We start from the raw sequence: 144,179 nt of genomic DNA, 5'->3' as shown, positions 1-144,179 counted from the left end.
CACTTCCAGCAAGAAGTTTGTCTTTGGTACAGGAAAGTGTAGGACAACAGATAGTGGAGCCACTCACCAAGTCTGCCGCCATCCCCAGCGCCTCCTCGTGTCTCCCCAGGTGAGCCAGACACCGAGCCTGGCCTTCTTGGACATCCCTTTTCGTGGCAAAATTGGTAGATGGCAACTGTTCGGAGATACTGGAGTATTCCTGCAGTGCTTTCTGGCAATTAGTAAAAGAAAGGGAGCTGGGTGTGGTGGCGCACACCTGTAATCCCAGCACTCAGGGAGGCAGAGGCAGGCAGATCTGTGAGTTTGAGGCCAGCCTGGTCTACAAAGTGAGTCCAGGACAGTCAGGGCTACACAGAGAAACCCTGTCTCAAAAACAAAACAAAACAAACAAATAAACAAACAAAAAGAAAATAACAAAAAGGAAAGGAAGACATAAAGAAGAACAGGGAAAGGACCCAGTGCAGAGACGACTTTTTCCTATGCAGAAAATAGTATTATAACCAATCCTTCCAATGACCTATGGGAGACCTGAATATTTCACTTATTAATGTTTTTCTAAAAGATAGAGACATAATGGCTACAGGTTATAATGTCTACAATAATGGTAACTATCATAGTATTAGAGAGAGAACATTCTAGAGGCAAACAGAACAGGCTTGAGTCCTGGTTTTACTGGAACTTTATGTATATGTATATGTACACATACATATGTATGATACATACACATATATACCTAAGTCTGTACATAAGTGTGTGTGTGTGTGTGTGTGTGTGTGTGTGTGTGTGTGTGTGTGTGTGTGTGTTGAGACATATATAACTCTAGCTGGCCTGGAATTGACTTGAACTCAGAGAAACTCACCTGCTCCTGCCTCCACAGACATATGCCACCAGACCCAGCTATATACCTTATTACTAGCTGCACAAAGATGAAATGGGACATGTGTATGAAGGAATCGAGTATCTAATTGTTCAGTCTTCCCTTTTCTTGCATATTTTGGGGCATTTCATCTCGGTGACATGTTGGAGATTCACACATGAGTGGCTATAGAGCCTGGGAAAGCAGACCTACAGGGACCCTCATAATATTCTTTGGTTGGAATTATGGAGAAAAAAAAAAGAGAAGAAAAGGAAAATGGACCCCATAGCAAAGACCAAGACTTGGGATTCTAAAATTATGCACAGGCATCACAGGAGACCCAATTCCTCTCCACCAAGCACTGCTAACTTGGCACACCTGCTATTGTTGATAAAACAAGAGCCCACATCAAGTATTACACATGTTGACTCCTACCTCATATTCTTGCCGTCTGTAGGCCAGGTCCCCTCTGAATTTCTTGAGAGTGAGAATGTCAGCATCATCACTAGTTTCCGCCTCTCCATAAAACCACTAGAAACCAAGAAGATAGCATCTATGACGGAAGAGTGAAGCTATGCTTTTCCATGCCACGGCCAAAAGTAATTTCCCATAACACAACCACCGAAACGTCAAGGATGCACTTCTTCAGGATGAGACTCGAGGGACAACAGTGGACAAAGAATGGCTATGCTTTGCTTTTTAAAACAGTGTCACAGTATATGCGTCCCAAGTGCTGAGATTACAGACCTGTAAGATCACACCAGACTAAATGTGTTGTTATGTATGCAGTGTGTGTGTGTGTGTGTGTGTGTGTGTGTGCGCGCCTGTGCCTATGTGGTGTGACGGCCAGAGATCAATGCCAAGTTGTCTTTCTCTATCAGTCTCCATCTTATTTTCTCAAGACAGGGTCTCTCACTGAACCTGAAACTTACCAGTTGGCTAAACTGCTAGTGCAAGCCCCAGGGCACTCCTGTCTGCACCTGCCAGTACGATTGCCATTCCCAGCACTTTCCAGGAATGCTAGGAATCTGACTCAGGTCCTCATGCTTGATACCAGCACATCCCCCACTGAGCTACCTCCCCAGCCACCAAGACAACCTCGATGACGACCTGGCTTTCTTAAAACATTTGTATGCATTATGCGTGTGTGGACACATCCGTGCTACTGTCAGTGTACACTTCCCTGGCGTCGGCTGCCTCCTTCTACCCTGTGGGTTCTGGTGACAGTATTTGGGTCACCAGCCTGGGCTGCAGTTGAATTCACCTGCTGAGCAATCTCACTGGTGGCTCTGCTTTTTATTAAATTTGTCACAAATAGAGTCAGTGAGATGCTTCATTGGGTAAAGGTACTTCTCATCAAGTTAGACAACCTGACTTTGATCTATGGGACCCACGTAGTAGAAGGAAAGAATCAACACCTGCAATTTGTCTCCTGACCTCCACACAGTACCATGGTGCACACAAACACACACACACACACACACACACACACACACACACACAAATAAAATAAAATAAATGAGTGTAGTTTAAAAAAACTCTTAATGATTGCAAATATAAACAAGTCAATAAGGTATTTGTTGGGTTTTTTTAAGCATACGTTTTTCAACCACAGTGAGAGTAGTGCAAATAAATGACAGCCACCTTGTACAGTTCCAACGACCCCTTTCAGTGGCATCTGATTTCCTTTAGAGCAATTTAGAGTGACAAAAGACTGACAATACTATACACAAGGCATAGGAGACTGTGATTATGGGAAAAGTGCTATTGGGAAAATGGTACAAAGGCACACAGAGAATCTGGGCAAAGAAAACTATAACCGGAGGTGGACTTGTGTGCATCCCAAAGATTCGGAGGCTCTGAAGACATGCCTGTAAGAAGACTTCCCTCTTTTGATTTAAACCCACTAGAAACAGAGTGAGATTGAGATTTAACTACCAAGAAAGTGCACAAACAAGGATGAAAAGCATTCTGCGTGCCCACTTTTCCAGCCCCAAAGAAGCATCTCCTGCTCCCTTTTGTTGCTGAGGCTGAAGAAAGTCTGTGTCTGAATTCTGTTGAAAACACTTCACTGAGTATCAAGGCTCATCACAAGCTTGCTAAATTAGTTTCTCTCCTTCTCCTGAGCCATCATAGTAGGGAAAACTTTGTTCTATTCTTCAAACAGCATGTCACACAAGACAAGGTATTTGAGCCATAGTTAGCTTCAGTAATCTGCAGCCAACTAGTCACACACTGTTTTTAACTAGCCACCCCCAACTTCTTAACAATAAAAAAGCAAACCAAAATCCAATTTTCATTATCCTACACAAAATTGGCTTTAGACTATTTTATTCTCCCAGGCAGCCAGTAGGCCTGCAAGGATGCTGCTGCTGATCACCTGGGCTGAGCTCGGGACAGGGAGGAGGTGTTTGACACTGGCCGGCAGGCCTTGTGAGTTGGGAATAGTGAGGCGATCGCGCTGGCAAACCTCCGACTGGACAGTGACGGCGACCCGCCTCGCTGCAGGCCGGCTCCGGTGAGGAGCGCCAAGAGGGCAGCCGTCTCACCTGCGGCTCGCAGAGCTTGGCGCCGTAGGGGGCGGGCGGCTCTGGCCGCCGCTCCGGCCTCTGCTCGAACACCGAGTCCTCAAATTCGCCGCCGAGCACCCAGCACCCGGCCTCCATCGCGCGCGCGTGCAGCCGGACCTCGAAACGAGGTGACACCCTGAGCGACGCCCATCACCCAGCCTCCAAAGCGCGCGACCGCAGCCAGGAACGGAGACGAGGTGGTGCCTAGAGCGGCACCGGCGCGCGGCCCACACGGAAGCGGTGGACTGTCGGCCGGAGCGTAGCATTCTGGGAGTGGTAGTCTTTCAGCGGCTGCGCGTATAGGGGGCTGTTTCTCAAATTGTTGTTCGTGGTGGAGCAGAAATTCTTACTTGACTCTGGGTCTTCTTGAACCTCACAACAAAAGGTTTGACATCTCTGTGTCAGAAGATAGATAGAGTACTCTTTCCCTGCGTACCCTGAAAAGTCGGGGTCCTAGTTACCTTCCTAAGTACTAGTTTTACACCACTGGCAGTATTCTCGTTTTGTTTACCCCACCCTCATTTTGTTTTGCATTTTCTGTCTTCTCCCAACAACAACGGCGAGAAAGGCACAGCAATTCCATTTTCTAAAGAGCTATTGGGCTTGAAGAGGTCAGGTAAACTTGCTCAAGCCCAGCGTCTTTGAAGAAGAGATCAGAACTATTCACGCATCTATAAAAAGGTAGACATCGAAATTTTAAGGCTCGTTAGGACTAGAAGAATTTTGAGAGTTCCAAGAAATGTCTTGACTCTAGAAAGTAAAGATCATGGACAAAAGGCTGGCTTGTGTAGTACAACACTAACGCAAAGCTTTTCTATTTTCCCGCACACTTGCTGCTCTTCCATTTGTCTTTCGGGGTTCTTTCTTCAGCTCTGTTTTCTACGGTATAGACTCATACAGGGCAACCCAAATCACCTTCCCTGAGCTTCAGAGTTCATCTGCTTATAATTCACAAAATGCGCAACTTAGCTGCATATTCAACAGCGTCATTAGAAGAGCCCACTCAGGCAGCCCCCAGGCAGTAGCTACTGATGGGTTCACCGGGGGAAGTCCATTTTTAATAGCTAGGGTTTTGTTGTTTTCTCATCAGAAATGTAATACTCCATATTAAGAAAAATTTGGATATTATAGAAAAGTATAAGAAAAATCCATAAGGCCAAAAAAAAAAAAAAATTGATGTCCTAAAAGGGGAGATATTTGCCCTAATTGTGGCATGCTCTGTCTGAGAGGCTAATACAGCATAGTCCTGAAGACTGCAAGAGCCAAGTGTGTGGGGCTCCGTGATCCTTGGCTCACTAGGTGTGCAACGCAGTATGTGAAATGGGTATTGATTACAATAAGGTACATAAAGCTTGTCAGATGGGCAGAAGGCGACAGAGTCCATTCAAAGTCCCTGGGGCTCCAGGAGCTGAGAGCCGAGCAGAGGCTGTTTGGTCCCGGAATGCCTTCCCCCTGCTCTGAGGCCAGCCCCCTCTAGCCTCCTGCCCACCTAGCTGAGCTGGAGCTTGTGCTGTAGTGGCCCCACGTCGTTTTAGGGCTTCCTGCAGGTAAGGGATAGATCTGTGCCCTTTGGACTCAGTAGTTTCCAACCTTTTGCCACTAAGAAGCTCCTCGGTTAATTTACTCCCGCAGCCGTGGCAGGTTTGTGTATAAAATGGAGCTATGTTTCTTGACTAATACTTGCTTCGCTGTCTTTTGAAAAGCTGAACCCAAATCAGCCTGAATCAGCCAACCCACACTTCTACCCGGCTTGAGTCTACCAGCGTTGCCTCACTGTTTGACAGAATTGCAGCCGACAGTGAGAGTGTAGCTGCTAGGTCCCTCAGAAGCCTGATAGCAAACTGTAGTTAAAATTAGGACTTCTTGGGCTGGAGAGATGGCTCAGTGGTTAAGAGCACCGACTGTTCTTCCAGAGGTCATGAGTTCAGTTCCCAGCAACCACATGGTGGCTCACAGCCATCTATAATGTGATCTGATGCCCTCCTCTGGCCTACAGAAGTACATGCAGGCAGAGCCCTGTATACATAATAATAAATAAATAAATCTTAAAAAGAGAGAGAAAAAGAGAGAGAGCTGGAGAGTTGGCTCAGTGGTTAAGAGCACCGTCTGCTCTTCCAAAGGACCCGGGTTCAATTCCCAGCACCCACGTGGCAGCTCACAACTGTCTGTAACTTCAAGATCTGACACCCTCACACCAATGCACATAAATTTAAAAAATTAAAAATATTTTTAAAAAAAAGAAACTCCATTTTTTTAAAAATTAGGATTAAAAAAAATATCCACTATTGCAGTTGACGAGGCAGGGTCTGGGAATCTGAGTTGCACCACACTGCCTCAGTTTATAAGCCCCAGGACAGCAGACCAATGAAGCAGGAGGCCATTCGATACTGTAACAGGTAAATCTCCCCCCTAAGCTTAGAAAACGAAGGTGTGAGATGGTGTTAGGGCGGTGGTTCTCAGCCTTCTGAGGCTGTGACCCTTTAATGCAGTTCCAAATGTTGTGGAGACCCCTAACCATAAAATTATTCCTGTTGCTACGTCTTAATGTAATTTTGTTACTGTTATGAATAGTAATATAAATATTTTTGGAGATAAAGGTTTGCTAACCCCCAGATTGAGAATCACTGTTAGGACTAAATGGGATTTTTATAGCTGTCAAACTGAGTGGCTGTGATTTTTAAAAATCTGTTTCTATAGCTCATTGTTATAAAATTCTTATTTTTTATTGCGGTGCTTGTTTGAATTGCCATCACAAGGCAGCTGCTACCTTTTCAGGCAACATTCCTTTGCTGCTGTTATTCCCCTGCCATGGCGTTCCAGCACTGTAGACAGTGGTAAGGAGGTTAGAGACTCTTGCAAGCCTAGCTCCACATAGGCCTTGGCCAGAGCAGCTTAATCAATGCCTGTGAAATGGATGGGTGGCTGTAAAGGAGCACCTAGGCAGGCAGGAAAAGTACTTCTCAGTCATGGCTCACATGTTGGTGCTCTACCAGTGATCTGGGGAGGGTAGAGCCAGTGTTTCCCTGTGACAGTGGCCCCACAGTCTAGACCATGAGCCTGCATGCCTTCCTGCGTGCCACAACCTTAAATGAGCCCTGCTCTCTAGCCAGCTGTTCTCAACAAGCCTACCACAGTCTGCCCTCGGGCGCCCCCTCCTCTGGCAATGCTCCTTGTCCTAACCAGGTACCAACTCACCATTTCCTTTATCAGGAAGCCACCCCACCCCCACTGCCTTTTATCTGATTGATTCCTGGAATCCTTTCCTGGTCTCCCCTCCCCTCAGCCTGGCTCTCATGGCTCTCGTCTCGGTTCACACACCATTTCCAGGGCACTTCACATTTCCAGAGACTGGCATTGAGGCTCTTTTTTTTCCCCCTAATATTCATTTCTCAGTCACCCACACTAGACCATGAGGTCATTTAGAGGCCTGGATAGGTCCCTCACCTCTATGTGAGTGGTTTCTGGCACTCAGTCGTCCCTGATTCTTGTTGAATGGATTAATCTAAACTCCCCTTACCACACAGTATTCTCATATGGATTGTCTGCATCCTCCTGTGTCTGAGGGCCTATGCATGTAGCCCTGTGCCCATGTAGAAACCCTAATAAAGTGGGGAAGTCAGATGATAAACATGGGCACAACCAGGTTACTTAGTGACATATTTTGACGCTGTGCTGGGGTCGAGGTTTGGTTGTGAAATGTATCCCACAACCCTAGCTTACAATGCTTGTATGGAAGGCTGCAGAGCCCTTAGGAAGTTGGGGCTGACTGGAGGGGGCAGGTCACTGCGACAGGCCTCTGCAGGTTATACCTGCCTTTGCTTCTTGCCCAGGCTCTCCGCCTCTTGACCCCTCAAGATGTGAAAAGCACACTCCAGCCCAGGACTCAGACACTTCTGCTACAATGTTGGCTTTGCCATAACAAACTGAAATCCCCCTGAGACCACGAGCCCAAGTCCTCCTTTGTTTCTGTGCAATGAGCAGAAAGTAACTAACAAGCTGAGTGAGATGATGACTGGACTTACTTGATGCAAAAGCACCTTCCGGACGAAACACTCTCTTTCCTTTTCTAACCAAAGCAGTCTTCCTTTTAGCTACGCTTTTGGCTCTGTAGAGATGTATAAATATTTATTTTTTCACTTTTCAATCTTTCTTTAAAATTTGGGTGGGAGGCAAATGCCGCAGTCCATGTATGGCAGTCAGAAGGCAACTTTCTGTGTTAGTTCCTTCTTCTAGCATGTGGCTCCCAGGAACCAGACTCAGGTCACCAGGCTTGGAGGCCAGTGTCTTAATCCAATGAGCCATCTTGCCGGCCTTTCTGTCTCTTTTGCTAAAAACTGCCCTTACTATTTCTGGCATGAGTGCTATCCTAACTCTCATGAATAATTTACTATATTTCTCATATTCTGCAAATTTTTTAGTTATTCATTGATTCAACTAAAATCTGTTTTTATCTGCTGTAAGAAATATCCTCTTCTCAGAATGGAGCATGCAGTGGTGAATAAGACCCGTAAGCTCCTCACACTCAGGGCTGAAGAGATGGCTCAGCTGCTAAGAGCACTTGCTGTTCTTGGGGAGGATCAGACTTCTTTCCCAACACCCACATCAGGCAGCTCACAGCCACATGTATCTCTAACTCCAAGGTGTCTGCTGCCCTCTTCTGGCCTCCAGAGACACCTGCACACAAGTTTATCAACACACACACATACACACGCACACACGATCTATCTACCTATATATAGAGATCTATATTGAAAAGATCCTTGCTCTCATGGAAGTTCTATTTTAGGAGGAGACAAAGAATAATTAGTCCATCTTATCACTGTGCAGCTCTACCTTCTAGATACAGAAAATGCAGAGAAGCCCTCCATACAAATCATTTGGTATGTCTGTTCTAAGCTCCCAGGGGGCTGCTGCATGTTTATAAAACATCCATGTACTTTGTATAACCTGAAACTCAGACTAAAAAACAGAAGACATTGTTTGAAAGCATTGAGGGGAAAAAAAAAAAACCCTACCAACTTTCAAAGTCTTGGGACAGATGATTAGTCAAGAGAAAGCATATCACCAAGGCCTGAGAGGAAAGAAGGGGGGAGATTCTTTCCAAATTAGGGAGCTCTGTGCTTTTGGGAGAATTTAGAAAGTTATGCATATGCTCAGAGCAAGACGTGTGTGCAGAAAAGGCACAGGAAGATACTCCGTCAGGGTTGGTCCCTCGCTGACTCCAAGCCTGGGTAAATGTCAGAGTGCTCCAACATGCTCAAAGACTGAGATATTGTTGGCCTTTTATTTCCCCCTTCATTCCTTCTTTTTTAATTTTAAAATAATTTTAGACATTATTATATAAAAACACAGTGCAAAAAAAATCCCATTTTTCTTCCCTTGTTTTTTTTTTTTTTTTTTTTTGTTTTGTTTTGTTTTTTTTCTTTCCCACAAGAAAGTGGGTAGATCTAATAGATAAACTGAGAAAAATTGCAACTTACATCATCAAACAAAAATGGCTTGTTTTTATACATCAATAATGGCCAACTCAAAAAACAATGTAATTCCAGGGGCTGGAGAGATGACTTACCAGTTAGAACTCTGTACTCCTCTGCAGAGGGTCCAAGTTCAATCAGTTGCCAGCTCCCATACTGGGTGGTTCAGTGGGCAGCCAGACTCACATGAATATCTGCACACACTCACTCACACACACACACACACACACACACACATGCAAATAAAAATAATTAAAAGGGAAATCAATTCCATTAATATCAACATCTAAGAGAATAAAACATATAGGAATAAATTCAGTCAAAAAGTGAAAGGCTCTCACACTGAAAACTATGAAACATTCATGACAGAAATCAAGACCAAATACATAGAATGACAAATATCCTATTTGTAGACAGGAAACCAACATCATTAACATGATACTGTTACCCAAAGAAATCTACAGAATCAACAGAATCTCTATCAAATGTTCAACCATCTGTTTCAAAATGGAAAAAGCAATCTTCAAATTCATATGGAATTGCAAAGTGAGCTAAACAGAACCTCAAGCCCCAGAGGAAACGAGAGCCAGAGGAGGTAGATGGATCACTGAGTTCCAAGACAGCCTGGGCTGCACATAGAAACTCTTGTCTCAAAAAACAATAAACAAACAAACAAGTAAATAAATGTATTTATGTGTGTGTGTGTGTGAGAAGGGAGAAATCATGTACAGAGGTCAAAGACCTTTTAAGAGTTGGTTCTCTCTTCCACCATGTGGCCGTGGGGATCAAACTCAGGTAGTCAGGACTGGCAGCAAATGCTATCTCACCCGCCCCAAAAGAAAATCTTAAATAAGAAGACAGTTGCACTGGGCATGGTCTACTGGATTGCTCAATGGGTAGAGGTGCTTACTGTGCACCAGGCCAGCAACCCAAGCTTCTTCCCTGGATTCCACAAGTGTCAGGAAAGAACCAACTCCTAAGTTGTCCACTGACCTTCAGACATACATGCCATGGCAATGCACACTTGCACTTACACACACACACACACACACACACACACACACACACACAGAGAGAGAGAGGGAGGAAGAGATTGGAGATATATACATATCAGAACACCAGTGCTTATTGCTGTTCTATTCACAATAGCCAAGTTATACAACCAGCCTAGACGGCCATCAACAGATGAAGCATTAAAAATATGGCATAAATACACAGTTGACTTTTATTGAGCTGTAGAAAAGAATGAAATTATGTCATTTTCAGGAAAAATAAATAGAACTAGAGATCTTCATGTTAGGCAAAACAAGCTAGGCTCAAACAAATATTGTATGTTTTTTTCATAAAGCATAATCTAGATTTAAATACAAATACACAAATGGCATGAAATTAGAGGGAGGACCACAAGTGAGAAAGAAAAGATCTAAAGAGAGAGGAAAGGGAAAGGGGAAAGCACAAAATATCATATATTGTCCCTGGTGTGAATTGTGGGTTTAAATATATATGTGACATGAGAAGAGAAAATGGATTGTCTCTGGGAAGAGAAGTCGGGGCGGGGGGGATCATGAGTGGTGGACAGATAAAAGCAAGGTACATATAGAAATGGCATAATGGGGCTGGCAAGATGGTTCAACTGGAAAAGGTGCTTGCTGCCAAGCCTGATGATGGGAGCTCAATGTGTGGGACCCACAGGTGGAAGGAGAGAACTGGCTTCCAAAGGGTGCCCTCTAACCTCTATACATGCACCAATGTGTGCACCAAATAATTAAGAGAATGCCATGGGGGCTGGAGAGGTGGCTCCGAGGTTAAGCGCACTGACTGTTCTTCTGGAGGTCCCGAGTTCAATTGCCAGCAACCACATGGTAACTCACAACCATCTATAATGTGATATGATGCCCTCTTCTGACATGCAGATGTACATGCAGGCAGAGCACTCTATACATAATAAATAAATACATAAATAAATCTTTAAAAAAAAGAGACTGTCATAGCAAAATCCATTGTTTTATATGCTAAAATTTCTAAAGAAAAAATGAAATAGAACACCTTACCTAATACCATATGCAAAACTATCTAGAAATGATTTAAGAACCTAAATACAAGATCCCAAATCACAAAACATATATATATGAAAAAATATATGGATTGATATTGACTTTTAAACATGATGTTAAAAGCATAATAAAAAATTGAAAATTAGACTCATAAACATTTTACATTTGTGTATTCCCAATAAAGTGAAAATATAAGCACCACAATGGGAAAATTACAACCAATTCTCATTATTCCCGGTGCTTATATTACACAAAATCACATTAGAAATACTGAATAGAGCCAGGTTATGGTGGCACATGCCTTTAATCTAGTACTCTGGAGGCAGAGACAGGTGGATCTCTGAGTTCGAGGCCAGCATGGTCTACAAAGTGAGTTCCAGAACAACTAGGGCTACACAGAGAAACCCCATCTATAAGAAGAAGGAAGGAGGAGGAGGAGGAGAAGCAGGAAGAAGAGGAGGAGGAGGAGGAGGAGGAGGAGGAGGAGGAGGAGAAGAAGAAGAAGAAGAAGAAGAAGAAGAAGAAGAAGAAGAAGAAGAAGAAGAAGAAGAAGATCCACAACTTCCTGTAACTCCAGCTTCAGGAAATCTAATGCCTCTGACCTCCCAGGACACTTAAACTCATGTGTAGGCATCCATAGAGAGGCACACACACACACACACACACACACAAAACACTAATACCAATAAATCTCAACAGAAAATACTGAAAAAGATGTGATGACATGCCTTTCATCCAGAACTTGAAAAGTAAGGGTAAGGAGGATCAAGAATTCAAGTCCTGGGGCTGGAAAGATGGCTCAGCAGTTGAGCACTAACTGTTCTTCCAAAGGACCCAGGTTCAATTCCCAGCACCCACATGGCAGCTCACACTGTTTATAACTCCAAGATCTGACACCCTCACACACACATACATGCTGGCAAAACACCAATGCACATAAAAAAGAAGAAAAGAATTCAAGTCCTCTATAGTTCTGCAGTAATTTGAAAGCCAGCCTGTGCTACATAAGACACACGCCAAAAAAAAAAAAAAAAAAAAAAAAAAAAAAAAATCAGAAAAACAAAATATAAGCCTATGGTCCTCCCATATATTCATCAATTAATCCCTAAATTTGCTTTATATATTTCTGTTTAAAGACACCTTATTTAACACGTACTATTCTCTAACACTAAATTAGTGGGCAGCAGCATGGCAGCTTTTGCTGGAATTGAGCTTAGTTAGGATGCATTTCTCCACATGGCTGAAGGCAGATTCATTGCATTTACTAGGCAGCAAGCCAGCATTACACTTCGGAACTATTTTAAAGAATGAAATCACCAGGGAAAAAAGGCACAGAAATCCTAAACATAACACTACAAAAAGGCTGTTTGTTTCTTTGCATTTGGAGAGTTGAGTGCTACTTAGTTGACCTCAGCTGAGAATATGCTCAGACAACACAGGTATTTTGCTATTCTGTGCACATAGAGAAATGACCACAAAAGTGCACCGAATATTGAGTTAAGGTTTGCCAATAAATGTTAATGAGTAGGAGAGTTTGCATATACAGAATGTACAAATAATGAGGATTGACTATATTTGCAAACTGTATCTCAGATAAGCTTATAACACCGGATTATACAAAGCATTTCTAGATCTTGACAACAAAGGGATACCCCAATTAAAAACCAAGCAAAGGACTTGAACAGACATTTGCCAAAAAAAGTCATGTTGTCATCACATGAAAAGATGATGACATTATGATGCCAGTCAAAACCATAATGATAATCACTTCACAGCCAAGATGGCTATCATGTTCCCTGCTCTATGTTGATTATATAATACTTTTAATGACTGAAAGAAAAAGGTATGGGGAGAGATGGGAGAAAGTAGAACTCTTCTACATTGCTGGTGATCTGTGAAGTGCAGACCACAAAAGTGCACCGAAACATTTGGGAAACATTTTGGCACTGTGTAAATGAGTTGGTGATTCCTCAGAAAGTTAAGCAAATACAATGATGGGTTGTAGTGGCACATTCCAGTAACCCTAGCTCTCAAAATAAGGAAACAATAGGACTGTCGGTTCAAAACAAACCTGACCAATGCAGTGAGTCGGAGACCAGCTTGGGATGGACTTAAAATTTTATCCTTAAAAAATTACGCATTGAATTTATCAGATAAATATGAGTATTACTCCAAGACGTATAGCTAGAAGAACTTGAAACAGGGACTCAGCAGAGACGTACAGGCCAGACAGAGTTCACTGCAATATTAACCATAATTACCTGAAGGTGGAAACATCCCAAGTATCCATCAACAGATGAGGGGATAGATAAAAATTAGTACATAATGAACTGTAATTCAGCCATCAAAAGGGAACATTATATGTCACACCTGGATGACCTTGACAACATTATGCCAAGTGAAATAAGCCAATCACAGAAGAAACACCTGTGTGTATCCACTTACTTAAAATATTAAGCATAGGCACCAGGCATAGTGGCATACACTTGTAATCTCAGCACTCAGGGAGGCAGTGTGAGGTCTAGCTCAAGACCAGCCTGTTCTACAAATCAAGTCCAGGGCAGCCAAGGCTACAGAAACCTTGTCTCAAAAAAGAAAGAAAGAAAGTGAGGGACAGAGAGAGAGAGAGAGAGAGAGAGAGAGAGAAATATCAAGCATAGACAAATTCATAGACCACAAAGTAGACCAGAGGTTACCAGGAGCTGGGGATGTGCAGTTATTGCTTAATGGTTACAAATTTCTGTATAGGATGATGAAAAAGTTTTGGAAATAACAGTGACAATTGTGTAACATTGTGAATATAACTTAGTGCCATTAAACTGTACACTTAAAATATAACAGCAAATTCTATGCATATTTTACAACTTTTTAAAAGCTAGGCTCAATAAAATAGAAAAAAATCACTCAAAACTGCTCATTACGGCTAACTTTTATTTGTATTCAAGGACATAGTGGTTCTTTTGCACTGTTGAATAAATTTCTTTAAAAGTAGCAAACATCAGAGTGGACTTTCATCTAGCCTATCAGAGAGATGGGAAAATCACGACCGTATCTACAGCTGTACAAAGTTAGCATAGCAAAAAGAAAACACGACGTAAATATATTCAAATCCTTCATCTCCAATCCTTGATTTCAAGGATTGAATCTTGACAACATTAAAATTATTGTCAAATAAAACTCAGACCAAATTAGCAGTGGTTTTAAAAAGGGAGCAATTTAATCATTATAATACAGAGTACTTTAAGAAGTTTTTAAATGTGTAAAAGAAAAACAGCTTAGTGCATTCAATTGTTACAGTCTTTACATCACTTCTCTTTTTTAAAAAAGTTAACAGTAGTATGAAAAAAGCCACCCACAAAGCCAGCTGTCTGAGTGAAGAAATCAGCAAGTTGCAGCATTTGGAATTGCTAATAAAGCTATAGTTAAAAAATAAAAAGTTTATAAAAATGAAAGCAGCATGCATATTCAAGGATTTTTCATAACATTTCTCATTAGCTGACAAACATTTAACCAAGAGCTTAGTATTTATTACTCATTAAATTAGAAAAAAAAATGAACTGGCCAAACCCACTACGTGTGATCATTCAAAAAAATTGTTAAAGTCCAAATATAATAAAACTGAAAATTTGTTCTATGAGGAAATCACATTTTGAAAAGTGGTCCTATGATCACAACAAAAAGGGTCGTTCCCAGCGTGAGCGTCAGCACCAGTCTAGTCACCAGGCAGTAGGAACTCAGTCCCAGCTGTCTGGCACAGCAGAGTTAACACCCCTGATTCTTATATGAAAAGCTAATTCGCAACTCCTTAGGGTAGGTTTGGAATTTCTTTCTCTATTCACTGAAATTGCTACACAAGGTAGAATTTCATGAAAAAGTAATTCCGAGGAAATCTGGCTTGAGCCTGTCTGGCATTCCTGATTCCCACACCCGTCAGCACGCATCACATGTGTTTGACTGTAGACTCTGTTTCACGTGTTTGGAGCAATGTTTAGACTTTCTCCCTACTAAGTTCTTTTTCCCTTTGAGGCATAGCTTGAGTTTAGTAAAATACAAATCAGATTCTGATAAAGAGCAGTCACATGAGTGCTGCCAATGCAAACAGTGGTTCACGAGTGTTTAGTGAAGGGTCCAGTCCTGAAGGCCAGCGAGCCATGGGTCTTCCTGTCTCAGCACCACACGCACGGGCGGCTTTTCACACTGCAACTGTGCAAGCCCATATACAGCTTTAATTTTGGTGTAGGACCTGATAAATAAGACACAGAAGTAAAATATGGTTTGGTTCCCACCCCCCCATTTCTAACAGCTTTTACTCTGTAGAATGTTTGGTCACTCAAAGCTGTAAGCTTAGTCACATGTCAAAGAAGACAGGCAACACAGCCCATCGTACACGGCCGTGAGCTGGGCTAACTGTGAGGACAAGCTCTAGTGGTCACCAACCCCTTAGAAAGTCAAAGATTCACAAGATTTCCATCCTGTCATAATAAAAATGTGCTGTATTAAAATTTCACTTTTTACAGGTTTTTTTTTTATTAGCGCTCTATTTACATTGCAGAACTTCTCCCAACTGCAGCAGTCTGACTTTGGCACAGCATCAAGTTCCATTTCTTTTGGACATTGGATCCTGTTTTGAGAGTATGTATGCCCCAAAGCATGTTCAGTGTCATCCAGGATTGGGCCCATTCACAGTAATTCAGACATCGTGAGCTGAAGAACTTATTCTCCTTCAGGATTTTAAGTAGCTAGAAAAGAAAAGAAAAGCAAACAAACAAACAAAAACCCTCAAACTTTAAAGACATCTGTATTGTAATTTTTGCTCAGTTAGCCACAAATACATTCTGCACTGTCTTTAACAGTGAGCTCACTTATCACACACCTCACGGTGCAGTTTGTGTAAGCCATGGGTGTGTTCTTCATGTGCCGCATTTGCCTTTAGACACATGACTTTTAGGAAGACACTTTATTGTCAGCACTTGTCACATGAAATCTAAAGACCTATAGTATTTCTATAAAAAAATACACACACACACACACGCACGCACGCACGCACGCACACACGCGCGCACACACACGCACGCACACACACGCGCGCACACACACGCACACACACACACTTCATGTTCTGCAGTATCTCTTTATCACATTTCTTTGTGTATTCATCAAAGTTCATATTGAACAATGGATCCTGGGCTGTCTTCTGTGTGTCCAGCTGCAATAACTATTTTGGGAAGGTTTCGGTAAGTATTTTTGCAAGCTGGATCATATTTAAATAAAATTTTTAGAGGAAACCTATACTGGTAAGTGAAAATTATTTTATTAAATGAGTTATAACACACTACTTGTTTTATAACTTTAGAGTTCCAGGTATTTCTTACGTTGTGTACATGATGTGTGCTATGTACATGTTCCCAGGGAAGGAGCACATGCCTCCTGCATATGTGCCAGCTGTTGGCAGGTGTCAGGAGTTGTTCCTCAGCTGCTTTTTTGCCTTCATTTCGGAGATAGGCTCTCCGTGAAGCCAGCAGAGCTCTGACTCAGCTACAGCGGCTGGGCAGTGAGGCCCACCGCGCCCCTCTCCCCACCCTCCCTCCTCATGCTGGAGTCACTAGTACTGTGGGTGTAGATGGGTGCTGGGACGTGAATTCAGGCAAACGTTTTATCTACTGAACCACTTTCTCAGGCCTGCCTTCCTTTGTGTTCTAAAAGCAAAAGGCACATATAGCACATACAATAAAAACTTCTGAAAACTAGACTTATGTGAATTTTATGGCCATAATCAGTATCCATAATCACATATTCTATAATTGAAAATTAGGTCCAAGTAAATGGTATGGAAGGTTCACCATTTTTCGATGATTACAATTCCCCAGAAAATATCTGCAAAGGCCGCAACAGTTCACTGCAGCACAAAGCTTGTTGATTTAATCTGGCAGAGTACACGTTCTTGTGTTTAGCAATGAAAAAAAAAAGCCTGCTACAAATATTTTATGTATCTGGGTCAGAACAAAGCTTGTGTTGATGTCATGAGGAAGTGAAAGGCTAGATTTCAGGATAATGCGACAAAACTCTTGAGCTTCTTGTGACTTAAAATGACAACAGGATCCTCTCTGACCTGCAATGAGACTTACACTGTTGATGTAAATAAGTGTAACTCTAGTTCATCTGACTTTCTGTCCTAGGAATGTTAGTGAGAAGAAAGCTGGAGAAAGAACTGTTAATAAGTGAGACTAGTGTGTACCCTTTATTAACGTCTCTATAAATAATTGCTAAAATAAACAAACCAATAAGATGCCTCCCAACGATTGAGAAAATACTTTGTAGAATAGTAGACCATACAAGTGGGCTGGAGAAGAGCAAAGCCAAGGAGCTATGTAGCTTTGCTCATACCCAAATTCATAGCGAAGTCTATGCTCCCTTCCCTCCCTTTCTGACAAGATGCTGTTTAAGCTAAGAGAGGAAATACGGGCGTTTTATGACTACTACCCTGTTTTCAGTGTGCTTTTATTCTGGAATACTCCCAAAGCAAAGAACAGAAAGGAATAAACCATGTTCTTGAATCCGAAAAAAATTAAGAACTGAAGTGCCAGGTGAGGGTGTAGCTCAGTGGTAGGGCGCTCGCCTGGCATGACAGTCCCCTAGCTCACTCCCCAGCATGCAAACTCACAGAGCGTTGCAACTATTTGCATCTATAGTAAAATTTTAATTTAATCTATGATATATTAAGGAACATACCAAAACTTTTCACATTTAAACCATATTTGTTTGCACACTTAAGACTACAGAAATTTTATATTGCTTTAAGAGAGGGTCTTGCTACGTAGCCCAGGCTAGTCTTAAACTTGAAATGCTCCTGCCTCGGTTTCTTAATGTGTTAGGATCATGGAAATATGCAGCCACATTCAGCAGGGAATTTTATCTATTTTTTATCCAAACATAGTGCCTATGCTGTAGGAAGCTTATCTTTTGCCAAGGAGCAAAAGTTACACGGCTGAGTTAATTTATATCACACAGCAAATCTGTATCTGTATGGTACTTGCCCAAAAGCAGATGGCGCTAAGCACTAGTGAGCTGACCCGGGACCTAGAATTGGCCTTTGTCTTTTAACAGAAAAAGATAACTGCATACACAATGCATCTTAAACTCCAGCTGAAAGTCTATTAAAGTTTTGTGGAAACAATGATGGAGAAAAAAAAGTGTCTACTTTTGCTTAGGTTTCCCGAGGCCCATCAGTCCTTGTGTTTGTGGTCACTCCCTTCTGTATGCGTGCCCTTCTTTTTAGTTTTGTTTTTTAATTGTTTCCTTGTATAGATAAAAATGAAGCATTAGTAGACAGAAGGTTACAAGAAATACCTTTTAGTTATCTTTAGTGTTTGTTTTCCATTTCCCCTCTTACTTTCCTTTGAAACAAACTAAAATGTTTTGAATGAAGCTACATATCATAATAATACATGTCACAACTAAGAGCACCTGGTTCTCTGACTGGGAAAAGGTTTTAGAAAAAAAATAGTAAAAGTGAAGATAAGCGCTGGGGAGACTGCTCAGGTCACTAAAGTGCTTGCATAAAAACATGAGAACCTGGGTTCAGATCCAAGACCCCTCACAAGAGCCACGCACAGCAGTGCACATCTGTAATCCTAGTGCAGATGCAGAGACAGATGGCTCCTTGGAACTTTTGGGGCTCCCTGGCCACCTACTATTGCTCAATCAGTGAACTCCAGGTTCAGAGAAAGATGCTGTCCCCCAAAAATACAGTGAAAAACAATAGAGGAAGACAGTATCAGCCTCTTCCCCCCCCTCCACACACACATGCACACACGGGCATGAGTGCACATACACACACACACACACAGATGACTGAACCAACAAGGTGACTGTTAAAACATGTGTGTGACTGATGGTTAATACAAAGGCTGAAACACTTACATTTCAGTCATCTGATTTAGAAAGCTTCCGCTTCACATGTCGTGGGGGTTCCCAAGTGTCACTATCATCTGTTTCTTCTTCATCTTCTTCCTGATCATCAATAACTTCCTCTTCCTCTTCATTTTCCTCAAATAACTCTATACCTAGCTCAGATCTTCTCTGTCTTTCTGCAAACCACTCTCTGACCTGCTCATAGCCCATGTGTGATCTGTTGACAAGTTCATCAAGGTCTTGCTCATTAAGAAATTTGTGCTTCAGGTAATAATCCTTAAGTATTGCTGTTCCAGTTTTGAACTTTATGAGCGATGGTACCCTGTCCCAGGTGTTCATTCTTTTGCCTCCTCTAGGCCTCCCACGGGGTCTGCCCCGGCCCCGTCCTTTGGGTCTGCCCCTCCCCCTTTTCCTATGGGAAGACAGACCATTCAAACTACTTGAATTGGAGCTTTGATAGTAGTAGTACCATTTCAAGTTTCCATTCTTCCAAGCATATCGGGTGTCCCCAAACCAACTAACTATATCTGTTCTGGCAAGTCCACTTTCTTCAGCCAATTTGTCATACTCTTCTGGTGACGGCCACTGTGTCCGGACAAACGCACTTTTAAGCATGTGCAGCTGCTCTGGCGTTTTCTTACATATCTTGCCGGTGCCTCCTGACTTAGGGGCAGCTGCTTCCTCTCCAGGAGAGCTCTCTCCAGGCTCTTCTTTGGAACTACCTACGTTACTTTCATCTACCTCTGTTTTCTCATCCTTTAAAGCTTTTGTTTTATTCTTCTCTGTAAACCAAGCATCAATTTCTCTTCTAGTAAGTTTGGTTTGCGCTCTTAACCTATTTAGTTCTTCATCTGTAAGTACAGAACTATTGAGAAAACTTGCCTGAAGAACACGAAGTTGCTCTGCAGTTTTCTCTTTAAACTTCTGGGGAGCAAAGTCAGGAAAGGGGTTCCAGGACTGTTTCTGCTGCGAAGCAGCTACAGCTGGGGGCTCTGGGGTTTCGTCACTGGAGTCTATGATGATGGTGGCAGAAGAGTCACTCGTGAGATGTAAGCACTGATTGCTCTTTGAATTTCTCTGGTTGTACCTCGTATCACTAAACCATTTTTTAATCTCGCCCTTGGTAAGGCCTGTTATTTTCATAAGCCTGATGATTTCTGAGTCATGGGGAAATTGGTTTTGAAGGTAGCTAACTTTCAGTTCTGCCAGCTGTTCTTTAGTCTTTTTGGCCCGGATGCCAAATGAATCCGGGTTCACGAGTGCAGCTTCAGGCCTGACGCTTGGCAATGATGGAACTGCTGCTGTGGCTGGTTTTGTTTCTGTAGCAGGCTGAGCAGCAGGCACTTGGCTCTTCTGTACATTTGTTTGATTTGGAACCCCTGCCACTGTCAGGGCAATGGGTGCTGTTACTGGCAAGGTGTTTGTTCCAGCTACCTGGGTAAGGACCAGACCTGGCTGACCAACTATTTGGCATGTCTGTAATATAGATGGTAACCCATTACTCCCCGCAGAAATGTGTGTAGGAATGACAGTTATGGTCTGAGGTACAGTATGTACTGTTCCATTGAACTGTTTTCTCCTTGCCTCTTCTACTTCTTCAGGAGTCCAACTAACACCATGCTTTAAGCGTTGGGCTGAAAACCAGATCTTGATCTGTTCCTCTGTATACTTTGCTTGAGCAGAAAGAACTGTAATTTCTGACATTGTAGGATAGGGGAATTTGTTGTAGGTATTAAGTAGAAGAGGATTGTTATCCAATGCAGCATTGTAGGTAGGAATGCTATTAACAGGGATTAAGACTTTAGGGACCAAGTTCGAGTTCTGCTGAGCAGACACTGCAGTTATCACCTGGGCTAGGCCCGGAAGAACAGCTGTGGGCGTCACCACTGTGCCAGCGGGATTGGGATGTGCTCTGTTGACGGTGGAAGTACTTGTACTGGATTCTGAAGCTGAAGAATTCGCATTTTCTACATTTCCTCCCTGGCTTGCTTTTACTCCGTTCTCTTTCTCTTCAGGGGTGTCCTCAGCTGAGTTATGGTGGACTGTAATGCGTTTGTTTTCTACTTTACTTTTCATCATTTTCATGATGGGAGTTTTACTAATGGAGATTCCCGAAGAAGAAACATCTATAGATTCTCCTTGCTCTGTATTCTCCCCTTTAACAAAACTGCCATCAAAAGTTAGATCATTTATTGTTTGTTCAAAGATTGTCTGGTTATTCCGTTTCACCATGGTTAGCTTGAAATTTTCTTCTCCTGGGTGGTACTTCAGATTATGCTCAGAAAGTGCATCATACCTTTTGGTAAGAAAATTGCATTCAACACAAACATAGGATGAATTCAGCACAACATTGGGATGCTCTGAATCTACATGGAAAGTAAACATATTTAGATCTGGAGTTTGGAAAGTACAATATTTACATTCATATCCCCCTTCCACTTTTTTGTTTTGCTGATTGTCAGAATCCACAGACTCGTGAACTTCTTCATCGCTGCACACACTCTCTGCTCTAGTGTTCTCTACGGGCGTAAGGACAGGAGGGCCTTCATCCAAATCTGATATCAGCTCAACATCTGGATCCTGCTCACTGGCAAGGACCATGCAAGGCGTTGTTGATTTCCGTCTGCTTGCCATTTTGATTCTAGTGGGGGAGATCTCAGTGGTGACGTAAGAGCACTGAGGTTTAAAACTGTTTGGAATCCTTCATTTGAAAACAGTGGCCTCTGGCTCTTCAAGTCCACTTTTGTGCTCAACAAGTCTCACTAATAGTGTTTCCATGATGCACTCAAATAAAAAGCTTAGCTGGCAGATACAACACTGCTGAACTGCTGAAATGTATGAAGCACAACTCCAATCACCTACACGGAATAAATTTAAAATGAGTGATGATGACTTTTAATCAAATTATATTATTATATTTTACTTATGTTAAGCTGTTGCATAGGTCAATTATACAGATCTATACTGTGAAACAGGAATCAGGAGAAAAGACCCTAAGAATCTAAATAGACTTCTGACTCCAAGCCAACAGACTGAAGACCATATGATACTTCGGGGTCAGACCCAATGTGTTTATTTGGGTCTTTTAGTTAGCTAGATCATAGGAAAAATAGAGAAGACGCCTGCTGTGGCAAGCAAATTTTTACCAGTGTAAAGGAGCAATCTGTTAACAGGAAGGAACTGTAAACATGATCACAGCGGCATGCATACGAAGTTCAACCCATCACCTAGGTGCTCTTCCTGCTCTTCTGTCTGGGTTCAAATGCTGAAAGAATAGGGTTGAAGCTCCTTAAGGCATGTGTGGTTCCCATCATCCTCTGCCCCAATCTCACTTTTCTGTTTCATCTCTTGACATCTTCCTCCCTCTTCCTATATGCGGCCATCCCAAGAACACCTGATGTATTTTCACGATTTTACTCAGGCTGTTCTTGATTCTAGGATATTTGTTGTGTAGCTGATGTAATATCTTCTTATTATAAATCACCTCTCCTTTTATTTTCTAGTCTAGAGTTAAGCATATTGGAGCACAGCACTGCTGACATTTCTGCTCCTGCTCCCTACCTGTACCTGCATACTTGTGGTCTCCTTATTAGAGATACTGTGTCCTGTCCTTTCCCTGCCCCAACCCCCATAACAACTTTATTATGATAAACAGTCCCCAAAACTCTTCAAGAAGCAGAAGACCCCAGTATCTTCAATCTAACACTTGCCCAGCTGAGCTTCTCTGCTGACCTCTCCTTCATGTCTGACTGACAGTGCAAAAAGGAAATCCGTGCTGAAGCAGCTAGCCACTAAGCGCCAATTACCCTGAGTGGGCAGGAATGAGAAAGCAGTTGCACAGGTCCCAACTGGGCAGAGCAGATTGCTATGATCAACAATAGCTGCAACTCACAATACTGACACTGAGACATCAACACTTATGCTTGAAAATCACTGAACTTTACCCTTGAAATGGGTAGATCTTGTGATAAACTTTTAAATTACAAAAATACTTCTAATAAATTTGCAGTCAAAATACTTAAGGTAAACTTTTGAGGCTAAGTCAAGGTTTATGTGTTTCTGAAATCTAAACCAAATTCAAATAAATACTATTAGGGATTATACTTATTTGTCTCTAGAATTTCAAGTGATTTGCATACACTGGCACCATCCCTGTCAAAGCTGAAGGAGAAGGAATCCAGTTCAAGGGCCTGATAAGAAGCTGTGCTGACAGGAAGCAAAGCAGTATGCCCAGATTTGAAGGTGCTAAGACCCTCCATATATGATCATTCAAACACAAACTCCATATTCATCTAACAGATTCAAGCAGCACACAGAAAGATGCAGTAAACATCCCTAACAAAGAGCATCAGCTTAGTTACACATAGCATTAATAGTCCAAATCTCTACTTGTAAAAATGAAATCATGTGCTGGGTGGTGATGACGCACACCTTTAATCCTAGCACTCAGGAGGCAAAAGCAGGCAGATTTCTGAGAGTTCGAGGACAGCCAGGGATACACAGAGAAACCCTGTCTCAAGAATCAAACAAACAAAAACAAAAAGAAAGAAAGAAAAAAAACCTTGGGCTGAAGAGATGGCTCAGTGATTAAGACCACTGACTGCTCTTTCAGAGGACCCAGTTCAGTTGCCACTATCCATATGGTGGCACAAGACCAAGTATAACTGCAGTTTCAGAGGATCCAATGCCTGTTTCTGGCCTCTGTGGGCACTGCATACATGTAGTGCACAAACATACTTGCAGGCAAAACACCAATACATATAATATATAAATAAATAAATCTCAAGAAAATAAAATAATGACGTTTTCAAGATATTTTACATATCTGTAGGTCATTATGTTAATGTAAAATAATGGGCTGGAGAGATGGCTCAGAGGTTAAGAACACTGGCTGCTCTTCCAGAGGTCCTGAGTTCAATTCCCAGGAACCACATGTTAGCTCATAACCATCTATAATGAGATCTGGTGCCCTCTTCTGGTGTGTAAACATACATGCAAGCAGAACACTATATACATAGTAAATTAAAATCTTTAAAAACATAATAATGTGAAATAAGCCAGAGTTACAAATACTATGTCCTCTCATATGTAGAATCAGAATTTAAAGACTTGTGTGTGTGTGTGTGTGTGTATATATATATATATATATAAACACATGCCATAAACATATATGGGGGTAGGAAAGTTGGTGTGCTGTGAAGTATAAAGGAAACAGTGACTAGGAAGAGAGGGTTCTTAAGGGAAAGGAGGAGAAGGAGGGGGCAATGGAATATGTGTGGCAGGAAAGCATAAAGGAAGGCTGTTTGGAGGTAGAAGACCACCAAAAGGGGGAGATGGGTATGACTAAGGAGAAAGTATAATGGCATGTACTAGGAAAGTACCATTTAAAATGCGTTTTCCTACAAAATTTTTATTTGTAAGAGATTATAGTTCAAAACTATTTAGCTGTTATAAACTAGTATCTTCTAATCAAATAGGAATCATTGATATTTTCAAGCTGTCAATCACACAGCTATTTGATAGCTGTTTATCATTAAATCAGGGGATCCTTAGAGTTCAGTGGTAGCAATGAGATTGAAGGTTCAATATCCAGCACCATAAAAAAGAGAAGCAACAGAGAGAATTCCCCCAGTGGCTCCACTAAGTGGAAAAGCAATGCATGAACAGTGAGGATATTGTGGAAGGGTGGGAAAGTAAGCGATCTTGTGACTTTATTCTTCTGGATCTGAAAGAGGTTGTCTTTAATGGGGGTATACTAACAGCTAAAAATCAAAGACAGGTTTATTTTCCAAAACTACTTGAAAGCAGTCTTCAAAATTGTGTTTTCAAATCAAAAAGGGGGCCCTCCTGATGACATGAAAGCAGGAGAGCAGGCCCTGCCCTGAGGACAAGGGAGTGGGCCCTGATCCAGGGCTGTGAGTGGACCTCACCCCAACATCTACCCCATGTATGACTGTTGGAACACATGAAGGGGACAGACCTGTAGATTCAAAAATTAAGAATCTCCTTGACACACAGCAACAATGAGATATCCAACAGCAGTCCCAGTGAGGATCAGGTGACAATAGTGTAGGCCTCAAACCAGACCCATGACTCGAAGCAATGAACATTTGAAAGTAAACATATGTGGAATAAAGGCTACACTGTGTGATACACTACAGCTTCTGTGACAAGATTTTTTTTCCCCTGAGACTGGGTTTCTCTATGTTCTCTGGGTTTTCTCTTGCCTCTCCTGAACTCACTTTGTAGACCAGGCTGGCCTTAAACTCACAGCACTCCACCAGCCTCTGCCTCCTGAGTGCTGGAATTAAAGGCGTGTACCACCACGTCTGGCTGTGACGAGATTTTTTTTGTTTGTCCATTTTATTTTACTGGGGGAAAAAGAGGGATTTTTGTGCATGACATGTAAATCATAAACATTCAATAAAAGTAAAAAAGAAGAAAAGAAAAAAAAAAAGAAAAAGAAAAAGAAAAAAAGGGGGCCCTTTCTTCAAATTACTCAGAGAAGCCAAAATATAAGTCAAATTATGTTTATGAATGTACACAACTGAAGATGATGATACTGAGACAAATTAATCTCAGAAAGACAAATCCTATGTTTTATCTCTTTTATGAATCCCAGGTTTTATACAGACACATAAAAGCTTATATTTGCATAGGACATGGAATAGGAGCAAAACTAACTGCATGGGTGGGAATAACAGCAGGCGGGAGGGAAAAATAACAGGAGGGATGAATATGGTCTACCTTGATATGCGTATACAAAACTGTCTTTATGAAGCCCATCACCATGTAAAAAGCATATATGACAATGAGTGCATTCGTAAAAGAAGGGAATTATAGAGTAGCTGGCTGACTGAGGGAGCTAGAGGCTGCACTACTCCCTGATGGGAGCCTAGGATCCCAGGGTGCCACTTCTACTTTAGGGCTCTAAGAGATGGTTGGGAACCTGTGTCTTACAACTTAAAAAACCAAAACAATCCATCAATTTCATCCAGATCATCTCATTCTGCCACATCTGCACCATGTGATCTGAAACCAATTTAGAGTGAAATCAGTGTGGTTTTCTGGCCAAACATTTAAGGCCAGCTTGAGCAATCCCCAGTAGAGGAAGGGAGAAGCAGGGCCTGGGAAGCTAGGGCCAGAGCAAAGTGCAGCCATAGGAGTCGCAGAGGACAGACTGAGCAGCTCAGGCCCCTTTATCTTTCTCATGTTTCAGAAAAGATTAAGCTCTCTGTGCTAATTTTTTATTTTTTATTTTTATCTTATATAGCATATATAGGCCATCAAATTATTGCTTTTACTTCTTTTCCTACCAGCTCCCTAATTATAACTGGTTAAGTGAAAATCTAGTCAGATGTAAACAAATTTGACTTTATTTTTCCACTTAGTGTACATCAGAAGATACTCTGCAGGAATTTGTTTTCTCCTTCCACCATGTGGGATTGAACCGTGCCTGGCTTGACAGTCCTTTTTTAAAAAAGGAGAAAGGCTGGAGAACTGGCCTAGCAGTTAAGAGTGTAGAGGACCTAAGTTTGGTTCCCAACACCAATGTCAGGTGGCTCACAACAACCTGTAACTTCACCTCCAGGGCATCTGACATCCTCTCTGGCCTCCACAGATACTCTCCCACCCCAGTCATGGCATATACTAATATAGACATATACACATAAAAATAAATCTTTAAAAAGTATAAAAAAAGGATTTAGCCAGGTGTAGTGGTGCACTCCTTTAATCCCAGAACTCAAGGAAGCAGAGGCAGACAGATTTCTGTGAGTTCGAGGCCAGCCTGGTCTACAAAGTGAGTCCAGGACAGCCAAGGCTACACAGGGAAGGATTTAGCGCAGTATGCTGACACAAACCTGTGAAGCTAACACTAAGGAAGCTGAGGTAGGAGAATCACCAGCTCTAGGTCTGCATGGTGAACACAAGGCCAGACTGGGCTACATATGGAAACTGCCCCCACCGCAATTTTTCTAAGGCTGTGGTTTAAAAGACAAAAAGCAACCTACTTACCTCAAGACACTCAGACTGCTCCATATCTGGGACTTCTGTATTTAGCTATGCTGGCCTTTGAGACTCTTCCCTCCTCCAAAGCTGCTCGCTACAACTTCCCTTCACCTTCTCTTTGTTTTGCTAACAAAACTGGAATCTGGATAGTATTTAAATTGTCCTTGTGGTGGTTTGAGAGAAAATAGGCTCCTATGTCCTCAGTTGATGGAACTGTTTGGGAAGCTTTGGGTGCAGCCTTGTTAGAGGAGGTGTGCTACTACGGTGGGCTTTGAGGATTCCAAAGCCCATGCTTGATAAGGAATGAGGGCCATCCTCAATCTGCGGGTAAAAGGACACACGTTTAGAATACAGTTAGAGATCGTGTTGATTTAGTAAAGTAGTAGTTGTGGGTTCTCTTCAAAGATCTCTAACAAGGACCGCTCACAAGGCCTCACCCTGCATAACGAACTATAGCAACTAAGGAATGCCGAGAGTGGGAGAAAGTTTTCTCCAGGGGAGAGCAGATCAGTTGGTTCTCTGATACCAAATGGCATTATTCAGACTGAGAAGGTTATGTGTGGGAATATATTTACTTATATACTTAGAAACATATAGCAATAACTTAAAAAGACCAAGAATTTAAAGAGAGCAATGACGGAAGGTTTGGAGGGAGTACAGAGAGGGGAGAAATGATGTAAATATATTATAATTTCTAAAATAAAAGGGGAAAAATCCCATACCATTCCTAGTTAGCACTCTGCCTCATAATTTTGGATCTGATGTAAGCTCTCAGCTACTGATCCTGTACCACGCCTGGCCCACTTGCTGTCATGCCCCACCACTACCACCACCATGGTCATGGACTCTCACCCTCTGGAACTAAATAAAGATTCAACTCAGCATGCTGGCACAAACTTATAAATTAAATGCTTTCTTTTATAAGTTACCTATAGTCATGGTGTTTTGTCACAATAGAAAAGTAAATAAGACAGTTCTTTCTTTTTTAAGTTTTTATTTATTTATTATGTATACAGTGTTCTGCCTGCATGTACACCTGCACACCAGAAGAGGGCATCATATCACATTATAGATGGTTGTCAGCCACCATGTGGTTGCTGGGAATTGAACTCAGGACCTCTGGAAGAGCAGCCCATGCTCTTAGCCACTGAGCCATCTCTCCAGCCCCATAAGCCTCTTAAGAAAATATGAGAATCCAAACATCCCCAAAGCTTCAGGATTTGGCCAAATGGCTCAATTATGTACACGTATTTAGTCTAAAAATAGATCAAAGAAAAAAAAAGGCAGTGATAGAGACAGTTAAGTGTCTTCTGAGCAAGAACAAGAACTGAGTTCAATATGCAATAACCACAACAACAATAGAGCCAGACATAGACATGGTGGGGCACTTCAAATTCCAGCAAGAAGGAGTGGGGACAAACAGATCACTGGAGTTCCCTGTCCTGCATAGGGTACTTGGCAAGTTCCAGGCCAATGAGAAATCCTGCCTGAAAAACCACAGTGGACACCACCTGAGAAATGAGAGCCAAGATTATCCTCTGGTTTGCACTTGTGCATGTGCACAATATGTGTGTGTGTGTGTGTGTGTGTGTGTGTGTGTGTGTGTGTGTGTAAAATAATCTTCAAGGCTCTTAAAGTTATAATTTCCTGCCAGGCATGGTGATGCATACCTTTAATCCCAGCACTCGAGATGCAGAGGCAGGCTAATCTCTGTGAGTTCAAGGTCAGCCTGGTCTACAAAGCAAGTCCAGGTCAGCCAAGGCTACACAAAGAAACCTTGTCTCAAAAAAATTTTCTAGGAAACAATAATTTTAGGACAAGTGACCCATTTCATGGAAGAAGAAGCTCAGACATAGATTAATTAATTCACAGAGGCTGTGTGGGACAACATAAAACCATGGGATTTAGAGTTGTTCTCTGGAAAAGATACTCAACTAACTGTTTTCACCTATAAAAGCAAGCTTCTTCAAAAACTTCATTCAACAACGTTGGAGTGTCAACCATGTGCTGGGTACTGTGTCATGCACTAGGGATGCCAGGTGACCAAGACAGTCCGCCTCCACTCAGCCACTAGCAAGGCAGTGAGGGAAAGTGGCCTTCAGACATTACTGGGAATAGCTCTGACCAATAACAGGAAATTAGCAGGAACCATATAAAGCACAGCCACAGAGAAGCCTTCTCGGGGAAACAGGGATGACCTACCTCAAAGGCAAACAAGAGGTGTTTTCTTCACAGCTCATATGCAGAAAGAGTTTAGTTGTCTTCCCCTCTCTCAAAAAATCTGGGAGAATAAAAGATAGCATTTGCATATTATAAAATTTTCTTTTTGAAAGTAACTTAACCAGCTGATAAGACACAAATTTAATTAAAAAGCAGGAGATTACTACTATGGAGCTGGGTGCGTGCTTGTAATCCCAGCACTTGAGAAGAGAATAAGAGGTTCAGTGTCATCCTCTGCTACATGGCTTGCGGCCAGCCTGGGTTACCTACATGGTGACCCTATCTCAATGAAATAAACATAGCTATAAGGGTGAAGAGATGACTCAGTGATAAAGCACCTGCCACAGGAACATGAAGGCCAGAGCTCAGATCTCTGGAAACCCCTAAAGCTAGGTGAGCATGGAGTGGCCTTCCTGAAGTCCCAGCATACATAGACACACACACACACACACACACACACACACACACACACACACACACACAAAAGGCAATAACACAAACACAGGAAAGCTGCTGTAGAGAAGTCACTGCAAGTAACAAACACCTCCTCCTCTGGAGTTCGACTAAAAGTGGCTCCAAATCAACTTCAGGCCTTGTACTATTTACTATAAAAGTAGTTAGAGGCCAGCCATCCTGGGCCTACAACACTGGGTCCTAAAACATAGTAAAAAGTGTCTAAATAATTAAGCACTGTACTAAAATAACTTTTGGGAAGTTCATGGATCCATAGAGAAATGTTTTTCTTTATTCATTTTTATTATATGAACATTTTGCCTGCATGTGTGTCTGTGTGTGCCTAGTCCTTATGGAAGTCAGAAGAGGGCACCAGATCCCCAGGAACAGGAGTTACAGATGGCTGTGAACCACAGTATGGGCCAGTGCTCTTAACCCCTGAGGCCATCTCTCCAGCCCCAGAGAAATAGGTTTTAAAAGCTGATAAAAGTCCTTTGTTGCACTGCCATTGAAAGAGATAACAACAGCCAGGTGGCAGTAGTGGTGCATACCTTTGATTCCAGCACTCAGGAGGCAGAGGCAGGTGGATCTCTGACTTCTAGGCCATCCTGTACTACAGACTGAGTTCCAGAACAACACAGAAAAACTGTGTCTTGAAACCCCTGCCCTCCAAAAATTAAAAAGTAACTACAAAGAACATGGAAAGAATTTATCTAAATAGTATGTATTTTATGATATAAATAAATTTGCATTATATTAATTATAATTATTAGGAGGAATATGTATACTTTTGGACAAGGACTAAATGAAAATATTTTTAAATGGGCCTTTCATATGTTACAGTAGAATGTATATGATACTTATATATTTTCCGTAATAGTTTGATATTGTTTTCCTATAAAATATAACAAATAATAGTTTTAAGGAATTAAAATTGCAAACAAATAATAGTTTATTTTTATGCTAGTGTTAGTTCTGAGATAGGATCAACTAAATAAGCTGAGTTTTTTGTTTGTTGATGCAGGGTCTTGCTATAGAAGCCCAGACTGGCCTCAGACGTAACATTCCTCTGCCTTAGCCACCATCCTGACTTCACTCTGAGTGCTTGGACTGCAGGACATGCCTAGCTCAAACTGGAAGCATGCTTTCTTTTTCTTTTTATTTTTAAGGCCAAAAAAAAAAAAAAAAAAGTTACATAAAGTTCTTCAGAGGTAGCAGGACCCCATCCCCCAGCAGGTGTGCTCAGATGTGTCTTAGGACATTGTTTTCAGAGGTGGCAGGACCCCATCCCTGAGCAGGTGTGCTCAGGTGTGTCTTAGGACATTGTTTTCAGAGGTGGCAGGACCCCATCCCTGAGCAGGTGTGCTCAGGTGTGTCTTAGGACATTGTTTTGGATCTGCTTCTCAGAGCCTCCAAAAGCACCCATATTCTCTCGGGTGGCTCTAGTCCCGCCAGTTTCCATAGCCCATCTGCATCCTGGCTCTTCTGAGAAGATGCTTCTAAGTCAACTCATGATTCAGAACTCACTGAAATAATTGCAAATACATGTATCTATAGAAGGACTCGATGAAAACAAAATTTGTTTCATCACAGTATAAAAATGTTGGGAGTTCTTATACAAGTTCTTTTATGGTCAGGAGGAATGTGTTTGGCTTTCCACTATATCTCTAGGCTCAACAAAGAACATATTAAGGTCCCAGCAATGTGTAAAACTTACTTTTAAAAGTCTGTAAGGGGCTAGAGATGTAGCTCAGTTGGCAGAATGCTTGCCCAGCATGCATCAAAATCCCGAATTGGTTTCCCAGACAGGCATGGTGGCACACACCTGTAATCCCAGCACTCTGGAAATAGAAGTGAGTTATAAGTTCAAGGTCATCTCTGTTCACAGAAGGAGCCCAGGATACATGAGCCCCTGCCTCAAGAAAGGTTAGCGGACGTGTCTGAAGAGATAGCTCAGCAATTGAAAGAGAACTGGTGCTCTCCCAAAGGACCCGGGTTCTATTCTAATACCCACATGGTGGCTCACAACCATCTGTAACTCCAGTTCTACGGGATCTGATGCCCTCTTCTAGCTTCTGTGGGCACAAGGCATGCAAGTAGTGAACACACATACATACAAACAGGCAAAAACAATCATGCACATAAAAAATTAAAAAACCTTTAGTGTGTATGTGTATGTACACTTCCTTGAATGCTCATTTACAGAACTATTAAAAACTCTGTGCTTTGCTTTATAGATTACTTGTAATAAGCCCGTATAGATGAAAGTCACTTTAGCCATCAGAATATGAAAATATGGGAGCTAGAGAGATGGCCCAGAGGTTAAAAGCACTGGGTGTTCTTCCAAAGGTCCTGAGTTCAATTCCCAGCAACCACATGGTGGCTCACAATCATATACAATGAGATCTGGTGGCCTCTTCTGGCATGCAGGCATAGATGCAGGCAAAACATTGTATAGATAAAAATAAATAAATCTTTTTTTAAGAATATAAAAATATTCTCCAACTAAAGCACTACTTTATTCAAATATAGCAGTCAACATTCAACAAAAATTTGCTAATGCCTAAATCTCACTAGTAATAAGTGAGCTTTATATATGAATAGTGTATATCTAATTTATAAACTAAGAGTGAAACCAAAGGAGAAAAACACATTCCAAGGACTATTTTTGCAGTGAAATTCAAGTGAAAACAGCATAGTTCTTGCAACAAGAGCAAATAAAATTTGTACTTAGAATTATGACTTCTGCTCTGTAAAAAACCATAATAATCTAATATAATTTCAAAATATTAAAAAGTAAGGGTTTTGTTTTTTTTCACAGAAAAAGTGAGTAGATTTTGGATGGAAAGATGGGAGAAATATATAGGGATGATAGGAAAAAAAGTAGATTATTGAATCTACTCCTCAAGGACTTGTTACTCACAAATAAGGTTAATTTTAATTCATTGATAAAAATTTTGTATATTGATACAAAATAAGTTTAATTTTTACACATTGAAATACAATTCAAATTTGATGTTATTCTTCACACATTGTATTTCTGCTCTAGTGTGAGGCATTGTACACATGCAGCTCAATTAATACATGGTTTACTGCCAATACTGTGATAGTGCTGTTTAGGGTAATTAAGTAATACAAGTCAATCGTCATGTTAAGTATAGGAACATATATCCTAGGTTTAACAGATAGGATTCTATATCAGATAAGGTCTTCAAAAACCTCAGAGACCTACATAATATGGCATTTTAAATGTTTTTACTATTTTAAGGATTCTGTGACAATAAGACAGGTTAACTCCTGGCAGTACCCATCCTATCACAAAGAAGATGATGAGCATTGAAGAACCCACTTGTGCAGATGGCTTCAAGGGTGACAAACCAGCTACTGGACAAAAATGTCCTCATTTCTGCTACAGACAAAATTCTACCTAAAAATGAGCAAGCTTAGATGCAGGTAGAGTTGATGGTAAAAGTCTGCCAAGACAAGGTAAGCAAGTCCTCAATAGTAACTGCTGCACAAATATGTCTATCAGATATACTGGACCAGAAGGCTGAAGATGATGCTCTAACTCTGTTATTTTTTCATTTTGGAAGCTGCCAACCAGCACTTCCTGTTTACTCAGGTCGTTAACTTTATTCTTTCTCAAGTCTCTAATAGGGTTGAAGACCAGATAGTTTTAAAATTAAGCTTAGTTGTTTAAGAGTTAAGAAGATACTTTTAAGTCCAGATAGATACTTTAGGTTAATAGATTTGAGCTTTGATAGAGATTGATTTACATTCAGAACTTTAGACTCACAAAAATAGATAACATCTCTTCAAGGTTGCCAAATACCCTTTGACTAGACATTATGTCTGTAAGTCTTACTATTAGTTTTTATAAATTTTCATAATTGTTCTTAATGTATATAAAAATGACCTTTTTATTTAGACAGAAAAGGGGAATTGTTGGGGGTTGGTCTGATGTATTTTGATGCTATTTAATAAAAAGCCATCACACCTGGGCAGGACAAAAAGGAGATAGGTGTGGCTAAGGTTCCCGGGTTTGGAGAGGCAGAGAATCTTGAGAAGAAGAGAGACTGAAGGAGAAGGGAGGAGAAGAAGGCCGCCATGGGTTAGATGGAAGAGAAGCACATGGCTGGCATGGATGGAGATTTGGCCCAAATGAAGAACATTAGCAAGTATATAGGATTATGGATGGGAGGTAGCTTGACAGAGATTATTAGAGCCAGATGGCATGGGATTGGGGCAGGTATCTCATGCCTGCCCCACTATGGGAAGTAGTTTAGAGGATTAATGTCTGCCTTGTCCCAGGTTAACTAAGGTTATTTTAAAATATAACAGGTGTCTGTGTTTTGATTGATTGATAGGTTATACTGCCGTAATAATAATTATAGGCCAGATAATAAACATTATTAGGCCATATTGGTAATATAACACAACAGGTCTGTGGTTAAAAGCACTGCTCTTCTAGAGAACCACATGGAAACTCACAAACATCTGTCCTCCTGCTCCCGGGGATCCAACGCCTCCTCTGGCCTCCTCTGGCCTCCCCAGGCACAAGATAAACACATGATGCAAAACATACATGCAGGAAAAACATCCATTTTCATAAAATAGAAACAAATATTAGAAAAATGCTAAAATTACCGGATTCTATGCTTATTAATAAAAATGTTAAATGTTCTTTAAATGTCTATAAATTAGACTGTCATAGCTGTACTGAGTTCCCAAGCCTTTTTTCTTTTTGGCTGTTTTGTATTTTAAGTTAAATGATTAAGAGATAATAGTATAACGGCCTACTTGGCCACAAAAGATGTTTTGTAAGGTTGTATATGAATAAAAATAATATTTTTACATCAAATATGGGTCAAATAAAATATTTTAGAAGATGCTATAGTGTGGTAGGTTTCTGTTAGGTTTTATTTAGCATCAAATAAATAAAACTGCTCTCAAATAGCAAAACTGTGGGCTGGAGAGATGATGGCTCAGCAGTGAAGAGCACTGACTGCTTTTCCAAAGGGACCTGAGTTCAATTCCCAGCGCCACACGCAGCTCACAACTGTCTGTTACTCCAAGGTCTGACACCTTCACACATGCAGCAAAACACCAATGAAATAAAAACATATTTTTAAAAAAGCAAAAATGTGTGCACTAAGAATCATATATAGTCCTTGAGAATTCTCAGGACTCTGCTCTGTTTAGTTTCACTATTTTCATATCAGAGTCAGAGCTCTCTTTAGCTAGCTGGAAATATTTACCTTCACATGTTTGTATTCAAAGTAAAAATTACAAGTCCAGTAAGGTCATAAATTACTTAAAACAATATGCAAGGAATAATGGGATCCATTTAAAACAAAAAGATATCCACTACATTTAAACAAGAAAGGCAGACAAACAGACATGCAGAAAGGTACAGTGACCTAAGGCATTTTCACATTTAAAATGTAAACATGGAAATAGCCTAGTTCTTTAAAAGTACTAAATTAAGCTGGGTGCAGTGGCACACGCCTGTAATCCCAGCACTCAGGAGGCAGAGGCAGGCAGATCTCTGTGAGTTCGAGGCCAGCCTGGTTTATAAACAAGTCCAGGACAGCCAAGGCTACACAGAGAAACTCTGTCTCGAAAAAAAAAAATTAAATTAGGAATTTGACAACACAAATGTATACCCATGTAAATGGTTTTTAAATATTACTGGCAGTTAGAGTAATTAACTAAAAGATAAGTCTCAAGAAAAATGTCAAAACCAAAAGAAGTCCAGTATTAAAGTGACTAGAAAGACAGAAATGGATATGACAAAAGAGAAGGCATCTAAAAGCCATGACCAAAGAGATGCTAACTTCAGAGGATCTCTTTGTGTTGGAAGGATCCTGTTTGAGGTTGCAGTCTGGATAGCCATTCTGACTCCGCACTAGGTGTGAGACTCCCTGTTCAGCAGGCCCTCCAGCTCTCTGCCTCACTCCATCTGGAGAGTGTCTTTAGACCTAGATGCCCCTAACCACATTTGATACATACCCTTGACACAGCTCCACCTTACTCTCCCCTCCCTGCGCCTATAGGATAATTAGATACTGTGCTCTCATGCATATGAAAGGAGCATGCTGCCAAATGTAAAACAAGCATCCATATAGTGCCTGGTTTCAACCAATTATGAACACCTATGCTGAAAGCCCCCTCCCCACTCCCCAAGGGCTATATAGCCTTTGTTCTCCCTGATTAAAGTTGAACTAGCTCCTGAAGTGGTTCCTGGTGCTTACAGCCTTCCAGGCCCTGCGTGGCATCTGCTGCTCTTGCCTCAACGGCCTGGTGGCCACCCGCCTTCCCAGAGAAGAAGGAGAACCACACCTTTGCAAATGCTAACAAAGGCTGAAAAGTAAGAGACTACTATTCTACCTGCTTTTGTTCAAGTCAGAGAGTGGAACTTAATGCACTGAGGACTAAAGAATCCAGGTTAGACGAGCTCCTGCTGGAAAGCTCTGATCCGACATTGGAGGAGAAGTAACAGCACAGTTTGCACATTCCTGCTGTGAGGTGGGGGTGCCACACTGAGTGACATGAACCAGCTTTATCTTGAAACTGACTTGTTGACAGTCTGTGAATGTGACCCAAAAGGGCTTGTCTGCTGCAGACAGTTTTCTCCTAGCTTTTTCAAGAAGGTGTGCTGTATCTTTCACACAAGAATGCTATTCTTAGTTCTGAGTAAAGCTATCTTCCTTTAACAGACTGGAAAATCATTCATCTGTCCATTATAGTCCCTATTCATAAAATAAGGCAGCGATAAAAAAATGAAAAAAAAAAAATAATAAGGCAGCGATTACTTACTTTAGTAAGGATATATTTATTTGACTTTTTAAAAATAACAACTGGACTAAAATATTTCAAATATAAAGTATATAATCTAGCATTTAAAGTATGGTCAAAATATTAAAAAATTGGTATGGCTAATATAACTAAATGTACAACATCTTACTTTGCAAGATTATAATTCACTATTATCAGTAGCCTGTATAGTTACAATATATTTTCAAGTATTTATGTGTTGACATTAATTTTTAATTATATTTCTTTGTTTTCTGTGTGTGAGCATGTGTGTCACAGCAAATGTGTGAATATCAAAGGATAACTTGCAAGAGTTGGTCCTCTCCTTATATAGTATGGGTCTTAGAGATGAAACTTACTTAGGTCACTGGCCCTGATATATTTATTTATTTTGTTAAAGACAGGTCTTACTATGTAACCCTGGCAGGCCTGAAATTTGGTATGTAGAACAGGCTGGTCTCAAACTCAAAGATCCCCCCATCTCTACCTCCCAAATTCTGGGATTAAAGGCATGTGCCACCATGCAGGTGCATTTTTAAATATAGATAAAAGAGTAGTAAATTTTTTAGGTAATTTCCCCACATTAAAGGTCCTTCACGTGCCGGGTGGAGGTGGCTCACGCTTTTAGTCCCAGCACTCCGGAGGCAGAGCAGGCGGATTGCTGTGAGTTCGAGGCCAGCCTGGTCTACAAAGCGAGTCCAGGACAGCCGAGGCTACACAGAGAGACCCTGTCTCGAAAACATCAAAAAAATAAAAAAGGCCTTCACTGAGGATGCCCCTTTGTTTTCATACTACATGATTAATGGATCCAGTGCAGTGCCTAACACACGGAAGACTTCGGCAAATATTAGCTGGAAAACAAATTATAAATACCATAAATAGTGTATTATGAGGGACTAGAGAGAGATGGCTCAGCAGTTAAGAGCATGGACTGTTCCTGCAGAGGCCTCAGGTTTGGTTCTCAGTACCCATGTCAGACAGCCCACAACCACCTGTAACTCCACTTCCGGGAGGATCTGATACTCTCTCCTGGCCTCCACAGGCACGCCCACCCACATGGTACATGCACGCACACACACTCACACATACGCAGGCACCCACACATACTCAGACACACACACACATACAAAAATTAATCTTTAAAAATAATTTATGGGGCTGGAGAGATGGCTCAGAGGTTAAGAACACTGTCTGTTCTTCAGAAGGTCCTGAGTTCAATTCCCAGCAACCACATGATGGCTCACAACCATTTATAATGAGATCTGTTGCCCTCTTCTGGCCTGCAGGCACACATGCAGGCACAATATTATATAAATAATAAATAAATAAATCTTTTAAAAATAATAATTTATGATGAAATTAAAACAATCATAGTTGTTAAAGTTTGAAAACAAGTGCCTTTTTAAAAGAAGGTATCATTTTATAGTTGCTTTTTGTTATTTTTATTTTGTATTCATGTATATGTGTGTCAGTGAAGTATATTCCATGTGTGCAGGTTCCACATGAAAGCCAGAAGGCGGCCTCTGATCTCCTGGAGCAGGAGTTACACGTAGCCACTGGATGGGCTGGGAACTAAACTCAGGTCCTCTAGAAGAACAGTAAGTGCTCTCTTTTTGGTGGGGGGAGTTTGAGACAGTCTCACTATGTAGCTCTGTCTGCCCTAGGACTCACCATGTAGACCATGCTGGTCTCAAACTCACAGAGATATGCTGGCCTCTGCCTCTCAAGTGTTGGGATCACAGACTTATGCCACCATGCCTGGCTGCAGTATGTGCTCTTAACTACCACCAAGCCATCTCTCCAGCCCTCAGCTGCTGCTTTAAGGAAAGCATTTTTTATTTTTTGGAAAGCATTTTTAAAAAAAAGAGAATGATTATCTTTTAAAAAAAAAAAAAGATTGTGTGTGTGTGTGTGTGTGTGTGTGTATGCACATGTGTGTAGGTCCTCATAGAAGCAAGAAGCGGGCATTACATCCCCAAGAATCTGGAGTAGAGGCAGCTTTTATTTTTCATATACATTTATTTTATTACACATGCATAAAACAAACTACATACAGCAGGGAGAATCATGAGACAATCATGAGTTATATAAATGTTACTTTCATAGTGATTTGGCTATTTGTATTTGGCAAACCTGAAGTAAACATCTTTCTTATCTTGTTGGGTCTAGATTTATGAATGAAATTCAGTATCTATCATATGTCATCTCTATTAACTTAATTTCTTTATCTTGATCTAGAAAGATCTTGTCCCCTAACAATTAAACTTAATTGTAAAGAGGCAGCTTTTTAAACATTAGCCACATACAGTATTATGGACACTTAAATGAGTGCATCTGTACTGGGGCTTTACCATCCCTAAATAATGAAACACATACCTGCCATTGCTTCCTCAGCACTCTCTCTGTTCATTAAAGCAGAAGGTTATCCCTTCAAATGAGGTACTTGGCTCAGGCCATCATCACAAATTGTCCCAAAGTAGCTAGCAGTCTTCTCCTACAAAAAAAATATATATATACTGTTATTTTATTATTCTAGAAATCACTTAGACTTATTAATTACTATAGTTTAGGCTTTGGCTTTTAAAAAGTTTTTAATTCTGGGGGAAAACTTATTTTCTCATAGAACTTTATATACATGTACACATACATATATACTCACATACATATATTCATATACGTCCAGCATTTGTATATACATATACATGTGTGTACACACATATGTATATATGCATGTGTGTACATATATGTCCAGCATTTATATGTACATATATATGTATATGTGTGTGTACATATATTTATATATAAATGCCAAACTCAATATTGATAGGAAACACAAAATTTTAAAAGTGCATTAAAAAAATCTACTTATAAGTTAGGTAGTGGTGGTGCATGCATTTAATCCCAGCATTCAGGAGGCAGAAGTAGGCAGATCTCTGTGAGTTCAAAGCCAACCTGGTCTACAGAGTACGTTCCAGGAGAGGTAAGGCTACACAGAGAAACCTTGTTTTGAAAAAAATAAGATCTAAAAATTTAGCAGGGCGTGGTGCACACACATTTAGTCTCAGCACTCTGGGAAGCAGAGGCAGGTGGACCTCTGTGAGTTTGAGGCCAGCCTGGTCTACAGAGTGAGCTCCAGGAAAGCCAAGGCTACAGAGAGAAACCATGTCTTGAAAAACCAAAAAAAAAATAAAAAATAAAAAAAGTCTACTTATACAGAGCAACCTAGTAACTATTATATTATTTTCAGTAAAATTCCAAAATGCTATTGTGAAAAAATAAGTTACAGAAGCACCTTTAGAAACAAAGAAACAAACAAAAAGGTAGACCTTATTTTGGCTCACAGTTTTAAGGTGAGGAAGGCATAGCAGCATTCATAGCTACATACACATGAAAGATTTGCTCACACAGTCATGGACCAAGAAAAGGTCAAGAAGGCTGGCTGGGCCATACGGAAGCCGGAGATTCACTTCTTCCAGCTGGGCCTCCTAAAGGTGCTACAAACCTCTCAGAATAGCACTGCCACTAGAGGCCATGTGTTCAAATACATGCGCCTACTGGGACATTCCACATTTAAGCCAAAGGGGTTTTTAGCTATAAAGTTGTTACCTGATGACATTTCAGTACGTTGTCAAGTATTAGTATTGTGCAATCGAAAAATGAGAATTTCCCCTCATGGTACTGCATGAGTTTAATCCTAGCACTTGCAAAGCAGAGCACTTGGGATCTCTAGGAGTCCAAGGACAGCCGGATCTATATAGTAATTTCTAGGCTATCCAGAGTTACATAGTGAGAGACTCTATCATATACACACAAAAATTTTAATTCATCATTCTCTGAAAATTCAAACTAATGTCTAAAATGTTTGGTATATTTCCAAGAGTAACTAATCCACTTGGAAAATTTGAATAAAAACTACAAGTGCTTCTTTTACTAAAATAATAGCAATATTTTTGAAGGTGGAAATATTTTTTTATCTATTTATATCCGCATTGGTGTTTTTGCCCTAACATATGTCTGTGTAGGGGTGTCAGTTATTGGAGTTACAGACAGTTGTGAGTTGCCATGTGGGTATTGGGAATTGAACCCAGGTCCTCTGGAAGAGCTCCTAACTGCTGGGCGATTTCTCCAGCTCCAAAGGTAGAAATATTTTTGTTTCTGTTCTTAAATGACAAATACTCTAAAGCACAGAGAAAAATCATCCTTTATCTTCCCAAATACTTATATTTTTATCCTGCTAATAGTGCATACAAGGTTATAGAGTCTTCTTAAAAAATAATGTATAGCTGGATGCAGTGGCACACACCTGTGATCCCAGCACTCAGGGAGGGAGGCAGAGGCAGGAGGATTGCTGTGAATTCAAGGCTAGCCTGGTCTACAAAGCAAATCCAGGACAGCCAAGGCTACAAGAGAAACTCTATCTAAAAAAAAAAAAAAAAAAAAAAAAAAAAAAAGAAAGAAAAGAAAAGAAAGAGAAAAGAATGTAAATATATTTTAAAAATCCACTAGCAAACTTCTCAGTTGACTAAAAGCTTAGGCCAAAAAATTCCACTAGTTTCATGTAAAGGAAAAGAGCATGTTACTGACAGACGCAGTGAGGCACTGCATTCTCTCTAGAGCTTAGGACTCTACAATTTTGTTTTCTAGTATCTCCATATTCAGCCACTCCTTAGACTCCATCTACAGGACATGGATTAGAAGAGAAAATGGGGGTGGAAGGAGAAAATAGGAAACAGCTGTCAAAGAGGGAGGTTAGTTTCAAAAGTCAATTATTAATATAGTAGGAAATTGGTAACCAGCTGAAATTCGTTCTTAAATCACACAGAAAGGGCAAGATGTTTTACTGAGATGAGCTGCCAAGACACGTGAAGGCACAGACCAACAGAGGCACACCAGATGAGCACTTTGATTCTTCTGAATGAAAACCGCATTTGTCTGATGCTATTCCAGTTCGGATACAGATTCCTTGAGGACATTTCTAATTCAGAGCTGGTTTTTTTTGTTTGTTTGTTTGTTTTGGTTTGGTTTGGTTTGGTTTTTTAAGTTTAGTGTAAGTGTATTTCAGAAATTAAAGAACTCAACCATGTACATTATATAATGAAAAAGAACAAGCTGCTCTGGCAGTAGCTATAAAGACCTAAACTCTGGGCTCTTCAACCAGCTGCATACAGACCAGCACTGCTGCTCACTCCCTGCTTGGTTTTGGGCACCCGCCTGCCCCTGCACCTCAGCCTCCTCACCTACAGGGTGGGACAGGTGACAGTGGGGCTGTCAGGAGGGCTGGAATAAGCAGTTATGTTTTTAGACTGTTTTCTGGTACTTAGTGAGAACTCAATGAATTTTGTTTGGATTTTACTTATGGTATTACTTTCAAGATATATAACAAAGGAAGTCTTTGTTTAAAATCAGATCAGTACTAAAACATTGTAAAATATTTTTTAAAACTGGGTACCAGTCAACCAGTGCATTGAACTCCCTGTTTATAATCCCAGTATGTTAGTATGTTGGCTTTAACAGTAGACAAATAATATAATTCAACCCTCTATACACATATATACTCTGAGTTACCTTCAAAATGAATCATTACTATATGACACACTGTAAAGGGTATTTCATAGAACTAACAAATCTTTGACACAAATAATCCTACAGTAAGGAGGAGAAATTGTTCTCCTTAACCTTTACACTCCCACACACAGTCCATGCACAGTAAAGTTTTAACAACCTTCTTTTTCACAAAAATGGGCGGTGAAAGGAAGTATATTTAGGATAGCAGGAAGGCATAATTATGAGTGAATATCTACAAATATCAAAGCTTCCTAAGTCCTTTCATGACAACCAAAAAGGAGAAATGCCTACTTATGAAAAGGAAAAGAGGGGTTCAAGTTATAATACTAATCTGAGTTTGAGGTCAGCCTGGTCTACAGAGTGAATTCCAGGACAGCCAAGGTTACACAGCGAAATCCTGTCTTGAAAAGCAAACAAAGAAATAAATAAAACAAACAACCCCCAAAAAACTCTAATCACCCGAAATTAATAATAGCTATTATTTTATTGTCTGTCGGTCTGTTTACTTATTTGTTTATTTATTTATTTGGAAGGATGGCATGTGCCATAGTATAGAGGACAGCTTTTGAGAGTCTGTACCCCTTCTTTAGATCACATGGGTTCTGGGGATCAAACTATGGTGATTAGGGCTAGCAGCAAGCCCACTGAGCCATTTTACTGCCCTGACAGCTTTTATTATAAATAATATATGTATACATATGCTATTTGATGATGCATTTTAAAAGATAAGCTCTGATATGAATTCTTAAGTTCTGAAACTAAACTCTGAGAATGAGAACCATGCAAAAAATAATTTCTCGAGGGCTGCTATACTTAGTAGATCACTCATATGGCATGCACCAAGATTTGGATTCAAGCCCCAGCACAACAAAAACTGGGCCTCAGAGCACACAACTATAACCAAGAAGTTTTAGAAGGGAGGATCAGGAAGCTCAGTTCAGGTTTCTCCTTAGCTACTTAGGAAGCTTGAGCCAGCCCGGGCTACATGAGACCCTCTCAAAAAAAAAAAATATTCAAACTTAGCCACATCCCTGTAATTCAAGCACTCAAGAGACAGAGGCAGGAGGAGTGACTGTAAGTCCCAGGCCAGCCTGGGCTACACAGTAAGGCTATGTCATTTTGTTGTGGTTGGTTGGTTGGTTGGTTTTTTGAAACACGATTTCTCATTGTAGCCCTGGCTGGCTTCGAACTCACAGAGATCCATCTGCCTCTTCCTCCTGAGTGCTGGGATTTTGTTTTTGTTTTCTTTTTCAAGATAGGTTTTCTCTGTGCAGCCCCAGCTGTCCTGTTGCTTTGTAAAGCAGGATAGCCTTGAACTCAGAGATCCACCTGCCCCTGCCTCCCCAATTGCTGAGATTACAGCTGTGTGCCACCATGCCCAGCTAAGCTATGTCTTAAAAGTACCTGGTGGGCAGCTTGGTCTTCATGCAGGTCCCCTAGTTAGGGGATCAGGGGCTGTCTCTGACAAGGACTTTCTTGCATGCTTTTTGATCACTTCCTCCTGGTGGGGCTGCCTGGCCAGGCCACCTTGGTAGAGGATGCATTCAGTCCTGATGTGCTAGGGTGGGTAGGTGGGTGGGAAGGCTCCCATTTTCGGAGGGGTAGGGGAAGGGGGGATATGTGGAAGAGGGAGGGAGTGGGCTATAATTGGGATGTACAGTGAAAAATTAATTTTTTAAAACATATTTATTTTGCTGACTTCTTGATCAAATGTCATTCTGAAATTGCCTACACACACACACACACACACACACACACACACACACACACACACACACGCACAGGCGCGCACACACGTTTTCTAAAATTTATCATTGTTTAGGCCAAATGTGTGATCATAACTCTTAAATGCATTAAAGAATTAAGGATATAAAATGCCAAGATTAGGCCGGGCGATGGTGGTGCACACCTTTAATCCCAGCACTCGGGAGGCAGAGGCAGGCGGATTGCTGTGAGTTCAAGGCCAGCCTGGTCTACAAAGTTAGTCCAGGACAGCCAAGGCTATGCAGAGAAACCCTGTCTCGAAAAACAAAACAAACAAAAAAAGCCAAGGTTTAGCCCTGGCAGGTGGGTGTGGTGGCACACACCTTTAATCCCAACACTTAGGAGACATAAGCAGGCAGATCTCTATGAGTTCAAGGCCAGCCTGGTCTACAAAGCAAGTCAAGGATAGCCAAAGCTACACAGAGAAACCCTGTCTCAAAAAAACAACAAAACAAAACAAAAAGATTAACCCTGGCTATTCTGGAACTCACTGTGTAGACCAGGCTGGCCTTGAACTCAGAGATTCACCTGCCTCTGTCTCCCAAAAGCTGGGCTTAAAGTTGTGCACCACCACAACCAGGCTGAGTATCTTTTAACAACAAAACCTGGATCTGAAGTGATGGCTCAGCCATTAAGAGCACTGGCTGTTTTTCCAGAGGACCTTGGTTCAATTCCCAGCACTCATATGGCAGCTCACAACTGTCTATAACTCCAGCTCCAGGGATCCAAAACTCTCACACAGACATATATGTGGGCAAAATTATCAATGCATATGAAAATAATAAATCTTAAAAAAAAAAAAGAATAAAACATGAGCCAGGTAGGGCAGTGCACACCTGGAATTCTAGCATTTATGAGAGTTGCAGACAAGTATGAGTCACATTGTATTTTTAAAGCCCTCCTGAATTATACAATAAGACTGATCAAAAAAACAAAAAGTAAAATATTTTAATGAACAAATATGGTAAGTACATAAAATTTTTTATATTTACATAAAAGTAAATCTTATAAAATACAGATTTTCAAATTTTAATCTCAAATGTAAATTATGATTAGTATGTGAATCACCAACTTTATTCAGGCAAATCTGATTTTCAGAGAAATAAGGATACAATAAATGTTACAGTAATATTCAAAAACATGAGTTATTATTCAAGGGCCAACATCAATGTTCTAAAAGTAAATATAATTTAAATTACTTTTAAGATTACATAAGACATTTTTAAAGATTTTTATTTTTTTAAAAATTAACAGTAAGAGCTGGACGGTGGTGGCACATGGCTTTAATCCCAGCACTTGGGAGGCAGAGGCAGGTGGATCGCTGTGAGTTCGAGGCCAGCCTGGTCTACAAAGTGAGTCCAGGACAGCCAAGGCTACACACAGAGAAACCCTGTCTCAAAAAAAAAAAAAAGAAAGAAAGAAAGAAAGAAAAATTAACAGTAGGGTTGGAGAGATGGCTCAGAAGTTAAGAGCACTGGCTCTTCTTCCAAAGGTCCTGGGTTCAATTTCAAGCAACCACATGGTGGCTTAAAACCATTTATAATCAGATCTAGTGCCCTCTTCTGGTATGCAGGCATACAAACAGAGAGAACGCTGTATAAATAGTAAATAAATCTTAAAAAAAGAAAAAATGGAAGGAAGAAAGGAAGAAAGAAGGAAGGAAACACAAACAAAAGGAAAGGAAAAAATTGACAGTAAATTGGGTGCAGTGCTGCCCACCTGTAATCCCAGCACTAGGGAAGCAGAGGCAGGTGGATCTCTGTGAGTTGGAAGCTAGCTTGGTCTACAAAGCAAACCCAGGACAGCCAAGACTACACAGAGAAACCTTGTCTCAAAATCAAACAAACAAATAAATATAACAGTAAGTATAGTTACCATAATGTAACAGTTACAGTGATTTTTTACATTTATTTATATATGTGTGTGAGTGCTCTATCTGCTTGTACACCTGCAGGCCAGAAAAGGGCATTAGAGGGAATTGATGGTTGTGAGCCACCACATTGTTGCTGGGAATTGAACTCAGGACCTCTATAAGTGCTTTTAACTTCTGAGCCATCTCTCCAGGCCCCATGATGTTTTGGGTTTTGTTTTTGTTTTTTAATGCACAATAGGGCAGGGAGGATGGCTAAGTCAATCAAGTGCTTCCTGCACACACATGAGGACCTGTGCTCCATCTCAGCTCCTGTGTAAAAAAAGCCAGGTACTACAAGGTACACCCACAGTCCCAGGCTAGAGAGGCAACAAGACATCCCTGCGGTTTGTTGGTCAGCCAGCCTAGCCAATTCAGCAAGCTCCAGGGTCAATGAAATACTCAAATATCTCAAAAAAATAACGTAGACAGTGACTGAGAAAGACAACCAATGTTGACTTGTGGCTTCCACCTGCACCTCCACATGCAAGCAGACGCACACACACACACACAAATATGGGTAATATTGGCTATTATCTTAAGACAATACAACGATCTAAGCATCCTCCTAAATAATTTCATCGACAACAATGCTTAAGTAAAACTAGCTTAGTATTCAATTTTCAACATGTTTAAAATTCAAACAAGCAGGCTCTTTTGACCCTAAATCTACAATAGTAAAACATAAATAAAAAGGCTATTTCCTCAATTAGATTTGTGATGAATTTAATTCTTTTAATAGCACTTTCATTTAAGTATTAAACCATAACTTACAGGAAGTTAAGTCCCAAATATTATACCTTTTATACAATGTAAAAACAAAAAAAGCAACACAGGGACTAAATACAGCTTTTACTAAGAAGCAAAGTAAAAAAGAATGCTTGAAAAAAAAAAAAAAAGATGCTTGGGCTGGATCAACGGCTGCTGTTCCAAAGAATCCCCATACCCACACAGTGGCTCACATCGGCCTGTAACTCCTGTTCCAGGGAATCCAACCCCCCCCCCCTTCTGGCTTCTAAGGGCACTGCATTCCATGGTGCACAGACACACATGTAGGCAAAACAGCCAAACACATGCAACAAACACAAGCAATACAGTAACTTTTTAAAAGAGCCCATGACAATAAAAAAAAAGAGAGTTCATCACATCACTTTTCCATATGAATGAGAATTAAAAAAAAAAAAAAAACAGAAAATCTTCAAAACAAGCCTCCACGTGTATGCTGTTGAACTACATTCGTAAAATAGCAAAGCTCTGCTCCTTTTAAGCAAAAAAGAAGAATCATGAAAGGCGAAACCACTGCGACATCTTTCATGTCCTACCCTTAAGCCAAGCAAGCTCAGCCATGTGGGAGATAAAGCTACTGATGAGCATCTTCCACGAAGACAAATTTATGTTTTCAGCCTAAGCATATTTTCAAAGCATCTGGCATCTATGCCTCTCGGCTTTGCCAGACTAATCTGTTCAGAACAGTGTATAACACTAGAGCTGTATGCACTGTGGGAAAACCAAGCAACAGCACACATTTAGAGGAGTGTTCCAAATGCTGAGCCACAGGCTAGTTATACTTGACCTCCATCTTAAACATTGTCACCAAAAACATTAATCTCTTTTGAGAAGACAAGAATGGCTCAGGAGTGTCATAAGTCACCCAAGTCACTAGAGTTGTTGGTTTTTGTTTTGTTTTCTCATTTTAATCTAAGCAGTCAAATGAAACATGTCAAAAGGTAGTTATACAAAAAAGAACCTTAATAAGTTAAATTCTGTAAATTCTATATTTAAAAAAAATACCTAAGGGCCAGTGGGGTGGCTCAGTAGGTAAAAGCATTTGCCACCAAGCCTGACAACCTGAGTCTGATCCCAGACCCTACACAGTGGGTGAAGAAGCGACTCCTCAAAATTGTCCTCTGGCCTCCGCGTGCACATAGTAGGGTGCGCACACAAATGAAACACACAAGCACGGACAGTTAATAACAAACGTAAAAACGTGAGTATCTAAGACTGTGCTGAGGTGATGGCACACTTGTAACGCCAGCACTGAGGAGGAAGAGGCAGGAGGATTGCCATGACTTCAAGGCCAGCCTGGGTACATTTTGAAACTCCATTCCAAAACAAAATCTGATTATGCATTTTATTTTGCCTAAAATTAGTCTGCATACTTTAAAAATGCTTGGAGGATTGAGAGAGAAACTAAGTGGGGAAAAAAAACCACTCATAAATGTCCCTTTTCTTAAATGTCCAGTTACCGAACTGTCTCTGGTAGCACTCAACCTTTCCTTCACTTAAAATCTGGAATCAGAATTACTCCTTTAGAAACTGAAATAATCTATGTGCCAACAGCCCTGTTAGAACAAACTTTTATTAATGCCCATTACCAGTTTTATTATAATGACTTTTTCAGGGCATTTTTATGGAAACAGATCATTACTGTTGCATGCAAACTAAAGCTTTAGGACTGAAATATAAAGACTAGCACCACAAAGAAAAAGGTGCGCTTATATCCCCTCAACACACACACACACACACACACACACACACACACACACACACTTCCTAGGGGAGAGGTGGTTCTTATGGCTTTTCATTTGCCATCACATTAACATCAGAGAGAATTGTATCTTCGAGTTACATGGAATCCCACCCTACTAAACACGTCACAAATTCTCAGCCAGCCTTTTTTTTTTTTTTTTTTAATGATTTTTCTCCTAAATATTATCCCTTCTCGGTTTTTTGTTTAGTTTTTGTCTTTTAGAGAAGGGCTGGTGACAGACAAGTGCTGTGGCATTCCTACTCTATACACACCCTTTCCCTACATTCGGTTTCCCAACTGCTGTTCCCAGAGGCTTGATCTCTAAGTTAAGGATAGCAAGCAGGGTCTTATTCTTTGCTTTTGCTCGGTCCTTACTGGTATCCATGGAGTACCTAAACAAAGACTGTCAAGTCCCCTCACATGAAACTTTGGTGTAAATACACAGGAAATAGCTTCTGTAGGGGCTCGGCTTTCCGGCCATCAAACCCCAATCCGTTTTATTTCCTCTTCCTGGCAATTCATCCCTATCAAGGGATCAGTGGTCGTTTCCTTTAAGCCTCAAGGCTTGGAAATTCCTCAGGTCCACCGTCCCCCAAGTCCCTGGACTCAAGCCCCGAACCTCTACAGAAAGAGACAGGTGTGTTTTCACCCTCTTTAATTAACTTCTCCCCTAAGATCCTGGTCTTCCCCACAAATCAAAAAAACTGTGCTTTTTAAGGACACAACTCTGACTCTTCCCAGTTAAGGTTTCCCGTGGCTCTGACTCCAAAGCCAGCGCTCTCTAGCCCAGCAGGAGACCCTTTGCTGACTCTTTAAGAGGGGCTGCGCCGCGTCCCCACGAGGTGGCCCCACGCCTCCGGAGGCCAATGGTCGCGATCTACCCCCACCCCGCAAGGACCTGCACAGTAGTTAGGGTCCGCTGTCCCAGAGACGTCCTCCCCCAGGGAGATCAGCTCCCCATCCCCTCAGCACCCCCAAGTTTTCAGTGCTCTCTTAACCAAGGCGCTGAGACTTTCCCTGCAAACCCCTGCCCCGAGCTCCGTCCTCGCTTTGACACCCCCAGGAGCACCCAGAAGCTGCGATTCTGTCGGCCGCCCGCTCTCCCCGCACGGGGCAGGCCTGGTCCCTCTGGGTCCGATGCTGCGCACCCCAACGACGTGGGCTGGGTCCTGGGGGTGGGGTGGGGGGGGTGTCCTCTGCCCTGCTGCTGCTGTCCGTCCCGTGCTGCGCCCGCGCCCGCGCCTCTCGGCTTCTCCACCCTCCGCGAGCTCGGCTCGGCTTCCACCCGCAGCCCCGCGACCGCGACCGCGGGCCCCAATACCCAGCCGGCTCGCGCAGCTACCTGCAGGGGCCGCCGCGCCTCAGCGCCTCGCCGCCGCCATCTTGCATTTCAGAGCGACTGCACTTTTCAGGGAGTCAACTCTGACCTGTGAACCCTAACCCCGGAACCACTCGGAGGGCCCTCGCGCGGGGGGCCCCACAGAGCTCTGCGGGCCGGCCGGCTCCAAGACGATAGGCTGGGGTGCGAGGGAGACTCCCGTCCCTGAGCCTTCCTGAGGCGCGAGGAGGAGCCAGCCAAGGCGGGGCGAGGCGGCGCCCCACTCGAGGACTCCGCGGATCCTCTGGGATGCGACCCAGGCCGCTCCCCCAAGATCCCTGCGCTGCGGGAGGTGTGAGCCGCCCCGCCCTCTGTCAGGAGGAGCCACGCCCCCTGTCAGGAGGAGCCACGCCTCTATCACCAGAAGCCACGCCCTGTCCCGGGAAGCCCCTCCTTCTGGCCTCGCGCGGTCCCGCCCCTCTCAGGCGACTGTTCCGCCCACCGTTGTCAGAAGTAGGTCCCCGCCTCCCGCGACCTCCGTCTCTTTTCTTCCATTGAAACTGCCTTGGTCCTCAGAAATCCCAACTCCCCTGAAGCCGATTCCCAAGGCCCCGCCCCCCAAAACACGCCCACTGTCACTCTCAGCTCCGCCTTGGGAGTGCCCTCTGGATTCCAGCCGCGCCCCCACCCGCTGTCAACAGTCCTGGGCTGCTGTCAGCTGCAGCTCCGCCTCTTCTAGCCCGAATTCAGCAAGAGCCGGAGCTCCAGCTTCGGAGAGGAAAAGTTGAGTGTGGCCCCACTTGGAACCTCCCGCCTCTACCTCCTGCCGCAGTCCCCCGTCCCCTGCGAGCCACTCACTGATGCTGAGAGCACCAGCCCGGCAGCGCGGCCAGCTGACGACCTCATCGTCTTTTTCACCTCCTCTTCCCTTCCGCCCTCTCATCATTGTTAAAATGAAAATACAAACGAAGGCAGAAAGAAACCACTCACTGTATTCACGCCCCGGACGTAACAGAACTCTTTGGCGCCTGGATGTTTAGTCTCCACCCCCATCCCAGTCAGGGACCCTTTGTGCTTTGATAGCAGGACTCCACCAAGCCACACCGATCCTAAATTCTGCAGTCTGCATTTGCTTGAGGGGAAGACTTCGTTGGTGAAATCAACGTGCACAACATTTAGTTGCATCCTAAAACTCTAAAACGTGTGTATGCTGAGGCTTAATGATCTCACCAGCAGAGGTGCTCAACCCTGTCCTTCTCTTACCCCGGTCTTAAAACAAATATTCAACGGCACTTTAGCTTCTTGAAACTAAGTTCAGAATGTAAACTACTTATACAAATAATGTTAAGACATCAATGTAAGTTTTGATAAGGACAAAAATAGAAAGTGGTTTATAGTGCTGTACTCACATCAGCAAAAATAATAAAACAATACAGTACCCACAATGTATACAAGACAAAAAGTGTCAGAGAGAGAGAGAGAGAGAGAGAGAGAGAGAGAGAGAGAGAGAGAGAGGGATTATGTTCACCCAGAGACAGTTCCAGGTCCACTGAGAATCCCAGTTTGGGATTTAACTCTGAGCAAAGAAACTGTTCCAAATACAGAAATTCATTCTTTTGTTCATGCATTCACCCATTAGCTTTTCGGGCACAACATGTGCCATGCACTTGAGGAGATGTAAAGCTGACTAAGGCCAGCCAGTTGTCCCTTGCTATCTAAAAGGGATTATTCTGGAACCCTCCAGGATACCAAAACCTATGGTTGTTCAAGTCCCTTAAACTGAGTGGTATTTGCATGTAATCTGTGCAGGTGCCCCATGCAGTGCCCATCAGCCTGGTGTAGCTGCCAGGCAAAGAGCTGCCGTACTGTAACAGTTTAGCAAAGCGTGACAAGGAAAAAAAGTCGACTCGTTCAGTGGGCATGCGTGACTTTTTTTTCCTCTGAACATTTTGATCCACAGTTGGTTGAATCATAGATGCAGAAGCCCTGGAAGCAGAAGGCTGTGTTCTGTCTTCCAGGATCTTACAGACTAGATGCCAAGCAGAAACGTGCTCGTAAAATACATCAAAGTGAAACGCAAGACGAGGGAGAACCAGAAGCGCCTGGGGCATATGGACTTCACCTCTCTCCCCCAGATCTCCCTCTGCCTCGTTCTTTTCTTATTCCTCCTTCTAGCACCAGTTTACAGTCTTTCTCTCTCCGGAGCACTCAGCCTGCTTCACTCCCTAAAGCCAACAGCCCAGAAGCCTCCAATTTAAGGTCACTCCCACAGGGCATTTCTGTCCAGGAAAGCAATTTCAATAGCACAGTGCTGGGAACAGTATTCCTGGCTGAAGTGCTGCCAATTATCTGGCACCCTTGCACAAAGCAAGACTGTTAGCAGCATTTGAAAAAAAAAAAAAGCGGTTGCAGACTTAAGCAATATGCATATATGTTTCCCACAGCAGATTGTGCCAGCCCACATAAATCTGTTTAGAGACCACACTTACAGGGTAACTTGTTTTTATTAAAATAAACTCATTTATAAAAAAATTGTAAATATGACTGATTTTAACAGCTGCGCAGTTCCAGAAGTAAGTTTTAACCATGGCTTGGCACAGTGAGAAGTCTGGAGTCTTTATGCATAAGCTTGGCGGCTTGTCATACACAGACTGGCATGACAAAGCCTCAGTCCCAGGCCTTAGAGATGAGAAGCCGTTCGGTAGGTTCTTAAAAAGCTCAGCACTTCTGCTCTTCAGGGCCCACCCCACCTTCGGAGCAGTGAAAAGGATGTTTGTAGGCAATGAAGCACTTTGAACAAAAAGTGGTAAATGCCAACGTGATCTTAGGAACAGGCTTCCGGCAGCTCTGTTTATAGACACTTCCTTCTGTTGTTCTTTTTCGTCTTTCTACCCTTTGTGGGGTGCGGGAGGGTCGGGGGAGGGGGGAGCAGTTTTTAAAGCATGATACCGTGAAACAGGCCAAAAAGACATCAAACGAAGACACTTTAAACACTTGACTATAGTTAAGGGAAACTTGAGAATATTGCCCTTGTGAAAAGGTCCCACAATTCTCTGATGGCTAGTTCAGGAGGTGAACAAACAAACAAACAAATAAAAATGGTCATGCTAAACGTTGGTCCCCCAAACAAACCTTCCAGGTCAGTTTTAGGACAGGTCCTTTCCTGCTCCTCTAACTGTGCGTTCCATGTAAATAATACACCTATGGCGACAGCTGTGGAAAGGAGCTCTGGGCTCCCGAGAGTCCTAACAGTGCCCTCACGACTCCATCTTTGCCTTCCTTTATCCAGCACTAGAAGCATAGCTAGGGAACACAGGACAGGAAAATCTGGTTTCCCAATATTGAGTCAAGTAGTGACACATTGTTAAACTTTATAATTCAATCGTTTTGCCACCTGGGTCGGCTCACCTATTAGGATGTAAAGTTATTTCTACCAAAAAATATAGTGCTTTTTTTTTTGAGACAGGGTCTCACTATATAGCTCACCTGTCCTGGAACTCACTCTGTAGACCACTCTTGAGCTCACAGAGATCCGCCTGCCTTCTGCCTCCTCTGTGCTGGAATTAAAGGCATTTGCCACCATACCTGCCTTCTCGTTTCTATCTGAAGAATACAAGATACAAAAGTCACTATCTCTGAGTAGAAAAATCCATTCCTAAAACTGTCAGAGACATGGGGGTCAACAATGGAGAGGAAATTCTGCTTGCTATCAAAACATTTCAGTTACAGGCTTGCGTTTTCCACAAAATCTCACACCTTGATAATAAACTCCGGATGTTTTTGATGTGTTATCCCTCTTTAGGCTCCTGATGTCTGTGAGGTAGATGGTGCTATTTGCAGTCAGCGTATGAGGTACCTGATGTTTGGAGAGATTAACATGCCCAAAGTAAATAAAATGGGATTTGAGTCCATCCTGACCAGTCCTGCAACCTAAGGCTTTATTACACTGCTCCTTAAGAAGGCAGTGGTTGCATTATTCAAGTTCAGTCCATACTGAAGAAAGTCATGGGCACTAAAGTCAAAACAATTACTGTAGAAGTACCCAGAACATGAGGTGTGGGACATGGCTGAGGGCTGGAATGCTTGTGCTTGGAATGTATAAGACCCTCTGTTTGATTCTAGCACTGAACAGAAAATGCCAGAAAGTTCCTAAACTCACTAGACTGTGGGACACCTGCCTGGCCCTGCTTATCTGGGCTGTGGCTCGAGTAATCGCTGTTGGACTTGTCTGTAGTTAGCAGGTAGGTTGTTTGAGGGGCTGTCTGGTCCAAGGAAACTGCATTCATGTGACTTGGAGCTACATCTAGAATAGTCACAGGGGTGACTAACTACATATCTCCTCTTCTGGTAACATAGCTCAGACCCATACCCATGCAGCCATAGGGACCCAAATAAGCAAGAAGCAGGGTTGACAGTCCCTTGAAGGTCACTCATACCACATTCTACTGGGCACCATCAGTCACAGATCAGGCCAGATTCCACCTGTTAGTAAGAGCAGCTGCAGAGCCACACTGCAAGAACAAGGCTCTCCTCATACCCACTTTACCATACTCTGGGACCAAGTCAGACTTTTTCGCTTGTCTATGTTTGTTTTCACTTGTGTAAGATTAAGACAATGGTACAGCTGATGTATCAATTCTCTCTTGAAGGGTTGATGGTTTGTGCAAGGGGCGTGGCCTATCCTTACTTCTCAGGAAACATTAGCCACGCTGACACTAATGACGTCAAAAGCCTCTCCGCCTGACAGTCTTAGGGAGGAGGCAGGCATGTCTTTCCTTAGGGAAACATGCTGACCCTGTTGCCCTTGCTCTTGATTTCCTTCCAGTTGATGGTCCTGGAGGTATGAGAGGAGGACATCGGTGAGCTAGCTCAGTTCACCCACTCTGTGCACACCCACTCTAATCTCGCTGCTCCTAACCCCTTTTAAGACTCCTTTTCAAGCCTGGCACATTGGCACACACTTTTATTTATTTATTTTTTGTGGGTTTTTTGAGACAGGGTCTCTCTGTGTAGCCTTGGCTGTTCTAGACTTTCTTTAGTAGACCAGGCGGGCCTCGAACTCACAGCGATCCACCTGCCTCTGCCTCCCAAGAGCTAGGATTAAAGGTGTGTGCCACCACGTCCAGCGCAGCACACACTTTTTTAAAAACACATTTTTATTGAAAAATAAAATAATTCATATTACATCTCATTTTCTATCCCATCCCATGCATCCTCCCATTCCTCCCTCCCTCCCACTTTTACCCCAATCCCCCTTCCCTATGACTGTGACTGAGAGGGACCTCCTCCCCCTGAATATGGTCAGCACACACTTTTAATGCTAGCATTTGAGAGGCAGAAATCAGAAGATCATTGAGTTCAGTCTCTCTAGAGTCTGATCTACAAAGCAAGTCCCAGGAAAGCCAGGGCTACACAGAGAAACCCTCATAGAAAAAAAAAAAAAAAAAAAAAAAGACTCCTCTAGATGGCTGGCAAGATAGCACAGTCAGTAAAAGTCTTGCTGAGCAAGCATGAAGACACTCAAATAAATGCCTGGTGTGGCGCCCCTCTCTCTCTCTCTCTCTCTCTCTCTCTCTCTCTCTCTCTCTCTCATACACACACACCTGTGTAACTCTAACACTTGGTGGCAGGCAGGGCACAGGAGAGAGAGATTGGCTCCCTGACCAGCAAGCCTAACCAACCAGATAGCTCTGGATTCAGTGAGAGACGACTGTCTCACAAAACAAGGCGGAGTGCAATAGAGGATACTCACTGATGACCTCTGACCTCCACATGCATGTGCAAAACAAAACAAAAGCCTTCTAGAACAGACTCTCAACCTGTGAGCCGTGATCTCTTTGGGGTTCAAAAGACCCTTTCGCAGGTGTCACATACCAGATATCCTTCATATCACATATTTACGTTATGATTCATAAAAGCAGAACAATAACAGTTGTGAAGTAGCAATGAAATAATTTTGTGGTTGGTGGGGGGGGTGGTGGTCACCACAACACGAGGAACTGTATTAAAGGGTCACAGCATCAGGGAGGTTGAGAACCCCGGCTCTAGAAACAAGGCCTAGCGTTGTGGCTTGGCTATGAAGTTTCCTTTCCCTAAAAAGCTTGGTCCCCAGTTTGTGGCACAACTGAGAAGCAACTGAATCAGAAAAGCATTAAATTCACTGATGGATTGGTCCATTGATGAATTCACAGCTGGATGGGCTATCAGAAGGAGGGAGTGCAGGGACTAGGTCATGTCTTCAAAGGATACCTCTTCTGCCCGCCTCCCTGGCTTCCTGGCTGGCATGATGTAAACAGTCTTCTCAGCTACATCCCCCCTTCCTCCTTCAGACATGCTCCCAGCATGATAGGATGCCTTACTGTCCACCCAAAGACAATGGAGACACCGAGCACAGACTGAGCCAAAATAAGTCTTTCTTCTTTTAAATTGCCTGGGGTAGTTTGTTACAGCAGGGGGCAAAAAAATGACTAACAAAGCCTGTGGGACAGAACCATAAAATCCTTGGGAAGTCAAATAGAATTTGGAGTTGGAACACACGCTCTTTAGCAACAATGAACAATCTCTGCCAAATAGTGTGTTTCAAAATCCAGATCCTAAGGAGAGGATCTGTGTATGCCCCTGTACGTCTTGTCATAAAAGTTCGTTAGAAAAACAAACAAACAAACAATGGTATCTAGAGTTCCTCCAACTTATTTCCTAGGAATTTTATGTTTTAGATTTATACCTACAAACTATTTTGAGTTATTTGTTCATTTGTTTGTTTTTCAGGTTTTTGTGAAACACCGTTTTTCTATGTAACCATGGCTGTCCTGGAACTTGGTCTGTAGACTAAGCTGGCCTCTAACTCACAGAGATCCACTTGCCTCTGCCTCTTGAGTGCTGGGATGAAAGGGATGTGCCACAACTTTGCAGCTTGAATTGATTTTTATAAAGAGTGTATTCTGGTTTTTTTTTTTTTTTTTTTTTGGTTTTTCGAGACAGGGTTTCTCTGTGTAGCCTTGGCCATCCTGGACTCACTTTGTAGACCAGGCAGGCCTCGAACTCACAGCGATCCACCTGCCTCTGCCTCCCGAGTGCTGGGATTAAAGGCGTGCGCCACCACGCCGGGCAAGTATATTCTGTTTTAATTGTCCTTTATAGTGTAGGAATGTAGCTCAGGGGTAGGAGGCTTGCATAGTATGAAGGAAGCCCTAAATTCAAGCCCTAGCACCAGAAAAAAAGGTAGTCCAATCTGCTTGAGCAATGGCAATGCTGGGGAGAAAAAGGCATGTTTGTGTGGGCAGCAGAGGCTGCATGCAAGCAAGGGTAGCTTCTTTGGAAGATGGCCGCAAAGCCAGCCAACACAAGGACTCATCTCTCCTGGATATTTCACAGCCTTCTCTCATATTGGAAATTGCCTTGTTATATTATAATAATAATAATAATAATAATCCTAGCTTCAAGAATCTTAAATTCACTTTCCATGTGACTACCTCTTGATAAAATGAGAGTAGGTGCCTACTTTTTTCACCAAATACCCATCTCATATTTTGCTCTCCCATGGGTGGTATGCCAGGGCTATCATTTTATAAGTAGCATGGCCAAGGGACTTCAAAAACAATCATTTTTTTTTCTCCCAGTTGTGGAGGCTAAAAGCTCAAAATGGAAATGTTGCCATGATTGCCTGGCTTATGGGGCTAAAGGACAATCTGTATGTAGCAGCTTTTTCTCCCTCTTCTCCGTGTCTTTGTGTCACCTTCCTTCTGAATAATCTGAATTTTCTTTTTCTAAGACCAGCATTTACGTAGGATTAGAGTCTGTCTCTTTTTATCTCTGGTTTTGGCTTTTTGTTTTTTTCCGAGATAGGGTTTTTCCTGTGTAGCCTTGGCTATCCTGGAACTCATTCTGTAGACCAGGCTGGCCCTGAACTCACAGAGATCGCCTCCTGAATGCTGAGATTAAAGACATGCGCCGCTGCCACCCGGCTTGACACATCACATTGTGACAACTTTTAAAAACAAATTTCACATAGGCCTATAATTTCTACCTGTGCATTTCTCTTAGTCAATGAACATGACGTGAGTATAGTATCTCCTCTTGTTAATGACAGTGCAAACCGTCTTTCTGTAGCAAGCCCTGCACACACAAGCTTAGCATATGATCCAGTTCTCATCTGTCAAGGATTCTTAGAGTAGCATGGGACTCTAGTTCTGTTCCCTTCCAAGTGTAACTCAGGGCATCCAGGCTGCCCCTCCCCCCCAATACAGAAAAGGTGGTGTGCAGATGTGAATGATAAATGTGCCCCCATAGTCTCCACCATTTGAATACTTAGTCCCCATTTGGTTGGTACTGTTTGGGTAGGTTTATGAGGCGTGGCCTTGCTGGAGGAAGTATGCCAAAGCCTTGCCTAGAGCCAGTTTGGTCTCTCTGCTTGGTACTTTTGGTTCAAGACATGAACCGTGTACCTCTGCTCCAGCTTCCGTGCCTGTTGCTTGCTGCCAGCCTCGCCATTGTGATGGACTCTTCTCGCTCTGAAGATGTAAGCCAAATAAGCACATCCTTCTGTAAGTTGCCTTGGACACAGTGTTTTTATCATGGCAACAGAAAAGTAATAGTACAGGTGGAGAGCAGCTGGACATCTGGATGAGGACTAAACGTCTCTGTCTGCTGTCTTGCCAAGAGGCATCATTTTGGAGACTTTGTCCAAGAAGAATAGAACTTGTGGTTCCGTTCCAACCCATGATGGAATACACTCTTCATTAGATAGTCTTGAAAGACAAAGAAGACAAAGGCCACTGACCCTCTCTAGTGAGGCACAAGGTAATCTGTTACGTAGATGTTTGCTTAAACTTGGATTTGGATGCAATTTGATTTACTGTATTACAAATCCCATTGCGAGCCAGGCGTGGTGGTTGTATGCCTTTTAACCTAGCACTCAGAGAGCCTTGCGGACTGAGCAAGTACTGGATTCCTGGACTTTCCATTCACAGCCAGTCATTGTTGGATTAGCTGGACTGCAGCCTGTTAATCGTTTTAATTAATCACCTTTATACACACACATATGTTTTATTTTTCATTCTATTAGTTATCTTACTCTAGAGAGCCCTGACTAATATAGAGGGGTAGAGACACATCTCACTGCCCCTTTCTCCTCATAATTCTTTTTGTTTGTTTGTTTGTTTGTTTGAGTTTTTGTCGGGGAGGGGTTTCAAGACAGGGTTTTTCTGTGTAGCCTTGGCTGTCCTGGACTTACTTTGTAGACCAGGCTGGCCTCGAACTCACAGCAATCTGCCTCCCGAGTGCTGGGATTAAAGGCGCCACCACGTCTGGCTTCCTCATAATTCTTATAATCATCTTGTCATTTGTAAATTGATGGAACTACCATGATCTCATTCTTAATATGAATGAATATTACAGATTGAAAATATAAACCAAGTTCTGGGCGTGGTGGCGCATACCTGTAACCTGTAATCCCAGCACTAAGGAGGAAAAGGCAAGCTGATCTCTGTGAGTTTGAGGCCAGCCTGGTCTACAAAGTGAGTCCAGGACAGAGAAACCCTGTCTCGAAAAAAACCAAAAAAACAGACAAACAAACCTTTTGTCTTGGACTTCTTGGACTTCTTGTTAGGTAAGATTCTCAATCTGTAATCTACTTGTACATTACATAGCTGGATGAGAAGTGAGCAGTTTATAACAAGCAAGGTAATATAAAAGGTAATATAAAGCTATGTTTATGGGACAGGAAGATAGTAATGGCACTTGCCACCAAGCCTGTCAGCCTGAACTCAATCTCTGGGAGCCACACAGTGGAAGGAGAAAACCAATTCCCACAAGGGTCTCCCTAAGTATCTCAGAGTGATCTTGAACTCGGGATCCTCCTGCCTTAGCTCCCTGAGAGCAGGGGTATTAACATGCTCTACCACCCCAGGCTTTAATAACCTTGAAAATTTCTTACCCCAAAATAGTTAAGGGACAGCATAAAATATAAGAAATACATAAATTTTCAATCTGGATAGACAATGATTATTTTCTGATTTTGTGGGAGTGGGGGGGGACAGGGGGGGCGGGGGGAGGGATCATCCTTTAGATATTTCAAACTTTGTAACTGCTAAAATCACTAAAAGTAACTTAAAAATTTTGTTTTAATTAACAAAAGCAGATAATTGTTGCAGAAACTTTAAAACATAAAAAAGAGGATTTGTTTGTGTTTCCCTGTTCTCTGCCACTCCTAGCATTTCACCATATTTTCAGATTGGCTATTTTTAAATGAAAGAATGTGCTAGCTTATCTCTCTTTCTTTTCCTGTGAGGCTGTCTGGACTAAGAACATAAGGAAAGTGTCCTTTAGGATACAGTGGCATTTTTAGTGATTATATTTTATACCACAGCTGTGAGGTGAAGGCTCAGAAGAAACCAGAGAGTTCATGTGAGAGCGGTAATTTACATTTTTCCTAGTGAGGTGGGGAGACTGGAAAATTTTAAGAAAGAAACAGAAAAGACACATTTGCTATGGTACTAAATATAATGCATGTAAACTGAGTGAATAAATGAATTACAAAACATAAGCTGAGGATAACTTATTTTTTTTCTTTTTAAATCATTAAAGCAAAGGCTTTTTTTCAAGACTCTGATTTCCCTAAATATTCATCCCAGTAAATAGCTATAATTAGGATTCATCACACGTAATCAGTTTCCAAATTATTTCATGAATACATTATCTATTGCTGCGGCCCCTTTTTTTCTCCCCTAAGTCTCACAATGGGCTTTTGATCCCACACTTGTAACTCATGATGTCCACACGCCCAGGGTACCCATATCCCACTTGCTTGGACTTGTGAAGCATTTTAGTCCCATCTCTTTTAAATCATTTTGATCCGGCATGTGCTCTAAAGACAGAAGCCTTCCAAGGGCCCTCTTTGCTGCATGTTAAACGCTGTTCTCTGATTCCCAGCCAGAGCTCTGATGCTGGCAAAGTCCATTACTCAAATGTAAGCAGTTTCATTTCCAACCTTTGCACACTAAAATTACATACCTTAAACATGTTTTTTTCTACTCTTCCTCCCCTTCTTCCTCCTCCTCCTCTTCTTCCTCCTCCCTCTCCCCCCTAACCCCACCCATCCTCCTCCTTCTTTTTCAAAGCAGGCTACAAACTGTATGATTGTGAAATAAAGCAACTTTTACAATGGAAATACATTTGGAAATAAAATTATGCCACCACAATGAAATATTGAGGAAATTAAGTGCTGGTTTGTGAACCTCAGCAGCTAAGTGTTCTGGTTTGAATCTGGATGTTCTGGAGGCTTGGGGAAATGGGATCTAGCTTGAGGTGTCACTAGAAGTAGGTTCTGGAGGCATATTATCCCTTGCCACTTCCAGGATCTTTCTCTCCACTTGCTCTTTGCTGTGGTATCAATAGCCTTCCTCTGTCACTCTTATGTTCTGCTCAAAGGCTCGGGACTAAGCAATCGCATACAGAACCCTTTGCGATGGTGGGTCAAGATCTTTCCTAGGTTGTTTCTGTGAGCTATTTTGGTCATAAAGACACAAAAGTAGCTAATACATCAAAACCTAAAGTATATGAACAAAAAAAAAGTAATAATCATAGCTCTTATTAGGTATTTAGTAGCTTTCTACTTTTATTTTATAAATGGAGTGTCCTAGGTCAGGCTTGTCCTAAAATAGCCCGTAAGCAAAGGACTGGGAAAGCATGTGGGTTCTTTGGTAGGTGACACCGTCGTGGTCCTTTTAAGGGAGAGGTGACACCGATAAAAGGAGATGAGGCTCTCAATCAGGGGAGCAGCTTCCAGTAGGGTTTGAACTTGAATGGAGAAGCTACAGTGAAGAAGACACCTTGGGAGCTGTCCAAAGCAAGGAGGATAAAGGCTGCCACCTGCCTGCTTCTCCTACTACCTGACATGTATTTACAGTAGTGCCGGCTCCTGTCACTTCCAGCTTACCTCAGAAGGCAGTCAGTCTCCTGGTGCTGGAGGAGGTCAATGTTGACCCATCCAGGAATGATGAAGGCCAATGGGAGATGAAGGAGCATCTACAATAGCTACTTAAAACACATGATGAAGAATGTGGGTTTGAGGGCTGGAGAGATGGCTCAGTGGTTAAGAGGACCTGGGTTCAATTCCCAGCACCCACATGGTGGCTCACAACTGTCTGTAACTCTAGTTTCAGGGGACCTGACACCTTACACAGACATGCATGCAGGCAAAACACCAATACACATTTAAAAAAAAAAAGTTTTTAAAAAGTAATTTTTGCAGGGTGGTGGTGGTTCACACCTTTAATCCCAGTACTCAGGAGGCAGATGAAGCTGGATATCTGTGAAAATACCCATACACACAAAATAATTTTTTTTTTTTTTTTTGGTTTTTTCGAGACAGGGTTTCTCTGTGTAGCCTTGGCCATCCTGGACTCACTTTGTAGACCAGGCTGGCCTCGAACTCACAGCGATCCGCCTGCCTCTGCCTCCCGAGTGCTGGGATTAAAGGCGTGCGCCACCACGCCCGGCTCACAAAATAATTTTTTAAATGTAGGTTTCAAGTTACACAGACCTAGGTTTGAGTCCCTCTTCTTCCTCTTGTGTGTGACAACGCCTAAATGGCTTAAGGTAAGCCTCAGTTTCTTTATTTGTAAAGTGAAAATAGTACTAGAACATACTTACTAAACTTTGTGGGGCCTTTTTGGGGTTTAATATATGGAGTGTAGACTACAAATTGTTGGGGGATGGTCTGATGTATTTTGATGCTAATTATTGCTTGCTGTCTGTGACCCACCTTTTACTTAATAAAAAGCCATCCCACCTGGGCAGGGTAGAGGAGATAGATGGGGTTAGAAGAGAAAGAAATTCTGGGAGGGGTGGGGGAAAAGAGGACTGCCAAGAAAAAAAAGGAGAGAGACCTAAAGGAAAGAGAAAAAGGCTGCCATGGGTTAACTAAAGGAAAAACACATGGCTAGCATGGATGGAGAATTTGGCCCATATAAAAAACATTAACAAATATTTGAGATTATGGATGGGAGGTAGCTTGATAGAAGTTATTGGAAGCAGATGGCATGAAATTGAGGCAGGGATCCCATGCCTGCCCCATTATGAAAAGTAGTTTAGAGGATTGATATCTGCCCTTACCCAGGTTAACTAAGGCTATTTTAAAAATATAACAAGTGTGTCTACATCTTAATTGATTACTAGCTGGGCCTATTGACAACACATGTAATTTTAAAAAACAATAACAAATAAGGTAAGACTTCACTGTGTGTATTATAGAACTGACAGGAACACACATTGAAGATTGTGTTGACTTGTGGCTTTGTTGTCTATGACAGAAAACTCCTGGCTTGGCTTCTGGGCTCACACTTTCCTATAATCTGAGTTTCACATAGAACAGACCAAATTATGCAACACTGGCCTCTCGAGAGAGGTGACGTGGACATGGGCATGAGGACCAATCCATTTCACTTTTTTTTTTTTTTTTTTTTTTTGGTGGGGGAAGCTATTGATTGATTGATTGAGACAGGGTTTCAGCTATCCAACCCAGCTGGCCTCAGTACCCAGAGGATGACCTCGAAATCCTGATCTGTTTCCACCTCCCAAGTGCTGGGATTGCAGGTATGTGCCGTGGTGCCAGGTTTGTACAGGGCTGGGAATCAAAGCCAGGGCTCCATTCATGCTAAGCACGCACTCTACCAAATGAGCCCTGAGGCACATAGGGCTTTCAATTTACAACAGAGACTCGCCAAGCCTGAATGACTCAGCTTTGTCTAGTCACACTAATGACAACTATTTTAAGAACTGCCGACAACTCAGAGGAACTCTGGTTCTCTTCCACTACTATTTGGTTTTTCCAACCATCTTTTCAAATATGGTCCTTTTGCTAAAGTCAGCATGAGAGAATTTCTGTTAACTTACAGGCTAAGAGTCACAAACCAGCCGGGTGAGATGGTGCACACCTGTAATCCCAGCACTCAGGCAGAGGCAGGCGGGTCTCTGTGAGTTGGAGACTACCGTGGTCTACAAAGTGAGTGCAGGACAGCCAAGGCTACACAGAGAAACTCTGTCTCCAAACAAACAAACAAATGAACAAACAAACAAAATCACAAACCAAATAAAATCCACCTGTTTGTAACCCAGCAAGTTAGCTACTGTCTGCTGCCTGTCCTCATTACTATTTATGCATAAATATAGACTTCCCTTGCATTTTGTTCTTGTTCTCAGAACTAGGGAAAATAAAGACCTCAAACCTTCTAGTCCTTTCTGCAGACTGACTACACAAAGCTTACACAATTACAATTAATTAGATGGATCTCAAATTCATGAGAATGCTTCCTATGCAAAGAAACATAAGTAAAGCTAGCCAGCAACTGGTCCTCTCATAACCTTAGAATAATAAATTTGGCAGAAGTGGTTTCTGAAAGTGTAGTAAGAATGATCTGGTAGCTTTCTGCAAGGCTATGAACTAGATCCTACCCTGCCTGTGGCAGTCAGAAGGTAACTTTCAGGAGTCCTTCCCCCCCCCCCCACTGTATACATAATAAATCTTTTTTAAAAATCCACTTTAAGAAGATGGGCTTAAAATGCTTGCCCCTTTTCCGTTACTTCCAATCAAAACTCCTCTAGCATTCAGTATGGTTTGGTTTTAGCACATGCCTCCAGAATTAGTTCAATTAACCAACAAAAAAATTTTTTTGCACTTTTGTTCATAGTCTTCAGTGAGTGTGTAATTTTAAAGGAAATATTTAGGAATGTTACACTGCTCTCTGATAAAGGCAAGATACTGCTAGAAAGTAAAGAGAAACTCTAGCTCATCAGCATAAGGTAGATACAAAGTTACTGATGACCGGACAAGTGGAAACACAGCTCGGTGAGGAAACCTTCCCACTGTTCCGTGGGCTATTTAAAGTCTGACAAGACCTCGTTGTGGAGGAGGTGTGCATCCACATGGTCTAATATTTATTACAGATAGTTATTTTTTTTCTGAGTGAGCTACTGAGAAGCACCAAGAGAGCAGAGAGAGAGAGAGAGTGAGGTTAGGGTGTTTATCCCCATTCCCTCTGAGCTTACTGCACATGGGCCAAACCCCCTCACTGAGTGGCCAGTGATTCTGTGGAGGGAGCTGAATCAGGGTGGCTGTCTTTGCACTTTCAGTATTGACTCCTTGTCATCACTCGTCTGGAATTAAGGGTAGTGGCTAGCACCTCGAGCATACATTTTTATTTTATTTTATTTTATTTTTGCAGGGGTGGGGGAGGTGTTGGGTTTTGAATTTTTTGGATTTTTTCAAGGCAGGGTTTCTCTGTGTAGCCTTGGCTATCCTAGACTCACTTTGTAGACCAGGCTGGCCTCGAACTCACAGAGATCTGCTTCCCAGAGTGCTGGGATTAGAGGTGCGTGCCATTTGTGCATACATTTTTAAGTGCTCACCACTGGTACTGTTTCATGCCAACATACTAATATAGTAATTAAATATCAGACATGACCCCAGGTTAAAACAAAACAAAATTTAAGACAAGAACTGAAATTGGGTTACTTGTAATTTGGAATTACATCTCATCTTGAAAATGTTATATATATGTATATATATATATATATCAAGATCTCAGAGATAACTCATTTAGCCCTGTTCATGATTTACACAAAAATGCAGGGGTAACCCAGGCATTTATCAATGGATGAATAGTCTTGATTTTGTGTTGCTTTAATAAAACACCTGACACTGGGGCCAGAGAGATACTTTGAGGGTAAAGTAACTTGCTTCTAAGCTTGACAGTCTGTCTAAGTTCAATCTACAGGACTCACACAGCAGAACAGGACCAACTCATGCAGGCAAAGCACTGTATACATAGTAATAAAGAAATAAATCTTTTAAAAAAAAGAGCAATTTGCCTAGAATAGGCTAAGCACATGATGTGGCATCAATGACAACCTGTCCATCTGACAACTCCTCAGTCCATCAAGATTTAATGCACTTTTAAAACAAAGGCCTCCAAGACCTAATTATTTTCAAGTAGGCACCTTTCCATACCGTCCCTTTCATTTGCAGGCCAAGCTTCCAGCACATGAACGCTTGGGGACAGGCTATATCTAAGTCATAATGAAGGGATCAGCAAATGTGCTATAGAGTAGAACATTCTTCCTTTAAAAAAAGTAAATTCTAGCATGGTGGCACACACCTTTAATCCCAGCTCTGGGGGCGGGGGGTGGGGGGCAGAGGCAGGTGGATCTTTATGCAATCAAGTCCAGCCTGGTCTACAATGGGAGTTGAGGACAGCCAAAGCTACATAGAGAAACCCTGTCTCAAAAAAAAAAAAAAAAAAAAAAAAAAAAGAGGAAATTCTGATTCAGGCTATAACAAGACACTAAAGTAAAATATGCCATCACAAAAAGACAAATATTATAACTTTTAATTAGAGTGGGTAAAATAGTCAACATTTCATGGGCAGAAAGTAAGATAGCAGTGGTCAGGGTGTGGGTCAGGAAGCGGAGAGGTTTTCTAGTTTCACTTCTGTGGCTGTGATGAAACACTTACCCTGACAAAAATCAACTATGAGTGAGAGCTCAAGCTCAGGTCTTCATTCATTCTTGCCTGTCAAGTTCTTCATGGCCCTCTGTCTGTCTGTCTATCTATCTATCTATCTAATATGAATGCTTTATCTGCAGAAAAGGGCATCAGATCACATTATAGATGGTTGTGAGCCACCATGTGGTTGCTGAGAATTGAACTCAGGACCTCTTGAAGAACAGACAGTGCACTTAACCTCTGAGTCATCTCTCTAGCCCTATCCTTTAGGGTTTTTTGTTGTTGTTTTTGCTTTGGTTTTGTTGGATGGTTGGTTAGTTTTTCTTTTTGTTTTTTTTTGAGACAGAGTCTCTCTGTGTAGCCTTGGTTGGCCTTGACCTCACAGAGAACCACCTGCCTCCCTGAGTGCTGGAATTACAGGTGTGCACTACCATGCCTGGCTCAGGTTGGTTGATTTTTCAAGACAGGGTTTTTTCTCTGTGTAGCCCCAGCTGTACTGGAACTCACTCTGTAGACCAGGCTGGCCTCTAACTCAGAGATCCTCCTGCCTCTGCCTCTGCCTCCAGAGTGCTAAGATTAAAGGCATTTGCCATCATGCCTGGCTTCCTTTAGGTTTTTATAAGCTCAATATGCCAAATTTCTTTCCCCAACAAAGGCCTGCTAAGAACATAGAGGACTAGAAAGTCTACATGTCCCCAGTATTCAAATCGGACCTGAAACCTGCCAGCCCTTCTGTCAACAACCCTATCGCTCCTTAAGCACCTATCTTTACAATTCACTGTGCATTGTTCCCAAGGTGAGCCTTACCAACTTTCCCTTAGAAAAACAGCTGCTGTATCTGGTTTTATCAAGGACAGCACAAGAAACCCCACAGAGCTGGGCGTGGTGGCGCACGCCTTTAATCCCAGTACTTGGAAGGCAGAGGCATGCAGATTGCTGTGAGTTCAAGGACAGCATGGTCTACAAAGTGAGTCCAGGACAGCCAAGGCTAACATGGAAAAACCGCCCCCTAAAAAAAAAAAAAAGAAAGAAAGAAAGCCCACAAAATCAACAAACCTGGACTCACAGGGCCTCACTGAGACTCAGGGTGACAATCACGGAGCCTGCATGGGCCTAACCTAGGCCTTTGTATATATATTATAGTTGTGTAGCTTGGTGGTTTTGAGGGACTCCTAACAGGGGAAGCAGGAGCTGTTTCTGATGCTTTTGGGACCCTTGTCCTCCTACTGGGTTGCCTTGTCCAGCCTTAATATGAGGGGAGGTGTCTAGTCTTAATGCAACTTGATATGCCATGTTTGGTTACTATCCCTGAAGGGAAACAGAGGAGTGGATGGGGAGGGAGAAAGAGGGTAGATGGAAGAGGTGGGGTGGTGGAAGGAAAACTGTGGTCAGGGTGTAATATATGAAAATACATTTTTGTTTGCTTTTTATGTAGCCTTGGCTGTCCTAGATTTGCTTTGTAGACCAGGCTGGCCTTGAACTCACAGCGATCAGCCTGCCTCTGCCTCCCAAGTGCTGGGATTAAAGGTGTGTGCCAGTATGCCTGGCTGAGATTTTTTTAATTAAAACAAACAACAACAACAACAAAAACCAAAGAAGCCTCTCATTGCTTCCACGTGGCTCTTGTGGTACAGCCTGTTACTATGCCAGGACTGCTTTTGACAAGTACATTTGGTCACACTTCCTTCGACGTGTTCAGGGACTCTGAACCTTTCCAACTTTTACTTCCTAAAAGCAGCAGATGAGTAATGCTTCCAGAGACTCTGAACATCCAAAATTGCAGTCTCCAGGCTGGGCGCTCAGCTCTGTGGTAAGCACATGCAAGGCTTCCACTTTTAATTCACAGAACACTTTCAACTCAATTCCTTCTATACCTTTACTAGTTGAGAATTCCATTTCACTATTGATAACAGACCTACCAGAGATGTAAAACTGGCAGCCCACTCCTTGAAGAAGTCTAGATGCAGTTGCTTGAACAATGATCTCCTAAAGCCATCATGAGGGAGGAGCTATTCTTTTTTTTCACAAATGAGAACCCATGTTCTGTCCTTAAGATCTTCTCATAATCCAAGGCAGCTTTTCAGCCGTGGCCATTAACTCCATATGCACTCACACTAATAGGCACAGGGCTCTCCTAGAGACTGGGCACTTTCCTTTGTATTTCACCGGCTGCCATTTTGTCACAGAACCACATTTTGTTGCAGTGGTAGAAAGAAATAGTTGTGCGTACAGCTATGAAGATCAAGGTAAGGTAGGGGGTGATCTCAGGTCACTGGCAATCTTGTCCTAACGATTAGTCTTATCTACGCAAGCTTTCACTTCTGTAACATATCTAGCATGTTGCAATCTTCCAGTTGTATCACTTGAGCAACAAAATGTTCTCTCAATGTGTGCTCTATGTGGCAAACAGCAATATGAAAAAAGATCAATTAAACTTGACAGTGTGCTAACTGGAAATAATCAGAAGCAAGCAACCTCAAAATTACTCTTCCAGAGGATAGCAAGTGGGAAGAAACACTGTATTAGTGATTAGGATCAGTCAACTCAGGGCTAGAGATGGCTCAGGGGGTTCTTCTCTTCCAAAGGACCCAGCTGAAATCCTAGCACCCACGTTGCAGTTCACAACTGTCTGTAATTCCAGTTCCAGGGTTATTTGACACTCTGACAGACATAACATGAAGGCAAAACACCAATGTAAGCAAAATAAACAAACATGCCCTCAGACTTGATAGTAAGCAACTAAGTAACTATGACCTGATCACTCCCAAAAGCTCGTAACTCTGGTCTGCATGTGAGAAAAAAAACAGCAGAGTAATATTGGCTTAAGATTCCTTTACATGGCTGGACATGGTGGCACATGTCTGTAATCCCAGCACCCTGGGAAGCAGAGGCAGGCGGATCTTTATGAGTTTGAGGCCAGCCTGATCTACAAAAGGAGGTCAGGATAGGCAAGGCCACACAGATACTGTGTAGTGTTGGCTGTCCTGGACTTGCTTTATAGACCAGGCTGGCCTTGAACTCAGTGATCCACCTGCCTCTGCAGGTTTTTCAAAATCTACTAGAAATATAGATTTGTCACTTTTGAAATCTGTCTCGAAAGAATGATGTAACCACAAAAACACTCCAATGTCAACGGTAATTTATACACACACACACACAGTTTTCTTGTTTCCCAGGCTAGTCTTAAATGCCAGTTTAATTAAGAGCTCCTCCTGCCTCAACCCGAGTGCCCAGGCCCACAGGCACTTACCACCATACCTGGCAGACCAACAGCATTTTAATGGACGCATACTAATATGAAAAGACATATGTATTTGTTTTACATTCAGTTAATTTTTGTATGTTTGTTTCATGCCTATGTAGCCCTGTTGTCCCAAAATAATGAAGACCAGAATGGCCTTGAATTTGAGGCAATCCTCCTGCCTTTACCTCCCAAAGGCTAGGATTAAACAAGTAAGCACCATGGTGTTTGGATGTCCTATCTTTGCCCAGTAGGTAAAGGCACTTACCATACCAGACTAATAACCTAGTCTGATCCGTAGAATTCATGTAAAGGTGGAAGAAAGATTCCACAGACTTGTCCTCTGACTCCTACGTGTATATTATGACGCATGCACACTCATATGTTTTTCTAAAGAACTAGAAACAAGCAACGGTTTTCAACTTTTAAAATTTATTATACAAGACGTACAATGAAAGGATACATCTGAAATAAATTATAATAAAGTCAATAAAAACTATTAAGCACAACCTTTTCTGTTTATTTGCTTTTTTGAGATAAGGTCTCAAGTAGCCAGGCTGGCCTCAAACTTACCGCGTAGCTCTCTGCCTCACAGGCTGCACGCACACACACACACAATTTGTACATCATCTCCAGAAATTTGAACATGTTAGTGTTCGTCATTTTTTTATTTGTTTGTTTGTTTTTTGAGACAGGGTTCCTCTGTGTAGTCTTGGCTGTCCTGGACTCCCTTTGTAGACCAGGCTGGCCTCGAACTCACAGTGACCCATGTGCTTCTGCTTCCTGAGTCCTGGGATTAAAGGCATGTGCCACCACGTCCAGCTGTGTTTTTCATTTTTAATAGGTACATAAAGCAGCATCTAATTAAGGCATCCAAATTACTGAATTTTAGAAATCCTTTAAATATCTACATAGTAAAAGACAGCTCAACTTTATACTAACATCTAAACTCTTGAGCTAGGCATGTGCTCAGCGTACACTGGGCCCTACGTTCGATCCTTACCACCACCATTTTATCACCAATAAACCCCACAGCCTTTCACTTCAGTTACCATTCTCTACTCTTCAAACAAGCTTTCCAAAAGATGCTACTCTGCAAGCAGAGGCTTGACTATCCCATTGAATAGTGTATGGAAGCAAAATGGTTTCAGTTAGGAAAGAGAAATTTTTGTTATCAGTAATACAACATTTGTATTTATTGCCATATATTTGTATATAAAAAGTATTTATAGAATATAACCTAAATACAATGGTAGAAAGATAAACAGTTGTCAAATACAAAAACTAGTCACTAATATATTTGTTGTGTATGTAATTACAAAAGTAAATGATACATTTAAAAATATTTATTAACCCAAATTAGAATTACAAAAATGTTTATCTAAAGACATTAACTTTTATATTACATACAGAATACAGAATTGTATTGAAGACCTCTTGAAAATCACAACTTGAATTTTGGCAGATGGAGAAGGCATTAAAGGAAACCAAAAAGACAGCAAAAATACAACATATAATTCTGATACAAAAACCTACCAGGAAGGGTAAATTAAGATTTCTTCAGCTAACAAAAAATTACAATGTTACTAATTATTAAATGTCAAAAAACATTAATTACCTATATACCTTTAAGATCTAGTCAATTACTACCATTACAGTGCTTTGCTCAAGCATCCAAGACTTACCAATTATCTTACTACATGTACATATTAAAATACTTTTACTGTTTTAATCTTTTCTTGAAGATGCAAGATTTCATCTTATCTTGCATTAGTTATGCAGACATATCTGAAGACAATTAAATAGTAATTGAATATAAAAATACTTGATGCATTGATATCACGATCTTGAACAATTGAAATTTTCTACTGCTCGCTCCATTTTCTATGTAGGAGACAGAAAAGAAAAATAGTAAGTTTCAATACTGAAAAAAGCTAAAAACATAATTTCATTGTTTTTTTTTCAACAAATATTAAAAACATTAATTATCCATGTAAATATCTGGCCAGTTATTGATACTTATATACAATGTAAACAATAATATTCTTCATACAGCATGTACATATCTAGTGTGCTAAACGCCGCCCACATGTGCACACCCCCCACCCTGACTCCGTATACTAGGTGCACATATGGCAGGCAGGCAACATTTTATATTTTATAGGTGACTGGTAACATAATTAGCATCCAACAAGGTTTTTCTTGAAAGTAAGGACAAGTAGGCTACTTTATTTTTGAGAGAGGGTCTTACTGTAGCACCAGATTGGACTAAATTTGTGGTTCTTGTGCTTCGGATTCCAAATCTGGGATCACAGATGTACACAAACCTTAAACACTTATTTTAGGGGGGAAAAAGGCTATTTTTTTAAAAAAAGTTCCATATTGTAGTGGATGTAAACATGTTTTAACAAAAATATCCACCACATCATATCCATTCTAGATTTATGATACACTGAACTTGTTTGTATCTACTAACAATCTATAATCTTGATATAAAAATGGCCTTTCAGTTATTATTTTTTGGTTTTAAGCGTTTTAAGTAGCCCGAGCTGGTGTTGAACATGCTACATGGCAGAAGATGACTGAATGCTGATCCTCTGCCTATGCCCAGATAATGGGATTACAAGTGTGTCACCACACCTTGGTTGGTCTTCAAATTTTTCTTAAGTTAAAAAAAGTCATCTTTAATGGAGATATTATATGGCAAAAGGAGTATAAAACATTTCAAATTAGCCAGCGTGGTGATGCACAGCTTTAACCTCAGTAGATCTGGAGGCTGAGGCAGATCTCTGTAAGTTTGCAGTCTGCATAGTGAGTTCTGCACAATCGGGACTATGCAGAGAGACCCTGTCTCAGAATAAGTAATAAAAAGTTTTAAGTCAAAACTTTACCTGAATAAGTGTTGTTTTGTCATAGTCCCTGCGATGCTCATAAATACACTGGCTGATTACTGCATACAAATTTTCTAGTTGGAATATATTATATTCTTGACTTTTTTTAACAACAGTCTTCAAAAGAGTCTAAAAGAAAACAAGTATTTATAAGTGCCAGATTAATTCCTTGCAACAGGATTTTAAATTCTGCACGCTTGGGAACTTTTAAAAAAGCAGCATGCAGACTAAGCCACTACTGAGACATGGAAGGCCCTGGCGATACTCTTAGATTTTCTTCATTTTGTGACACCAGTCTTAGCCCTAGGTTAACTCCTACTATCCCAGAAACTACAGCGTAAGCTGCTAATTTCAATTATATCCACAAACATCTCCAGATAATTTTTTCTTTCTTTCTTTAAAAAAAAAAAAAAAAATCCATTTACTTAAATATTTATTTAATATGTACTATATGCATGCCTGGTACCCAGAGGCCAAAAGAGGACACTAGATCCCCATGGACTAGAAATGAAAGGTATTAATTTGTTAAACTGCCCTATGTGGGCTGGGGATTAAACCTAAGTCCTCAAGAGCAGCCAGAGCTCTTAGCTACTGAACCAGCTCTCCCAGCCCAGAAGAACTTTTCCTGAAGGTCAAGGAAGTTAAAAGGAATCCTCATGTAGCTAATTTACCACTAGTCTGCAACCCAGCATGTGAGGAAGACTGAAATACTTAGGAAAAGCATTATGATTACAGTTTAACATACTTTTAACTGTGTATGGTTCACAACAAGTGAGGGTGTAGGCTGAGAGAGAATCACCAGAGCCTTCTCCATACTGATAAGCTGTTGCTGTTCTACCTGGGAACGTCTAGCTCGAGTCATTCGCAGAATACCCATTTCTAAAGAGAAAAATTAAACAAGTATTATTTGGTTCACATAATGCCTAAGACAAATAATAGCTAGACTAATAACAATGTGTACTTAGAACATAAGAAGTGGTTCTGTGTTAATCTTTTTGTTGTAAGATTATGCTAAGCCATTTACATTAAGAAATGGTACACAAGCCGGATGTGGTGGCATTTGCCTTTAATTCTAGCACTTGGAAGGCAGAGGCTGACAGATTGCTGTGAGTTCGAGGCCAGCCTGGTTACAAAGTGAGTCCAGGATAGCCGTGGCTACACAGAGAAACCCTGTCTCAAACAAACAAACAAACCTAAAACAAGAAAGAAAGAAAGAAAGGAAGAAAGAAAGAAAGAAAGAAAGAAAGAAAGAAAGAAAGGAAAATGGTATAAAGTATCAGAAACATTTGTCTGAGCTTGCTAATGGCTGCCTTTAATCTCAGTACTCAGGACACAGAGGCAGGTGGATATTTATTTATTTATTTAACTCACAGTGATCCATCTGCCTCTGCCTCCCGAGTGCTGGGATTAAAGTTGTGCGCCACCATGGCTGGCTAGGCAGGTAAATCTTTATGACTTAGAAACCAGGCTGGTCTAAAGGAGTTCCAGGTCAGTTGAGGCCACTTAGCACAACTTGTCTTAAAGAAAGCAAGCAAACAAAGAACCAATCCCACCAAAAACATTCTAAGAAGTATTTCTCAAATTGATTATTTAGGGAATTCCTCAACAGGTACCTTGAAAGTGGCAAAAGGAGCATGCCAAGCCAGGCATCATTCTCTCTTAGCAATGAATGGTATACTGATCGATCACTAAAGAAGTTAATACTAAGCTGGATGCTGGTTGTATAATCTCTTTATTTGAACAATGCCTTTTCAGGAATTTGAACATTGGCTCATTTTGTATTTCTTTTTTAGCACACAGCTGGGAAGAAAAACTATGCATCTTTGCTCCCTTCTTTTCTGATCCCTCCTCCTTGTACATGGGTTAGTGGTTGGTTTGCTTTACTACTGCAGGTGCACTTAAGAGACTCTCTATTGTGTATCCAGCTCATCAGAGTAACAGCTGTAAAGCACGGGACTCTGCCATGACCTTAGAACTACAGGGATCGATTCCCCAGGAGAGTCCATCTTCACAAAAAGCTTAGTTTAATAACTCTGACATTTTATAGTTTTGTTTTTTAAAGATTATTATGTATACAGTGCTATGCCAGCAAGTACACCTGCATGCCAGAAGAGGGCATCAGATCTCATTATAGATGGTTACGAGCCACCATGAGGTTGCTGGGAATTGAACTTAGGACCTCTGGAAGAGCAGGTGGTGCTTTTAACCTCTGAGCCATCTCTCTAACTCTATTTAGTTTTATTGTATGTATACATGGGTGTTTGGATCCATTAGCTGAAAGGTTAAGTAAAGAAAACACTATTTTTTTTCTTAGCATCTGTGCTCTGAAAGACAGCAAAAGCAACAAACTGGTATGTAACGGCTTGTTTAGGAATTATTTTAAGCTTTAAAAGGTATTTACTTTTTTTCCCTCTCTTTTGTTTTTGAGACAGGGTCTCTCTGTAGCCTTGGCTGTCCTGGAGCTGGCTCTGTAGACCAGGCTGGCCTTAAACTCAGAGCTCCTTCTGCCTCTGCCTCCCAAGTGCTGAAGGTGTTTGCCTTTGAGGTGAGACTTACCCTTTGACTCCTTTTCTTCGGGAATGTCCATGACCTGGGAGCTAGAAGCATCTCCATGGCAATCAATTCTACCTATCCTCAATTTTGTACAATCTGTAGTTTGTTCAGATTCTTCCAGTTCATTCTCAATATGAGAGGTACTTGAGTTATTTTTCAGGTCCATGTTGCTTTCAGAGGCATTTTGCTTGTCATTTTCTTCTAGAGAAGACTCTCCTGTATTTCCAAGCTCAGTGTGTTCTGCACTTGTATGTTGACTTTCCTCTGTATCACTCCCCATTTGGTTATTCAAATCACTTTGGCTACTGTCTTTTGCTTGTGAAATTCTCCTTCGCTTTATTTTGGTATCTATACGCCACTTTAACTTTTTATGAAATTTCCTCTTCAATCGTGCTTTAAGGAATTTAACAAAAGAAACAAGATGAAAAGTCAAGAAACCATAGTACTTTCACATGGCTGGAATACAGAAATAGTAAATTATTGTGACAAGACAGAAATGTGAACAAATTCCAGGTTATAAAATGATCTGGCTCAAGTTGAGATTTTAAAATTATTACAAAATCTTGAAGCCAGGCACTGGCGATGCCTTTAATCCTAGCACTTGGGAGGCAGAGACAGGCAGATCTCTGAGTTTGAGTCCAGCTGGTCTACAAAGTGAGTTCCAGGATAGGCAAGGCTACACAGAGAAACCCTGTCTTGAAAACACAAACATCTTGAATATCTTTAAGGAAGGCAATGAATTATCTGTGTGATGCATTATCAAGTATAGCTGAGCAGCAGGGTGGGATATAAACTGAATAGCTGAAGGTCAAGACGTAAAATGACCTATGCTTACACAGCTAAGGTATACCAACCATTTTTTAAGCGTGTTATGCATTCTAATTCATTGGAATTTCGCTTTAAACTGATACCATTAGCAACATCGCTTTACAGTGGAAGAAACTGAAGCACAGAGAGTTCAAATATTCTGTCTAAGGTGGACAGTAAAAATATACTTCATTTGTCTTGGGAAGAGGTGAAACTTAAGAGATGCAATTACTGTATTAACAAAGCCAAGTATAAGACAAAGTGAAGGGCATGGGAAAGAATAAAGGAACTTCATAAAGATTACTCAAGAGGACTTACCAGGTGTGCTGCAAGCCATGGGAGTACAAGACGCCTTTAGCTTTTCATTCTGGTCTTGATCTGATCTTTTTTCACCAGTAGAACTTTGCTTTGGCATGACATGATAATAAGATGGTGCATATTTGGAGGAGCTACAACCTTATAAACAGATAGGATTTTAGAAATTGTTTCCAGAACTCAAAGTCACACAAAGAATAAAAGGATCCATCTAGAGCATCTTCAGATGCCCAAGCATTTCCCTACCTCTTTTCTTCCTAGATTCCTGAATTTCTTCACAAAGCTGCTCAAAGTCTTCATCAAGCTCTTCTTTAATTATTGCATAGGCAGTGTCTCTTAAAGCACAGGCTCTATGCCTAATAAGTCGATCTAAAAAATGAGAAAATAATTTTTTTTCCCAAAAGTAAGCCGGGGTGGGGTGGGGGTAAAGATAGTAGCCATTATAATTCCTTAACTTCATACAAAGAGTAAAAGTTACTATTCTGGTTTGGGTGGTAATCTAATGATTTAGATATGATTCATTATAGCAGACTACACCCAAAGCATTTTATTGTTATACCCTACTAAGAGCCCCCCAAAGATATCAGAAAAGGGGAGAGGGATGTAGCTCAGTGTGCTCTCAATTATTTTAAGGAACCCTGAAATAATACACCTTTAACAACAGCATAGGAGACTAGCAGGGGAAAGCTAGAGGAACAGGAGCTTATGGTCACTCTTAGCTACAGCCAGAAGGCCAACCTGAGCTACACAATGTTAATGTTCACAGGGGGATGGCATTCTTTAATCTCAACACCGAGGAAGCAGAGGCAGGCAGATCTCTGTGAGTTTTAGGTCAGTCAGGGGTAAACTGTGACACCCTGTCTGAAACAACCCCTGCCCCAAAAAACAAAAGGAACTTTCAATAGTTCCTTACAATGATCACTCTAAAAATGGAAATGGAGCCATCTTTGAACACATACTTTTAACATTACTATTAAGCACATATTATTACTCTATAACTTATGTAATAAAAATGTGCTCGGGCATAATGGCACATGCCTGTAATCTCAGCATTTGAGAGGCAGAGAGGGCCATTAGGGCTGTCTCAAACAACAACAACAAATGCAAGTTTTAACTAAAAGAATACTTTGAGGGACTAGAGAGATGGCTCAACTATTAAGAGCCTAGGTTCAACTCCTAGCACCCACAGGGCAACTCACAACTGTATCTTCAGTTCCAGAGGACCCAACACCCATATACAGACACACACGCAGGCAAACTACTAATGTACATAAAATTAGAATAAATCATTTTAAAAACTAAAATAAAGAAAGAAAAAAAGGGAATTCTTTGAAATCTGTTAGTGTTTATCTTCCCATTTTCAAAAAGAGCACAACAAGCTATTTTGTGTCTCATTAGGGTAGTGGTTGTCAGCTTGTGGGTCACAACCCCACAGAGGTTGCATATTAGATATCCTGTATATCAGATATTTATACTACAGTCCATAACAGTAGCAATATTACAGTTTTGAAGTAACAACAAAATAATTTTGTGATGGGTGGGTCAAAATGACATGAGGAACAGTATTAAAAGTTCACAGCATTAGTAAGACTGAGAACTGTGCATTAGAGAATACATTATGTGGTTAACATTTAGGGATTTGAGTAAGAAAAAAAAGATGTGTGTTCAAATTCTGCCCTTGTTCTTTTCTGTCACTGTGACTCTGAACAAAGGTCCCCTGCCCCAGGGTTTCTCTGTGTAGCCTTGGGTGTCCTGGACTCACTTTGTGGTCCTGTGGCCTCAAATTTAAGAGGATCTGCCTGCCTCCACCTCCCAGAGTGCTGGGATTATAGAAGTGTACCGCTGCCACTTTGCCTGGCTTCTGAACAAAGTTTTAACCTTCCTAAAGTGTACTTTTTTCAGCTGTAGCATACAATAAGGACATTGTGAGATTTACATGGTATTTTGAATATAAAATATGTATAATTTAACACCTCACATTAAAAACAAGCAAACCCAGAAACCCCATCAACAACCTTCATTGTCAGTAGTCCCAAAAACCACCCCCTGAAAAGGAATTTACTAATGCTTACCTCCAGGATCTCTATCTGGATTGTATTCTAAAGCATTACTACAGATTAGATCAATATCCCTCAAATAGTCTTTCACAGTCAGATACTTATGTAAATCAATTTTACTGATTACAGATGAAAGGTCCATTGGTTGCTTTATTACAGTGACATAATCAGGAACCTAAAATTCAAGCAAATGACCAAATCACGTAATAAACCAAACATTAAAAAGAAGTTTTTCTGTGAAGGCAATACAGAGGAAATAGAATAAGGACACTATTATTTATATGACTGCTTTGGCTCTATGCTAACTCTATTTACAGTTCATATTTATTCTATTCTCAAGCAGTTATATTCTCTAGTAATATCATATATTCCTTTCCTTCTGTAACTGCTGCCCACTCCTCAATGTTAGTTTAAGAACAGACTCTGTAAAATACTGTAACACAGGCCTGGAACCCCAGCACTTAGTTCACGGTAGCCTAGACTACACAGTAAATTCCAGCCCATTCTGCACTATGAAGCATGTCCCTGTTTCAAAAACCAAAAACCCTGCCTCGAAGCTCAATTTTCATTCTACACATAATGGTAATACCATACAGAATTAAAACATTCTGAAATTTCTTTTGCCTAAATAGATAGAAAAGTTAACTGTCTATTCTCCAAAGCAAAGGAAGTATATTAGAAAGCACTTAAAGCCTACACATGCTTAGGATGCTACGTTTACTTGTCCATATAGAGAAAACAGGGTTAGAGTACAGCAAGACACCTAGGTGAACTACTCACACTTTCTGCTTTAAAAAAAAATTCTTATGGCTTAAACTCATTTGACCAAAAGAGGAAATTAGTAATACCTCATCAGGGTCAACAGGCTTAGTAAAGACTCGGAATCGCTTGTCAATAGCAAGCCTATGTGTAACATTTCTTAAGAAAATCCTGAGTTCTCTGAATGTGTCTTCTTCTTGTTCTTCAAGCCGTTTAACTTCTTCTGCTGTCAGCGGTCGTGGTTCAGGGGGTGGTGCTACTGGGAGGACCTCCAAGGCCTGCAAAACTTCATAGATGAAAATTTTTAGTTAACACCCTCCAAAAATTGGAGGGCAACAAATAACTCAATGCAAACAAAATGGGGCTCTGAAGGGTTATTTTCTTTACAATTGATAGGAAACCAAGAATTTACAAAAATAAGACCATAATCTCTATCCCTACACACCTTTAGAAATAACTGTAATATGCAAACTTTGAAAATACATAATCCCAAAACAAGAATATCGTAGCTATAAAGTCTTTAGCTTGTAAACTAATGGGAAAAAAAATTGTGATGCTCCAAATAGAACAAATTTTAATTTTCTTTAAGGAAATAAATAATGAACATTCAGGATTAAAAGAATGAAAGCTAGGAGTGGTGGTCCACACCTTAATGCCAGCATTTGGGAGGCAGAGGCAGGTGGATCTCTGTGAGTTCAAGGCTAGTCTGGTCTACAGAGTGAATTCCAGGACAGCCAGGGCTAAACAGAGAAACTCTGTCTTGACCTCCATGCCCCCTCTGAAAAAAGAAATGATGGGGCTTGAGAAAGTTCAGCTTTTAAGAGCGTCTGTTGATCCTGTAGAGAACTGGGTCCATTCCCAGCACTGGACCTCTGTGACTGCACTCCCAAGCTAAGCAGCTCCTTAACCAGCAATGAGGGACAAACACAGGAGCACACAAGAACCAAGAGTAAAACTGTGATGTTGTATGCATTTTAAAGACAGTTTTTGGTTTTGATTTTATTTATTTACCTTTTAAAAAAAGATTTATTATATATGTGTACGGTGTTCTGCCTACACATACACCTGCTTACCACAAGAGGGCACCAGATCTCGTTAGAGATGGTTGTGAGCCACTATGTGGTTGCTGGGAATTGAACTCAGGACCTTTGGAAGAGCAGCCAGTGCTCTTAACTGCTGAGCTATCTCTCCAGCCCCAGTTTTTGGCTTTATTAATTAAGATTACTAACCTGCTTTCTTTTTTGAAACAGGAGCCTTTGCAGCTTGTTTTAAAATTAAGTCTTCAAAAAATCTGGTCCGTTCTTCTTTATTTGGTAACTGGACATTAAAAATTTCTCCATAATCATGGGTAAATAATTCTTGTACCTTAAAAAAAAGTATAACACATACAGATTATACATGTATGCAGTATATGCAAACACACAATGCATGTTACTGATTACTTAATCCAACAGTATATTAAACACTTATTTTTAATTAAAAAATTTAAATATAAGTGTTTTTTGAGACAGGGTTTCTCTGTGTAGCCTTGGCTGTCCTGGACTTGATTTGGAGACCAGAGAGATAAGCCTGCCTCTGTGTTCCCAAGTGCTGGGATTATAGGATGTGCCACAGCTCCCGGAAAATATACGTTTTTCTGTTGTTGTTGTTGTTTTTTAAATATAAGTCTTTTAAAGTAGGTTTGTAGAAGCAGGGGAGATGGCTCAGTGGTTAAGAGTACTGGCTGTTCTTCCAGAGGACCCATGTCTGCTTCCTAGAACCCCCATGGCAGCTCACAGCCACCTGTAACTCCAGTTCCCGGGGATCTAATGCCCCATTCTGGCCTCTGTAGGGATTGCACAAGTGACACAGAACAGGCAAGCAGGCAGAATTAAGTATGAATATACACGTGTTAGATTAGTAACTAAACATCAGATTGTCTTTATAACTCAAGAAGCCAACCAGAATACAGAAACTGTTATTATACACTAATTATTGACAGCATTATTCACAAAAGCCAAGATTTGTAAATAACAGAAGTGTCACTGTGAGGCGGCATGTGCCTTTGATCCTAATACTCTCTGAGTCCAAGGCCAGCTTGGTCTACATAGAAAGTTCCGCTCAGCTAGGGCTGCCCAATAAGAAAGCCAATGATCCCAGAGCTGGCCAAGAGCTACTTCAAGTTCTTCCTGGTACTAATCCAGAGTACAACGCCATTTCCACCTTTCATGCTCATGTACCAATTTAATTATTACCATTATCAACCTAATCCCACTTCAGTGTCTTTTGGGGATTCATAACATCTTCTATTTCACTGATGACATTATTCTCATCTTTGCAGTCCATAATATTATGAGAATCAAAAGTGTTCTCCAATGACATAGCTAGCTACTTGTAAGCACTTTTCTCTTTTTCAGTGGTCATATGGATTAAAGACAAGACCTTGTGTATATATAATATTTAAATGCTCTATCCCATATAAGCCTAATGCTTACACCTCCAAGTATATATAAAAAAAAAAAAAACCCGAAGCATTATCCTTACATACATTATGGTCTAATCACTAATTCACTAAAAAACAAAGTTCAAAGCGTAATGATTTACTTATTTACTTGTGGTTTTTTAGAGACAGGGTTTCTCTGTGTATCCCAGGCTGTCCTCCAAATCGCAGTGATCCACCTGCCTCCACCTCCCAAGTGCTGGGATTAAAGGTGTGCGCCACCCATATGAATAATTTATTTACAACTAAGCACTTCTGCCGGGTGGCAGTGGCTCACCTTAATCCTAGCACTCGGGAGGCAGAAGCAGGTGGATCTCTAAGTTTGAGGCCAGCCTGGTCTATAGAGTTCCAGGACAGCTGGGGCTACCCAGAGAAACCCTGTCTCAAAACAAAACAAAATAAGCAATTCCTCATCCTGTGCGACACCCCTATAAAATGTACTGGAATATTTCACTGAGTTTACAGTATAAAAAAGGGAGTCTGAATAGAAGTCCTTTTTATGAGTGGACAATACTGCTTCCAGAAGATAAGGTAATTAAATGAAAATCTCAGAAACAGGCAGATGATGTCTCCCTACATATTACTAGTCAATAAGACCTAAAAGAAACAAAAACCAAAACAAACACAAACAAAAAAACATAAAACTTGTTGGGGGTGGTGGTGCATGCCTTTACTCCCAGGACTTGGAGGAAGAAGCACAAGGATCTCTGTGAGTTCGAGGCCCGCCTGGTTACAGAGCAAGTTGCAGGACAGCCAAGGCTACACAGAGAAACCCTGTTTTGAAAACCCAAAACCAAAACTAAACCAAAAACATAAACTAGGGCTATTGTTTTTGGTTTGCCCACCATACCCCAGACAGAAGACTATTGCTGAAGAGACTACTCAAATAAGTGTTCCTTATTGTTTCATTTACTTCAGCAGCACTTGAATTTTCAAGAAAGTTTTTATTTTGGCATAAGGAAACTCTTAAAGAACAGCAAATCCCCTATAAATTACCTCTTCGGGCAAAGCCAAATACGGTTTGTCGGAAGTTGCAAGTAGTAAAACTGGAGCAAATGAAGGTATATTCTGTAATAATGTCGTAAATGTGGCTTTGAGTGTTGGTCCAACTATTTCCCACCACAAGTGAATATGTGGGACGTAGACTATGCTGGGTGCTGTTCTCTTAGCTTCACGAATCATCTAATTAAAAACAACAACAAAAACAATATATTTGGTTTCAAAGACAGCACATTAGTAATGTTAGCGTTACAGTAACTTCCAAGAATTCTCACACAAAACCTTCAAATTTATTGAATGCTTCTCCCCAAAAACCCTCACAACTGTTTTAAAGTGTTTAATAAATGTTTCATTTGGAGGAAAATAATTTATTTAAGCAACTAGGAAACACGCCAAGAAATACACAGGAATATTCTGTTGTGTAACCAAAGCTAAGCAAGTACAAATACAAAGAATTTTTATATTAACCAATTAAATCTAAACATATCAACAATAGAAACAGCAGAGTGCCAGATGAGGAACAGTAATTGTTTTAAGTACTTCAATTCTCAGAACACCCAAATTATTATATCAGACCTTGCAAACAGGAGAAAATAAAAGAGATCTAACAACTCACTCAAGGACACATAGATATTAAGTGGTAGATGTGAGCTGAGCAGTGGTGGTGCACGCCTTTAATCCCAGCACTTGGGAGGCAGAGGCAGAGGCAGAGGTAGATGGATTGCTATGAGTTCGAGGCCAACCTGGTCTACAAACTGAGTCCAGGACAGTCAAGGCTACACAGAGAAACCCTGTCTCAAAAAACAAAACAAAAAACAAACAAACAAACAAAAAGTGGTAGATGTGAGAGATAAAACATACACCACTTAATAACTAAACAATATTACAGTTCTAATTTGTAAGCTTTAAGTTAAAAAAAAAGCAGAGGGAGTCCACTCCAGACCTTGTCTCTGAACCGCTGCTTTATCTTATAACGTGTTGGCTGGGAGACTTACCTGGGAACATGTCTCTTCAGGAGATGTAGTACTGATGCCAAAAAGAACAGGAATGTCTAATGTATATACAGTAAATTTTTCCAAAGCATGGATGACAGCTGGTGCCAAATGAGAACTCTGCCCAAATCCTGGTTCTCCCACTATCAATAGTCTTGGTCGAAAAGACATAGGTTGGTAGCAGGCATTTCTGAAAAAAATATTAGTAAGCTGTATTTTTGGGGGAAACTTAAATATTTCCCTTAAATTGCCAACTACAAATCTTTAGAAGCCTTATCAATTTGACTAGCCAATTGTAACATGCCTGAGTTTTACACAATGATTGTCCCAGATTTAAGAATACTTTTAGGAGCAAGGCACGGTGGTACACACCTGTAATCCCAGGTCTCAGGAAGGCAGAGGCAGGCGGAAAGCTGTGAGTTTAAAGCCAGCCTGCTCTCTGAAACAAGTCCCTGAAACAAGTCCAGGACAGCTTAGGCTACACAGAGAAACCCTAACAAGACAAAGAATACTTTACATCATAATGACAGCTATAACAACAAATCTTGTTTTTTTCTTCTTCTTTTTTAAGACGGGGTTTCACTGTGTAGCTCTGGCTATCCTTGATCTTGATAAAGTAGACTAGGCTGGCCTCAAACTCATAAGAGATACACCTGCCACTACCTCCCAAGCACTGGGATTAAGGAATGCACCACCATACCTGGCCAAATCTGGTATTTTTAAAATGCTTATGACTTTATTTTTATGTGCATGAGTGCTGAATGCATGTCTGTATCACCTGCAGGCAGTGCCTATGGAGGCCAGATATTGTGCCCTTGGTACTAGAATATAGATGTTAGCAACTGCTGTGTGGGTGCTGGGAATTGAACCCAAGTCTTCTTGAAGAGCAACCAGTGCTATTAATTGCTTAGTCAGTCTTCATACCCAAACTTTGATGCTTTTTGAGACAGGGCTCTCTGTGTAACCTTGGCTGGTCTCCAACTTTCACAGCAATCTGCCTGCCTCTGACGCCCCCAGTGCTGATATTACAGGTGTGTGCCACTGTGCCCAGCTGATACTTTTTAATGTTTGTGTGTATGTATGTGAGTTCAAGTGCACGTGAGTGGTGTGGGCTAGAGGACAACCTCAGGTGTCATCCTCAGGAACACTTGCTACCTTCAGAGATTGGGTCTTTTATTGGTCTGGAGCTCACAAATTAGTTCAGACTGGGTGGCTAGTGAGCCCCAGGGATCCTGCCTTTCCAGTACAGGAATTACAAGAATTATCGCCATTTCCAGAATTTTCACATGGGCTATAGAGGTTGAACTTAGGTTTTTATGTTTGAAATGCAAGCATTTAACCAAATGAGCCCTCTCTCCAGGCCTAATCTTTTAACTTAAATAAAAAGTTTTTGGAAGCCAGGTGTAATTCCAACATTCTGGGAAGCCAGCCTGGTCAACAAACTGAGTCAAGGACAGCCAAGGCTACACAGAGAAACTGTCTCGAAAAACAAAAACAAACAAACAAACAAAAACTCAAAAAATCCAAACTCTTATTTTTATGGAATTAACACACCAAAACATACCTCTGCAGGGAAAACATACCTATTTAAATGAAGAAAATTTAAATTTTCTTTTGCCTGATTAAAAGTTTTTTGTGACAGTCCATTTTCATACACGGATGGTGCGTCATCATCACTGTATGCCAAATCACTTTCTAACAAAGGGCAAGAAACTCCTACAAAATAAAACAGAAAACAAACAAACACCGAATCCATTAGTGATTTTTCTTTGTCACACTTCCTTTCTTTCAATGGTCAGTCAAGTGTTATACCTGAATTCACAGCTTTGCTTGCTCCAGCTTCCACGTGTGGAAATACTTTCTGTAGGGCTTCTAAGATCATACAAACAGTATTTTGCAGGAGTGGTTTCACAATGGCAGACAGTGCCTGTCCAGGTGATGTCACAGCTCTCTGGGAAGCTGGTATTATCTTCTGCATGGCAGTCTCAAAATCCTTAGCTGAGATACTAATTGAAGAGAGGTCCAACTGTAGCTTCTCACTGGTGGTATAGATCTGTGGGTACCGTCGACGCAGGGCACATAAAGCAGCTTCAGCGCATATTGACTTAATATCTGCACCACAGTATCCTATCCCCATCATCCAAGGAAAAAGAAAAAAGCAAAACCCTCAAACTATGACACAGTCATAATTTCAAACAATTTAAAAGTTAAAGCTTAGATTAGTAAAATATTTACAGGTAACCAAACTAAAAATTCTCACTTATAAAGACTCATACTCTGCAGGGTTCTTTATCTGTCAAATAATAATACTAATTCACAGGGCTATTAACTATTTTCAAGTCTGTGCTATTCTCAAATTCCTTCAATAACCAACTTGCCCATTTTAGGAAAGACTTAATTATGTGTATGTCATGTGAAGGTGTGCACATAACAGTGCAGATGCCCAGAGAGGCCAGAAAGAGATATTGGATTCCCTGGAGCTGGAGCTATAGGTAGTTGTGTGCCACTTGACATAGGTTCTGGAAAAAGAACTTGGAGCCTCTGTAAGAGCAGTGTGTGCTTTTAACAACTGGGCTGTCTCTCTAGTTCTCAATTTTCTTATTTTTATGTTTTATTTGTTTGAGAAAAGGTACCATTACACACCCATGGCAGACTTGACACTCATTATACTTAAGATGGCCTTAAGCTCATGTTAATCCCGCCTCAGTCTCCCAAGTGCTGGGGACACAGGTATGTGTCGCCACACTTGGGCAAGTATCTGTTCTTAATATATCTAAGAACTTGGAGGTGAGCCCATGCTAGAAGAGGTGGAATGCAAATGAATTGTGCTACCTTTTCAGATTAGCTCTTCCTTCCTGTGCAGTCAAGGATGGCCATAAACTGGCAGTCTACCTTCATCCCCTCAGCACTACTAGCACTGTATGTATGTGCAACCCCATCTGGCTACATCTGTTGCTTTGTTATGTGTGAGCATGGGCATGTGGAGGTTAGAAGATAACTTTGTGGAGGCAAATTCTTTCTTACCACTGTCCTGTGTGTTCCAGGGATTGAACTCAGGTCACCAGGCTTGAACTGCAACTTTACCTACTAGGCCATCTCACTAGCCTTTTAAACTTCAACTTTAAGGCAAGACCTTGACTTGTTTCACCTTTGAGATGAACAGAACATTTTTTTTTTTTTTTTTTTTGTTTTTGTTTTTCGAGACAGGGTTTCTCTGTGTAGCCTTGGCCATCCTGGACTCACTTTGTAGACCAGGCTGGCTTTGAACTCACAGCGATCCGCCTGCCTCTGCCTCCCGAGTGCTGGGATTAAAGGCGTGCGCCACCACGCCCGGCTGAACAGAACATTTTTCACACATGCTCAAAACAGTATTTACCAACACAGTTTTCTGCTAATTCTTCTAGAAAGATGTCCAGTGGTTTTGGATTCCAATCTCTTGTATGAATCTTCAGAATTTCTTTTCGAGCCTATGAAAAAAAACCCAAAACCTCAATTTTAAATTTTCACATTTATACCATTAAATTATTCCAATTAGAAATGCTTCAATTTAAACTACTTTTGATTAAGCATTTAATATGCCCAGGTTATATTCATCATTTACATAAATAAAAAATTAAACAAAGTATTATTATTTCTGCAATATATTAAGAATAATAGCCGGGTGTGGCGGTGCATGCCTTTAATCCCAGCACTCGGGTGGCAGAGGCAGGTGGATCTCTGTGAGTTCGAGGCCAGCCTGGTCTACAAAGCAAGTCCAGGACAGCCAAGACTACACAGAGAGACCCTGTCTTGAAAAACAAAACAAAACAAAACAAAACAAAAAAAACCCCAAAAAAAACAAAAACAAAAAAAAGAATACTAACAGCTTTACTCATTTGTTAAGAATATACATTTTTAAATTTTAATTATGTCTTTGAGTAGGTATGGATTCAAGAGAGTGTTGGATTCCCCAGCTTGAGTTACAGGTAGTTCTGAGCCACCCAATGTGGGTGCTGGAAACTTAACTCAGGCCCCCTGAAAAAGGTGTAAGCACACACTCTTAACCCTGAGCCACTGTTCCGGTCAGGTCTACTTGTATTTTATTACATCCTTCTCAAAAGCATTAAGTAGTTTCAGCCTAAGTAATTATTGCAGTACAATGATGTTCTGGAAGAAGCCAAAGCTAATGAGCTGGTAAGGACTCATGAAGCTACTGAGATATGACTGGCAAAATCTCAAGGATGTGCTTAACTTAAAACAATTTTAAGAGCAGTTGAGGGGGAGATAGTATGATGCTTAAAAAATAAATAAATTATATCTATTGAGCTCTTTCAAACACTCATAAGATCAGGATATAAAACTGTGTGTTGCTGGGATGGAAAACAGTACGGCAGGTTAAAGCACTTGCACACAAGCCTGAGGAGCTGAGTTCTAGCCACAGGACCTACATAGTACAAGGGAAAACTGAGCACAAACACTCCTGCCTATCCCTCTACTCCTTCCATATAAAGGATGTAATTTTACAAAATTGTTAATACTAAAAGGTATTTAAACTTTTCTTACTTCTTTATCAGGTAGACTGAAAAGGAATTCTCTGTCAAATCGCCCAGGCCTTCGTAAAGCAGGGTCTATGGAATCTAGTCTGTTGGTAGCTCCAATGACCACAATTTCTCCTCTGCTGTCCAAACCATCCATAAGAGCTAACAGGGTTGAAACAATAGAACTAAACATACAAAATAAGAAAAAAAAATTAGTACCATGTACAAAGAATCTATCACTCAGTAGTATTTCTTTTGGTAAAGTTTAATTTCAATATATAAACGTGCAAATGAATTCTTATAGCACTTAGCTACTTTTCTTTTTCTTTTTGTTTTTCCAGACAGGGTTTCTCTCTGTAGCCTTGGCTGTCCTGGACTTGTTTTGTACACCAGGCTGACCTCAAACTCAGAGATCCACCTGCCTCTGCCTCCCTGAGTGCTGGGAATAAATAAAGGCATATACCACCTCGCCTGCTGGACAAAAATTTTAAAATAGGGAATATGGCTGGACAGTGGTAATGCACGCCTTTAATTCCAGCACCTGGGAGGCAGAGGCAGGCAGATCTCTGAATTTGAGGCCAACCTGGGCTACACAACTACTGATATATATGAAGGCATGCAAATGTGCCTTAGGCGATCTAAAAGGGGGGGATGGGTGAAAATCACATGTAATTTGTAAGACCACTTGCTTGGAAAGAAACTCTGAAATACTAAAGCTGAACTGTGACAGAAAGTAACCTATGGCTGAGGAGTGTGGCTCAGTAATAGTCTCTCTGCATGGTATATTTGAGGCCCTGGACTCTGTCTCTAATGCCTCAAAAGAAAAAAAAAAATTCAAACAAACAAATTTAGACGTGGGGTAGATTTGTAGCTCTCTTCTAATCCTGGAGAGAAGAAATCAGGTCCTAAAGAAACTCCGGAGAAGTCTCCCTCAGTGCCTGCACTGCTCACCCCATTCCTACCCTAACCTTGTGCAGCTCAGGGCCTAGGCTTCCCCTCTGCCAGCTTCTGATTGCTATACAATCCAACCACTGTTCTCTGCTTTTCCTCTGGGCTCTCCTCTGCCCCTCCACTTGCAGCCTGGTTCAATCTCAATGCTGGCAAAACTCTACCTCATATCTTACATTCATTTAAAAAAGTATGACTTGTCTACCTTTCCCCCACCAAGACAAGGTTTCCCTATGTGTCCCTGGCTCTCCTGGAACTCACTCTGTAGACCAGACTGCTTAAATCAGAGATAACCTGCCTTGGCCTCTTGAGTGCTAGGATTAAAGGTGTGTGGTATCACATGCAGCTCAAATTTTTCCTATCTTTCAAATGAGGCTTGGTTTTCTTAATCAGTAGAATTACTCTACAAGGTATTTTTATTTGGCTCAGGTACCTGTGCTAGTTTAGGTAAGTATGACCCACAGAGACTCAAATGTTTGAATGCTTAAGCCAGCAGGGGTGGAACTTTTTAAAGGTTTTAAAGGTTTAAAGGAGGTAAGGCCTTACTGAAGGGAGTGTCACTGGGGTGAGCTTTGGGGTTTCAAAAGCCCATCCAAGACCCAGCCACTCTGCTGTGTGTGGCTCAGCATGTACAGCTCTCGGCTATTTCTCCAGTGCCTGCCTGTGTGCCGTCGCACTCCCTGCCATACTAGACTATTCTCTGCAACTGTAAGCAAGGCCCCAATTAAATGCTTTCCTTTACAAGAGCTGCCTTTGTCACAGTGTCTATTCAGGGCAATAGTCAGTGACTAAGTAAGACGGCACCTGAAGGCTGGAAATATATCTCAGTGGTAAAGCACTTGTGCAGCAATCTTAAGGTTCTGGAACAGTCTCCAGTACTGAAGGAAATTTAAAAACGGGAAAGCACCTGAACAAGTGGGCAACATGTAAGCTATTTAAATATTTGAGCAGAGAACTTGAGAAAGAAAATTGGCTATGTCCCCCACATTTTATACCACAGTCTTGTTATTACCAATGGCCTATGAATATGTTTTTATCGAAAGTTCATCTTCTGCAACCAAGATATGAAAACTGTATTGATAATTACCTGATACTCAGAACAGGTTCACTTAAAGTGTGTGTGTGTGTGTGTGTGTGTGTGTGTGTGTGTGTGTTCTTTCATGATTTAACTTTTTTCTTACTAAATATAGTATCTTTTTTCCCATTTATTTATTTAATCGCTTTACAGCCTGATCCCAGCCCCTCCTTTATCTCCTCCCACCCTCACATCCTCCTGCCCTTATTCCTTGCCCCATTTTCTTCTTCTCAGAGAAGGGGCTACCAGGGGCCACTACCTTACCCTGGCACCTCAAGGCACAGCAGGACCAAGTGTATCTTCTCCCACTGGGGTCTGACAAGGCAGCCCCGCTAGGGGAAAGGGATCCAACAGTAGGCAACAGAGTCAGAGACAGCTCCTACTCCCATTAATTGTTAGGGGATCCATATGATGACCAATATATCTTAATTTAATATTTTTGCCTTTTTAGTTTTGGAAAAAGTATCCTTTTTTTAAATCATTCTTTTCTCATATATTACATCCTTCCCTCCTCTTGGTCCACTCCCCCACCCTTCAAAAAAGGGAAAGCCTCCCAGGGACGACAACCAAACACAGCATAACAAGCTACACTAAGACCAGGCATATGTTCTCACATCAAGGCTGGGCAAGGCAACCCATAGGAAGAAAAGGGTTCTAAAGTCACAGGCAAAAGAATCAGAGACAGCCCTTGCTTCTACTACTAGGAACCCCACAAAAACACTGATTTACACAACCATAACATATGTAGAGGATCTAGGTCTGGGCCCACTTGAGACCCAGTTGGTTGATTCTGTGAGCTGTATTCTTGTTCCCCATTTAATTCTTATCTTTCATGTAACATTAACTCAACTCAATCAAGCTTTACCTGTGAATCTGATCTTGCCTGCTAGATCGTACTGGAGCCAGACCATCGATTTCATCAAAGAATATAATTGCTGGGCGCATCTGATAGGCCTAAAAGAGGGTCCAGCAGTCCTGTGTTGTTACCACAAAAATCCTCAAACATATCTAATAACAAAGCATTCCAATCCATTTTCACTCAAATTTATCATAAATATATTAATCTATAAACTGAAGCATATACCTTTTCAATCTATTTCCATTGAATCTTGCTTGCCAAAATTTGTCATTTATAACTATTTATAAGAGTAATGTAAACTCCAAAAAGCGGGGATTAGAATTTTACATGCATATTAACATAATTCATTTTATTTGCATTATCAACTTGAAATGTCCAAAATATTCCAGTAGTTATATACCTTGGGTTTTTATTTGTTTGTTTTTGTTATTGAGACAGGATTTCTGTGTGTAGCCTTGGCTGCCCTGGACTCCCTTTGTAGACCAGGCTGGCCTTGAATTTACAAAGATCTGCCTGCCTCTGCCTCCCGAGTGCTGGGATTAAAGGTGTGCACCACCACATCTGGCCTTACCTTGGGTTTCATGCACTTATAGTTACTAGATGCACAGCAAAACTTCATTACTGACTATGGAAACAAATAGTGGAGGACAGTGGCACTCTCCCTCCATGCTACATAGAAAAACATCACTCAGCAACCAGTAAAACTTAAAAAACTGTCTTAGTGAATGCCAAATAAAGACTCTTAGATCTGAGAAGGTATTCTGAACCATTTTCAATGTCAGGCGTGGTGGCATTCGCCTTTAATCCTGGCATTTGAGAGGCAGAGCTCTGATTTCAAGACCAGCCTGGTCTACATGAGGAATTTCAGGACAGCCAGAGTTCCATAGAGGGACCCTGTCTAAAAAACCAACAACAAAAAGCAAAACAAATAACTGTTCAGTGGTATGTCCTAGTAGAACAGAAGGTATTATTTCACAATGTACTGTCAATACATGGTGACATGTGAAAGTGAAGGCTAGGAAAGAATTGCCCTGTTTCCACATTGTGAAATAATACACTATTATTAAGCTACTCAGGAGACTACTCCTTTACTGGGTATGAGCTGATGTTTCTAAAAACTCAGATTCATTTATTTCTATCTCTAAAGTTCTTTGCCATAGGTCAGCACTAAAAAATATTAACACTAAGAAAATAAATAAAAGCACTGGTGCTAATATGATTCAAAGTGGCTAGGTCCATCCAAAACTGACAGGCAAACTAGGCAGTGCTGCCCACATGGTGCTGGCTTTAGAGGCAAGAAGGGTGCAAGACTAGAGGAATAGGTCGTTGATTCTTCCTCCACAATGTCAGAGAACTACTGAGGCCAGAAGACATGTGGCAGGCAAGTTCCTACATGAAGGCCCTCGGAAGGCAAGAAGCTGAAAGAGGATTCTGTGACACTAACCTGGGGCCTAGGTTGCCATGGACACGAGGAGCTGCATACAAGGAGTGTACCCAGTCCATGAGAGAAATTTCAAGATGTGAGCTCCAGCTTCCTATCTGCCATCATGCCCGCCACTTGCTGCCCCAACATGGTAGATTCTTCGCCCCCGCCCCAAGACAGGGTTTCTCTGTGTGATAGCCTTGCCTGTCTTGGACTTACTTTGTAGACCAGGCTGGCCTCGAACTCACAGTGATCCACCTGCCTCTGCCCCCCGCCCCCCGAGTGTTGGGATTGAAGGCATGTGCCACGACACTCGGCCATGATAGATTCTTATCCCTCTGGAACCATAAGCCCAACTAAACTTTCTTCCATTAAATTAAAAAAGGAAAGAAAATTTAACCCTTAAATACTTTAATTTGCAAACTGAAATCGGTAATTTTAATATCATACCTGATCAAACAGCAATCGTAGTTGTCTTTCAGATTCTCCTACCCATTTGCTCAGACAATCGGCCCCTTTCCTCATGAAAAACGCCACCCTTTTATCTCCTTGGCTGCACTCATTGGCAAGTGCTCTAGCAACCAGCGTTTTTCCAGTTCCAGGTGGCCCATAAAACAAACAACCTCTGTAAAATATGATAAGCACTTTCTGTATTAAAAAGCAGACTACTGAAGCAAAAGTTAAGAGCCAATCTTATATCCATTTTAGTTAATTAAAAACATTAAATAATTGAAGTAGTTTCAATATACAAAGTATAAATTAAAACTGGAAGTTGTCAGTACAATTAATACAGAAACTAAATAAATCCCTTTACTTGAAACATTGTCCTTCACTACTTGGCCATGCACCTCACATGTATACTACCTTACCTTGCACATGCGCCCATACAACACAGTCCCATGCTTCTTCCTTGGTTTTTATGGGGATAGGATAGTACTTTAAGGAAAAGTATACAAAAAACGTGTGTGTGTTGATTTAAAAGAATTATCAGTGAGTAGTACAGACTGGAGAACAACTCTGTGGAGCTGGTTCTCTCCTTCCCCCTTTACAGTGAGTGGGTCTAGGACCCTCAGGCTCCCAGGCTTGTGATTAAGGGCGCTCAATGCTCTTCCAGACCAGTTTGGTTCCCAACATCCAAGTCTGGTGGCTCACACGTGTCTGTAACTCCAGCTCTAGGCACTGAATGACCTCTTCTGGCCTCACAGGGACCCACACAGATGGCACACACGTGCATATAAGGCTTAAGAGGACTGGGGAAATGGCTCAGTCGCAAAAGCACTGGCTGCATAGGCATGAGTACCTGAGTTCAAATCCCCAGAACACATGCAAACGCTGGCTTCAGTCACATGTACACCTGTAACTCCAGTACCGGGGGCGGAGGGAGGTGGGATAAGAGGGCTGCTAAGGCTTGTTGGTTGCTCTGGTAGCTCTGGACTCTGAGAGAGCCTGTGTCGATGAGGCAAATATCAGAGCAGACACCGGACACCTGCCTCCAGCCTCCACATGCTTACATGTGCACCTGCACCCACACATCTCTAACACACAAATTAAGTAAAAAATGTAAAGCTGTAAGAAGTCAAGAGAAACAATAGCAGCATAGCACACATTGTGGCTACAAGTAAAAACATCTATAGGTTACCTTGGAGGTTGAATTTTAAACTTTTCAAAGACTTCTGGATAAAGTAAGGGAAACACCACCATCTCTTTTAGAGCTGCAATGTGACTGGACAGGCCACCAACACTATCAAATCGCACCTGCAGTGAAACAGGACACAGATCTGAGTTAAAATTAAAGCATTGCCTTATGTGTCACAATGAACCCACATCAATAGATTAACAATAGTATTCCAAATATTTTTAATAACTTATTTATTTTATTTTATGTGCATTGATGTTTTGCCTGCATGTATGTCTGTGTGGGGGTGTGTCAGCTCCCCAGGAACTAGCATTACAGACAGTTGTGAGCTGCCATATCGATACCCGGGTCCTCTGGAAGATCAGCTAGTGCTCTTAAAAACTGGGCCATCTCTCCAGCCCCCCAATATTTTTTTAAAAAATGTTTATTTTATAGGTAACTACGTGGATTCTGGGAATCAAACTCAGATCCCCTCTAAGAGCAACAAATACTCTAAATACGATGCCATCTCTCCAATTCCCTAAAGGTTTGTTTTTTAAAGTATATATAAAGATTTAGGTTCCTGATAAGAAAATAAAAACAAGTTTTCTTTAACTTTAAAACTAAAGTGACACCAGGCAGTGGTGGCACACGCCTTTAATCCCAGCACTTGGGAGGCAGAGGCAGAGGCAGGCGGATCACTGTTTGAGGCCAACCTGGTCTACAAAGCGAGTCCAGGACATTCAAGGCTACACAGAGAAACCCTGCCCCCCCCCAAAAAAAAACCCAAAAGTGAAGTGAACAAAATTATACCTCAAGTCTAGCACAAATTTTAAAATACTCACTGAAGAATCTAGTTGCATTGGATCAACATCAGCAAGGTTTGCTCCAATTTTCATTCGATCTTTATAAATCCCTCTTATTTCATCTTTCCGAAAATTTAGTGGAAGGCACCTATTAAAAAACACACACGCACACCCACATATATAAAGACACACATCAAATCATCCTCTTCTCTATACTCCATGTTACAATATTATTAATAAAAAATGTTTGTGGCTAGGGAAAATGGCTCAATGGATAAACTGCTGCCAAAGCAGAGGGCAAGAGTTTAGCAATCTCGAAATCTATTAAAATTTGGGTAGAGGTGGCAGGCCCTGCATATTCTCAGGCTCCTAAAGGTAAGATAAAGAATCCCCAGAGCAAGCTAGTTAGCCGCAAGGACAAACCCTAGTTCAGTGAGAGGCCCTGCCTCAAATTATGAAGTGGAGAGTAACTACAGAACACATGCAGTGTCATCTTTAGATGACATAACATATGGAAGTGGAGTTAGAGACATCATGTGGGTGCTGCATGGCATGGTGGTAGATGCCTACCAGCACTTAGAAAATAGAGCAAGTTATGAGCCAGTCTGAGGTATGTCAGACCTTGTCTCAAGAACAATAGTTGGGGGCTGGGGAGACAGCTCAGCAGTTAAGAGGACTGAACTGCTCTTCCAGAGGTCCTGAGTTCAATTCCCAGCATCCACATGGTGGCTGACAACCATCTATAATATGATCTGGTGGCTTCTTCTGGCCTGCAGGTGTACATGCACGCAGAATACTGCATACATAATAAATAAATCTTAAAAAAAAAAAAAAGGCAACCACCCAACCCTTCTGTTTCAGTAACCATACATCCTATCCTACCATTTGTTTCAACTAGAGATTTGTAGTAAGGCAAGAGTTCGCTTTGTATTAACCTCTGATGCAACCTTTTAATCAACTAAGCTATCCCAGGAAGCTGGATGTGGTGGCGCGTGCCTTTAATCCCAGCCGGGAGGCAGAGGTAGGTGGATCTCAGTGAGTTGAAGGCCACCCTGGTCTACAAAGAGAGTCTAAGACAGCCAGGGCTCTGTTATACAGAGTCTTGAGGGGTTGGAGCAGGGGCGAGGGGTGGGGGGAACTAGCCAAGGACGGGCAACATGGCTCAGGAGTAATGTCAAGCCTGACAACTTGAGTTTAATCTTTGGAACCCACACAGTAGAAGAAACCAACTAAATCAAATCCTCTAATCTCCACAGGCATATCATGGCACACATGTGTGCATAAACGGATGCATCAATCATATATAATTGTAAAGAACATTATTTTTAAAAATATTTGGTAGTTTTATAAATCATCAATGTAGAACTCATCCATTCCACTTTCTCTCCCCCAAAATATTTTTTTGAGATCAAGCTTACCACAGAGCTCAGGCTGGCCCTAGAACTCTTAAGCCTCCCTATCTCAGGCCCAAAGTGCCGGAATTAAGGGCGTGAGCCCCAGGCTCAGAACTCACCTGTTAATAGCTCTATTTCGGTTCCTTTTCCTTCTCCTCTCAAAGTGCTCATCTTCAGAAGAGGAAGAGGAAGTAGAGTCACTACTGTGGATTGCATGCCTTCGCCTACATGGGAAATTGATATCAATCAAGATAAGGGAAACAGCAAAAAGGAACAGAGGACATAAGTATCAGAAATATCTATTCTCTAAAGCAATGAAATAAAGCTTTGTTGGCTAAATCTTAAGGTAAGACACAACCAAGATTAAGAAAAGAAAAACAAGAGGTTGTGCTAGAGCTGACCATAAGTTACACATTAAGATAAAAGTTAATACAGGCACTAACTTCTTAGTGTTGAGACAGAATCTCTCTGTGCAGTGCTGGCTGACCTGAAACAGTATGTGGACCAGGCCGGCCTCAAACTTAGTCATCCACCTGCCTATGCCTTCCAAGTGCCAAGAGTAAAGGTATATGGCATTATGCCTGCCTGAACATGCATTTTTATATCATATAAGGTTTTATATAAGAAATCAGCTGGGCATGATGGCACACGCCTTTAAGCCCAGTACTTGGAAGGCAGAGGTAGGCAGATCTCTGTGAGTGGGAGGCCAGTCTGGTCTACAAAGTGAGTGCAGGACAATCAAGGCTACAGAGAAACTGTCTCAGAAAAGAAAGAAAGAAAGAAACTAAGAAGTCACGCTGGAGAGATGGCTCAGAGGTTAGGAGCACTATCTGTTCTTCCAAGAGGTCCTGAGTTCAATTCCCAGCAACCACATGGTAGCTCACAACCATCTATAATGAGAGCTATGTGATCTGCTGCCCTTTTCTTGCATGCTGATGTACATGCAGATAGAGCACTCATACATAAAATAAATAAATCTTTGTTTAAAAAAGCCAATGTGGTGGTGCACACTTTTAATCTCAGCACTTGGCAGGCAGATCTCTGAGTTCGAGGCCAGCCTGATCTACAAAGCAAGTCCAGGAGAGACAAAACTACACAGAGAAACCCCCGTCTCGAAAAAACAAAAAGAAAAGAAGAGCTGGGCGTGGTGGCACACACCTTTAATCCCAGCACCAGGGAGGCAGAGGCAGGTGGATCATTCTGAGTTCAAGGCCAGCCTGGTCTACAAAGAGAGTCCAGGACAGCCAAGGCTACACAGAGAAACTTTGTCTTGAAAAACCAAAAAAAGAAGTCACTGACTTTGAAATGCCAGTTGGGAGTGCTGGTGCATCCCTGTAGTCCCAGCAAACCAAACAGACAAACAAAAAAAAATTGTTTGTTTGTTTTTTAAAGATAACTTTTTAATGGGGAAAAAAAAAAAAAAAAAAAGGCTATCAAGAAAGAATTAAAGCTCAGCAAGATTACTCACAGGATAAGGGAAGAGTACCCATCACCAAGGCTTAGTACCTGAGTTTAACTGCTGGGACCCATAAAATGAAATGAAAGGAGAGAACTTTGCCATAAGTTGGTGCCACATACCTGTAATCCTAGCACTTTGGAAAGCAGAGGCAAGTGGATCTCTGTGAGTTCGAGGCCAGCCTGATCTACAAAGTAAGTCCAGGACAGCTAAGGCTACAGAAAGAAACCCTGTCTTGGGGGGGTGGGGGTGGAGGGAAATCTGCTTTCCATGACCAATACATGATCAAATAGTTTAGACTCCCTGAGAATTGTTTAAATAGCTAAAAACTGTGACTACAGTCTTATTTCCGATAATTAGACTTTTTCATCATTTTTGTTGTTTCTTTTTATAAGCCACTATTTATACTACTCAAACTTTTGTTATTCTAATTTATCAGAAAGCCTTATACTAAGGATGGGAAAATAAGTATAGGTTACCTATAAAAACTTAGATGTAAAAAAAAAATCAGTTGGGATATAAAAGATCCTTTACTGAAACATAAACAACTTTTTCTAAAACAAAAGAAATAAACTATAAAACATCCAGAAAAAGATGGCTAGTGTCATGATCAAGCCCATAAGCTATATAACTTAGAATATTTAACGTGGTGGGAGATTTTGCGTGTGAGAGTATATAAAGGCTACAGTCTAAATGTGAAATCTAAGTAAAACAGTCTCTGTAAAATACTTAACATAGAGCCTAACTACTACACACTAAATCAAAGTAGATCTATTACTCAATGTGGCACCATGGAACAAACTATCTTACCAGTAGCTATTAATACTTCCTATTAATGAAAGCAAAAGCAAACAGTCACTGGTCATGGACTAGAGCACTAAATGTAGCAAGGCTCTTCCATATGTGAAATTCTAGAATTCTATATTAATGCACACAGTCCGAACACTCTAGAATCCTGCCACAATGCTGGCCTGCCATGTTACAATAAATTGATCACTATTTCAAACTTCACCTGTTAATTCGTTTACAATAGGGACTTCTTGGTCCTGTAGAAGATAATCGGTATCTTGGTCTTGCAGGAGAAGCTGGGCCTCTATAAAATATGTTTGGCTTTCTCTGGTGTCGAGGTTCTAGAAAAAGAAACATGGGCATATATAATGTAAAATATAAAAAGAAATTTTGTCCATTAAATGTTTACAAAGGTGTTACTTTCCAGGAAAGGGCCAGTATCCATAGATTTCACTAATGTCATTTATATATGGAGCTGATATTAAAAATATGCAATGGGGGGGGGCTCAGCAGTTAAGAGCATTTGCTGTAGAAGACCTGAGTTCCATTCCTAGTACCCACACTGAATGACTTACAGCCACCTGTAACTCCAATTACAGAGGATACAACACTCTTTTTGGCCTCCATGGGCACTTGCATGCAGGTGCTGCACACAGACTCACAACCGACACATATAAATAAACAAGTATAAACTATGTATAGGACAACTAAATAAAATATACACTAGCCACACTTAATCACTATGACTATACGTGCATAAAAGATCACAAGAATTGAAGTATAGTATTAATAGATGTAAAAACATCTTATCTTTATAAATATAAAAGACACAAGATCTCAAAATAGCTCAGTTATTTTTTTGTTCAAGGCTTTTTAACTCTCCTTACAAGAAATGACAATGGGATAAACAATCCAAGCTTTTACATCTAATTTGGAACAGAGTAAAAAAATACTACCAGAGCTGGGCACAGTGGTGTACACCTATCACCCCAGTACTCTGGGCAGAGGTAGACAGATCACCATTAGAGGCCAGCTGGGTCCACAAAGCGAGTCCAGGACTGCAAAGGTTACACAGAGAAACCCTGTCTCAAAAACAAAACAAAACAAAAACTATCAGAGTATAATGACACCACGCCTATAATCCCAGGACTCAAAAGGGTGGAGGCAGTAGGATCACCCCAAGTTTGAGGGCAGCCTTGGCTATGCAGAAACATCCTGTCTCCAAGAAAGGAAATATGAGCATTTAGAAAAAAAAAGTGGGCTGGGCGTGGTGGTGCGTGCCTTTAATCCCAGCACTTGGGAGGCAGAGGCAGGTGGATCGCTGTGAGTTCGAGGCCAGCCTGGTCTACAAAGCAAATCCAGGACAGCCAAGGCTAACACAGAGACCCTGTCTCGAAAAACAAAACAAAATACAAACAAACAAAAAATGTGAAAAATATTTTTTAAGAAAACAAAACAACAAAACAAACCAGGGCTATTGAGATGAATCAGCAGGTAAAGGAATTGCTACAAAGGCTGCCAGATAAAGTATGATCCCTAAGACTCACAGTAGAAGATAACTGATTTCTCCAAGCTGTCTTTGACTGCACTCCATGTGCACCATAGCATGTGTGTGTGCGTGTGTGCACATCCACACCTACCTTCCACAGAATACTTAAGTGTAATAAAAAATGTGAAAAAAAAAAAAAAAAAAGAAAAGAAAAGAAAAGAAAAGAAAAATAGGGGCTTGAAGAGATGGCTCAGGGGTTAAGAACACTGACTGCTCTTCCAGAGGTTCTGAATTCAATTCCCAGCAACCACATGGTGGCTCATGACCATCTATGAGATCTGATGCCCTCGTCTGGCCTGCAGGTGCATGCAGGCAGAATACTATAAACACAAACATAAATCTTAAAAAAAGAAAAAAGAAAAGAAAAAAAGAAGGACAGAAAAGATAAGGCAATACAAATCTTTCTCCTGAAAGATCATTTGCAGTACTTACTTTCCAGTGGGGCCTGGTAGTAAACAGTTGCTTTTCTCTGCCTTAGATAGTACCGTTTTTGATTATCTTCTTCTTCATCTTCTTCTTCTTCATCTTCATCATCTTCACCATCATCATCCTCTTGCTCTTCACCCTCTTCAGAGGATTCTACGATTAAGAATAGAAATAGGATACAAGTGAGGGGATAACATTCGGGATGCAATATGAATAAATTATAATAAATTAAAATTTTAAAAATAAAATAATATATGTAGGAGGCCAGTGAGATGTCTCAGGCACTCGATTAACAAACTTGAGTTCCATTCCCAGGACCCATAGAGCCAGAGAACCAACTCCTGCAAATTATCCTGACTTCCACATATACTCAACTCTTACCACTACCCTCAAAATTAATGTAATGAAAATTTTACAAAAGAAATATCTGAGCCGGGCATGGTGGCGCATGCCTTTAATCGCAGCACTTGGGAGGCAGAGGCAGGAGAATCGATGTAAGTTCCAGGCCAGCCTGGTCTACAAAGTAAGTCTAGGACAGTCACGGCTACACAGAGAAACCCTGTCTCGAAAAACTGAAAGAAAAAGAAAAAAAGAAATATCTACTTTTCAATTATTCATAGAAAGAATTTGCAACAGTAAGAATTTTTCAAAGTTAAAGTAAAAATTATACGCCTTTAATCCCAGCACATGGGAGGCAGAGGCAGGTGGATCACTGTGAGTTCGAGGCCAGCCTGGTCTACAAAGTGAGTCCAGGACAGCCAAGGCTACCCAGAGAAAACCTGTCTTGAAAAAAAACCAAAACCAAACCAACCGACGAACCAACCAAACCAAAAAAACAAAACAAAACAAAACCAAAACAACCACCCTTAGAAGCAGGGTGGGGATGAGGTAGAGAGATGATTCAGTGGTTTAGAGCTCTGGCTGTTCTTCCAGAGGTCCTGAGTTCGATTCCCAGCACCTACATGGTGGCTCACTACTGTCCTAGTGCTCTGGCTATGGGATTACATAAGTTTGACAAATATATTTATGATAATAGTAAGATAGCCTCTACCAACATTTAAAATATAAAGTTTAAATATAAATATAAATATAAAGTTAAAAGTTTTTAACTTAAAAAATAGATTAACTCTCAAATACAGTAGTAAAATTAACTTTAATCGCTTTAAAATATAGATATATAATGAGCTATCTGTAGTTTTATTATACAAGCAAACTAATTATTGTAAAAACTTCTTTTAAATTATTTTTTTGTTTTGTTCTGTTTTTTTTGAGTCAGGGTTTCTCTGTGTAGCCTTTTGTAGATCAGACTAGCCTCAAACTCAAGACATTCGTCTGCCTTTGCCTCCCTGAGTGCTGGGATTACAGGTGTGTGCCACCTAACCAGCTTCCTTTTAAATTATAATCACCTCAAACTACAATAAATTCCACAGTCTAAGTTAGAAAGCTATTTCCTACTAAGTTAAAATTACTTAAATTTGAAGCCAGAAAACATAAGATTAGAAGACAAAAAACTGGGGCTGGAGAGATGGCTCAGTGGTTAAGAGTGCCGTCTGCTCTTCCAGAGGTCCTGAGTTCAATTCCCAGCAACCCCGTGGTGGCTCACAACCATCTATAATGTGATCTAATGATAAAGTACTCATATACATATACATATACAATAAATAATAATAATAAAAAAAAAGACAAAAAACTAACCCGCACTGCCATCTTGGTTATCAGTTGTTTCTTCATCAGCTTGTTGAATAGCTTTTCGTCTTCCTCTTGTGTACATCTTAAGATTGTTCTACAAATGTTTAAATAAAATCCATTAATACTTAGTCTATGCTCACACAAAAATTAAAAACTTCTAATTATTTTTAAGCCTTTTTTTGGCTTCCCAAAATGGTAGTGCCAAAACATTTATGGGTCAGGGAGAAGAGACCACTTTAAGAAGCACTGCATCTACTCATCTTCCACAAGACAACAGAGTTGGGTATCTGATAGTTCAACAAAACAAAGCTTTAATAGCGTCCAGGAGGGCAGACTGGCAAACCAGGCTGCAGACGCTCTTCAGCTTGTCAGAACCAGGCCAAGGAAACCTATTCCACACCCGCACAGAAGGCACCGCCGCTCATCTCTTCTTTTCTGTTGCTGCAGCATTTTTCTTCTTTTAATTATCGTCTCATGTAGTTTCTCAAGTCCTTCCTTTAGTCCGTCTCCTATGATTGCACAGGCGGGCTGCAAATGCCAAGGAGTCGCTGAGCTCAGTTCACCCATTGCTAACAACAACTTCTCGATCTCTGAGGAAAAGAGTGAGTTCCTCAGGTCTTGTTTGTTAGCAACTATAAGCACGGGGACGGACTCCTTGATTCTCTGATATCCTAGTTATTTTATGAAGTTCAGTTTTGGCTTCTTCCATTCTCTCAACATCGACAGAGTCCACCACAAACACAATGCGTCTGTGCATTGGGTGTATGACTTCCACAGTGGCCTTAATTTCTCCTGACCACCTACCTCCCAAAAGTGGAAAGTGACTGTTTTGGAATTGACCAAGGTTACCTTAATTTTCTCAGTGTTAAATCCTTTGGTCGGTACGGTATTTACAAATTCATTGAACTGCAGCCTGCATAAAACTGTTGTCTTCCCAGCGCAGTCCAAACCCAGAATAACAGTGTGAAAGGACTGAAAGGACGGCAGGCTGGACAGGATGGACGTCTGCTCTGACAGTCCATTTCCCGTTTCCAGCTGCAAATGGCATCCCAAACTGAATGTGTTCTCCTTTATCTCCTTAGAATTTTTCTTCCTGGGTGATCCAGCTGCATGATTGCTGGCTGACAGTCCTCCGTCGTCCCGTCCCCGCGGCTTCCAGCCGCTGGGGAGTTTGTACCCTGGCCTGACAGCAGCCCGGCCAACGCTGCGCACCCGCAGCGGTAATGGTGATCACCAGCCTCGCTGCCGGCCACGGCTCCCTAAATGATTAATTATTATCCATAGATGGATCATGCCCTAGATAGGTTAGGTCACCACCTAATGAAAAAATATATTCACCTCTTCTGCTTCATTGAACACTCCCAAATCTTCAAGTTTCTTCATTCGATGTCTACGCATCTTTTTCATGTCATCCATCTTTTGAAGTACAGCTTCAGCAGTGCTTTAAAAAAATTATTAAGAATATTTCAGTAATAAGGGAGCATTTATCCACTTGGGCAAAACATTCCAACACTTCTTTCCAAGAATTTGAACACATATACAACAAAGCTTACTGATAGCCATTCTCCTGCATGTTTCACAAAAATCAAATAGAGTACAATGTTCAGGATGGGGTCAGGGATGCAGCACAATGGTATTGCACGTCCTTGCCAACCATGGAATAGGTATTCAAGCCGGGCGTGGTGGTGCACACCTTTAACCCCAGCCCTCAGGAGGCAAAGGCAGGTGTATCGCTGTGGGTTCGAGGCCAGCCTGGTCTACAAAGAGATCCAGGACAGCCAAGGATACACAGAGAAACCCAGTCTCAAAAAACCAAAAACCAAAACAAAACAAAATAAGTATTCAATTCCTAAAGTCTAAGGAGAGAAAGGCGAGGAGGTGGCCATGGTGTAGCACACACCTTTGATCCTAGTACTTAGGAGGCAGAGTTCTGAGTTCAAGGCCAGCCAGGTACACACTTGTCGGGGGGTGAGGGGGATGGTGTGGTAGCAAAGTGCACAATTCTTCGCTGATAAAGTTTGTTCTAGATACATAGTTTTGATTTTAAGCACGTTTACTTACTTTGTTATAAGCTTGTCAAATAGCACAGACTGGTTCACAGTACTGTAACGACTTCTAATCCTACAACTTCTTCGAACTTCAACATCTCCATTCTGTTCATGCAAATGTTCTGTACTTGGAACAATGTTTCTACTCCTCAATGAGTGAGTAACCGAAACAACTTTATCTTCATAAATATGTACAGAAATATAAACAGATTTCATAAGTATTAGCAAAACAACTTGAAAATGCACAGCAGGACAGCAACTTTGATACAGTAAAACTATACCATCTTAAACTTTTTTTAAGGAAAAAGTTTGTTACAACATACCTATGGTATGATCTACCCCACTTCAGAGAAGATATGTCATATAAAGACTTATACTTAGAAAGTTTAAAACAGTTTATAATAGCTCAGCTGAAAACAGCTCAAAACTATTGAAAGAGGAAGATATAAGCCCAGGTATATTGAAGAGATCTGCAATACCTGACCGCAAGAAGCTCAGATACATCCTGAATTAAAATATCAGCCTGGGTGATAAATCATGGTATATTCATATAATATAATCCTACATAGCAAAAAAAGTAGTAACATGGAGAATACTCAAAATTAATTTTGAGTGAAAAAAGTGATGTAAAATATTTTGTATGATTTTGCTTACATATACCTCTAGGTAATACAAGCTAATCTACAGCAGCAGAAAACAAGCCAGGTGGTGGCAGTGGCAGCACATACCTTTAAACCCAGCACTAGGGGAGGCAGATACAGGTGGATCTCTGTGAATTCAAGACCAGCCTAGTCTACAGACCAAGTTCCCGGACAGCCAGGGCAGCCAGGGCTACACAAAGAAACCTTCTCTAGGAGAAATAAAAAAAAAACAAAAAAGACACTGGTGGTTACTTTGGAATCTGAAGGCAAGAAGGGAACTGGAAGAGCCAAGATAGATTATATAACAGTGTCTTAATCACTGTTTTATTGCTGTGAAGAGACATCACGGCCAAGGCAACTCTTAGAAAACATTTAACCAGGTGTTTGATTACAGTTTTAGAGGTTTCGTCCAATATCATCATAGTGGGGTGCATGGCGGCATGTAGGAGTTGCTGGAGCAGTAGCTGATAGCAGTATCCTTCTCCATATTGGAAGAAAAGGCAATACACTAGGCCGGAACTGGGCTTTTGAAACCTCATAGTCCACTCCACTTTCTGCAACAAGGCCACGCCTCTGAGCCCTTCTAACTCTACCAGAGTTCTATTCCCTGGTGACTTAGCATTCAAATATATGAGCCTATAGAGGCCATTCTTATTCAAACCACCACAGGAGCTTAAAGAAACTTTTAGGAGTAAAGGTTATTTTTACTCTATTACTATGATGCCTTCATTTACATACCATGCCTGTTATAATGAATGAAAATCATCGCTGGGCTGTAGTGGCACATACCTTCAATCCCAGCACTCGGGAGGTAGAGACAGGTGGATCTCTGTAAGTTTGAGGCCAGCCTGGTGTGAGTTCCAGGACAGCCAGAGCTACACAGAGAAACCCTGTCTCTAAAAACAAAAACAGAAAGAAGAAAGAAAGAAAGAAAGAAAGTCAAATAGCCTGGACCACTCAGGTCAAACCTAACAAACCACACACTTTATGCACACATTAGTGCATGGGCTTTAGTAGTAAACCTACACACATTATGAGTCACAGGCTTTAAAAGGCTGAAATGTGCCAGGTGTGGTGGGGCATCCCTCTAATCCCAGCACTCATGAGGTAAAGGCAGGTCTGGTCTCTGGGGGTTCGAGGCCAGTCTGGCCTACAAAGTGAATCCAGGACTGCCAGGGCTTGGTTACACACAGAAGCCCCATCTCAATAAATAAGAATAAATAAATAAATAAATAAATAAATAAATAGCTGAAGTGCTGTTAACACAACTTACCATCTTTGCATTCTTCCTTTTTTTTATCAGCTTGCTGTCGAGCCAATTGCCTATTATGAAAAATATGCTAAATGGATTAAAATAGACAGATGCTTAAATTCTACATTCTTTATGACAAACTAAGGTGGAAAGTTAAGTAAGTCAAGAAAGCAAGATACTCAGATACTTAAAACCCAAAAAACATTGAAAATATTTCTATGCTACGGCTAAACAAAAGTCTGTTTTGAATTCAATGACAAACCCATTTGTTCTTGTTCTTGTTTTGTTTGAGACAGGGTCTCTGTGGTGATCTGAATAGGTCTGGCCTCACAGACTCATGTGTGTGAAGGCTTGGCCCATAGCGAATGGCACTATTAGGAGGTATGGCCTTGTTGGAGGGAGTGTCACCGTGGAGGTGGGCTTTGAGGCTATACATGCTCAAGCTATGCTCAGTGTGGTGCACACAGTCCCCTTCTGCTGCCTATGCACCAAGATGTAGAACTCTCAGCTCCTTCTCCAGCACCATGTCTGCCTGGATGCTGCCATGCTTCCTGCCATGATGTTAATGGACTAAACTTCTGAAGCTGTAAGCCAGCCCTAATTAAATGTCCTTAAGAGATGCTGAGGTCATGGTGTCTCTCACAGCAATGGAATCCCTAAGACAGTCTCATATTGTAGCTCAGGCTCGTCTTGAACTAATAGCAATACTTCTGCTTTAGCCTTCATTTTTATTTATTTTTAATTACAGGTATTTATGCATATGGAGTCTAGAAGGTGTTGATCACCTGGGGCTTAAGTTCCAGACTACTGTGAGACATCTGACACAGGCGCTGGGAATTGAATCTGGGTCCACTGGAAGAGCTGGAAGCATTCTTAGCTGCTAAGCAATTTCTCCAGTTCCATCTTGACTCACCTTTCTAAGTGCTGGAATTATAAGTGTGAGCTCCCACACTGGCTATTAATTCTTAGCCAAACAGAAAAATCAAGTAATACCTTGTGAAATGTCTGCCATTCGAGTGTTTCTGTGTTCCGTCCATACTCTTATCAAAACTAGAATCTGAAGAAATCTGTGCTTTTTTGCTCAAAGACCTTAAAGAACGCTTTTTGTGGTAGATTTCAGCTCCCTTAACTGAGGATCCACCCTTTAAGAACAAAAAAAAAAAAAGCTGTTGTGAGTTTTACTTTAGTTAAGACCAACATTAAGTGCTTAGAGTTTCCTCTGATTACAAGTTAACAAACAGTTGCTTTTAGTACGGGATGATTTTTTTTTTTAATCTCCCCAAGAAACAATAAATCAAAACAAACAATTATTTCACTACAAGCAGGCTGTGAAGCTGCAAATACAGAATTTACCGCCAGACATGGCGGGTGGTGAATGCCTGCAATCCCGGCACTTGGGGTAATGGGAGATGGGAGGCACTAGGATCATCCCCGCTTTATACAGAGCCCGAGTGTGAGGCTGAAATGGGATATCCGGAACAGAGAGTAAATACGGCCAGCTAGACAGTTCAGTGGTGAGGAACCTGCCTCCAAGCCCGAAGACCTGAATTAAAATCCCAAGACTCATGGTGGAAGGAGAGAATAAACGCTTGCAAGTTGTCCTGATTCCCTCATGTGTACACACCACATCCACAGAAATCAAAATTAAAATAAAATTTACATATCAAAAAGAGCTACAATGGAGTGATACTTCTTTCCTTTCTTTTTTAAGTTTTATTTTCTAACCAGTATCTTGCCTGCCTGTGTCTGATTCCTCTGGAGGCCAAAAAAGCAAGTTGGATCCCTTGGAGCTGGAGTTACAGATAGCTGTGAGCCACCATATGGGTGCTGGGAATTGTACCCAGGTTCTCTGCAAGAACATTAAGTGTTCTTAACTACTAAATTATCTTTCCAGCCTCAAGACAACTAATATTTCTCTTCTTTTCTTTTCCAGTCAGGGTTTCTCTGTGTAGCCTTGGCTATCCTAGACTCACTTTGTAGACCAGGCTGGCCTGGAACCCACAGCGATCCACCTGCCTCTGCATCCTGAGTGCTGGGATTAAAGGTGTGCATTACCACGCCCAGCAATAACGACTCTTTCAATATCAAAATCTTAATGAGCAAAGGAATGCAATATATATATATATATATATATATATATTTCTCCAAAGACAATATAGATAGCTAACATATGAAAATATGCTTAACATCCTTAGTCATTCCTGAAATTCAAAATCCAAGCCACAATAATACATTACTCTCTGTCTCTTTTCTGAGACAGTTTCTCTGTGTGACAGACTCTGTGTCCTAGATTCAACTTGTAGACCAGGCTACCTTTAAACTGACAGAAATCTGCCAGCTTCTGCCCACTGCCCACCAAGTACTGAGTTTAAAGGTGTAGTGTAAGTGTAGGTCACCACAACTGGCCTTATCATCTTACTTTTTTTTTTTTTTTTTTTTTTTGGCTTTTTGAGACAGGGTTTCTCTGTGTAGCCTTGGCTGTCCTAGACTCACTTTGTAGACCAGGCTGGCCGGAACTCACAGCGATCTGCCTGCCTCTGCCTCCCGAGTGCTGGGATTAAAGGCGTGCGCCACCATGCCCAGCCTCACCTTACTCTTATTAGAATATGTACCCTCCTCCCTCCATGGCATGCCCTCCAGGCATGGTGACAGCGCACTTCTTTAACTCCAGCATGTGGGAGGCAGAGACAAGGATATCCCCAAATTCAAGGATAGCCAAGGCCACACACACACACACACACACACACACACACACACACACACACCTTAAAAAGCAAGACCCTGTCTTGAAAAGCCAGGAAGAAAAAAGCAGCCCCCCAAAAGAATGTGAAAAATTGTCAAAACAGGAGCAAATACATATTGTTGGCGAGAATGAAAAACAGTGTGGTGGTTCCTTAACAATAAAAGATGTCACACCAGAAGCCAGGACGTCTTTGATCCCAGCACTCAGGAGGCAGAGGCACATGAATCTGTTAGTTCAAAGCCAGCCTGGTCTATAAAGAGAATCTAGGACAACCAGGGCTCTGTGTAATAGAGAAACCCTATGCCAAAAAAACTGAGAGAGAGAGAGAGAATATGAAACACACAGCCAGACACTGGTGGCACATGCCTTTAATCCCAGCCCTTGGGTAGCAGAGACAGGCAAATCTCTGAGACCTGAAACCAAGGTCAGCCTGGTCTACATAGTGAGTTTCAGGACAGCCAAGGTTACACAGAGAAACAGTCTTAAAAAAAAAAAAAAAAAAAAAAAACAAAGAAAGAAAGAAAGATGAAAGAAGAGATCCCACTTTTGGGGATAAATCCAAAGGAAAGTATCAGTCAGATACAACACATCCACGGTCACAACACAATATTAAAACAGCCAAATGGGACCCTCCCAACCATCCTTTCCCAGAAGAGTAGGTAAATGCAGTGTGGGGCTGTCAAGATGACTCAGGAAGTAGATACTTGCTACAGAACCAGACAACCTGAGTTCAATCCCCAGGGCCCACATGGTAAAAGTCTTACCTAGGTTGTTCTCTGACCTCCACAACTGTCCCGCATAAAAAATAATGTAGCTTGTTAAGTTATTAAAAAAGCAATAGAAGGGGCTGGAGAGATGGCTCAGTAGTTAAGAGCACTGACTGCTCTTCCAGAGCACCCAATTTACCTATCAAATCTGTTTTAGCTCTTTAGGTTTTCCTGCTCTGGCCATGCTCAGTGAAGACTTGTGTTGTGTTACCTAACCACACAAGTGCATTCCCCACTCTATGTAAGACTCCCCACTCAAGCTTTTAACACATTATACTTTTTATTTTTATTTACTTAAAAAAATAAAAATAAGAACAAAAGGTCTCAAGTAGCCTAGGCTGGCTTCATATGAAGCAGAGGATGATTTTAAACTGATCTTACGGCCTCTATCTGTTAGGTACAGGTGCACACCACTACACCAGGCTCTTACTATAATTCAAAACAAATTTTACACATGGTTCACAAATTAGTATTGAGTTTAAGTGTTTTTCCAGATATTTAAATAAACAAAAAATTACCAAAAACCGCATAATACACCAGGCATGGTGGTGCATGCCTGTAATCCCAGGACTCAGGGAAGCAGAGGCCAGCTTGGTCTACAAAGCCAAGGCTATACAGAGAAACCCTGTCTCAAAAAGAAAATGAAATCATGCACACACACACCTTTACATATTGCAGCACATCTACTTTACCTAACGGCGTATGGATGTGTAAGTAAATACATTGGGCCTAGTGCCCCAGCCCTGTAATCCCAGCTATACAGGAAGCCAAAACAGGAAGACTACATGTTCAATGACTGCTTAGACTTCAGAGTTCAAGTCCAGCCTAGTTATCAGTAAAACCCTGTCTCAAAAAACAAACAGCTGGGCGTGGTGGTGTACACCTTTCAACCTAGCACTTGGGAGACAGGGGCAGGCAGACCTCTAAGAGTTCTAGGTAAGCCTGGTCTACCTACATAGGTAGCCAGGGCTACATAGTGAGAACTATGGACTGTGAGAGTTTGGTATTGTAGTACTTGCCTAGCTTACTCAAAACCCTACAGAAAGAGTATAGGTAAATACAATCTAAAATTAACATACAATTCAATCACACACCCCCCTCCCCACACACACGTGTTCTACTATCCATCCTTAACTGTGTAGCCTTGCCTATTCTGGACTCACTTTGTAGACCAGGCTGGCTTTGAACTCACAGCCATTCGCCTGCCTCTGCCTCCCGAGCGCTGGGAGTAAAGGCGAGTGCCACTGTGCCTGGCTAACAAAAATGCTTTCTAGCTTGGGCTGGGAAGAATGGCTTCTGCAAAGAAGCTCGGCCATGGACATGGTGGTGACCTGAGAATACACCATCAGTTTCATAAGCACTTCCATGGAGTGGGCTTCAACAAGAGTGCCCCCAGGCACTCCAAGAAATCTACAAATTTGCCATGAATGGGATGAAGACTTCAGATGTGCACTGATAACAGGCTCAGTAAAGAATAAGGGAGGGGCCGGGTGTGGTAGCCCACACCTTTGGTCCCAGCACTCGGAAGGCAGAGGCAGGTGGATGGCTGTGAGTTCAAGGCCAGCCCGGCCTACAAAGCGAGTCCCAGACAGCTAAGGCTATACAGAGAAACCCTGTCACAAAACAAAAACAAACAAACAAAAAGAATAAGGGGTGTTCCATACTGTGCCCACATTTGTCCAAAAAGGGTAAGGAGGCTGAGGATTCATCAAACAAATGCCACACACACACACACTGGTAGCTTAAGTGCCCACTACTACACTGAAAAATCTAGTCAATGCACATGAGAACTAACCTGCTGGAAGTCAAAAAAAAAAAATAAAATAAAATAATATGTAGTTATGGGTCACTCTCAGCACCTTCAGAATTTACAGGCCAGTCTCCAATATTAAACCAAGAAAAACCAAATTAACAAATTAGAATGAGTAAATATAACCATAAGAAGGAGTACCATTTCTACCATCTATTGATAAATATGGGACAGGGAATTAGGAAATATTCAAATACTAAGGTAAGCAGAGAATTAAGTTTTTTTTTTTTTTAACATATTTGACTTAAAGATAAGGAATTAATATGAAGCCCCCACATTAGAAAACTCAATTACAAAGCTATCTCATTCCTGTTATTGATGGAGTTTTATAACATGACGGTCATTCTTGAGGACTAATCCTTTCTTTAAATCCAATATGACACTCCCTAATTAACCTCTAATTAGAAGATCTACAAAAGTAGATTGATTTACAGAAAGGAAGAATATTTTGTTTCAGAAAGATAATGTGGCCAGGTGGTGGTGAACACCTTTAATCCTAGCACTTGGAAAACAGATTTCTGAGTTCGAGACCAGACTGGTCTACACAGAGAAACCCTGTTTACTGTAAACTCAGGCCCAGAGACAATTCTCTTCACCCCATAACAGGCTGTTGTATGTACCTCAAGGGCTCATATAGTATATACGACATGGTGTCTGTACATCAGGCCTAGTTAATTTCTTTGTGAATAATGATAAGCAAAAATAAATACTGTACTATGTGCCATTTTCTGTTCTAGAATACAGTGCTAACAGAATAAAAATTGGTAAAAATATAAATTACAAAATCAGGAGATTGGTGTATACCTTTAATCCCAGCACTCCGGAGGCAGAGGGATCACTGTGAGTTCAAGGCCAGCCTGGTTTACAAAGTGATAGTCTAGGACAGCCAAGGCTACACAGAGAAACCCTGTCTCCAAAAACCAAAACAAACAAACAAAAACCAGATTACAGATGTCCTAGAAAGGTTGCAATTGCTAGAACAGAGAGCAGAGTAAAATATCTTGTAAAGAGGACTGGCTTGTAATTTTAAATAAGAAATGTTTCCTGACCCACATCTCTGCCAATTCCTGTACCTGACTGAGAAACACATCCCGAAAGGTCAGGATTTTCAATTTAGAAGCAGCAACTTCAGAGTTTAAAAGCAACAACAACAACGACTATAGTTTCATGCCAGTTCCACGGAAACATAGCCGTCGGTCTACAAGGCACTCACTTTATATAATGACCTTAATACAAGACTGACATCGTCTGAACTAAAGGGACACTGCTGCGTCACTCCCACCACAGCACTCCTGTCACTGAGACTGACTTCCAGGCTCCTGACCAGCTTCTCCCGTCCTATTTTTCCTACTCCCAAAGTGCCCCTCACTGCAACAAGCCCACCCCTACCGCTTTCGGTAACTCTTGCCCTTCAAAAATCGATCCTGTCTTTGAGATAGGCAAGAAGCATTTGGTGCGAGGTCTCTACGTATCCTTTGCGAACCTCCCCATAGGTACTAAAACTGCAGCCTGGAGTGCCAGCCCAGGAAAGGAAAAAAAAAAAAAAAAAAATCCGAGTTCCAATGTCAGAACTTTCAAACCACTTTCTGTTTACTTTTCTGGAGTCCATTTCTTCGTCTGTCACACTGATACCATCACTACGGTTCCCCTAAGGCTCGCCATGAGGCATAACGGAAGTGCACACGAAGTGGTGCTGTCTGTCCCTCCACGTTATGCAACCTGATACTTGACTTCGCGGAGGTCTTATGATGGAACCCCCCCACCCCCCCACCCCCAAGTCCCTGGACCGTAAAGGGAGGTCAATGGAATCAGAGTTACCATCTGTGCCCGCACCCCCTTAAAATGTTGATGTGCACGCGCACAAGCAAGTCAGCAACCTCGGGTCGCACTCCCCTGACTGACGGGAACCGGGAATGGAACCGGCGCGCGGGGGCGGGGCGGGGGGGGCATGACGGGGGAGGGGGGTGGAAGAGACGACAGGGAGACGGGGACGGCCCAAACCACCTCAGCTTGGCCCTACGCAGCGCTTCAGCTCCGGCGGGCCTCGGTTTTCTCCTCTTGCGTAGAAAGAGGTGGCGACCAACTGTCCAGCCCGCCGCCAGCCAGCTCCGTCTCTCCGGAACCTTCCATTCAGCGGGTCCGCGACCGCTCACCAACCCTGCACGGCGCGCGCGTGCCCTCAGACCGCCGGTCCCCCCCGCCCCTCAGGGCGTCTCTTCCACCCAGGGCCCGAGGGGGGTCCCCGACCCAGGCCGGTACTCACGCCCTTGGCCGCCGCCGCCGTGGGCACCCTAGATTTCTCCGCGGCTCGGGTCAAGCCGGACCGCCTCCGGCCGCTGTCCTCCAGGCTGAGGAAGTCGCTCGATAAGTCCAAAGGGTCGGTGGCCGAAGAGGTGGCGGAGCGATTGTGCAGCTCCAGGCTGCTGCGGAGGACCACCATCGTGTCCGGCTGTAGAAGCCGGAACCCGTGGCCAGAGGGAAGAGAGGTCCTGAGCCCCGGAGGATGCTCCTCAGGCGCTCCCGCGCTCTGAATTCTGGCGCCACAAACTGCGCGCCCAGCAGCCGAAGCGTATGCGCGCGGAATCCCTCCGCCGCGGGCCACGCCTCCTCCTCCGCGGGCCACGCCCCCCACGCCTCCCCGAGACCGACAAACCCGAAACTCCTCCCATCTGTAGAGCGCTGAAGCCTATACGGAGGTGAATAGGGAGTCATGCAAACGGTGACTGGAACCTAACAGGAGTTTGAGACTTCTTTCTTCCTTCTGTAGTTCCGGCTCTCCGTCTTCAGTGGAAGGACACGGCGAGAGCGGTGCAGCGTCTTGTTTGGAATTTTGGCGCGTGAATGCGGAAGGCCCCTTTGGCCACCTGCCGGCTGCTTTCTGCCGTCCAAAGCTTCAAACGCAAAATAAACAAATAAATAAATAAAATAAAAAAATAAAAAGTCATTAACCCAAGCACTTTGCCTTGATAGGTTTGACTTTGAGGCTGAAGAGGTTTTTATTAATGAATTAATGAAAATAAACTACCCGAAAGAAAGTTTAATGGTCTTTAAATGAGAGCTAAAAGAACTGGCAATAGCTACTAACTTGCTATAAACTGTTAAGGATAATTATGACACCCACGTTAATAGTCAGTCACCTTATAAGTGATCAAATTCTTTAATGTGCTCAGATCTGCTTGTAGTCATGCTAAGTACAAATGTCATTCATTTACAGGGACGTTAGCCTTCTGTATATGTTGTCAAAGGTAAACATAAAGCAAGTAACTAAAAACAGGTGTGTGGTGGCAGCACTGGGTGGATGAAGAGGCAGGTAGATCTTTGTGAGTCTGAGGCCATCCTGGTCTACAAAGCAAGTCCAGGATAGCCAGAGCTATGCAGAGAAACCCTGTCTCTGGAAAACCAAAGTGGGGGAAAATCGGGTATACTTAATAGATTAAATGATGGAGAGGCTGGAGAGATGGATGGCTCAGCAGTTAAGAGCACCGGCTTCTCTTCCAGAGGGCCTGGGTTCAAATCCCAGCACCCACATGGCAGCTCACAGCTGTCTGTAACTCCTGTTCCAGGGGATCTGACACCCTCACACAGACATACATATAGTTAAGGCACCAATATACATAACAGAAAAATGAAGTATTGAAAAAATTTAAACGATGGTTCTCAAACCCATCAAAGAGGTCTACTAATTATGGTGCATTAGGTGTTTAATGAAAAAGATTTCCCCTGATAGACAAACATACCAGCTGTCTCCAAAAGAAGATGAACAGTAATGAAGTCCACCTGGACCTGCTTCAAGGGTGGTAACTGACCACCTGGCCAAGAACCGCCCCATGCCTCACCCCCACACACACCAGAGTCCTGTCCAAACTGGACATTGGTTGACTGCTCCAAAGTCCTCCTCCACCTGACAGATCTGAGTCTGACAGAAGACTGAGCAGTCCTGTGTGGGAGCTGGTGGTGAAAGACTGACAACCTCTGCTGCAAACAAAGTGTTGAGATCACCCTGGAGTAGTCCAGGTGGCTGTCCAGGCAGTGGGTAAATAGCTGTCATTCTTAGATAATACAGAGCCCGTTTGGCAGTGGTTTTTTTTTTTTAAGCTTTATAAAACAAGTGACATATAAATGTCCCATTTTGATAGGAACAGATACCATTGAGTTTCTAACCTTTGCAGCTCTGGCCCATTTTGAGTTGAGGTGCTCTCTCTCTTCATAAACAGTTTCTGTGGCTGGCCATGCTTGTGCACATCTCCAATCCCAGTATTCAGGAGGCAGCAGCAGGCAGATCTCTCTTTGTCAGTTCAGGCCAGCCTGGTCTACAGGGCGAGTTCCAGGAAAGCCGAGGGCTACACGAGAAATCTTGTCTCAAACAAAACAAAACAAAACAAAACCCACCAAAACAAAGCAAATGTGTGTGTGTGTGTGTGTGTGTGTGTGTGTGTGTGTGTGTGTGGTGTGTTAGTTAAATAATCTCCTGGGATTACACATCTGTACCATCACACCTATTTTATGTGGTACTGACAATTAAATCAAGGGTTTCTTGCACAGTAGGTAACCATTCTAGCAACTGAGCTATATCTCCATCCACTTGCACACTAATAAAAAGAGACTTATGCCATTCACAATGATTAGCCTTACTCAGAGATATGAGAATTATGATCACAATTTCAAAGTGATGCAGTTGTTTATTATATAGTGTACTGAGTCACATGATATTGTATAGTGTACTGAGCCACAAGACAAAACATCAACCATTAATGTAGTTTCTAACCGCTGTGTCAGTAGGATGCCTTCCCCTCCCTTCTGCAATTCAGAAGTGTCTCAGTGGCTCTCAAAGGAACTATCAGGAAGGACACAGCCGAGTCTTGAAATCTCCATGGGAGGACCATGCTTCAAATAACCATGACTTACAACACTATGCGCCAGCCAGCACCTACTAAGTGCTCTCTGTACACAAACTCACTCCTTGTAGCAAATCTATTTAGATAATAGCATTCTTAACTTCATTTTACAGATATGGAAACTAAGGCCCAGGGAGTAGGGTGGTGGAGAAGTAATTTGCTCAAGGGCACATTTATTAACTGGTAGAACCTGCTGCCAGTTATGTTCGAAGTCTAGGGATGGTGATGTGTGCCTGGAATTCTAACAGCCAGGAGGTCCAGCAAGAAGGAAAGTCAAGGCCATCCTTGACTATACGGTATGTTCAAGGCTAATGTGGGCTACAGGAGACCCTGCATCACCACCACCTTGGCACAGGTACTCTAAAATACTCAGGAGACTGTTGGGGAATGGTCTGATGTATTTTGATGCTAATTACTACTTGCTGTCTCTGTGACCCACCTTTTGATTAATAAAAAACCATCCCACCTAGACAGGACCAAAAAAAAAAGATGGGGCTTGGAGAAAAAAAAAAATTCTGGGGAGGACCAAAACAAACAAACAAACAAACAAACAAACAAAGGCCACCATGGGTTAGCTAAAAAAGAAAAGAGCATGGCCAACATAGATAAAAATAATTGGCCCAGATAAAAAACATTAACAAATATTTAAAATTATAAATAAAAAATAACTTGATAGACATTATTAAAAACAAATGACATGAGATTGGGGCAGGTATCCCAGACCTGTCCCATTATAAAAGTAGTTTAGGGGATTAATGTCCACCCTGCCTTAGGTTAACTAAGGCTATTTTACTTTATTTAAGTTTTGTTTTTGGGTTTTCCAAGATAGGGTTTCTCTGTGTAACCTTGGCTGTCCTGGACTCATTTTGTTTTTCTTTTTTTCCTTTTTGGTTTTGTTTTTCAAGACAGGGTTTCTCTGTGTAGCCTTGGCTGTTCTGGACTCACTTTGTAGACCAGGCTGGCCTTGAACTCACAGTGATCCGCCTGCCTCTGCCTCCCAAGTGCTGGGATTAAAGGCGTGTGCCACCACACCCGGCTATTTTAAAATATAACAAGTGTCTGTGTCTTGATTGATTGCTAGCTGGCCATACTGATAATACTGATAATACAGATAAATTAAAAACAATAGGAGACAATCACAGGTTAGGCAGCAGTTGAATATAGAAAGTAACTACAAAACAGAGACAGTTTCAAGTACAAGCTTGAAACTGGTTCCTATTTGTTGAGCAAGGCTCAGGTCGGCTATGAGAAGGGAGATCAGTTTGTTAGTGTGACCAGTGTGGGATGATGTGCAGTTGGCTGGGCAGACAGGCAACCCCTAGAACATGGTGTGTAGGAGTGTGGGTGGGGTTGGGTGGTATGTGGGGCAGATGAGGGGAAAATGAGGAGCAGCAGAGCTGATTCCCACAGTGCCTGGGGCAAGAGTGCTAGAGAGAGAGGAAAGAGGCCAGAAAGCCACTGTGTGACCCTGCTGTTCACCGACAACTGCAAGCAGGCTTCCTCAAGTTCCGTGTTTCTGTGTCCAGAGGGTTGAAGAAAAGCTAAACCTTCAAGGTCACAAGGGGATCAAATTCTGGGCCTGTGTCCCTGGCTGAGTCCACTGGAGGTTGTGGTGATAACATAACCAGGTCTGGTTCCCTCTGGGAGCTGCAGGGGGTCCTCTTCCCCTTGCAATGTTTGCATCCTTCTACTGAGAAAGCTTAGCTTCAAGCTCACGTTATATGAATCCAAGAGATGTTTAATTACTTTTTTCCCCACAAAGCCTTTATTGAAGTGAGTATTCAAGTTGAAGCAATAAAGTGGTAACAGACAAAAAGGCATGTTTAGTTGTTTGGATTTATGGGTTTTGGAAGGCAGCTACGTTCAGCAATATACCAGCAGCACAGGACTTTGTCGGTTTTGGGCTTCATGAGGCTGAGAGTCTGTGGGTGGCTTATAGTCAGTCTTGAGAACTTCAGTATTTGGGGCTGGAGAGATGGCTCAGTGGAGAAGAACACAGTCTGCTCTTCGAAAGTACCCGGGTTCAATTCCCAGCATCCACATGCCAGCTCATAGCTGTCTGTAACTCCAGTTCCAAGGGACCTGACACTTTGACACTAAAGCACATTAAAAAACAAAGAAACAAAAAATACTTACGTATGTTTACTGTAAACACAGGAAGTTAGGAAATCTGAAGAGACAGTTCTTTATGTCCTTTATTCACTGTGAGTAAACACGGTTCTAACAAATTGCAAATAAAACCATTAACATAAAATGTTTGCATCCTGGTCATAGCCCCACCCACCTCTCCTCCCAGCCCCACCCCCCTTATTCTCCCCCCTTCCCTCTCCTCTATTCCTCAGAAAAGGGGAGTCCTCCTTCCATCCACCCCAGCTCATCCAGTCCCACCAGGAGTGAGCGTGTCCTCTTATACCCTTTGGCTGGCAAGGCAGTGCCGCCAGGGTTTATCCAGACTGTTTTAACGTTTGTTTTGTTTTTGTTTTTTGAGGTAGGCTTTCTCTGTGTAGCCTTGGCTGTCCTGGACTCGTTTTGTACACCAGGTTGGCCTCGAACTCACAGAAATCTGCCTGCCTCTGCCTCCCGAGTGCTGGAATTAAAGGCATGCGCCACCACACCTGGCTAGTGATTTGTTTTGTAGCTTTGGCTGGTCTGGTACTATGTAGTCCAGCTTCGCTTTGCACTAAAAGCAATCCTCCTGCCTCAGTCTCTAGTGTGCAGGGATTATAGGCGCCTGGAACCACACCTGGTTAAAACTTTTTTCCTTATTAGATCTTTCTTTTTACATATACAGATACATGTATAGATATCCAAATGAAAAGAAATAAATATAAGAGATTTGGGTGCAAGCTCTCCATTAGTCTTTCCCTCTCAGTTCTGTTCAGAGTCTCCCCCCCGCCCCCCCCCCTCCGTTTTTTGTTTTTACAGGTTTCTCTGTGTAACAAGAGCCCTGGAGCTCTGGCTGTCCCGGACTCACTTTGTAGGCAAGGCTGCCTCTGCCTTTCCTAGATCTGGGATTAAAGGCGTGCGCCACCGTTCCCTGCTCTCCGTTCAGAGAGCTTTCACGCTCAAGCGTCTCTTATTTCTGGTTTCACAGAGCTGGCAACCTCAGCTGGGGTTGAAGATGTATCTGAAAGCTCGTACCCTTCAACAACAGAAGCATCCACCAATCTGATGAGGGCAACTAGGTTCACACAACCCAGCGCAAGAACCCCAGTTTGGCTGGGGGTTGGGGTAGGGTGAAAAGGAAGGAATTGGGGCCAGGGGAAGCCTCTTAGTGTGTCCTATTCGGCCACGGGCTCCACCCACCACGCAAGACCAGGCAAGAACCACACAGTCCCAGGTGTCCTAAAAATTCGCACCCCCCGAGCACCTTCTCCACCAGCCCCGCCCCACCTCTTCTTCGGGTTCCACCCACTCCCCGGGCCCCGCCCACCCGGAACCACGCACTTTTCCACATTCCGGGCTCCGCCCTCACGCTGCACAGGGTCCCGCCCACCAGGCTCTAGGCTCTTCCACCCGGAAACTGGCCTGGGGGTTCAGGGTCTGCCCCTCCACGTGAGAGACTGCCCACGACTGCGGCTGCGGACCATGGATGGGGACGGCCCGGCCGCCATGGCCGCACAGTACCAGTCAGCCTGCCCCACGCGGGACGAGTGTGTCTACAGCAGCTGCTATTGGTGAGAGAGCGCGGGCGCGGTCCTGGGGATCTGCGCGTTTTCGCAAGCCGCCACCAAATGCGTCCTCCTCCTCTCCTGAGCGCTGCAGGCCTGCACTACCAGGTTTTGGAGCCTGGATGAGGAGGGTAGGAGACGCATCCCTGGTCTCCTTAGCTGAGTCTAGGCAGTGGGTGGAGTTAAGGTGACAGACCGCGGCGCGTCGTAGTGCCTGGGGAGAAGAAGGGGAGTTAGGCTGGAGACCCTGGGTAACTCTTGAAGTATGTCTGGTTTCAGATTGAAGTATAGGTCATTTTAATTTTAAAGACAATGCACACAGAGTTTGAGGTAGCCGGGAATCCGTTCAGGCAACAGTTACCGCTGTTCTGATCACCTACTGGCGGGGTGATAATGGTTGTATTTGCCCTGTACTTTGCCATATGCCAAACATTGTTTTGGGTGCTTAGTGTAAATTAACTTAGTTAAACATCACAGTAACCCCAAGACGTAGGTATTGTTGTGATCGTAGTTTTGAATTGTTTTATTTAAGACCCTCAGATTGTAAGGGTAGTTAGTGTCCTGGCTGCTTCTGCCGCTTAAACACTGTTCACCTTGGCTTTTTTCCCTAAACACCTCACCTTCCTTTTCTTGTGTAAGAGCTTCTTCCCCAACCTCGGAGAAACCTCAGGGTCATCTAAATATACTCCTCTCCACTCCACCTGGTCACCCAACCAGTGACACTAAAAAAAACCCGTTTAATCGGCTGTGACCACTTTAGCCCAAGCCCTTGGTGCTTGCTGTGGCTCTCAGCTTCCCTAATGCTGCGACCCTTTAGTTACAGTCCCGCACGTTGTGGTGACCCCAAAACAATAAAGTTACTTCGTTGTTGCTATTAATTTCGCCACGGTTATGGATTGTAATATAGATATGTGAGATGCAGGCTATCAGATATGCGACCTCGCGGCCCACAGGTTGAGAACCGAAGGTAGCAGTGCCTTGGAGACAGGTACAAAGGCTGAGCTGTAGAGTGGCTGTGGTTTGTCCCAGACCACACAACTAAGTGGTTGAATGAAATCTGGAGTCTGTGATGGTTGGTGTCCTTGCTTCTTAGCTGTTGCATTGTATGTCTGCAATGCCTGGTTTCTTAGGGATGTGAAAAGTATGGTGCGTGATTCTTTGCCCTGAGGATATAGCAGTGAGGAAAGTGGATAAACTTCCTGGCAGGAGTCTCATGATTCTTGTATTTCAGTGTGGGGGAAAGCAGAGAGCAATAAGTCAACAAAGTTTGGCTGGTGGTAAGGGCTGTGAGAAAAATAGGGCAAGAGGGAAGTTGGCGACCTATAGTACTTTACATTAGGATGTTAAAGGGAGACATGTTGGTACGGTGACACAGCAGAGATCTGAGCTTTGTAGATACTAGGAGACATTTCCGGCAGGGAGCACAGCGGTGCAGGTCACATCTCTTCAATAGGCTATCTTCCTTTGGCTCCTTGAGCTGCAGCTGAGCCCGCCTCTGCTTTCTTATAGGCCCGTTTGCCTGCTTCTCATTGGTGTTTAATATTGTCCCCTTGACGGGAGACAGACATGTGGGCGGGCCTGTGACATGTGAGCTCCTAGACTGGCCTGAGATGGAAGATCCACCCAAAGTGTGGTCAGCACCATTCTGTGGTCTGTTGTCCCTGCCTGACTAAAAATGAGAAACAGGGCCCAGCACCGATATTTACCTCTCAGCTTCCCTGACTGCGGGTGCAATGTGACCAGCTGCTTCATGCCTTCCCCACTCTCAAGCTGAGCTAGACAGACCCTTTCCTATTTATGATGTTGCCACGTGGGCTGTGGTGGTGCGTGCACTCAGAGGCAGAGGCCCAGCCTGGTCTACAGACGTATTTATGGGACAGCCAGGGCTACACAGAGAAACCCTATTTCGTAACTAACACTCTTTTATCTACAGATCTTTACCCTCTGCTGGTTTCATACTGCTCAAAAAACCGTCAAAACTATTTGTTTTAAATTCACATTTGAATTCGTGTTGAAGAATCAGGCTTGTTAAGCCTGTCCATCTTAGGGTTCTACCCCAGAGAGTTTGAACTTACGGGTTGTATGGTGGAGGAGTATAAGGCCGGTTTGTTAAATTTTTTTTTTTAAATGTGTCTTATGTATATGTCCATGCACTATGCGTGTGACTGGTACCCAAGGAGGCTACACCCTTGGGAAGAGCAGCCAGTGCTTTTAACCCAATATTGAGCCACCCAGGGTCTTGAGCTTGTTATTGAGAAATACCCCCCCTCCGCCCCCCCAATCCCACAGTGCTTTACTTTCCATTTTGTGTTGCTGTGGGCTAGGGGTGTTCCCTTGAGTCCGCTTCTCTGAATTCAGTTCATGGGTTACCCCTCTGCAGTTAGCCTTCTGCTGGGGATAAGATCAGCCGATACCCTGGCGACACTGTTATCACCGCTGCCTGTTTTGTTTTTCCAGCTAACAGTTAAGAGGTGCCAGGCTCCATGACAAATGCAGAGTACCTAGTATTCCTGCTGCAGCTCCCAGCATTTCCAAATATGAGGACCTCAGTCCCCTTTAACATCACACGTTTCATGAGACAATGGGGCTAGAGTGATGGCTAAGCAGTTAAGAACACTGGCTACAGCCACCGCACACGCCTTTAATCCCAGCACTTGGGAGGCAGAGGCGGGCAAAGTCTACAAAGTGAGTCTACAAAGTGAGTCCAGGTCAGCCAAGACTACACATTGAAAAATACCAAAACAAACAAACAAACAAACAAACAAACAAACAAAAAACCCAAACCAAACCAAATAACAAAAAACCACTGGCTTTTCCTTCCGAAGACCACAGTTCCATTCCCAGCAGCCACATGATGGGTCACAACTGCCTATACCTCCAGTTGCAGGAGATCTGATGCCCTCTTCTGGCCTTTTCAGGCATCGCACACATATGGTACACAGACGTACATGCAGGCAAAACACCCCTTCACATAAAATAAATCTTTATTTAAAAAAAAAAGAGTTTCATGTCTATAATCTTAGCACCAATGGGCAGAGGCCATCAGGGTAAATTTGTTTGAGACTGGGCTTGGTTCCATAGCAGGGTCTAGGCCAGATCCTGTTTCAAATATGAAGCAACAAAAGTTTCATGAGGTTCCTCAACTTAGGATTGGTTGTGTTATGGAGAATAATTTGTGGTTGAGTTCGGTGGCATAGGCTTTTAATCCTAGTACTCAGGAGGCAGAGGCAGGAGGCTCTTTATGAGTTCGAGGGCAGCCTAATCTCCATAGTGAGCTCCAAGCCAGCCAGAGCTATATACAGTGAGACCCTGTCTCAAAATAAAGTTATTAAAAAAGGAACTCTTAGTTTCATTTTTTTTTTTTTTTTTGTTTATCTATTTTGGATTTTGAGACAGGGTTTCCTCTGTGTAGCCCAGACTGTCCTGGAACTGCCCCGTAGACCAGGCTGGCCTGGAACTCAGAGATCCATCCACCTTGCCTCTCCCTCCAGAGTGCTGGCATGAAAGGTGTGCACCCAGCATGTTTTCTTATTATTTTTTTACCCTGTGTAACATTTACACAAATTTAAGCCACATCTCATATTCTGCCTACTAGTGATCCTTGTGGTCTTGTGAGCTATCACTAACCCTAGACCCACCTTCAGCATGGACATGGGACCAAGTGAAAGGAAGCAACTGCTGACTTGTGCCTTTGCTGTTTCCCCCTATCTCTCAGTGATCCCTCCTCTGTGTGCTTTCTTCTTCTTTTTTTTAAAATTTAATTTTTATAATTAACATATAAGGTGTCTCATATCATTATTACTTTTTAAATTTCTTTATTATTTATACAGTGTTCTGCCCGCATGCACACCTGCGTGCCACAAGAAGGCACCAGATCTAATTACAGATGGTTGTGACCCGCCATGTGGTTGGCTGGGAATTGAACTCAGGACCTTTGGAAGAGCAGTTAGTGCTCTTAACCTCTGAGCCATCTCTCCAGCCCCCTCTGTGCTTTCTTTATGTGTCTTTTATGGCCTTCTGGGATAATTGGTGCTTTGGACCCGCATGCGCTTCCCACCTGTAGGCTTTAACTTATTGTCAAAGCACTTAGCAGTGAGTTGTGTCTCATATGGGTTTGAAGATGCTTGTGGTTAAGTTCCACATTGCTGTAGACGAGCCAGGCGGTGGTGGCGCATGCCTTTAATCCCAGCTCTTGGGAGGCAGAGGCAGGCAGATCTCTGTGAGTTTCAAGGCCAGCCTGGTGTACAGAGTGAGTTCCAGGACAGCCAGGGCTACACAGAGAAACCCTGTCTTGAAAAAAAACAAAAAAAAACAAAAAAAACAAATTCCTGTAGGCCAGACTGACACCTTTTTTTTTCTCAGAACTTGGATTAAAAACTTGATGGGGTGTGCTCAGAGCAGGGAGCCGGAAGAATGGCTTCTCTGTTTACAACACACCCAAGAAGAATGTGGGACCGTTGCACTGAGGCGCACAAGCACTGTGTCCTCTCTGTGAGCGGATCCCTTACATGCGTCTCCCCCTTCCCCTATCATCAACATGGCTTCCATGGGACAGGACTCAGTCAGGGGAGAAATGCCCCACTGTTTATTGAGTCCGTGGGTGGTCTTAGCAATAAAGACTGAACCCGAGCTCCTTTCCTTCACTACATGGATCCCCAGGAATGGACTCAGGTCTCCAGGCTTGGCCTTTACCCTTTGAACATCTTGTCCTCCCTGAACCTTCCTTTTTTTTTCCTTTGTTTTCCGAGACAGGGTTTCTCTGTGTAGTGTTGGCTGTCCTGGACTCCCTTTGTAGACCAGGCTGGCCTTGAACTCAGTGATCCGCCTGCCTCTGCCTCCCGAGTGCTGGGATTAAAGGCGTGCACCACCATGCCCTGCCTGAAAGCACTTTTAAAATGATCTCTTTACTTACTTTTTTTTTTTTTTTTCCGAGACAGGGTTTCTCTGTGTAGCCTTGGCCATTCTGGACTCACTTTGTAGACCAGGCTGGCCTCGAACTCACAGCGATCCACCTGCCTCTGCCTCCCGAGTGCTGGGATTAAAGGCGTGCGACACCACGCCCGGCTTAAATCTTTACTTGCTTTTAAATTGAAGTGGTTTGGTTTTATTTGTGTGTGTGTGTGTGTGTGTGTGTGTGTGTGTGTGTGTGTGTCTAACTATACAATTTAAAAGGCTCTAAGCCATACACAGAGCATGCCTATAATCCCAGTAAGGTCACCACATGTTTGTGGCCCGTCTGGTCTACACAGTGAGTTCCAGGTGAGCCAAGGTCTATACCACGAGACCTTGTCTCAGAAAAGGAAGGACAGGAACGCAATCTGCATAAACGCGCCATCATATAGTTTGTCATATACAAGTAAGGGACTAAATTCTGACTCAAAGCTGATGAAAAAAAAAAAATCCTGTCACATTTCTCAGACAATGGGGAGCTAATGTTAACTGGGATTTGTGGAGGGTTAGGGTGTGAGAATGGATTTTACAGAGGAGAAAAGCAGGTGCTTAGAGAAGCCAGGAAGTACAAAGCTGCTTTTCTTCTTTCTTGCTTTCTTTTTTTCTCTGCTTTTCTTGCTAGGCAGTTGAGTTGGGATTCCAGGGCTGGCTCCGCTTCTGGAATCCCGGCAGTGTTTTACTGGCCGAGGTCAGTCCTCAGTGGTGGGAAAGGACCCTCTGTCTGGACATGTGCACACAGTCCAGGTTGGTATCAGCTTGTTGACTGTGCTAAAGCCACCTGTTAGCCAGCTGCCAGAGGAGGTGGTTAGAGCCCTCCCCAGTGACATCCGTGTCATTCTTTTGTTTAAATTCGAAAGGCATAGTGTGTTCATTTGTAATCATATTGGTTAACTAATCGTTTTATTTTAGTGAAGAAAACATTTGGAAGCTTTGTGAATACATCCAAGCCCACAACCAGTATCCCTTGGAAGAATGTTATGCAGTCTTTATATCAAACGAGAGGAAGATGGTAAGTTGGTAAGTGATGGCAGAATGAAAATGAGGTTCAGGGTAGCCGCAGAAGCTGGGTGCAGTGCAGCCACTATACCAGTCTAAAATGTGCTCTGGAGTAACGACCTTTCAAACAATTTTTTTTCCCATTAGACTTGATTTAGAAGAATTTAGTCTCTTCCTAGTAGGTGATGGACTTTGTGATGGTGTGTTTATGCAGATTGCGTTCCCTTCCTTCCTTGCTCTTCTGAGACAATGTCTCATATGCAGACCTTTGCTGACCTGGAACTCACTGTGTAAACCAGACAGGCCACAAATTTGTGGTGACCTCCCAAGTACTGGGATTATAGGCACCCTCCATGTACGGCCTAGAGCTTTTTTTAGTTGTAAAATCAGAACCGTAGAACTCAGATTTGAAGTAAAGATTTGTCTCTGAAACATGAAGCTTTAGAAGTAGCCCTTTGTCACTCAGGAGGCAGAGGCGGGTGGATCTCTGTGAGTTTGAGGCTAGCCTGCTGTGTACAAAGTGAGTCCAGGACAGCCAGGACTACTAAAAGGCAAGGTGCGGACAACCTTCTCTGTTTAATTTTATCGACTGCACTTCTGTTTTGGAGACAGGTCTCATGATTCTGGAGCCCTTTAGCTTCCTGTTCATTACGTAGCCGAGGCTGGAGTTACAGGCACGCACCGCCATAACCTGCTGAATGTCTCCGCTCAGTAGGTGAAGAAGGAAAGATACAGAGAGGTCCCATGACTAATTGAGTGAGAAGGCAGGACTTGACCCTGCCTGGCCTTCTGACTCAAGCCAATCTGCCCTCTGGACGTCACTGCTGCATTGTCACCCTGAAGGAGGCTTAAACATAGGAAGATCTGGACTTCATTCCTTTAGATTGGTGTTGCTTGCTTAGAAACATAAACATTTTTGATGTGCACATTTAGTTTAGTTAACTTATTTATTTATTTTTTTTCTGAAATGGGGTCTCGCTGTGTAGCCCTGGTTGACCCAAAACTCACTGTGTAGACCAGGCTGGCTTCAGATTCACAGAGAACCACCTACCTCTGCTTTTGAGTGTTGGGATTAAATATCAGCGCGACTGAGTTCTTTTTATGGGTGGGGGTTAACATGTCTGGGTATTTTGCTTGGCATATATATGTCTGTGTGCACTGTGTCTACAGAGGCCAGAGGAAAGGATTGCCTCCCTTGGAACTGGAGTTACAGATGTCTGTTAGCTGTCGTGTGCAGGCTGGGAACAAATCCTGGGTCCTTTGCAAGAGCAGCAAACACTATATACTGCTGAGCCATCTTTCCTGCTCATTTACAAATGGTTTGTTTGCTTGCATGTACACCTTCAGGCCAGAAGAGGGCATCAGATCACATTATAGATGGTTATGAGCCACCATGTGGTTGCTGGGAATTGAACTCAGGACCTCTGGAAGAGCAGTCAGTGCTCTTAACTACTGAGCCATCTCTCCAGCCCCCACGAATGGTTTATTACTCATCAGTGTGCTGGTTTAGAGGATCTAGAAGGATTTGAATGAAGACTCATGTATGTCCTATATTTTGTAGGTACCTATCTGGAAACAGCAGGCAAGACCTGGGAACGGACCTGTGATCTGGGTAAGATGGCCACCTAAGAGCCTCTGATGCGTTGTTCTTTGAGGCCTCTGAGTGACCAGTAAAGCAGAATTGAAGGAGCATGAGAGAAAGGTTATGACAGTTATTAACATTTGAGAATGGATGTTATTCTGTCTGTGGTAGAAGCACTACGGACATGTATTTTTCTAACTTTTTGTTTTGGGACCTGTAATAGTTTGTATATGAAATGTCCCCTACAGGCTTCAGTGTTTGAATTCCTTGTTCCGAGATGGGGATGCTGTTTTGGGGCTTTGTGGAACCTTTGAGACCCGAGGCCTAAGTGTGTCACTGGGAATGAGCCTTGAAGGTTGTACCTACTTCTGGTTACGGCCTGTGCTCTCTTGTCCTCTGCCTTCTGGCCTGTCTTCATGTGAGGAACGATTGCCTCATAATCCTGCTGCCATAGGCACTCGCTGCCATCATTCTGCCTTCCCCCTAGGATTGTAGACTCTAGTCTCTGGAAGTGTGAGCCAAAATAAGCATTTCTTCATTTAAGTTGTTTTTGTTTTTGGGTTTTTCCAGACAGGGTTTCTCTGTGTAACCTTGGCTGTCCTGGACTTGCTTTGTAGACCAGGCTGGCCTTGAACTCACAGCGATCTGCCTGCCTCTGCCTCCCAAGTGCTGGGGTTAAAGGCGTGCGCCACCACGCCCGGCTTCTTCACTTAACTTGTTTCTGTCAGGTATGTGGTTCTTGAGCTGGGAGTTGGTGACTGGGACCGAGCGACACAGGGAGTCTAGGGCAGGGTCTTTCTGTGTGGTTTTTGGCTAGCCTGAACCTTCTAATTCTGTCCCACCCCCAAGTGTTGGAATTAAAGGTGTGGGTCACCATGTCTGGCTTATAGTCAATTTTCTAAATGTCCAGCATAAGAGAACAATTTGTGATTTCCAGTCTTATACCCACACTGCCCTAGGAGCTTTTTTATTTTATTTTATTTTATTTTGGTTTTTCGAGACAGGGTCTCTCTGTGTTAGCCTTGGCTGTCCTGGACTCACTTTGTAGACCAGGCTGGCCTCGAACTCACAGCAGTCTGCCTGCCTTTGCCTCCCGAGTGCTGGGATTAAAGGCGTGCCACCACGCCGGGCTTTCTAGGAGCTTTTTACATATAGTTTGTCTGTGTGTTTGATTTACCTGGAGACTGGTAAAAGTTGTTGTGTTAGTTTAGTGTGCTTTCCAGGCCTGTTTGCACCTTCCGTCTCGCTGTTAGGAGTGCTGGGATTATAGATGTTCAACACCACACCCAGAGGCTTTCTACGTGGGCCTCAGGACTTGAAGTTGACTTCTATGCCTAGCTCCTTTTCTTGCTGAGTCACCCTTGCTTGAGGTTTGGGGTTTGTTTGTTTGTTTGTTTTATGATTTATTTATTTATTTAACATATATGAGTGCTCTGTCTGCATATACACCTGCATGCTGGAAGAGCACGTCAGATGACATTATAGATGGTTGGGAGCCACCATGTGGTTGCTGGGACTCGAACTTAGGACCTCTGGAAGGGCAGGTGGTGTTCTTAACTGCTGAGCCATCTCTCCAGTCCAAGATTTAGTGTACTTAATTAATTCCTAGGGAAATGTGACTAGCAGTCAAGAAGCAGGGTTGCAGTGGTGGAGGAGAATGCAAAGAGCATCAAGCCAGGGGAGGGAGCAGAGCTATTAAAGGGCAGCGGCTCGCCGGGCGTGGTGGTGCACACCTTTAATCCCAGCACTCGGGAGGCAGAGGCAGGCATATCGCTGTGAGTTTGAGGCCAGCCTGGTCTACAAAGTGAGTCCAGGGTGGCCAAGGCTACACAGAGAAACCCTGTCTCGAAAAACCAAAAAATAAATAAATAAATAAATAAAAAATAAAGGGCAGCGGCTCTTAGCTCATATGGTGGGAGGATTCCGTTTCTGCTTCCCTTAGCTGGAGTTGGAGCTGAAGGGGGCTTTCACTACATAGTGTTCCTTGTGTTCATTATCGATCTAACTCCTAGGGAAAAGCATTAGCATGCCGAGGAAATGGAGATGCTGTAAGAACGTCAGGTGCTGTTAGTGTGATTTTAGACCAAACAGTTATTTCTGCACTTTTTTCCCACCGGAGCACTTTTTCCTGGGGTTTGAAGCACCAGCCTGTATACTTGTCCCTTGAGAATCCTGTTTCTTTCTAGCCATCAGCTGGTGCTGGCGGTGCTGTGTGTCTGAGAATGAGAGGAAAAGGTGACATCCATTCTGTAACCAGGTTGGGCTGTGGGACCTGTCTTTATTCTTCTCCTTTAATGGCTGCAGATAAGAGCTTGGCTGTTTGTGTGTGTGTGATTTTTTTGTTTGTTTGTTTAATTTAATTAGAAAAATAATAAAAATTAGAAATGAGCAGCCTTCTTCGTACTAACCTCAGGAAGACCCCAGTGTTAGCAGTTTGGAGAGTCGCTCACTATAGCTAACACATGAAATGGGTCACTGTAGAGGAAGATTTATTTTGTGATCCGTTTTTGGTTTCATCCCCGATTGCTTGGCTCTGTGCATTTGCGCCTGTAGTGAGGCAGGAACACGTGGTGGGGGCCAAGCTGTTTGTCTCATGGCCAAGGAGAGGAAGAAGAGGAAGGAGCTGGCCTCCCTATATCTCCTTCAAGTGTAAGCCCCAGTGACCAGAGGACTTCCCACGAGGCTTCACTGTTTGGTTTTTAAGGTCTCAGTATGTAGTTCTGGGTGGCCTGGGACTCACAGAAACCCACCTGCCTCTGCCTCCTGAGTGCCGGGATTAAAGTGTGTGTCACCCCATCATCCGTCCTGGCTTCCTCTCTCAAAGCTTCCACTACCTTCCCTAGTGCCACGCTGATAAGTCAGCCTTTAAGGCATTGGTTTTTGGAGGACACTGAAGACCTAAGTGTAAAAGATATCTTTGTAGGCTTCTGCTTTCAGATGTATGAATGCGTATATGCCTCTGAGCACACGTGGGCGTCTTTACAGTACAGTACAGAATACGTGTACGTCCTGCAGTTGGTCTTCTGTTCAACTACAGAACACGGGACATGACATGACGGCGGCTTGTTTTGCTTTGCTGTGACGGGGAGGGTGGTAACAGGCTGCCGGTGCCAGTGCTCGCACACTGACCCTGTGCTGCTGGCCCCGGGCACCCTACGCTCAATGGGTTAACCTCAGCGATTGTCATTCCTAGGATTACCATGTCGTTCTGCTACATGTGTCAAGTGAAGGACAGAGCTTCATTTATGACCTTGACACTATCTTGCCATTTCCCTGCCCTTTCGACACTTACGTAGAAGATGCCCTTAAGTCTGATGCTGACATTCATCCACAGTTTAGGAGGTGAGGCCACTCAGTGCCCAGTCGCTGGCTTTCTGAAGTGAGGTGTGCTGGTTTCCGAGGACGACCTCTCGCCCTTTCTTTTTCTCTCCCTCCCTCCCTCCCTCCCTCCCTCCCTCGCTCCCTCCCTCCCTCCCTCCCTTCCTCCCTCTTCTTTTCTCAGTCTTCTCCTTTGTTCTCTCCTCCCTTCTCCTCTCCTTTTTTTTTTTTGTCTCCATTTTTTTGTCTGCATTATTGGTGTGCTTGTTGTACGAGACCCCAAGAGCATCTTTCTTTTTCTTTTTTTTTTTTAAGATTTTTTTCTTTCTTTTTTTTTTTAATTAATTTATTCATATTACATCTCAATCCCCAAGAGCATCTTAAAGCTTTAAAGATTCCTCATATAAAAGGTTGGTGGCGTTATAGACATTAGTTTGATGAGGGCCAGCCAAGCCTGAGGACCTGAGTTCTATCCCTAGGAGCCACATGGTGGAAGGAGAGAATTTATGGCTGTAGATAACCTCTAACCCAACACACACACATACATACACACACATACGTACACACGCACACTCACACACACACACACACACACACACACACACACACACACACACACCCAAATAAGTTTGTTAAAAAAGTGAGTGTGGTGGAGTTCCACCACTTTCTTTCAGATGTATTGAGGATTTTTATCTTGTTTGCTGGTGTGTAGCTAAAGCATGGCTAATGTCAAATTCTCAACGCCACAACAAAAAGTCTACCGTTTGCCCCTGGTGTGCAGTTGAGTAAATAAAAACTGGGTACATTTACTCCCTGTACTTTCATAGCTTTGGGTTTCAATCATTTCCTGCAGCTGTTTAATAGGTCATTTGCCATGTACACGTGTGTGCATTGGTCTCGGTACAAAGGCACACGAGTCGTCTTGTGCATATCACAGGAAAGCGTCCATTATAGAAGTGAGTTATAATGCCGCCTGTGATGACTCCCTGATAGACGTGTGTGTTGATGTATCTGCAGGAAATTTAGAGTGGTTCGTGCCGATTGCTACTTGAAGAACTTCGCTTCTGACCGGTCTCACATGAAAGATTCCAGCGGGAACTGGAAAGAACCTCCTCCAGAGTACCCCTGCATTGAGACTGGAGGTGAGCCACGCATGTCTTCTCAAAGACTTCAGATCAGCGTTTCCCTTAGTCCGTTTGTTTGTTGTTGTTGGTTTTTTGTTTTTGTTTTGTTTTGTTTTGTTTGAGACAAGGTTTCTCTGTGTAGCCCTGGCTGTCCTAGAACTGGCTCTGTAGACCAGGCAGGCTGGCCTTGAACTCACAGAGATCCACCTGCCTCTGCCCCTGCCTCCTGAGTGCTGGGATTACAGGCTTGCACCGCCACCACCTGGCTTACTTTAGTCATTTTTCGCATCACCTCCGTGAGTTGTAAGGATAAGTGAGGACATCAGTTCTCCGTGCTTCCTAGATTCAGAAGTTGAGGCCCAGAGAACAGGACTGGAAGGCAGAAGCCCTCCTGAGGAGAATGAGTCCTGGGGAACAGAAGCCCGGACAGTAGCAGGCGGCTCGATGGTTGGATCCGTCTGCTGGGATTCTGGCATCCCACCTGTGTGTCACATAACACATTGCCCGTGGTGAGGCTTCCTGCTCTGGTAAAAGAAACCCCAGTGTGTCCTTCCGATTTGTGAAATGGCATTTTAGTAGCTTTGCAATAAAGCCTGAATTAAGAGGGTTTCATCCTCACACCACTCACTTCCTTTCTGGGCAGCAGTCCAGTTGAGGGTACTTGAGAGTCAATATAGCAGGTTTTTCACCCTCTTACTGTTGCTCGGCATTCACATGCTTTTGAAACATCATCTGTAATTGCAAGTCGTTTGACAACAGTCCAGTTATGGAACGGCTATGGACGGGTGAGATCATCCCATCATGTGGCTAATGCAGGCTACAGGAGAGTGGCTTGCAGGCTGTGCAGAGTTCCACAGAAACAGGCCAAGGGCATCACTAACGCTTTGAGGAAGAAAGCAGAAAATTCCTAACATATTTGAAGGGTTCCAACTGGGTTTTGGGTCTCTCTGCGAGAAGCCTTGTAATGAGAAATGACAATAAAATGGTGTGCTTGCTTACTCATATCCCGTCCTGCTTCCCAGCTTTTCTATTAGAACTATGAAAAAGGAATTTTAAAAAAAGGTTTATTATTATGTACACAGTGCTCTGCCTGCATGTACACCTGCAGGCCAGAAGAGGTCATCAGATCACATTATAGATGGTTGTGAGCCACCATGTGGGTGCTGGGAATTGAACTCAGGACCTCTGGAAGAGCAGCTAGTGCTCTTAACCTCTGAGCCATCTCTCCAGCCCCCAAATTTATTTATTTATTTATTTGTTTTTTTTGAGACAGGGTTTCTCTGTGTAGTCTTGGCTGTCCTGGACTTGCTTTGTAGACCACACTGGCCTTGAACTCACAGCGATCCGCCTGCCTCTACCTCCCAAGTGCTGGGATTAAAGGCGTGCGCCCCCAACACCTGGCCCATTAGAACTATGAAAGCTTCATTAGGAGAAGGTGTTCTGGTTTACCTCATCGTCTCAGGTGACTGGCTACCCAGCTTGGGCACAGAGTTCTTTTGGTTTTGCTTTGTGAGACAGGATTTCTCCGTGTAACCCTGGCTGTCCTGGAACTAGCTCTCTGTAGACCAGGCTGGCCTCGAACTCAGAGATTTATGCACCTCTGCTTCCCAAGTGCCTGAACTGAGTTTGGATCTTCAATACCCACCCAGAAGCCAGGCGTGGATGTGCATCTTTAATCCTAACACTGGAGGGGTGGGTCACTGGGGCTGGCTAGCCTGTTTGGGCCTTCGGTGGCCAGGCTCAATGAGAAACCTTCTCTTTGAAAATAAGATGGAGAGCGACCAGTGAAGGCACCTGATGCTGACCTCTGGTTTTCATGTGTGTGAATTCCTATGGTACATTCACTCAGATACACAGACACACATACACAGACACACACACACAGACACCTGATGTTGACCTCTGGTTTTCATGTGTGTGAACTCCTATGGTACATTCACTTACACACACAGACACACACACACACACAAACACACACACAGACACACACACAAATAGTCCTGCAAATATTGTTTTGAGCTGGGCTTGGTGGTGCACGCCTGTAGTCCCAAGTACTCAGAGAGGTAGAGGCAGCTGGATCTCTGTGAGTTCGAGGATGGCCTGGTTTACAAAGTGAGTCCAGGTTAGCCAAGGATACACAGAGAAATCCTGTCTTGGGAAAAAAAGATTTAAAAAAAAAAAAATTCAGATAGTTTTAGTTTTTTGAAATTAAAATATAATTTACATTGTTTTCTCCTTTCCCTTTTATTTATCTTTAAAATTTTATTTTTAGATTTATTTATTTTATTTTGTATATATGAACGTTTGTTTGCGTGTATTATCTGTGCACCAGATTGTGCCTGGGGAGGTCATTGATCTCTTGAAATTGGAGTTGAGAAGGCACCATCTGGGTGCTGAGACTCAAACCTGTGTCCTCTGCAAGAACAAGTACTTGTAACTGTTGAGCCATCTTTCCAGTTCCTTCTTTTTTTTTTTTTTTTTTTTTTTTTGGTTTTTCGAGATAGGGTTTCTCTGTGTAGCCTTGGCCATCCTGGACTCACTTTGTAGACCAGACTGGCCTCGAACTCACAGCGATTCGCCTGCCTCTGCCTCCCGAGTGCTGGGATTAAAGGCGTGCGCCACCACGCCCAGCTTCCAGTTCCTTCTTTTTGTTAATTTATTTTAGATAGGATCTCGGGCAGTGGTGGCACAGGCCTTTAATCCCAGCACTTGGAGGCAGAGGCAGACAGATCTCTGAATATGAGGCCAGCCTGGTCTACAGAATGAGTTCCAGGACAGCCAGGGCTACATAGAGAAACCTTGTCTCAAAAAAAAAAAAGCCCAACAAAATTGATTCATTAGACAGGATCTCACTGTGTAGTCCTTGCAGGCCTGGAGCTCACTTTGTAGACCAGGCTAGTCTTAAATTCCTAGACACCTGCCTGCCTCTTCTTCCCCAGTGCTGGGATTAAAGAGGTGTGCCACAATGCCTGACTCTTTAAAAAAAAATTAAAAGAAGGAAAGATTTGTTTTTGCTTTACGCATGAGTGCTTGCTTGCATGTATGTGTCCTCAAGAGGCCAGAAGAGGGCGTTAGATCCCCTGGAACTGGGGTTATAGATGGCTGTGAGCTGCCATGGGGGTTCTGGGAACTGGACCTGGGTCCCCTGCAGTGGCAGTCGGTCTTCCTAGTCCTTGAGCCATCTCTCCTGCTCCCTGTAAGAGTTTTCTTTTTCTTTCTTTCTTTTTTAAAAATATACACATCATTTACCCAGCTCTTCTCTTGCTATTTATTAGCCAGGGAGTAGGAGTAGGACTAGGAATGGCAGCTTGTAGTTTGCTGACTTTGTCCTTGCTGTCCCCCTGAATTTCCTGTAAGTTGCCCATTACTCCTGGAACTTGACAGCTTAATTGTGCATGCACCCTTTATATAACCTTTCATTTTTAAATAATTTTAGGCTTTTTAGAAAATTTGTTAAGTAGGACAGAGTTCTTACATAACCCTCCCTCAGATTCCCTTGGTGATGTCTTCTTTCTTTAAGATGTATTTATTTTCAATTTATTTAATGCATATGGGAGTTTTGCTTGCATGTATGTCAGTATGCCATGTGTGTCCAGTGTCCAGTCAGAAGAGGGCATCAGATCTCCTGGATCTGGAGTTACAGATGGTTGTGGGTGTTGGGACTTGAACCCAGGACCTCTGAAAGAGCAACTAGTACTCTTAACTGCTGAGCCGTCTCTCCACCTCCTTGGTGTTAGCTATAGCATATAACCATAGCAAAGTCACCAAAAGCGAAAGAAGAGAGCAATGCAAAAATACTGCTATGTTATATAAAAATATCAAATGACACTACCATTAAGTCTTTCAGGGCTTTTCATTCATTTCTTATTTCTAACTCGTGGGTATGACATTTAGCTGTCATGTCTTTTTCATCTCCCTAGTCTATGACAGCCCTCCCCCTGGCCCCTTGTACAACCTTTATATTCTAAAGGCTGCAGGCCATTCTACACCGGAGCATCCCTCCGTAGGCTGATGGGTGATGCCGTGTCTAGAAGAGATGGCTGCGGGTATGAGGACAGAGCACTGCAGATGTTATCTTGAACTCTTGTTCATGTGAATGCGTTCCTCCTCTCTTTGATTTCTAGGCTGTTTTTTGTTTTGTTTTTTTTTTTTTTTGGTTGTTGTTGTTTGTTTGTTTTGTTTTTGGAGACAGGGTTTCTCTGTGTCTCCATGTTAATAGCCTTAGCTGTCCTGGACTCACTTTGTAGACGAGGCTGGCCTTGAACCCATGAGAGATCCGCCCGTTTCTGCCTTCCTGGTGCTGGGATTAAAGGTGTGCGCCACCACGCCTGGCAAGATTTCTGGGTTTTTCTGTTGCCATTTGTTTCAGCAGCCATTTCTTCTGTGTTCTTTTCTAGACTCCACAATGAACCTGAACGACTTCATCAGCATGGACCCTGAGGTGGGATGGGGAGCCGTCTACACACTGTCTGCATTTGTCCACAGGTTCAGCAGTAAAAGCCACTGAGCCTGACGCTAGCTCCTGTGGGGCAGGAGATGCCATAGGGTATGGACGAGCCATCCTTCCCTTTATAGAGCAGCGTGGTGCAGGCAGCTTAGAGGTATGCTTTCCTCATTAGATCTGATTGGAAACATTAATGAGAACAAATAGAAGTGAATGAGCAAGCCCTCCTCCCTTTTTTTTAGCTTGGGGATCTACCCCAGGGTTTTGTCTACCAACTCTAAATCAGTTAGTCCCCAGCCTCAGGCGTAGACACACAAGTAAAATAAACGCTTTTCCTATTGATAGGCCACACATGGTATATGGCTGCTAAGATAGTCCCATGGCTTTATTTGTTTAGACATACAATGACCTAGGCCAGCGATTGCTTTTGTTAAACCAGAAGTATGGACTTGGAGCCAGCTCTTTTTGGCTGCCCTCCCCGCTTCCTGTGTGGCTAGACTCTAAAGCCCTTGGACACAGGCTTGTGGCCCGAGGCTCTAAGAATCTGTTGCCCATTAGAGGTCCCTGTGAAATGTTCCTAGAGACAGCTCTGCTGCTTGGAAAAAGGACACTGTTGTGAGCTGAATCAGCTATAAGTATTAGTCTTTTTGGACTACAGTATTTTAAAACATTGCAGCTATCTTGTCTTGAGTGTTAGTTGGCCCACTTACGTGCACAGTTTTAAATAAAACTGACGGAAAATTAATTTTGTTAGAAGAGTTAGAAGCTTTCTTTTTTCGGAGATGGAGTTGGGCAGTGTTGATGACTGAATCCAGGGCCACATTGAATATGTGGCAAGGACTGTACCACTGCGGTACCCTCATGTCACTCTTTTTGTATGTATGTCCGTGTGTGTGTGTGTGTGTGTGTGTGTGTGTGTGTGTGTGTGTGTGGTATAGGCCAGTTGATGTTAAGTATCTTCCTCAATGATTGTCCACCTTATCTGGGGGACAGGGTCCCACTGAACCTAGAGCTCACTGGTTGTGTTAACTGACTGCCCAGTAAGCCCCAGGACTTCTCTTGTCCCTGTCTTCTCAGCATGGGGATCGTAGGCACATGTTGCCTTGCTTAGCTTTATGTATGTGTTGGAGTTTGAACTCAGGTCCTCATACTGGTGGCAAGCACTTTCCCAAGAGCCATCTTCCCTTGTCGCCTTTATGTCGTACTTGATCAGAAATAACTAAGAATGTCTCAGTCATAGGTGAAAACCATCTCTTTAAAATGTATTTAGCACACCTGCCTTCTTGAAGATGCCTTAGAAATTTGGCTTTAGTCGTACAAGATTACATACAGATGGTGCATGAAAGATGTGTATAGCTATGATATCGCTTGTTTGTGGTTCTGCAGTAAAACTTAAAACAACAACAACAACAACAACAACAACAAAATAAATTGAGACAATCTCTGTGGCACATAAGCTGGCCTTGTATTGCTATTGCCTGTGCAGCCTGGGCTGGTCTTGAACTCCTGGCAGTCCTGCTGCTCTGGCATCCTGAGTGCTGGGATTCCAAGTCTGCTCCACCCCACCGCACTCGGTGAGTAACTTCCTATAGTATGGCTGAGCTTCTGCTCTTAGATCCAGTTTCTACTTAAGCAGTTTTTCATTTGACAGGAGTCCTCTGCCGTGGGATTTGTTCTGGGTCTTCTCAGGTTAGGAAATGTCACTTCCCTGTCGGGTCCATGCATTTGGGATGACTCTGGTAGGGAGCTGTTGAACTCTTGTGTAAGGACAAGGAAGGGGCTGGAAAGATGGCTTCAGTGGTTAAGAGCACCGGCTGCTCTTCCAGAGGACTCAGGTTCAATTCCCAGCACCCACATGGCAGCTCACAACTGTCTGAAACTCCAGTCCCAGGGGATCTGACACCCTCACGCCAATATACAGAAAATAAAATTATTTAAAACCAAAAACCAGGGAACTGCCTTTTTCGTTGTGAGAGTGGGTACACGTGTAAATGTGGAGACCAGAAGTCAATTTTTGGTGTCATTCATCAGTATTTGTCTACCATATTTTTTTTGAGACAGCGTCTCTCACTGGGATGTGGGATTAGCTGTCTAATTCTGCCTGGCTGCCCAGCAGGCCCCAAGGTCTTTCTGTCTCTGCTTCCCTAGGTTGGTATTACAAATGGATCCTGACTTTTAACATTTTAATTTATGATCTGGAGAGATGGCTGTTACCAGTTGATAATGTGACGTTCTCGCAGAGGATCAGAGTTTCATTCCCAGCACCCCCATCAGGCAGCCCACAGCTGCCTGTAACTCTAGCTCTAAGGGATACTGATCTCCAATGTGATGCGCGCACACACGCACACACACAGGCACTTATGTGCACACACATACACACATACACACACACAGAGACACATGCAGGCCTGCACACATAAATATATGATCAAAAAATATTTTTCAGTTTGTAACTCCAGTTCTAGGGTTCCTAGACTGTTAGCATGTGACAAATAACTTTTGCACGTTCTGCCTGCATGCCAGAAGAGGGCACCAGATCTCACTATAGATGGTTGTGAGCCACCACGTGGTTGCTGGGAATTGAACTCAGGACCTTAGGAAGAACAGCTAGTGCTCTTAACCTTTGAGCCATCTTTCCAGCCCTGATTTACTTACTTTCATTCTGCCATTCTTGGTAAGCATCTAAGTCCAGTCCCTGGTCAGCAACGTGGATATAAAGTCTCTGTCTCTCGTCTTGTGTCTCATACTGAGACTAGGCGCTCATGTGCACACTGCTTTTCTCCTTTTCTTTGAAGCTAACCGTCCAGCCCAGTGCTGGAGGGTGAGCTGCCTCTCCCCCCTCTCAGACCATGGAGACTATAGCCTTGCTGTGAGCTACCGCAGGTGTCTCATGGAGCCTGGCTTTTAATAATAATTTTGTTATTATCAGGGGAGGGGTACTGGCAACATTTCACTTAGAGTCAATAGAGTCTTTCCTGAGGTTTCCATAGGGACCTGAGGATGCTAATTCATTCCTACTGTGCTGGCACACGTCTTTCCTGCTCCCAAGGATGATCAATGAACCACTCTCCATTCAAGACCCATGGGGTGCAGAGCTTCATTCGAACTCTTTGGGGCAACATGCTGAGATCTTATCCCTGTACTCAGACTACAAGCAAGGGAGAAAAAAAAATCAGACTTCAGTGATAGCTCTCCATTACTGCTTGTTATTAGCTAGTCTGGGAAATCTCGTGATCTCCCTGGCTGCCCCACCCCATAAAAGTTTGTTTTGAGGCTCAAATGACATTGTATAGGAAGGGAGAGGAAGAAGAAAGAGAGAGACACTGGTTCATATTTTGAAAGGCAATTTTATTTTTGTCTCTTGTGTATTTGTACTTGTGGTATGTGTACATGTGGGTATGTGTGTGTGTGTGTGTGTGTAGTGTGTGTGTGAAGGTCTAAAGTTGATGCGAAATGTCTTCTTTGCATGCTCTCCTTATTTAAGCAGGATCTCTTATTGAACTCAATTCTTGTCAATTCTGGCTAGTCTAGCTTGCCGGTTTGCCCCAGAATTCCCCACCTCAGCCTCCCTGGTGCTGGTCTTACAGGTAGCTGCTGCACCTATCTAGCTCTTAGGTAGGTTCTGAGATCCAAATCCATATTGGTCCTTATATTAGTGTTTCTGTTGCTGTGATGAAACACCGTGACCAAAGCCAACCTGGGGAGGAAAGAGTTTATTTTACTTACACTTCAATATTACAGTTCATCACTGAAGGTGGTCAGGACAGGAATTCAAACAGGGAAGGAACCTGAAGGTAGGAGCCGATGCAGAGGCCGCGGAGGGGTGCTGCTTACTGGCTTGCTCAGCCTGCTTTCTTACCGAGCCCAGGACCACCAGCTCAGGAATGGCAACACCCACAGTGGGCTGGACCCTCCATCAGTCACAAATGGAGAAGATGCCCTCCAGGCTTGCCTGGAGCCTGATCTTACGGAAGCAATTTTTCATTTGAGGTTTCTTCCACAGATAACTCTAGCTTGTGTCAGTTGACATAAAACAGTCGACATAAAAAATACATATTATGTGTATGGATGTTTTGCCTACATGTGTGTCTGTGTGCCACATGCGTGTTGTGCTTACAGAGGCCAGAAAAGGGCATCGGGTCCTCTGGAACTGGAATTACAGATGGCTGTGAGCCTCCAAGTGGATTCTGGGAATCAAACCCTGGTCCTCTGCCAAAGCAGTGAGCGCTCTCCACTGCAGAGCCATCTCTCCAGCCCTTCACTTCTTCTTTACATTTCTGTTATCAAACTTCACCATGGCTTCAGCTACTTGGCAGCACACGTTTTGTTACTTCAGAAGTTATGAGACGAGGCAGGGGCATCAGGAGTTCAGAGTCATTCCTACCTACACAATTTGACAATAGTCCGTGAGACCCACTTCCGAACCCCCGGAAACAGGGCTTGGGAGAGGATGTCTTAGCAGGGACCTGAATTCAAGGCTTCAGGATCCACGGGAGAGATGGATGTGATAGTTCATGTCTGCAGCCCCTGTGTTGTTGATGCAGAGACAAGTGGATCTGAGGGGCTCCTAGGCAGCTAGCCTGCCTGAACTTGCTAGTTCCAGATTCATTTAGAAACTGTCTCAAAAAATAAATGGGTTAGCTGTAGAGGAAAGTAACCAGTGTTGAGCTCTGCCTTCTACATGTGCCGACATAGACAGGTGCACACCCCCGCATACACACACACCCCCGCATACACACCCCCCCGCATACACACACACACAAGCAAACACACACCATCAACATCCCCTTCAAAGTAAAAGAAATAAAATAAAAACGGAAACTTTTCTTATATATATATTTACCCACTTTTTAATAAAAATCAATGAGTACAAAATCTGTTTTTATTTGTTTATTTGCTTCATTTGGGTGGGTTTTGTTTTGTTTTTGTTTTTTGTTTTGCTTTCTGGTTTTGTTTGTTTGTTTGTGGAGACTGGGTCTCACTGTGTATCCCTGAATGTCCTGGAACTTGCTATGTAGACCAATCTAGCCTTGGACTCAGATCTGCCTTCCCTTATGTCCCAAGTGCTTAAGCTACTTTCTGAATTTCAAATTTCATAGATCAAAAGCCATGGCACATTGGTGTTCTATTTTCCTGCTGTTAGCATGATTTAGTGTTTTTCCCCTTTGCTTTGTTTTAGAGGCTCTCGTGTGGCCCAGGCTGACCTCAGACTCGTCATGTAATCCTGAGATTGTAGGCTTGCACTACCATGCCTGCTATTACATAATGCTAGGGCTCAGCTCAGGGCTGCATGCTAGGCAAGCACTCTTCTACCCACGGAGCTACCTCCTCAGGCCCTTGCTGAGCTTGCTTGTTCATCAGTGCTGAACCTTCTGACAGCTAAGGCGTTGTCTGTGTGCTACCGAGGGGGTGTGCTTCTGTTCCCTGGACAGCTTTGAGCTACCATTCAGTGCAGAAATAACTTGGCAGGCCCTGAGCTCAAACAAAAGAGAAGGAACCTTCATAGTAGATAAGCTAGGTAGGATAAACAGTCCCTTCCCTACTGTCACACTAAGTGCACACAATACTTCAGGGTTGTGTTGTTGCTATTTTTGTCCATAAACAAAACTTTATTGAAAGCTGACAACAGGTCATTGTCTTGGTTTTTTTTTTTTTATAATTTATTTATTTTTATTTTATGTGCATTGGTGTTTGCCTGCATGTATGTTCCTGTGAGGGTGTTAGATCTTGGAGTTACAGACAGTTGTGAGCTGTCATGTGGGTGCTGGGAATTGAACCTGTGTCCTTTGGAAGAGCAGCCTGTGCTCTTAACCACTGAACAACCATCTCTCCAGCCTCCTCATTGTCTTGGTAAAGTAACAACTTAAGGCTGTCTGAGAGAACACAAATTTGGGGACTCCTGGAACATCTCTTGTGTTCTAAGGCCAACTTTCCTCTTTCTGTTTGGTTTGGTTTTAGTTTTGGAGGCAGGGCCTCACTCTGTAGGCCAGGCTGACACTGAGTTCTTCCTGCCTTAGCCTCCTGAGAGCTGGGAGTAGAGTCATGAGCCACCACGCTCCACTTCTAAAGTAAAGACTCTTTCTTACTGGTCTCCTATCACCAGGAGGCCCAGGCTATAGGAAGTTTGTTTTTAGCCCCACCAAACATTCTCTAGAGGGCAGTGGTGGTGCACGCCTTTAATCCTAGCACTGGGAGACTGGCTTGGAGCTAGAGTGAGGTTGAGGTTGAGACAGACGTGTCTAGACGCTGAAATTCTCAATCTTGAGACCAGCAGGAGCAAGAACCGCTTCCTCCATGTGCTGTGCCTGCATGCCCCGGCACCCATGGTCTCGTGCCCCGCCCTCATCTTTCCAGTTCTTGAGATAGTCATGTAGCTTAGCATCTGGAATTCCTCTCCGTGCCAACGAAGCATCCTCAGCACCTTGCCCCAGCCACTGGTGTTCACTCACATGAAAACCCCTAACCACTTCCCCAAGGTGTATATAGCTCCTATCCCCTGCCACCCCACCCCACCCCCAATAAAGAGAAGCCGTATCCCTGGAAGAGCTGTGTTAGAGGAGACTTTCTCCCTCCAGGCATTCACCACCCAGACTGGGATCCTGCAAACCCATCTTCCCGGGTAAATGTCATTCCTTCTGGTTTCACACCTGTACACTTCAGTACCTGGATGACCCCAGCTCCAGACCGGCAGGAATTGTTTTTTGTTTGTTTTTTCAAGACTGGGTTTCTCTGTGTAGCCCTGGCAGTCCTGGAACTCACTTTGTAGACCAGGCTGGCCTCGAACTCAGAGAACAGCCTGCCTCTGCCTCCCGAGTGCTGGTACTGAGCTGGGAATAGGGAGTAGGGATTGTTACTTCCAATTTTTTTTTTTTTTTTTGGATGAGGAAATAGACATTGGTAACTCTCCCAGAGCAGTGAGTGTAGAGTATGGCTTGAACCTGGCTGTGCCTTGAGAATTTCTGCATCAAAAGAGGATGGTCCTCTCAAGAACGCTTTAATCTAGGTCCAGTCATAGTCCCACCTCAGAGGCACAGATGCTGGTGCTACAGCATAGGAATGCATCCCAGAGCTCAGTCCCGAGATTATGCCCATCACAGGCAAGACTAAGACAGAGCCCCCGCCCGCAGCCATGACTTCCCTTTAACCCAGACTGAGGCGAGGCGTAGGTTTTCACATCGTGGAGGTTAAGTGGGAGCGATACTGCTAGTTAGGGGTTGGGAGTGGATATACTAAAGAGTGTGACTCTTGTTGGAACCAGGACCTTACTTACTCTGTGGCCTGGGAGAGCTGGTAACTCTTGACCCTCCTCCAGTGTCTGGCATAGGGGTGGCACTTTGATCATCCCTGAAAGTCTGTGAGCCTTGCTTTCTCACGGTGAAGTAGGGATTTGAAATCCATCTTGAGGAGTGCATTTTGCTTTTTTGGCACACAAGGGGGAGCATCCAGCCCAGGGACGAGAACCCTCGGGAATAGATATCCTGCTCTTGGCAGAGAAGAACTCTCTTGCTCTTAGTAAAGATCCTTTTGTAACTGTCCCCTCTGTCCCCCCGCCCCAAACTGAAAGCAACATGAGATGTCATGAAACTTCACCTATAACAAAGGCACTGTAGGCATCCTTCCTATCCTACCTGTCCAGGAAGTTTAATATGGATGCAGCATCATGGTGTGTGGTCAGATGCCTCCCAGTGTCTCCAACGTGTTCCTCTCCTTCCTTTTTAAAGATTGATTTGTGTGTGTGTGTGTGTGTGTGTGTGTGTGTGTGTGTGTGTGTGTGTGTGTGTGTGTGCCCGTGCCTTTAATCCCAGCATTTGGGAGGCAGAAGTAGGGGTGAGGGTGGGGTGTCTGAGTTTGAGGCCAGTATAGTTTACACAGAAAGTTCTAGGCCAGTTATGGCTGCTTAGTAAGCTCCTGTCTCAAACAAACCAAGAACAAAATATGTGTTTTCAAGAAAAATTATGTATTTAAAACCATAATTATCTGATACTTTATGTAGTAGATGATAGGAGAAGAGCAAAAAGTAAATGTGGTGGGACAGGCGGGGTGGGCCTGGGAAAGGCTAGGGCGTGAATATGATCAGAATACATTCTATGCAAGTATGAAATTCTCAATTTGGTAAGTATATTTTTAAAAAGTCAACATATCCAGTCTATGCATTCACTAGTAAACACCAACTTATTTGGGGCTAAAATCTGTGTAAAAAACCTGAGATGTTTCTATATTTCTCCCTAAGAAAAGCTGCTGTAAGCTATGTTTTGAGGCGACTTTTAAAATCTAGGGAAAGGCCAGGTGCAGTAGTAGTGCATGCCTTTAATTCTAGCACACAGGAGGCAGAGGGAATGGATCTCTGA

At 42.6% G+C, this 144,179-nt stretch overlaps 4 protein-coding genes, 1 non-coding gene and 1 pseudogene across 9 annotated transcripts in view; 2 read left to right on the top strand and 4 right to left on the bottom strand.

Moving 5' to 3' along the window:
- C17H8orf76 (chromosome 17 C8orf76 homolog) overlaps positions 1 to 4,437 on the bottom strand; it is a 12,905-nt gene extending 8,468 nt beyond the window's left edge. The window contains exons 1-3 of the mRNA XM_051159644.1: positions 3,406 to 4,437; positions 1,292 to 1,387; positions 68 to 211 (exon numbers count right to left, since the gene is read on the bottom strand). Coding sequence (XP_051015601.1) covers positions 68 to 211; positions 1,292 to 1,387; positions 3,406 to 3,522 — 357 coding nt within the window. The 5' untranslated portion in view covers positions 3,523 to 4,437. The remainder of the gene's footprint in view (positions 1 to 67; positions 212 to 1,291; positions 1,388 to 3,405) is intronic.
- Positions 4,438 to 15,239: 10,802 nt separating this feature from the next.
- On the bottom strand, positions 15,240 to 49,813 carry Zhx1 (zinc fingers and homeoboxes 1). Of its 4 annotated transcripts, none has more exons than XR_007832184.1 (4): positions 49,475 to 49,813; positions 38,741 to 38,858; positions 29,078 to 29,156; positions 15,240 to 15,693 (listed from the first exon to the last, which is right to left on the bottom strand). XR_007832184.1 is itself a non-coding variant. In XM_051159640.1 (4 exons), the coding sequence occupies exon 4, from the start codon at positions 21,497 to 21,499 to the stop codon at positions 18,878 to 18,880; it is 2,622 nt and encodes an 873-aa protein (XP_051015597.1). In that variant the 5' UTR covers positions 21,500 to 21,723; positions 29,078 to 29,156; positions 38,741 to 38,858; positions 49,475 to 49,805; the 3' UTR covers positions 18,785 to 18,877. The 4 variants fall into 4 exon arrangements, 3 of the variants coding, with proteins under 3 accessions (XP_051015597.1, XP_051015598.1, XP_051015599.1); XM_051159640.1 differs by lacking the exon at positions 15,240 to 15,693 and adding an exon at positions 18,785 to 21,723 and having other exon boundaries at positions 49,475 to 49,805; XM_051159641.1 differs by lacking the exon at positions 15,240 to 15,693 and adding an exon at positions 18,785 to 21,723 and having other exon boundaries at positions 49,560 to 49,805.
- A 20,446-nt stretch (positions 49,814 to 70,259) lies between these two features.
- On the bottom strand, positions 70,260 to 113,447 carry Atad2 (ATPase family AAA domain containing 2). The gene is made up of 28 exons (XM_051159639.1): positions 113,115 to 113,447; positions 106,525 to 106,673; positions 105,553 to 105,602; positions 103,652 to 103,817; positions 102,929 to 103,031; positions 101,597 to 101,684; positions 99,908 to 100,054; positions 98,150 to 98,267; positions 95,801 to 95,905; positions 94,327 to 94,435; positions 93,506 to 93,621; positions 92,317 to 92,491; positions 90,450 to 90,538; positions 87,587 to 87,746; positions 86,421 to 86,511; positions 84,857 to 85,171; positions 84,628 to 84,760; positions 83,048 to 83,234; positions 82,050 to 82,235; positions 79,804 to 79,939; positions 78,664 to 78,860; positions 77,831 to 77,990; positions 76,005 to 76,127; positions 75,762 to 75,899; positions 74,640 to 75,029; positions 72,829 to 72,962; positions 72,084 to 72,212; positions 70,260 to 71,076 (listed from the first exon to the last, which is right to left on the bottom strand). The coding sequence occupies exons 1-28, from the start codon at positions 113,289 to 113,291 to the stop codon at positions 71,032 to 71,034; spliced, it is 4,116 nt and encodes a 1,371-aa protein (XP_051015596.1). The 5' UTR covers positions 113,292 to 113,447; the 3' UTR covers positions 70,260 to 71,031.
- On the bottom strand, positions 101,951 to 102,883 carry LOC127201765 (ADP-ribosylation factor-like protein 4A; annotated as a pseudogene).
- Positions 113,448 to 119,215: 5,768 nt separating the features above from the next.
- Ntaq1 (N-terminal glutamine amidase 1) lies at positions 119,216 to 136,066 on the top strand. Of its 2 annotated transcripts, XM_051159637.1 has the most exons (6): positions 119,216 to 119,423; positions 125,277 to 125,376; positions 126,925 to 126,975; positions 130,139 to 130,287; positions 131,281 to 131,405; positions 135,785 to 136,066. In XM_051159637.1, exons 1-6 carry the CDS (start codon positions 119,335 to 119,337, stop codon positions 135,892 to 135,894), a joined length of 624 nt encoding a protein of 207 aa, XP_051015594.1. In that variant the 5' UTR covers positions 119,216 to 119,334; the 3' UTR covers positions 135,895 to 136,066. The 2 variants fall into 2 exon arrangements, with proteins under 2 accessions (XP_051015594.1, XP_051015593.1); XM_051159636.1 differs by lacking the exon at positions 119,216 to 119,423 and having other exon boundaries at positions 125,269 to 125,384.
- On the top strand, positions 123,801 to 123,929 carry LOC127201897 (small nucleolar RNA SNORA11). Its single transcript, XR_007832236.1, has one exon. It is a non-coding gene; the product is annotated as a small nucleolar RNA SNORA11 (small nucleolar RNA).
- Positions 136,067 to 144,179: the final 8,113 nt, after the last annotated feature.

The sequence above is a fragment of the Acomys russatus genome, chromosome 17 (assembly GCF_903995435.1).
Source record: "Acomys russatus chromosome 17, mAcoRus1.1, whole genome shotgun sequence".
Lineage (NCBI taxonomy): Eukaryota > Metazoa > Chordata > Mammalia > Rodentia > Muridae > Acomys > Acomys russatus.
Note: the sequence above shows the minus strand (reverse complement) of the source record. Positions and strands in the feature narration are given on the sequence as shown.

What these genes read in the sequence shown, in the direction of transcription:
- Zhx1 (XM_051159640.1), bottom strand. Translation starts at nt 21,499, where the DNA reads ATGGCAAGCAGACGGAAATCAACAACGCCTTGCATGGTCCTTGCCAGT.
- Atad2 (XM_051159639.1), bottom strand. Translation starts at nt 113,291, where the DNA reads ATGGTGGTCCTCCGCAGCAGCCTGGAGCTGCACAATCGCTCCGCCACC. An exon ending in CTACCAGGCCCCACTGGAAA is followed by an intron (nt 98,268 to 99,907) that starts GTAAGTACTGCA and finishes TTCTTTTTCTAG; the next exon opens with AACCTCGACACCAGAGAAAG. An exon ending in TGAACCATACACAGTTAAAA is followed by an intron (nt 72,213 to 72,828) that starts GTATGTTAAACT and finishes GTTTTCTTTTAG; the next exon opens with ACTCTTTTGAAGACTGTTGT.
- Ntaq1 (XM_051159637.1), top strand. Translation starts at nt 119,335, where the DNA reads ATGGATGGGGACGGCCCGGCCGCCATGGCCGCACAGTACCAGTCAGCC. An exon ending in TATCAAACGAGAGGAAGATG is followed by an intron (nt 125,377 to 126,924) that starts GTAAGTTGGTAA and finishes TATATTTTGTAG; the next exon opens with GTACCTATCTGGAAACAGCA. An exon ending in GGAACGGACCTGTGATCTGG is followed by an intron (nt 126,976 to 130,138) that starts GTAAGATGGCCA and finishes TGTCATTCCTAG; the next exon opens with GATTACCATGTCGTTCTGCT.